Genomic DNA, 119847 nt, shown 5'->3' on the forward strand with positions numbered 1-119847 from the left:
AGTATGTGCTCTTGAGTAGTAAACTTCAGATGTGGTGATGGGCCAGGAGGGGCTAGCAGAACACATCATCCACATGCAATCAGTCAGGTCACTCCCGCTCCGCCTGACTCCAGCGGCCGCTCCGACATGTTCGTTGAATTTTCTAAATTGTTGTTTTCGTGATGCTTTATTATGTTGTGGTGTGAACCACTCTAAGCACCAGAAAAGTGACGTGCAAATTGGTTAAATAATCGATGAGACCCCCAAGGTAACCTTCTTACTGCTCAGGGAGGCTGGTCTTCCCTCCTGAATGCCCCCCCCTCCAGGATCGGCCCGGCTTGCTTTTTCCAGGTTGACCTGCTATCTTTTCCAGGGGCCTCTGTACGCACTAGTGATACTGTCAGTTAAACAACAGCTAAAGTCCAAGCCAGAATCAAGTTTATGAGGCCCCAGCGTCATGCCCCAGAATCAAGTTTATGAGGCCTGCTATCCACACTTCTAGCAGGCGGCTGGCGTCGGGGACTGATAACGGGTGGGAGTGAGCAGAGGGCAAAGGGAAGGCAATAAGATGCAGAGAGCAGGTCAGGTCAGAAGGCTCTGGGGGGAGGAACTGCCCCCCCCCATTGAGATGAATTGTCATCTAGCTGAACCCACCTTGACCAGCACCAGAACCCTTGGGAGCAGGGCAGGAGTTCCCAGCACAACAGAAAACATTTCTTTAGGTCCAGTGCTGAATGGAGAGCCCTTGAACCCAAGCTGGAATTTTCTGCCTGGCACTGTTACCCTGCACATGCCTGATCTTGTCTGATCTCAGAAGCTAAGCAGGGTCAGGCCTGGTTAGTACTTGGATGGGAGACCACCTGGGAATACCGAGTGCTGTAGGCTTACACCATTGTCTTTCGAGACTGAAGGTTGCCAACCATTCCATTCCTATTCACTCGTGTGCACAATGTCTGTGCAATTGCACAGGTGTGCTGTCCAAGCCCCTCAGAGAGCAACCAACCCCAGCACTTGAGGAAAATGGCTGTGGTGGGCAGGAGGGACAGTGACATTTCAGCCAGTTCAAGCTGTGGGCAACTGTGCCGCCTGGGAGGAGGGATCTGCCTCTGGAGCTGGGGTTGTGAGTTCAAAACCTTCTTGGCTCACAGGTGTGCATTTTCACACTGCAAAACAAGGTAGGAAGAAGTCAGGCAAAGAGACTTAGTGGAGCTTATGCTAAATCCAGGGGATTTTGTGGCCAGCCTCTACTGCACTTACCAAAGGGTGACTTCATTCAAAACAGGGACTCGATTCACAAGGGAAGTCCAGAGCTCCACAACACTGCTTCAGTCTCTCAGCTCCTCTTCCCAGCTGGGGGCCTCACTCTCCACTCCCCTCCTCTAGCTGGAGATATGGAAGAAAGACTGGCTGACTTACAGGACCATTTATTGAGATCATGTACGAGCAGCATACAGGAATGTATGCTGTATGCTCGTACGTGCAGCATACAGGAATACCTCTTTTCTATGCATTTGAATACATACTTATCTCCCTGTGGTATGACTATTACTGTGCAGTGGTTTCTCACATAATCAAGGTTATGTGCATAATCAGCCCAGCTTGTTTTTTCCAGGTTGACCTGCTATCTTTTCCAGGGGCCTCTGTACACACTAGTGATACTGTCAACTAAACAACAGCTGAAGTCCAAGCCAGACTTGGTCATAATATATGCACATTGGGGGTCATGCACATTGGGGCAAAAAATCAAAACTTCACATATAGGCTGATGGGTTCTGAGCTGTCTGTGACAGATCAGGAGAGAGATCTTGGGGTGGTGGTGGACAGGTCGATGAAAGTGTCGACCCAATGTGTGGCGGCAGTGAAGAAGGCCAATTCTATGCTTGGGATCATTAGAAAAGGTATTGTGAACAAAACGGCTAATATTATAATGCCGATGTACAAATCTATGGTAAGGCCACACCTGGAGTATTGTGTTCAGTTCTGATTGCAGCATCTCAAAAAAGACATAGTGGAAATGGAAAAGGTGCAAAAGAGAGCGACTAAGATGATTACTGGGCTGGGGCACCTTCCTTATGAGGAAAGGCTACAGCGTTTGGGCCTCTTCAGCCTAGAAAAGAGGCGCCTGAGGGGGGATATGATTGAGACATACATACAAAATTATGCATGGGAAGGATAAAGTGGATAGAGAAATGCTCTTTACACTCTCACATAACACCAGAACCAGGGGACATCCACTAAAATTGAGTGTTGGGAGAGTTAGAACAGACAAAAGAAAATATTTCTTTACTCAGCTTGTGGTTGGTCTGTGGAACTCCTTGCCACAGGATGTAGTGATGGCATCTGACCTGGATGCCTTAAAAGGGGATTGGACAAGTTTCTGGAGGAAAAATCCATTACGGGTTACAAGCCATGATGTGTATGTGCAACCTGGGCAGCTGTGAGAAAGGACTTTGGGACTGTGTCCAGCTCAGGCTCTTACACTGTCCCACTCGGGCTTCTAATACAAAACCAAATATTTACCTAGCGAGTTTTTCTATATGCTCAAAGCATTTCTCACATATGATAATTTGCATTTATATAGCATTTTCTAAGTGTGAAAAATGCTTCACGTGTATTATCTCGATGCTGAAAGGTGAGTCGAAGCCCAGTCCTATTCCCACCTACCTGTTGAGCTCTTGTGCTTAAAGAGGCTTGCACAGCATCCTGCATGGGGGAGGGGGAACAGATTGGGAGGCTTGCCTCCCCATAAGCCCTTGACTGGCAATGGGTCTCCTCAGACCTTAGCTGGCACAAGTCTGATGAGAGAAAGGGAGCATCAGGTTGGTAGAGGAGGGTAAGCTGTCTTTTGGAAAAGCCTGGCTTCATTGCTGAGCTTCTCAATGAGGGACCCCCTGCATTCCCTGGAAATCCCTGGAGTAAACCTGCAGTTCTAGGGTTCTTCTACCATAAGAAAGCACAAGGGAAGGACCTAGGCAGGCAGGCTGGCCAGTAGTCCCTTTCCCCTCTCCCAGATCACACACAACAGACCCTGCCTGCTCTTCACTGTCTTTGCGGGGGGTGCACACACACCCACATATACAAATACATCCACCCCATTCCTCTCCATTGGTCCTTGAGAAGGTGACCTGAGACATTCCAGCTATGAGGAAGTGGGTGAGAGTGGGACTGATGGGAAACCCCCCAGGGTAACATAATACAGCTTCCTTGACATGTGGAAAGAACTGGCTAACTTCCCATGACACAAAGTTACACAAAGCAAGACCCACAGCTTCAGAAAGTGCAGAGGAACTGATGGGAAAGGTGCCTGAGGAGGGTGTGAAGAGGAGGAATTTTCCCAGTGAAAATTAATCACTCACCACCTCCCCAGGGGCATAATGTGTGCCCCAGAGCAAGAGCCAGACATCTGTTTGACTTGCTCAGATCCTGAAGTTGCAAAACTCTCAACTGCTGGGAGGATTCCACTTTTGTGCTCTGGGCAGTGCCTGGCACCTGAGTACATGAGACGGCAACCCCAGGCACATTGGCCTGGGTGGGAGTAAGTCCTGCTGAATTCCGTGAGATTTCTTTCCACATGCGACTTGTGGGGCCATCCCAGCAGAAGTCAGGCCAGCTCCTGCTCACCTGCTGTTAATGAACAGGCAAGGACTGACACCTTTGAGGTTGCCCTTTGCCCAGAGTGGAGCTGCTCTGAAAGCAAACCCTTGAGGTCAGTCATTGCCTGGTTTAAACTCAACCTCAAGTCTCCACAAATGCAAAACCTGCAAAGCAGGTGGGAAGGAGGTGAGTCAGGGCCAGGGAGGGGGCAGTATTGGTGGCAGCAGAGCCTATTCCCCTTCCCAGCCCTGATTCCTCAACTGGGGGATCCCTGTGAACTTGCACCAGTTATATAGCTGGTGCAGGTCCGAGCAGACCTAGCAGGCTGGCATAGGCTTACCCCAAGGGAACAAATGTTCCCTTACCCAGAGGAGACCTCCGGGGGCCAAAACTACCTGCAGGATCCAGCACATACCTTGTTCCTACAACTACATGCTGAGAAGGGAGTTGCGAAGAATTGGGCTTCTCTCTCTCTCTCTCTCTCTCTCTCTCTCTCTCTCTCTCTCTCTCACACACACACACACACACACACACACACACACATTCTGGAGAGAACTCTGCATCAAGAAACCCTCTTGGAAACAATTTATTCCCTTTATAGGAGGGAAAAACCCATCATAATTATGTGTTGGTCCAGCATGTTGTTGGCATCCTTCAGTCTCGGAAGACTATGGTATCGCGCTCTGAATGGTGGTTCTAGAACAGAGTGTCCTCTCCAGTGCGCGAAGCCTGGGTAAAGTAGGTATGGAGGATAGGCTGTTACCCATGCAGCAAATCCCCCCTCTCCACGTCGCTGAAATGGTCCAATGGAAAGGCAGAAGCCAATACGATTGGTTCGCAGGAGTTGCCAGAACGTGACTGTGTTCAGCCATGAACTGCCTCAGGGACTCTGGCTCCGGATTTTGCCTCGAGGTTGACTCCTGAAGCCTTTTCCATAGCTGGATGTAGCCACAAGGCAGTGGAGGTTTGGGATCAGAGGTTTCCTTCTCTCAGATGAGCTGCCTTCCCAAGCTATCAAGTTCCATCTACCCGGTGGTCCAGCAGGAAACAAAAAAAATAAAAAGGCAGCATCTTATTATTAATAATAATAATAATAATAATAATAATAATAATAATAACTTTATTTTTACCCCGCCTTTCTCCCCGAAGGGACTCAAGGCGGCTTACAACATATTAAAAACAATTTAAAAACAAATAAAAACATATTAACACATCATAAAAAACAGCAGTCAGAGTAAAAAAATAGGTAAAAAGAGCATAGAGCAGCAGCAAGTCATAAAAGAATCAGGCCTGTAAAAAATATTAAAAGATGTTAAAAGGCCTGTTTAACAGAAGGGTCTTCAGGCCTTGCAGAAAGGTCTCAAGAGAGGGAGCCATTCTTAAGTCAAGGGGAAGAGAGTTCCATAGCGTTGGTGCCACTACTGAGAAGGCCCTATTTCTTGCAGCCGCCCCACGTACCTCCCTAGGCGGCGGCACTTGTAAAAAGGCCTTCTCTGATGACCTGAGAGGGCGAGCCGGATTGTACGGGAGCAGGCGATCTCTAAGATACCCTGGTCCAGAGCAGTATAGGACTTGAGTATAGGGTTTGAGTATATCTTCTCAAACCTTTAATAGGAGCACCCAAATAAACACAAAATCTTCAGCAACTTTGAAGTTCTGCAGATCTCTTTTATCAGGCTGGATATGAAGCAAAGCACCAGAGAGGGGGAGGGCGTATTTCTGCCCCGTACTCCAGTTTAGGACCTGGGGGGGCTTCACCCCCTTTTATACTCTTGTGACTTGCAGACATCCAGCCTGATGAGGAGTTCTGGAGAATGTGAAGGTTTGCTTAAGATTTTGCATACATTTGGCTGTTCCTAACAAAGTTCTTTCCAGATTGCAGCTTCTGGTTGTCCTTTCCTGAGGGACCAGCACAGCTACCGGTGACTTGTGTACTTTGAAGGATACCTCCTTTAGCAGTCCAGCAGAGGGATTCTGACACTGGAGGAAAACAATTGCCTACCACCTGAACATGAGACATGACTCCTTGGGGTGGAATACCCTCCAATCATTAAGCAACACCACCAATTCGACTTCTATTGCTGTTCTACTGAGTGCATCACACAATCACCTCCAGTTTGGTTCCTATGAAGACTCCCACATTTCTCATTGATTCTGTCCTTTGCCTTTACCTTTGCCTGACAAGGGGCCTGGATATTGCCAGCTCCTGCTGGGCATGGAACAGATTAGCTGCTAGCCTTGATATTCTGCAAGTGGGAAAGGCAGCCCCAGGGCAGGGTCAAACGGAGATCAACAGACCTGTGACATGCCTGTCCAAAGCTCAAATATATCTGGAAATCATTTGCAAGAGGTGCAATCCAGACCCTGGTTTCCTCTGCCATGCCAGGTGCTAGTTGTGCCGTCTCCAGTTCCTGCTGTTGTGAATTATCAATGTGCTGTTCATCTTGGAGACCTTTCAGCTTTGCACAGAAGTGCCATTGGTGCATCCTCTCATGCTTCACAGCCCCACCAGGTAGGAGCTGTTTCCAATGGGGCTCCTGTGAGTCCTTGTCATCAGAGGATAACGCTTCAGGCATCTCATGAAGTCGCCCTAGTCTAGGCTGATGCCACAACAAATTGTTGTGTTTTTGAGGTGCTCCAGGACTCCTTATTTTTGCTGCAACAGATCAGATCTGTTCCCCCCCCCCCCCCCAACATTGCTCTGGTTTGAGGTTCATGTTTCCTAAGACAAGAGGAGCAGGGCTCAAGCATGTCTGAAAGTCATTCCCTGTAACCTGCAAGCTCTCCCTTTACAGTCTTTAAATATGTGAATGGTGGATAATGGCTGGCTGATCCTAAGGAAAAGTAACTCTGTTCATGTTCAGAGGCATTCTCATCATCTAAGAGAAGGAAACTCTGACCTCAAACCTCCACTGCCTTGTGGCTACATCCAGTTGTGGAAAAGGCTTCAGGAGTCAACCTCGAGGCAAAATCAGGAGCCGGAGTCCCTTAGGCAGTTCATGGCTGAACACAGTCACGTTCTGGCAACTCCTGTGACGCCGCTGGAACCAACCGTATTGGCTTCTGCCTTTCCATTGGACCATGCCAGCGATGTGGAGAGGGGGGATTTGCTGCATGGGTAACAGCCTATCCTCCATACCTTCTTTACCCAGGCTTCGCGCACTGGAGAGGACACTCCAACTTCGCCATACGGCGTCGGCACAACACGGGAAGCAGCAGTTTAGATGCTGTGCCAGAACCACCTTTCAGAGCGCGATACCATAGTCTTTCGAGACTGAAGGTTGCCAATACCAATACCTATCATTTAATGAACTTTCAAGATTAATAGGATCAGAATCTAGACTGCGTCTAGGGTGGTGACAGGAAGGCTGGAAACTGGCAATCTCCCCCCATTTTTGCCCAACGGGGCTGAGGATGGCATCTTTAGCTTCCTTCTCCTTTGGCATTTCTTACCCTTTAGAGCAGCTAGGCCTTAGGGAATGGGTTACTCCTGAGAAAGGTGAGAGCTGCATCTGCAGTAAGCAGGTCTCCAGTGATTATCTCAAGTGGGGGGGGGGGGGTAGGATTACTGACACCAGTACAGAATGACTCTCTTTCTCCATTTGTTCTTTGCTTTTGGCAGCATCAGTCTGACCACTAAGCTCCATGACCTTAACCAGGATGGAGAATTAACTATGAAGAGCAGCCTGACTGAGAAGGGGCTTTTCTTTGCATTTCAAATTGTTGAAGCCTTTCTGATCCCCTGCAAATGCAAAAATGGAAATACTCACAAGTATAACTGAATGGGAAGCAAGTGCTTGGGGGAAGATCAGTGTGTGAGGGAAAGAGCTAGTGGTGGAAATAAACCCCCAAACTGTGCAGGTTATTGGTTCTTTTGGCAGTTAAGACTTCCAGAGATGTAACTGGTTTGGTCTGTTGTCACAAAACCCTTCTTCAGAACTCCCATATTAAAACACTGGACCTGTTTTGGTGGACTGAAGCTCATGTTCCTTCTCATGAGGTGGTGCCAAGCCACAAAAGCTTCCCCAGGAATCTGTGATTCTGCTGCTAGGCTTCTTTTTTGAACTTTTTAATCTCAACACTTTAGGGCACTGAAAACACTTTCAGCACTGACATAGCACTGACATAAGGGCAATGCAACTCCGAAGCAAGGGAACAAACATTGCCTTCCCTTGAGGAGAACTTTGTGACTGTCCCCCAACTGCAGCATGCAGCACATGCCCCACTGGCACAGCTATGCCAGTGCAGGAAAATGGGTTAGGATTGCGCCCTAATCCTCACAACCATCCTGTAAAGTAGCCGTGTGTGTGTGTGTGTGTGTGTGTGTGTGTGTGTGTGTGTGTGTGTGTGTGTGTGTAATTAGCATTATAATATTAAAGGAATAAATAAATAAATGCATACTTAAATTTCTTAAAAGGCTATTCCATACATCATGTGGCAGAAAAGCCAGGTTTGACATCAGCTGTACATTCAGCAGGTAGTGACAGCCAATCCAGGCTCTCTGCGTGTAGCCCTCCAATACTTGTATTTCCACACTTGTATGTAAGATCCTGTGTAAGTAAGATCACTTGTGCAGTAAGATCCTGAGTGTGCACTTTTTTTAAGACACCAAGGCATATCCCTAAAAATGTAATGTGTGAAGTAGACTTGTTTGTTTCTCTCTCTCACACACACACCATTAAGTCAAGTTAGACTCACAGCTTTTCTGCTGTATGGTTGCCAAAGCCGCTTAGTTTAACAGGGGTTCGGTCTCAAAGTCAAGGGATCTGCCCATCAGGGGCTTCTCCTGCCAACTGACCAAAGGGCATGTGGTGCCTAGTGGTCAGAGGAGCAAACGGCTTGCTTAGCACCCTTGAATTTCATTCTCAATCCCAGCAGCTGAAAGTGGGTTGTGGGTCCTAGTGGTTAGAGCAGAAGAAAGCTGGGCAAACAGGATGCCTGGCCCTTGGCTGCTGGGGGGTCGGTGAAGAGAAGAGTCTCCCAGATCCTTCATAACTGGTAGCAGGCAGAGGCACCTTCCCTTCCCTCTTCATCCTTTCCTGGTGCCCCCAGTCCAGTGGGCTGAGAAGAGCTGCATGTGTCCGGACTTCCTCTCCAGTCCCGGAGGCTGTTTTGGGTCTGCCACTGCACCCCCTCCCTTTCCAGCGCTGCGGAGGCGCTTCCTGCCTGTGAGCAGTGGCGTCGCTAGGGGTGTGCGAGGGGTGCAGGCCGCCCCGGGTGATGCGGCGGGGGGGTGACACACCCTGGGGGGAGGACGCATTAAAATCACGGCTTCAGGGGCTACCCCATCATGCCATACGCTGTTGGAAGTGGAATGTCCTTTTGCAGAGTGCAATGCAAAAATCCCGAGTGAAATAGCTCCTTTCCTTCAAAAGTTATGGCCAAAAAAACGGAAGGAAAAAACGCATGGAGCCCTATGGAAAGTGAAAGTGAGCAGTATCGCGTGTTTACTCACAAGTAGGCGTACTTGCCATAGTCTTTTGGAAAGGGCAGGCTGAGAGGAATAACGACACCAGAATGGTCCCAATTCAATGAACGCAGCCCCCAGAAAACACCCAAGAAGCTCCCTCGCTCCCAGCTGCGAGTCTATTGAGACTGAAACGAAGCCACGTGGCCACATTTACTCACAAGTAGGCAAACTTGCCTTAGGAAAGGGCAGGCAGAGAGGACTCCAAACAATGTCAGAATGGACCTGATCCAATAAGTGCAGCTCCCCAAAAACACCCAAGGAGGTCCCTCCCAGCTGCGAGTCTACTGAGCCCTATGGAAAGCGAAGCAGTCTCACGGTTGCGTTTACTTGCGAGTAGGCAGGCGTGCCTTGGCTGGTGGTCAGGCCAGGCAAAGGGGAATGTGAGGACACCAGAATGGTCCCGATCTGATGGGACAGGAGGGCAAATGCTCCAGAAGGCAACCTCCCCTCACCGAAAAAGGACAAAAAAAGAGGCTTGAATGGTAAGGGGAAAGTTTTCTATTTTGCACTTGCGAAGCCAGGAGTGTCTTTGTCTTGATGTGCCTGAAATAGAAGAACTTTAAACTGGGCACTGGGAAGGCTGAAGATCTCACTGATTCTTTTCGGGGGTTGTTATTGCAGGCAGACTACAGAGTAAGCTCCATTGACCACTATGGGACTTACTTCAGAGTAGACATGCATAGGATCGGGCTCACAGGCTGCAATCCTACCCACACTTTCCTGAGAGTAAGCCCCATTGACCACTGCCGCCTGCGGCCCCCAGCACTGGGCGTGTCTGCTCAAAGGAAAGTCCCGGGAAAGCGCGCAGGCCGCGGCCCCGCCGTCGTTCTTCTTCCCGAAGCGCGATGCGTGGGACAGCCCCCCGCGTGCGTTTGGGGCTCGCCCTGGGCGCAGCGGATGCCACGAGAGGCGCTGCGGTGCGGAGGCGACGAAGGGTCGCTCCGGTGCAGCACCAGCCCCCTTGGCCCGCACACGGAGCCGTGCCGGGCGGGGGAACAGGACGGAGGCCCGAAGGGGGGCTCCCTGCGAGACGTGGTGCTGCGCCCCCGGCCCGCGCTCTCCCCCCGGGCAGCTTCGGCGCTCCGCCTCGTCCCGGGCTGAGGACGCCTCGGGGCCCCCGTCCCAGACGGCGCGGGCGGGCGGGCGCTTACGGCGGAGCATTCTGGCCGCTGCCGGTCCTGGCGAGCTGAGCCCGTCGGGGCGCCTGGGCGGGAGGCCGGCCGCGCTCGCTTCCTCCCCCCGCGGGGGCCCTCCCTGGCGCCAGCCGCCCCCGCCTTCCTGCCCTGCCCTGCCCGTCGAGCAAGGGGCGCGTCCGGCGGCGGAAGGGTTAAGGCGGCGCGGCCAATCAGCGGCGGCAGGGCGGCCCCGAGTCCGAGCCGCGGCGCACCTGCCGGCGCCTTCCCTTCCCGGGAGGCGGCAGTTCAGTCCTGGAAGCCTCGACGGCCGCCCCGATGCTGCTCCCGGCGCTCGCGCTCCTCGCCCTGCTCCTCCGCGCGGCCGCGCAGCGCCCCTCCGAGCCGGCCGTGCGGGCGCTGGGCGCGCTGCTGGCGTCGGGCGAGCCGGGCTCTCTGCCGCGCGGCGCCCTCCGCGCCCTGCTAAATATCGCCGCGGCCCGTGTGCAGTGCCCGGCGGCGGGGCCGTGTGGAAAGGTAACGGAGGGGTCAAACTCCAGCGCCGGGCCAGGGGGCGGGCGCGGGCGCAGCGCAGGCTCCAGCCTCCCGAGGGAGACGCGCCCGTCTGCCCGCGGAGGGCTGCAGTCCTGGGAGTCAGCCCCGTCGACTTGGTGGGACCTGCTTCTGCGCAGGCAGGCACAGGCTTCGCACGTCTGCCCAGCAGGGGCAATGGGCCTCCCCCCCCCCCGGAAAGCGTGGACGGGGCTGCAGGCGCCTGCCCTGTGGACGAGTGTGGGGGTCGCTGGCTTGGCTCCAGATCCAGAGTTTGGGGGGGGGAGCACAGTCCACCCAAGGAGGGGGCGGAATGCAGCTGGAAAGGGCCCCTCTTCCCCAGGCCAGCCCCCATCTGCTGGTCTCTCTCTCCTGATGTCCACTAAAAACTGTCCAGCGCCGCTGGCTGGAATCCTCACTTTTCAGGGTGCGTTCTCCCTCTGACATGGATAGATGTGGTGGGGTTGGGTGTCCCGGTCTAATGTCCCTCTCTGGGTTGGGCGTGGCGGTGGAGGGCATGCCTTTGGTCTTGAGTGAACATGTGTGTGAATACCGACCTGAAAGTGCCCTGGCCCTTGCTGATTCAACCCTTGGTAAGTCTTGAGTTGGTGGCACAACAGGACAAACGGATCCAGGGGTTTGAACAGCTGGAGGAAGGGCTCTCAGGCCCTGGGCTGCACAAGCCCCTTCCCCTGCAGTGGGACCTTGTGGACGAGGACCGTGAGCAGCACCAAGGCAGGGGTGTATTTATTTTGGATGAATGAGGAGGAAGTGACAAGGTGTGATTCTGTGAGAGCCCCTGTGGGGAAGCGATCCTGGCCAAAGGCCAGCTGTGTATTAAGACAAACCAGCCCGGCTGCTCTTTGGGCTGCTGGCAGGAGATATGCAGAAATCAGCCCAGGGACTCTTTGCAGTCACTTGCCAATATCTGCAGAGTGATAAAGCAAAGACTGTGTTGGTTGAAAAGTTGGCAAGCCCTGGGAGGACAGGTGGACCCTGGCAGCTCAGGCACAGCAGGTGAGCCCTGAAATCACTGCTCAGCCTCAGACAAGCAAGGCCCCTCCCCCCAGCCTTGCTGATGGTGGTGGTACAGGAGTTGTAAATATAGGGCTATTGTAGCTAGTTACTGATACAGCGTCTGGGCGGTGATTTGAATGCTTGAAATCTGCTACCTTGGTGTGAAGAGTTATTCATTTGGTGAGACAATGAGAGTGCTGTCATGTAGATTATAGGTTGCTCCCCATGCAATGGAGGAGGGGCCCAGATTCACCACAAGGAGAGGCAGGGAGGCTCCATCACGCCCCAACAGTCCAAAAGTGGCACTAGCAGACAAAAGTGAATGTCTGAGGAACATGCCACTCCCAAAGACCCAGGAGCCTCCTCATCAGAAAGGGTGCCTACTGGCAAGTGGCCTGACCCTATCGGTCAACCAAAGGGAAGCACTGACTCTCTGGTTGCCAACTCTGAATCTGTCAGTGCAGTTTTTCATGGCTGGGGGGGGATCTCCTGCTAGTTTCTGTAACTAGCAGGAGATTCTGTTCAAGGCACAGTGCTTCAAAAGTAGGGAGAAAATTTACTTTGGGGGCTCCTTGAAAGAAGGGGATAGGGTCAGGCTGGTAAGGTCAGGACCTTTACTTCCTCTCTTCCTTAAACCAGCTGATCCAACGGCAGATTCACTCCTCATGGGTCTGGACGTGTGGGGAAGGGGCCTGGTGTTTTACTGCTGCATGCTTTAAGGGGCCTTCCCGGAACATTAGCTATCTCAGGGTGCTGAAGGATCTGGTCTTATGGGGCAGCCATTATTGAAGATCTGTTGTGTGTGTGTGTGTGTGGGGAGGGTGTCAGTCAGGGGAAGGTAGTGATATTCAACACCATTTTGGATGCCTTCCTCAACAATGTGGGGGGAAAAATGTACATATGGTGTAACCCAAAAAGTTAGGGACATTCCCCACCTTTCAAAACTGGGCAAAGGGTTGCAAATGCATGGAGGAGGGCAGTTTTTGCTTTTAATGGGGGTGCAAAAGAGATAATTTTGGTAAGCAGGTTTCCTACCTCTGCAAGACCAGTCACACTTGCTGACATTCTTTTGCTCTGCAAATGGGCACCTTAATTATGTACAGCACATGCATTCCCCCCCCCCCCTTTATGAAAGCTTTCTTGTAGTTTGGTATAATTTAGAATTCAATGGTACTTCAGGCTCACCAGGAATCCAGTCAATTATTAACAGCTCCTCTAAACTGTGTAAACCAACCCCATTTCTCCCTGGTGTGAGTACATCCCCTTCCTCTCTCCCAAGTTGATTTAATGTCATATGCAGGTGTTTGGACAAAAGGTGGAAGCATTTTTTATTTTAGTAGTTGAGTTTCAAAGGGTGTGATGATTTTTTTGGAAAAGCACCAAGAGAAAAATCAAAATGGAAGACACCAAGTCTGCCCTGGGGTGATGGAAATTGCCTAATTAATTAGTGAAATTAGGGTGCAATCCTAGCCAAATTTCTAGGACTGGCGTAGCTGTGCCAGTGGGGCATGTGCTGCATCCTGCAGTTGGGGGGCCATCAAGGAGGCCTCCTCAAGGTAAGGGAATGTTTGTTCCTTTACCTCAGAGCTGCAGCGCCCTTACCTCGGTGCTGGAAAATTGGTTAGGATTGTGCCCTTAGTGAATTAGGGCCCAATCCTATCCAACTTTCCAGCACCCACATTGTGGTGAAGTCTCAATGCAGCCCCAAGGTAAGGGAACAAATGTTCCCATACCTTAAGAAGGCCTCTGTGACTGCTGCCCCACCACAAGATGCAATGCATGCCCCATTGGCACAGCTGCACCAGCACTGGAAAATTGGATAGGATTGGGCCCTTAGTAAATTAATTAGACTGCAGTCACTTGCAAAGACATGAACCCAACACTTATGACATCTTCTGTTACATTGAAGTGCGTTTGATGGTTTTGAAACATGGTATCATTAAAAGGCACTGTAGGAAATACAGTGTGGATGCAGCATCTGATAGAACCTTTTCTTCCCTGGCAGAGCCCCAGTGCCCTGATAGCTGCACAATGAGCAGGAACTGAGCAGGTGACACTTTTCCATCCCTTCTTCTCCTTGTCAGTTAAAAGTTGACCTGTAACATTTCTACTTACCCTGCAAACTGTTCCACTGCCCAAGAACCACCCAGATTAACCAGAGGCCACCTTACCTGGAGCAGGACCAGCCACAAGGCCAAGAGGCCTACTCAGGTGACAAAGCGCAGGCTCAGTTCTGGCCATGACTTCACCAGTTTGTGGAAGGCTGAGTTGAATGCATAGCAGGGTATGTGGCTGGCACAGCTGGGCTGTAAAGACAGAGTTGGGAGATCAAGATGAGATGACCACAGCAGAGAAACAAGCAGAAGCGTAACTAGGGTGGAGCCTGAGGGGCACCTGCCGCAGGCACCCTGACAAGGGGGCACAATTATTTTTCTCTGTCAGCACCTCCTCCTCCATGATTTCTGGGTTCTCTGGAGAAGGACGAGGTGCTGGCAGCAACCACTTTGTGATCTTCGAGGGGGATCCTCACAAGAGAAGGAATGGGGGGCAGCAGCCAGATCACACTGCCAGTGCCACCTCCTTCTCTGGGCGAATTCAGAAGTGACATCACACCCCTGGGAACAAGGAACTGTGTATGGCACAATGCTGAAGCCACTGAGAGTCCCACACTTCCATCTCCAGCCTGGTTTTTGAGATTTTGCTAGATGTCGTTCAGGTGTTTTCAGAGGACTAGAAACTTGTTTGTTTTTTCAAGTGCATTCTGAGATTCTTTGGGTGCTGAATTCCATGCCTGGCCATGACGCATTTCTCCCTTTTGTGACATTCTCACAGTGAGGTAGGAGCTGCGCAATCCTAATGTCAATTGCTGTTTATTAAACTAAATGGCAAGGTTCATAGTGTGGCCAGCAGCCAAAATTTGGACTGTTTGCCTTGCAGTTTGAATTCCAGAACCTGGATTTGAACTAGTCCGCACTTCCAGATTTTTCTGATGTAACAAAGATTTTTTGATGCTCCAGTGGAACAACCGAAGCCCTGGCGGTACACAGGAAGAGATCCAAACAAGATCTTGTGAAAATTTCCCCCATGCTATGGGTTGTGTCATCAGCGTGCCTCTTGTTCTACTTGGGATCATAATGCCAGTGTCAGTTTTAGCCTGCAAAAAGTGCTTGACAGTTGTGTGTTTGGTCTCCACAGCTACCTGAGTTGCAAAACGGAGCCCCACTCTTTGCACATATGCTGGTATTGTTCCTGTGGAGCGATAAACATCGCAGACTGTCAACACTGTTGGATATAAACCTCGTAGAAAGTGGCTGGCACAGCATTCTGTGGGACAGAGTGAGACCTGCCTCTGGTCTCCAAGTGGCACTAGGCAAGTGAGGGCAGCCTCCAGCAGAGGCCTTGGCTCCTCCATCACCTTTCCAGAAGCTTTGCTTGTCTCCAGGCTTGGCTCTTGAACCTGTTTGGAAACCTGCAGGTCTGGCACCTGCTCTAAACGAGAGTTCCTCTGACACATACAGTGTTCGTGTTCCAGAACAGGCACAGCAGGGAGTAGAAGGTTTCTCTACCGGTTTCTTTACCGGAAGGAATCTCTTCCAAGCGTGCCTGAGCCCCCATAGTTTTTCCTTTCAAGGAGCACCATCGTTTGAGCTACATTGTGCTCGCGACAGCCCCTGTTTCCAAGCCCTCAGATTATGGAGCTGTCCACGTTGGCTTGTGGACTGGATTGGCACTTTTGCTGTATTGCGGCACATGTGTTGAGCTGATGCCCTATCACTGCTGTTCCACACAAGTAAATGACCTGACAGCCACCCAATTTTAGCATTTTCGTCCAGAAAAGAAACATGCTGCTCTACAGCACCTGGGCCACTCCAGCAGCTCAGAAGGTCTTACCCAAGTCATGCAGGGCTCACCCATCCACCCTTTATTTGACACAGGGTGCAATCTGCCATGGGAAGTTCCCTTGCCCAAGCACCATGGCAGGGTTCTTGTGTGACTCCTGTTCATCACAGTAAGCTCCACCAGGAATCCTCCTTGCTGGATCTGGCCCGTAGCTCAGTTGTCTGTCTGTTTCTTGCTGTGCTGCCTTAATGGCACCCTACATCCTTCTTGGAGCAGTTTGTCACTTCAGCCAACCTCTGTTCATCTACCTCCGTTCATGAGGAGGAGGAAAAACAGGACCCTACGGTCACCCCCCATGGGTTCCATCTAATTGGCTATATGACCTCCTCTCTATTTTGCTTATCAGTTTGGGGGGAGGGCAACCTTTGTTTGTGTAATGTGTTTATTGCAAGTTCTTTGCTTCTCCTGCACATCAAAAGCAGCTCCAGCCACTTGGCTCCTTCCTTTCCCCTTTGATCTCTTTGTTTCCAGAAGAGGGATGACAGGGAACTCAGCCAGGCAACCTGTGTTTTGGTTGTCCTAGTTACCTTCTGAGAGGCTGAGGTGGAAGCTCCATGGCTTTTGGAGAGAGTGGGGGCCCTTTCATCTGGCTCTAGCAGGTGTATATCACAGTTTGATTGCATAGAGGTCTAGTCACACAACAAATAGGTAAAGATGAATAGCTTCCTTCCCCTAAACATGTCCTTCCCAACCCTGTGCAGCATGGTCACACTCTAGGGTTGTGGAGTTCTGATAAGTGCTGCAGGGTTGCCCCTCAGTGGTGACACAGAATTGGGAGGTACCCAGGATGACTCTGCAGGGCAGGTCTCAGCCCTCCTGCTCCTTGCAGCCTTTCTGCCTCTTCCTGCTCAGAGCCACTTCCCATTGCCAGTATCTGGGCCAGACTTCCCTCAGAATCCGCACTCTGTGCCCCATTCCAAAAGCTCTTGTTTTTTCCTGCTTTCCCAACCCACCCTTCTCCCATATGGGCCTCCTTCACCCTCTTCCCTCCAACATTGCTTGAGGCCACACCTGCTCTCCTGACCCCTCCGTTCCTTCCTCTTATCCAGGTGAGTCTTCCTGCACTTTCCACAAGCAGGTATTGGGACCGACCTGGCCACCCAGAGGCACGACATTGGGCTAGGCAGCCAAGTAGCCTGACTGAGCAAGCAGCAGCCTCAGAAGTAATGTGGACATTTGAGCTGGGGTGAATCTGCATGCAATTTCCAAACACAAAAGTGCTGCCTGCAGACTGCCCCTGCACCACAGGCAGAGGGACAAGGGGTGTCAGCAGCTTGGTGGGAATGCTGCACACACCCCACATGCAGAAAGTCCCAGGTTCCACCCTTGGCAGTAGCCCAAGGCAGGCCTGGGGAAGACACCAGCCATGGAACCCCTAGCAGGCAGTGTGCAGGCAACACTGGTCCCAGTTGACCAGCCCCCCAAGGAAGGCTGGGGCTGAGGCAGGTGTCCCAGGCAGACCTGCCTCTTCCTGCCACACAGCAGGAGACATGCAGGCACCCGGCAGCAGCCTGAGTGAGTGCCAGAACCAGAGACACTCTTTGTCTTGTGCTGTGAACTCGGGTCAAGTTCAGCCAACTCCTGCTGGATCCTCAGACTGAAACTTCAGACACACCAAGTGTGATCTCAGCCGCTCTTGTGGTGCTGCCCACCTTGGCAGGCAGGCTCACCCTCGGGAGAAAGGCATTACTCGCGGGGTGTCAAAACCGCTCTAAGGCCGTAATTAGAGAGCAGAGATGACAACACATCAGGGCTCCCAGATCTCTAATAAAGGTTAGGGATCTCTAATAAAGGAGAGGCAGTTTCGGCAGGTGCAGCTCGTACCGCAGGGCTTGTGGCAGAAATCTCATTTATTTTATGGGTGTCTAGATTGCCCCTCAAAAGGAAGACCTTGTTTCAGGATGGTTTACAGAGGAACAGCGCAGTAAAACAACAGAAGATGCAGTAAAACAGCCTGGCACAAGAGCAGGAGGAAAATGTTTCAGACACTAAAAAGCCGGGGGAAATGAAAAGGTCTTGACCAGCAGTGCAAGTGGCAGGCAAGCCCCTCCAGGGGAGAATTCCAGAAATGCTGCGTCAGCCGAACATCTACCTTCTAGGCAGGTTTTACAGGTTCAGTTGCCCCCACCCATTGGGGTTATCTTAGGGAGGAGCCACTTCCAAGGGTGGCAGCAGAAGATCTCTCACGTCCGCCCTTAGTAGGCCACTTCAAGGAGCAGAGGGTCTCAATGTCTGTCCTCAAGAGCCAGAGGGGATGCTGAAGGAACCCAACACGGACTGTTTTGCCAAAGTCCCACAGGCATTTGGCTACCAACGCAGGGGCCCAGGGCGGACCTGTTCTCGATGCCATCTTCATTCAGCGAATTTGTCTTGTATAGGGAACTGTATTGCCACCAACTCTGACCAGCAGCAGCTCTCCAGTTACATTGTAGCATGCAGAGTGTTCCTGTAGGAGCTACACCGGGTTCCCACCCGTTGCTGGCCATTTCCTCTGAAGCCCTATTTGGCTTGGGCCCTTGACCCCTCGAGGACTGCCTTCTGCCACATGAATCTGTCCATCCATGAAGATCTTCAGGAAGGCTCTGCCCATGTGCTGCTGTTGAGTATAACTCGACCAGAGTGCACACGGAACAGAGACTTCTCTGTGGCAGCCCTCCGGAGAGCTTCGGCAGCCCTTTTAAGAGCTGTGGGGCCCATCTGGAAGCATTTTTTGTGGGGCCCCAGGTTCACTGCCAAGGTCTGTAGAACCTTTGTGATATAAATCAAATTAATTATAGGCTATATATTTGAGAAAGTAGGCATCCTTCAGTCTTGGAAGACTATGGTGTCACGCTCTGAATGGAGGTTCTGGAACAGAGTGTCCTCTCCAGTGCGCAAAGCCTGGGTAAAGTAGGTATGGAGGATAGGCTGTTACTCATGCAGCAAATCCCCCCTCTCCATGTCGCTGAAATGGTCCAATGGAAAGGCAGAGGCCAATACGGTTGGTTCCAGCGGCGTCGCAGGAGTTGCCAGAACGTGTGTTCAGCCATGAACTGCCTCAGGGACTCTGGCTCTGGATTTTGCCTCGAGGTTGACTCCTGAAGCCTTTTCCAGAACTGGATGTAGCCACAAGGCAGTGGAGGTTTGGGATCAGAGTTTTCCTTCTCTCAGATGAGCTGCCTTCCCAGGCTGACGAGCCCCATCTACCCGGTGGCTGTTTAGTCGCCTCTTACGACAAGTACAGCCAAACTGAGGGCCTATTCTTATCCCCAGCCCCCAGGCTATATATTTATAGATTGGAATTATAGACTCTATATGGTAGATTGGAAAGCAATCCAAATGTGTGCTTATAAAGTGCGTGTGAATTAATACAACAGTATAAATGAATGCTATTGACTTTTTAAGAACAGAAGAAAATGAAAATTGATGCTCTTCTCTACAAAACCTGCAGTGTGGTGTTAGGCTTTAGGTGTCCATGCAATGTGTTGTGGCATGTATTTGACAAGACTAGAGTGGGGGGGGGGTCCCCTAGGCACAAGGCCCAACTGGGAGCAATTGGTCCAACTGGCTTAAAGTTGGCCCTGCTCAGGGGGGATTGGGAAGCCCCTCCTCTTCTTGCTTTTCAGAAAGTCCTTAAAACCCACCTGTTCCACCAAGGTTTAGGCTTATGAGCTGCTGTTGAAGCATTTTGTGTTTGGTATGCTTTTGATTACCATTTTTGATATTGTGTGTTATTTTGAAGTTTTAAAATTGTGTTAAAACTTCTGCCTTGGCTGTTTCCACACCCCCCAAACAAAATACACTTCAACGGTAGTTTCAGGTTCAACTCCTGGAGAGTGATAAGACAGCAAGAAGTGCACCCACACAGACTGGGGCACTGACCCAAAGAGGGGTAGATGCTTAAGGAACTCTGTTCAGGTTGAATTGTGATACTCTCCTGTGCTGACAACACCTTACAGATCAACATCGGGTGAATGTTAAAATTGTCAGAATAAGCAGCAGCACAATGCCATTGCACTTGTACCAGCCAGAGCAGTGCGATTAGGTAGATAGTAGTAGACGAGGACAGGTCTTCTCTCTTTTCTGTCTTTAGGTAATGCAAGCTCTTCACAATTCTCAGGCCTTTCTTCCTTTCTGTGCTCTCTCTCTCCCTCCCTTCTCCTGAAAAGAGGATGTGTAGTTTGACAGGCAAGCTGCAGGATCCCATCCTCTCTAACAAACATGTATTTTACTTAACGTTATCTTTGACTTTTGAACACAGGCGTCATGGAAAGCTTCCTCTCTGGATTTTCCTGTGCACTGCATTTTTTTTTATCCCTGCCAACAACGTTGTTGGCAACCTTCAGTCTCAAAAGACTCTGGTATCGCGCTCTGAATGGTGGTTCTGGCACAGCGTCTAGTGTGGCTGAAAAGGCCAATTCGAGAGTGACAATCCTTTCCACACTGGGAGCAAGTGCAGTCTGTCCCTGGTCTGTCTCCCTGGCTATTGGCCTTTGCCTGTTTGCCTCAGTCTGTTGGCCAACTGTCTCTTCAAACTGGGAAAGGCCAAGCTGCACAGCCTGCCTCCAAGCGGGCCGCGCAGAGGCCAGGGTTTCCCACTTGTTGAGGTCCACTCCTAAGGCCTTCAGATCCCTCTTGCAGATGTCCTTGTATCGCAGCTGTGGTCTACCTGTAGGGCGCTTTCCTTGCACAAGTTCTCCGTAGAGGAGATCCTTTGGGATCCGGCCATCATCCATTCTCACGACATGACCGAGCCAATGCAGGCGTCTCTGTTTCAGCAGTGCATACATGCTAGGGATTCCAGCACGTTCCAGGACTGTGTTGTTTGGAACTTTGTCCTGCCAGGTGATGCCGAGAATGCGTCGGAGGCAGCGCATGTGGAAACAAAAGGAAACCAGATCTAACATTTTGTCTTCAACATATCATACAGCTCTATAGTCAATTGCAAATTGCTAAGATAATATAGTGGCTGATTTAAAAAAAATCAGTTATGCACTGAAAATGCCATATATTTCAAATGTAAGCAGGTAAGAGAAGTGGGATTTGTAAAGGGTGTTTTTACTGGCCTTCAGAATCAGGAGAAACAATGGTTGATGTGAGACTACATGTGCTTTGGTAATTGTGCTGTACGCTGTAATGGGTCATCTGCTCAATATTTGAGAATACTGCATCTAGATGATATTCAGTACCTGGCAGGTAGCGCCAGAGGATTGAAAGATGGGGAGGTCTCTGCCCATCAACTCATCTCATCCAGTACTGGCCTGACTGGAACTCACACTTAAATCTAGCCAGCCGTTTCTGTTCATAACTTGCCCACACTTGCACAAACAGCTCAGCAGGACTTTATCTTCAGGGCAAGAGCCAAGGACTTCTTTGCTTGTCTCAGCTCTTCTGGTTTCATCTAAGACCTCAGCCTCTGGTGCTTGGGTTCAAGTCCCAGCTGGCTCAACTGAGACTGTTAATCAGATGCTGATAAGGGAGCAGCAGTGAAAGGGAGCTGCAGCTCTGCCTTTCTGGCTTTCTCTGTCCATTTCCCAGAGATCTCAGGCTGATAGTTGCAGGGGACGAACTGCTGGACTGTGTTTTTGTTCTCATCCAAATAGTGCTGTTCTGTCTCATACCTTCAAGCTTTACAGGAGGGTCACCAGCTGTCCCGCTTGCGTTTCGTAGTCCTTGGCTCATGCAGTTCCCGTTTTGTCCTTTCTTTTCTCTGTTCCTTTGAGTATATAACTGCATACACAGAGGGCAAGGCATCTGATGCTTTTGATAAATGGGCTCTAGTTCATGAACCTCTTTGCGTGGCGAAATGGTCGGCCTTTAAGGTGCAACAGGATTCTTTGCTGTTTTCGTGGCAACAGTTTGAGGGGCTCAGGAAGTCCTTACTGCACAGCAGACAGCACTGGCTTTTCTCTCCAGCAGGAACTATCAGTGTTGCAGGCTGCAATCCTAACCACACTTTCCTAAGAGTAAACCCCATTGAACAAAATAGGACTTACTTCTGGGTAGACCTGGTTAGGATTGTGCCCTCAGTAGTGTTGGTAGTTTTGCCCTTCCTCATTGTTCGTAGATGCTTTTGAAGAATGCTCTGGTATGTCACTATGACGTAGAATGTGTTGCAACCGTCTTTCCATCCACGCCTTCCAGGGGTATGCTGAGTGAGTGCTGTGCCTCATGGCTTTGCAATTCCCTCTTTCCACAGTGTGCATGCTTCCTCCTTTCAATCATTTGACAAAATCCCATCTTCATACTTCCCCAAAGAGCAGAAAGTACAGCTGAAGCAGGGAGAGAGCTCAGTGCCTTGCATAATGTTATGGCTGGAGGCCCTGGTGTAAAGCACTGGACCCCCTGTTTTGCCTCCTGATAGCGCATTGATCACTACCACAACCTGGTGCCACCCTAATGTGAGCATATGAACCTGCCCCAGCATTAGGATCTACTGGAGAGGGTCTCCTCTATGTCTCTCTGCTATTGGAGGGTTAGTTGATGCTTGTTCAACTAACCAATCATAATCACTTCCATTACAATAGATCAGCTGCCCTTCTACAGTTGAGAAGCTCTCAATTGTACTTGAGCTTCTTGTGATGCTTTTGATGCTCGTCTAGCCTCTGAACAGCTGCCTCTCTTGCAATCGTGCTTCACTTCCTCATGAGCCAAGAAATGCAATGCCCAGCATGTGTTTGAGTGTTCATTAAAAAGAAAGAGGAAAATACTTTGGAATTCCTTAGTCATGTCTGAACCGTTTCCTCTTGCAGTGTAGCGCTGAGCAACATGGTCTGTATCAGGCGGAGTGTCAGGGGTCAGGAGGTGCTGGTGGTTTTACTCCTGAAGAATGCGCTATATGGAAAATGAGATGCTTTATTTTCATGAGAGGGCATGTTGGTGGGTTGGGTTGCCCAAACTCATAGTCAAGTAGCCTGACTCTGTCCCTCGGTCTCTCTTGCAGTGCATCTTCGTCCCAAATATTTTTGCTCTCACCGAGAAGAAGAGCACTGACAATGCCAACCTCACATCTGCAGAGCTGCTGCAGTTCTCTGCTAGCCTGGTGTTCTACTTCATGGACCCCACAGCGGCCTGCCAGGCAGTGGCAGATGGGCAGTGGGTGGCAAAGGTTCATGCTTTCCAGGCCGGATTCTCAGAGGGGACTCTTGAGAGAGAAACCCTGCAGGAGAGAGCGGCTGAACTGATGGGCGCCATTCAGAGGAACATCAAGGGGAACGGAGATCAGGAGGTAAGAAGGAAGAGCGGCTCGTCTTGGTGCCCATTCCCACAGGGCTGGCCCAAAGATGACACAATGTGAATGCTTCACACAGGTGGTGCTCTGGAGGGGGCAGTGATGGCGACCCTCCGCCTGCCCACTGCCCTCCTCCAGCTGCCACTGGTGGAGCCCCTCTGGGTGGCACTGCATTTCTCTTTCTTCTCGTTTAGGGTTGACGGGAAGAGAATCAAGACAACGGTGCTGGAGGGGGAAGGGGGAAAGGTGCTGCAGCTGCTGCTCCTGTCACCATTGCCCCCTCCTTGGTCTCTCTGCTCCCTTAGCTGCAGAGGTGGTGCATTTACAATCCTATAATGCAAATGTACAATCATATAATGTCCACGGGTTCTCCCACATCCACGTGCCTGTTGACCTTTTCAAAGAATTCTGAAAGGTTTGTGAGGCAAGACTTACCCTTACAGAAGCCAGGCTGATTCAAGTTAAAACAGACTTGACAAAGTTGTGTCAGGTTTGGCTCTTGTGTGTGTTTTCTCACGTGGATGATAGCAGCCTTGATGGGAATATTTAAGTCAGGAAATTGGTGCTGGAGCAGAGAATTAACACCTCCTTTCTGTCCACACTGCAACCCAAAGCTAAACCCCTTCTGCAGGTGCTTTTTGAAAAAGAAGATGACCTTGGGGATTCCAGTCATGCAACTCCCAGGTTCACCTGGCAAGTCTAAGGCCTAGAATTCTTTCCTACATCTTCATGACTGAACAGAGCACAATCCTTTCTATGGAAATGTCTAGTGATGTTGTCAAGACTCTGGAAACGTCTATTTTCACTTTTTTTAATATGCTAGGAAAAGTCCATCACGGGTTACAAGCCATGATGGGTATGTGCAACCTCCTGATTTTAGAAGTAGGCCGTCTCTGAATGCCAGATGCACCAGGATTCAGGTCTCCTGTTGTCTTGTGTGCTCACTGTGAGATACAAGAAGCTGGACTGGATGGCCTTTGGCCTGATCAAGCAGGGCTCTTCTGATGTTAAGTACAGATTTGTGGCCCTCGTTGTCAAGAAAAGCTTAAAATCATGCAGGCCTTCCTCCCCCCCCTCCCAAATTTGGCTAGAGTTCCAGATTCCTCCTGTTCTCTGTTCATGCTTCTTGTCTTCCATCATCCCTTGCTATTTCTCTGTATTGCTGTGTAGCTTGCAGGACAATTCTAGGCATGTCTACTCAGAAGTAAGTCCAACTGATTTCAATTGGACTTACTCCCAAGTAAGTGTGGGCTTTAACATGGTAGAATGTGAGTTCTGCCAGCAACTGCCTTAGGGCTGTCATGAAACACAGTCCAACAGCGCACAGAAGTGTGGCTGCTGGAGCACCAGCAGGAAGGCCAGAGCCATGCCTCATGCAGTGGCGACCCTGTTGGGAGCCACCTAGGCAGGTAGGTTGGTGGGACAGGCAGGACAGGGTGAGGGGGGTGGAATGAGGTGGTAACAGGGGTGGGGGAGGATGGAATGGGGAGGCAGCGGGGAAGGGGATGGGTGAATTGGCTTGGAGAAGGGGCGGGTTCAGCAGCAGTGGCAGCTACCAGGCTTTGGCCTCCTGTCTGGACCTGATTGCATGGCCCTGCACCAGCAATTTCGTTAGTGCAAGTCTGAGTAGGCCCCTTCATGCTGTGGATGCTTATTCCTGGGTAAGGGAAACAAATGTTCCCTTACCTAAAGGAAACCTCCTCCCTCACCCCACTGAATGCAGTGGTAGCCATTTTGGCATTGCTGCTTCAGCAGGGGGAGGGGAGAGAAAACCATAGGATTGGGCTGTTAATGTGCTAGGTGAAGAAATCCTAGGGAGTCTGCCTGCTGTCTAATCTGTTCTCCTCCCTTCCCCAGTCCTGCACAGCGGTGGCTTCGATCCTTGAAAGCAGCATGGCGATCTCCAGCCAAGTAGCACGTGATCGCCCTGGACAGGTGCTGGCAGCCACTGCCTACCATGTGCTGAATGGGGGATGCTTCTATGCACTACCACCTGAGCACTACTTTCTGGAGTATGTCTTTCAGCGCTATGGTAATGACACCCACAACCTCACACTGGCAGGTGCGTTTATAGCTGTGCCACACCATTGGAAAGTGGTGCCAAGTGGGAAGGGTGATGGCCAAGATTTTGTGGGTCTTCACAAACGTTTGCTACAAGGCTTTCATAGTTCTGTGTTTTCAGATTACATGAATGTTCCTTCATCTTAGAAGTCTCTTTTGCATGCATTTCCTGCTGCATAAAACCATAAGACCTGCAGGAACTGCCCAGTGGTCAACCTAATCTGGCCATCCTGTTTCCACCAGCAGCAGTCAGTTGCCTTATGGTGGTGGCCTCTTCTCTGCCTCAACTTAATTGTGCTGCCTGTACAGTTTAGGCCTAGGTTAGCCTGTGGAGCCTGAACCAAACTAAGTCAGTAACGGAGAACATTTTGAGACATACAAAATTATGCAGGGGATGGACAGAGTGGATAGGGAGATGCTCTTTACACTCTCACATAATACCAGAACCAGGGGACATCCACTAAAATTGAGTGTTGGGCGGGTTAGGACAGACAAAAGAAAATATTTCTTTACTCAGCGTGTGGTCGGTCTGTGGAACTCCTTGCCACAGGATGTGGTGCTGGCGTCTAGCCTAGACGCCTTTAAAAGGGGATTGGACGAGTTTCTGGAGGAAAAATCCATTATGGGGTACAAGCCATGATGTGTATGCGCAACCTCCTGATTTTAAGAATGGGTTAAGTCAGAATGCCAGATGTAGGGGAGGGCACCAGGATGAGGTCTCTTGTTATCTGGTGTGCTCCCTGGGGCATTTGGTGGGCCGCTGTGAGATACAGGAAGCTGGACTAGATGGGCCTATGGCCTGATCCAGTGGGGCTGTTCTTATGTTCTTATGTTCTTATGAGAAGTGGCTAGCAGTTCCCAGCTGCAAGAATGTGAGTAAACAAACAAAAAGATTGTTGTCTCTCCTCTGCTGGCCAGAAAGGACAGACAACAAGAATTACAACCCATTGGAATGTAGCACCTCTGCAGACAGAAAGGCGCCTGATCAAGCGTGGTGGAGTGCAGCTGTGGATCTCCAGTTGGGAGGGGTAAGAACTAGGAGGACTGGCAACCAGGCGCACTTCGAGAAGGTTCTGTCCTCAGAAGTTTCTGATTGGACAGTCTAAATAAGCATGAAGTCACCTCAGTACTATTAGCATAAGAAGTATAATAATGAGTGCCACAAGGGGTGTGTCCGGTTCTTGGACAGAGTTTTGGGATGCAAGATCCTGCACGCTGGAGCTCCATTGTCCACCATGGGCATCTGGCCTCACAGGTAGCCTGGAGATCTACAAGAAGCTGACCCAGGTGAGAGATAGGGATTAATAGAGATAGCCAGCTAGCTTTGTTATTTTATTGCTGATATGTTTCCTAGACGTTTATGCCTCTAGCATTTGCTGCCTTATGTACTTAATAAACTAAAATCTCTTTTACCAAGTTGTTTCCTTGTCTGTGGGGGACAAAGATTCAGCATCCTGCCTAGCCATTCAGCAAGCTGCCAAGTGCTCATTGAGGTCTAGTAACTTGAGGACTGAGGCTTTAATTGGAGAAAGCACTCAGTGCCTGCAAGGGATAGAATTAAGCCTAGAGGGTCTCAGTGTCCCTGGACTGAGGCACTGGCACGTACAGGGTGGTGGCAGTACTACTGAGCAGAGGGGCCTTGAGGGCTTTGGGGTTTGAAAACCAAGAACTCTGAGCACCCCAAACCCCCCTAAATTTACGACACTGCCCCCCCCAATGGAAACAGCTACAAGCTGTGGTTTCTTCCTCCACAGCTAAATAGCTTTAGGCAGAAGGATTGGAGTTGTGAAATTAAGCTCAGTGTCTGTCTTCCCAACAGGCTTAGCCAAGCTAATGCAGCAGCTGAAGGCAGGGTCCGAGGCATCACATGCAGAGCATGACCATGCTCATGACAGCCACACACATGATGGCCACCAAGACCATGCACATGAGGGTGCTGCGCACGATCATCACGATGACGACAGCAGTCACAAGGAGCACCTGGACCACGAGCACGGCAATGAAACACGTCACCCCCACCAGGATGATGATGAAATGGACCATCACCCTAGCAGTGGGACACACCAGCACAATGATGAAATGGGCCATTATGGGAAGCAAACAGAGAAGATCCTGGTCCGCCAAAGGCGAAGCCTTCCTGGTCCTGACAAAGTCCCCCATGAAGTCTGGGATACGGTGAGCAGCAGTGCCTGTCACAGTCTGTCCAGAAGGGACTCCCATCTTTGGGATCCAGGGCAGAATGTATAACTGCTGAGCAACTGTCATAATGTCACTCACTGGTTTTTCATCATTCATAAGAACATAAGGACAGCCCCACTGGATCAGGCCATAGGCCCAACTAGTTCAGCTTCCTGTATCTCACAGCGGCCCACCAAATGCCCCAGGGAGCACACCAGATAACAAGGGACCTGCAAGGCTTCCTGGGAATTGTAGTTAAGAACATAAGAACCGCCCCACTGGATCAGGCCAGAGGCCCATCTAGTCCAGCTTCCCATATCTCACAGCGGCCCACCAAATGCCCCAGGGAGCACACCAGACAACAAGAAGACCTGCAAGGCCTCCTGGGAATTGTAGTTAAGAACATAAGAACCGCCCCACTGGATCAGGCCATAGGCCCATCTAGTCCAGCTTCCCGTATCTCACAGCAGCCCACCAAATGCCCCAAGGAGCACACCAGATAACAAGACCTCATTCTGGTGCCCTCCCTTGCATCTGGCATTCTGACATAACCCATTTCCAAAATCAGGAGGTTGCACATACACATCATGGCTTGTAACCCATAATGGATTTTTCCTCCAGAAACTTGTCCAATCCCCTTTTAAAGGCATCCAGGTCAGATGCCATCACCACATCCTGTGGCAAGGAGTTTCACAGACTGACCACACGCTGAGTAAAGAAATATTTTCTTCTGTCTGTCCTACCCCTCCCAAAACTCAATTTCAGTGGATGTCCCCTGGTTCTGGTGTTATGTGAGAATGTAAAGAGCATCTCTCTATCCACTCTGTCCACCCCCTGCATAGTTTTGTATGTCTCAATCATGTCCCTCCTCAGGCGTCTCTTTTCTAGGCTGAAGAGGCCCAAATACCGTAGCCTTTCCTCATAAGGAAGGTGCCCCAGCCCCGTAATCATCTTAGTCGCTCTCTTTTGCACCTTTTCCATTTCCACTATGTCTTTTTTGAGATGCGGCGACCAGAATTGGACACAATACTCCAGGTGTGGCCTTACCATAGATTTGTACAACGGCATTATAATACTAGCCGTTTTATTCTCAATACCCTTCCTAATGATCCCAAGCATAGAACTGGCCTTCTTCACTGCCGCCGCACATTGGGTCGACACTTTCATCGACCTGTCCACCACCACCCCAAGATCTCTCTCCTGATCTGTCACAGACAGCTCAGAACCCATCAGCCTATATCTAAAGTTTTGATTTTTTGCCCCAATGTGCATGACTTTACACTTACTGACATTGAAGCGCATCTGCCATTTTGCTGCCCATTCTGCCAGTTTGGAGAGATCCTTCTGGAGCTCCTCACAATCACTTCTGGTCTTCACCACTTGGAAAAGTTTGGTGTCATCTGCAAACTTAGCCACCTCACTGCTCAACCCTGTCTCCAGGTCATTTATGAAGAGGTTGAAGAGCACCGGTCCCAGGACAGATCCTTGGGGTACACTGCTTTTCACCTCTCTCCATTGTGGAAATTGCCCATTGACACCCACTCTCTGTTTCCTGGTCTTCAACCAGGTCTCAGTCCAGGAGAGGACCTGTCCTCTAATTCCCTGACTGTGGAATTTTTTCAGTAGCCTTTGGTGAGGGACCATATAGAACGCCTTCTGAAAGTCCAGATGTATAATGTCCACGGGTTCTGCCGTATCCACATGCCTGTTGACCTTTTCAAAGAATTCTAAAAGGTTTGTGAGGCAAGACTTACCCTTACAGAAGCCATGCTGACTCTCCCTCAGCAAGGCCTGTTTGTCTATGTGTTTTGAGATCCTATCTTTGATGAGGCATTACCCGGTATAGATGTTAGGCTGATCGGCCTGTAGTTTCCTAAGTCCCCCCTCTTTCCCTTTTTAAAGATAGGCATGACATTTGCTATCCTCCAATCTTCTGGCACCGTGGCCGTTTTGAGGGACAAGTTGCATATTTTAGTCAAGAGATCTGCAACTTCATTCTTCAATTCCTTAATAACTCTTGGGTGGATGCCATCAGGGCCAGGTGACTTATTGATCTTTAAATTTAATTTAATTTATCTTTAATTTAATTTATTAATTTAAGTGATCTTTAATTTAAGGTGTATACCGCAAAGAAAGAAGGGTTCCACTAAATCCAGGAGGGTGCCCGCATGGCTAACCAGCCAAGTTAGAGAGGCTGTGAAGGGCAAGGAAGCTTCCTTCCGTAAATGGAAGTCTTGCCCTAATGAGGAGAATAAAAAGGAACATAAACTGTGGCAAAAGAAGTGTAAGAAGGTTATACTGGAGGCCAAGCGAGACTATGAGGAACGCATGGCCAGCAACATTAAGGGGAATAATAAAAGCTTCTTCAAATATGTTAGAAGCAGGAAACCCGCCAGAGAAGCGGTTGGCCCTCTGGATGGTGAGGGAGGGAAAGGGGAGATAAAAGGAGACTTAGAGATGGCAGAGAAATTAAATGAGTTCTTTGCATCTGTCTTCACGGCAGAAGACCTCAGGCAGATACCGCTGCCCGAACGGCCCCTCCTGACCGAGGAGTTAAGTCAGATAGAGGTTAAAAGAGAAGATGTTTCAGACCTCATTGATAAATTAAAGATCAATAAGTCACCAGGCCCTGATGGCATCCACCCAAGGGTTATTAAGGAATTGAAGAATGAAGTTGCAGATCTCTTGACTAAGGTATGCAACTTGTCCCTCAAAACGGCCATGGTGCCAGAAGATTGGAGGATAGCAAATGTCACGCCTATTTTTAAAAAGGGAAAGAGGGGGGACCAGGGAAATTATAGGCTGGTCAGCCTAACATCCATACCGGGTAAGATGGTGGAATGCCTCATCAAAGATAGGATCTCAAAACACATAGACGAACAGGCCTTGCTGAGGGAGAGTCAGCATGGCTTCTCTAAGGGTAAGTCTTGCCTCACAAACCTTATAGAATTCTTTGAAAAGGTCAACAGGCATGTGGATGTGGGAGAACCCGTGGACATTATATATCTGGACTTTCAGAAGGCGTTTGACACAGTCCCTCACCAAAGGCTACTGAAAAAACTCCACAGTCAGGGAATTAGAGGACAGGTCCTCTCGTGGATTGAGAACTGGTTGGAGGCCAGGAAGCAGAGAGTGGGTGTCAATGGGCAATTTTCACAATGGAGAGAGGTGAAAAGCGGTGTGCCCCAAGGATCTGTCCTGGGACCGGTGCTTTTCAACCTCTTCATAAATGACCTGGAGACAGGGTTGAGCCATGAAGTGGCTAAGTTTGCAGATGTCACCAAACTTTTCCAAGTGGTAAAGACCAGAAGTGATTGTGAGGAGCTCCAGAAGGATCTCTCCAGACTGGCAGAATGGGCAGCAAAATGGCAGATGCGCTTCAATGTCAGTAAGTGTAAAGTCATGCACATTGGGGCAAAAAATCAAAACTTTAGATATAGGCTAATGGGTTCTGAGCTGTCTGTGACAGATCAGGAGAGAGATCTTGGGGTGGTGGTGGACAGGTCGATGAAAGTGTCGACCCAATGTGCGGCGGCAGTGAAGAAGGCCAATTCTATGCTTGGGATCATTAGGAAGGGTATTGAGAACAAAACGGTTAGTATTATAATGCCGTTGTACAAATCTATGGTAAGGCCACACCTGGAGTATTGTGTCCAGTTCTGGTCGCCGCATCTCAAAAAAGACATAGTGGAAATGGAAAAGGTGCAAAAGAGAGCGACTAAGATGATTACGGGGCTGGGGCACCTTCCTTATGAGGAAAGGCTACGGCGTTTGGGCCTCTTCAGCCTAGAAAAGAGATGCTTGAGGGGGGACATGATTGAGACATACAAAATTATGCAGGGAATGGACAGAGTGGATAGGGAGATGCTCTTTACACTCTCACATAATACCAGAACCAGGGGACATCCACTAAAATTGAGTGTAGGCGGGTTAGGACAGACAGAAGAAAATATTTCTTTACTCAGCGTGTGGTCGGTCTGTGGAACTCCTTGCCACAGGATGTGGTGCTGGCGTCTAGCCTAGACGCCTTTAAAAGGGGATTGGACAAGTTTCTGGAGGAAAAATCCATTATGGGGTACAAGCCATGATGTGTATGCGCAACCTCCTGATTTTGGAAATGGGTTATGTCAGAATGCCAGATGCAGGGGAGGGCACCAGGATGAGGTCTCTTGTTATCTGGTGTGCTCCCTGGGGCATTTGGTGGACCGCTGTGAGATACAGGAAGCTGGACTAGATGGGCCTATGGCCTGATCCAGTGGGGCTGTTCTTATGTTCTTATGTTATGTTATCAATGAGGTCTGAAACATCTTCTCTTTTAATCTCTATCTGACTTAACTCCTCGGTCAGGAGGGGCCGTTCGGGCAGCGGTATCTGCCCGAGGTCTTCTGCCGTGAAGACAGATGCAAAGAACTCATTTAATTTCTCTGCCATCTCTAAGTCTCCTTTTATCTCCCCTTTCCCTCCCTCACCATCCAGAGGGCCAACCGCTTCTATGGCGGGTTTCCTACTTCTAACATATTTGAAGAAGCTTTTATTATTCCCCTTAATGCTGCTGGCCATGTGTTCCTCATAGTCTCTCTTGGCGTCCCATATCACCTTCTTACATTTCTTTTGCCACAGTTTATGTTCCTTTTTATTCTCCTCATTAGGGCAAGACTTCCATTTACGGAAGGAAGCTTCCTTGCCCTTCACAGCCTCTCTAACTTGGCTCGTTAGCCATGCGGGCACCCTCCTGGACTTAGTGGAGCCCTTCTTCCTTTGCGGTATACACTTCCACTGGGCCTCTATTACTGTTGATTTGAGCAACCTCCATGCTCTCTGTAGAGACTGGACTCTTTTTACCTTCCCTTTCAAACTCCTTCTAACCAGCCTCCTCATTTGAGGGAAGTCCGCTCATCGGAAGTCAAGGGTTTTTGTGAGAGATTTGCCTGGTATTCTTCCCCCAACGTGCATGTCAAAACGGATCGCAGCATGATCACTGTTCCCCAACAGCTCAGTAACATTGACATGTCTAACCAGGTCCTGAGTACCACACAATATTAAATCCAGAGTCACTTGTCCTCTGGTGGGCTCCGTGACTAGCTGATCTAAGCCACAGTCATTTAACATGTCAAGGAATCCGGTCTCTTTTTCGTGACCAGAACACAAATTGATCCAGTCAATATGAGGATAATTGAAGTCCCCCATGATTACAACCCTGTCGCTCCTTGTCACCTCCCTGATCTGTTTCCTCATTTCAAGGTCCCCTTCCGGTTTCTGGTCTGGAGGATGATAGTACGCCCCCAGTATTACATTGCTCCACAAGCCTGGTAATTAAACCCACAGAGATTCTATGGTGGAGCCTTCATTCTCTACTTTGCTGGATTCTATCCCTTCCTTAACATAAAGGGCCACCCCACCTACAACACGCCCCTGCCTGTCCCTCCTGTAGAGTTTATAGCCCGGGGTTGCGGTATCCCACTGATTCTCCGCTTTCCTCCAGGTTTCTGTTATGCCCACTATGTCAATGTTTTCCCTTGTCACCAGACATTCCAGTTCTCCCATCTTTGCTCCCATCTCTTATCAGGGCAGACATGTGCAGCTCTGGACTGATTGTGACCTCTAATTTTTTTGGTGTAAAAAAGTCTCTTTTTTAAACAAAATGAGACCATAGTTGGAATGAGCATCAACCCCTCTTTGCTGCTGCCTTTTGTCCAGTTACAGAGTGAACATCTTGGATTTTGCTTCTGTTTCTACAGGCAGCAAATTTCTACCCTGGAGGAGGCAAAAAACAAAATAAAATCAGAAGAAAAACAATTGGATGGTCTTTTCCTAGTTGTGCCTCACAGTGAAGGGCACTCTCCTCCATATTCCTCTCCAGAGGAAAGGAATGCTTGGTATTAGAGGAAAAATAAAACACAGTAATTGGTGTAGGTTGGTGGTGATTTCCAGGATAGTGCTGAGAAAGACCACCTCTGGGAATCTGGCTCTTCTCCCCACCCTGAGATAACCTGCAGTCATGCCCTTTCTGTGTGTGTGTGTGTGTGTGTCCGTCCGTCCACTGCCACCAGAATGGCAGGGTCACGTTTTCGAGCGCTTCACCTGACTGGGGGTCTGTCTGCCAACTGACAGCTCTCTTGCTGAGTTCCCTGAAAAGATGGGGGCATCCTGACTGACAGCCTTGTTTTGTTTCACCCTCTCTCATCCCACCCTCCCTCATCCCATCCTCCCACTATCCCTCTCGGCAGGTGGGTTTTAATCAAATCAAAGGAAAAGTTTGATCAACTTACATCTTGCGTCTCCTGCACATCTTGGTCTCTCAACCAGGCTGGGCTGCTCTCTTTCATTGTTGGGGGCCTAGCTCCCCAAGCTCTGGCGGGCTGATTGGATAATTTCAAATGTTCAAATTTCATGCTACCAAGTTCAGGTGATCAAACTGGACCAGTGACCAAGTGTGAGCTAGGTTTGGGTCAAGGCTGTTACTCTCTGGAGATGCCAGGCAGTCCTGGGACTCCATTTTGCCTCTGAAAGAGGAAGATGTGTGAGCCGCAGAGCTCTGGTCAGACCGGAGAAGGAGGACATGGCCGACTGCTTCCCAGGTCAGCCTCAGGATCCACAGAGTGTTGCCCTTTACTCAGAAGAGGGTACTTACTCATGTCTTTACATAAGAACAGCCCCACTGGATCAGGACATAGGCCCATCTAGTCCAGCTTCCTGTATCTCACAGCGGCCCACCAAGTGCCCCAGGGAGCACACCAGGTAACAAGAGACCTGCAAGGCCTCCTGGGAATTGTAGTTAAGAACATAAGAACAGCCCCACTGGGTCAGGCCATAGGCCCATCTAGTCCAGCTTCCTGTATCTCACAGCGGCCCACCAAATGCCCCAAGGAGCACACCAGATAACAAGAGACCTGCAAGGCCTCCTGGGAATTGTAGTTAAGAACATAAGAACAGCCCCACTGGATCAGGCCATAGGCCCATCTAGTCCAGCTTCCTGTATCTCACAGCGGCCCACCAAATGCCCCAGGGAGCACACCAGATAACAAGAGACCTCATCCTGGTGCCCTCCCTTGCATCTGGCATTCCGACATAGCCCAATATTTTTTTTGTCTGTCCTAACTCTCCCGACACTCAATTTTAGTGGATGTCCCCTGGTTCTGGTGTTACGTGAGAGTGTAAAGAGCATCTCTCTATCCACTCTGTCCATCCCCTGCATAATTTTGTATGAGGGCAGTAAGTGGAGGAGTGAGGAAAAGTGTGTGCAAAGAGAAGACATCCCAGCAGGCAAGCTCAGTCCCACCGTGCAGAGCAGAAAGAGCTGCTGCTGAGGACTGCACAACATGGGCACTGTTTGGGGCAGGGCAACTGTGGGTGCCCAAGAAGCACTGAGGGGAAGTTTGTGCTGCTTCAGCAATTAGTTGGCTTCTGCTCTTCCTCTGGGTTCGCTCCTGGTTGCTGGAAACTGGAGTGAAGGAAGAAGGCAAAACTGAACTGCCTGAGCGTGTGCCCGTTCCGGCTGTGTTGCTGCTTGGCAACAGCGGGTTTTGATTTGGGTTGCCAGCTGATGAGAAAAACTTTGGCTGATCTGCTCTTGTGCACTTAATAGCAACTCGATCTGTAGGAAGGATTAAGTGAGCCTTTTTATGACACAGAAGTCAACACTGTCACTTGCTGATTCCATGAAATTCATTATCTGTTACAGGAAGCAGTGGGAAAGTTGGCAACCTGCTCTCCATTGGTCCATGAATTTGTGGCTTATCTTGGTTGCACTTCTTTATTTCCAGGTCTGCTTGAGCCCCAGTGACCTGTTGGAGATTTATGGCATAGATGCTCGCTCTGGAATTTCCCATCCAGATTTCACCCGCCTGAGCCCAGCGCTGATCCAGCAACAGTTAAGCAAAGCCTGCTCCATCCCGCGGACTGCCATGGCCAGCGAGCGCCTCACCACTGCTGAGAGTGAGTCCGTCCCCCCAAGCAACTACTGCATTCATGAACTCTCTTACCTGAGTGTGAAGAGGGATCAGTGGCCTTTCAGTAGCCAAGGGGTGGAAAGAGTCCACCTTTTCCTGGCAGGATTCCAGTGCCTTGAACACCAGCATGACAGGCAGACATCCAACAGGCAAAGCCTGTGTTTTTACAATGGGAAAGACATCTATTTGTGCCACAAAGTCAGCTTTTGAAGGCACAACAACTCTGCCAGACAAAAAAATGAAAACCTTTGGTGCTTACAAAGCACCTGCTGGGCAGGGAGAGATGATTTGGAGCCCACCCCTCTTCCTCTCCTCTTCCTTTACTTGCCAGAAGCACAGTGTGCACCCTCCCTGCTCCATGTTGCTTCTGCTCCCAGTGAACAGAAGCATTACTGTTGTGACTGGGGAGAGCACACAAGCATGTGCAGAGGCAGCATTTTCAGGTGGCAGGGGGCACGGGCTGCCACTGTCTAGTAATGCCAAGGATTACTGCCTGAGCTGCCCCATTGTTGGCAACCTTCAGTCTTGAGAGACTATGGTATTGCGCTCTGAAAGGTGGTTTTGGAACACCTGAGTGCACATTGCGGGTGCTCTGTTTCACCTGCTGTAATGTTTGTTTTTCTGAATAGCCTGCCCTCCCCTCCCCCAATTTAAGAGCCAAAAGGGGGGGGGTGAGTTAAAGATACGCTAGAAAAGCCCTATTATCTCACATTATATTATCAGCTCAACATCAAGTTCTGTAGTTGTAGCATGTGTACAACGGCAGCCTGGGCCTTGTGTGGTGCCCTGTGGCCTCTTCTGGGGTACCCCGAGGGCAAAGCTTTGGGAAGACGACTTTCTCTGCCAGTGCTAGGACCCACCTCTCTGTGTTGCTCATGGCTGCCCCTTCTCCTTCCAGAGTACATCTATGGCTCACTGGCAACTTTGGTGATCTGCTTGTGTGCGCTCTTTGGCATCGTGCTTCTCCTGTGCACAGCGTGCATCAGTGCCTACCAGTACGTCATCCAGGTCTTTGTCAGCCTGGCTGTGGGCTCGCTCACCGGGGACGCCATGCTGCACCTCATCCCCAAGGTCAGTGGGCACTGGCACATGATGGCTGTGCTCTGCTCCTCTCTCCATTAGTTGATTCATGGCTGGTGTTGGATGCTTTAAGGGTCACCCAATGGAAAGGCAGGATACAACTGTGTAAACGAGCAAAGGGGACAGGAAGCTGCCTTCGCTCAGGTCAGCCTAGTGGTTGCAGGGGTGACTACACTGATTGGCAGCTGCCCTCCATCGGAAAGAGGCCTTTCCCAGCCCTGCTATCCAGAGCAGGGCTGTCAAACTCATTTCATACAGCAGGCTGAATCGCATCCATGGAGCCTGCAAAGGGCTGGAAGTGATATAATGAAGCAGGCAATGATTGCATTAAGCAGGTAATGGCCGGAAAAACTTTATTCTCACCTTGGAATTCATTAGCTGTGAATGACAGAAGAGAAAGTACGCAAATCATTATCATATTTTCAAGCTATGGGAGAGCCTAATGATCACGCAGGTCACCCTTTCAGCAGCAGTGCTTCTGCCAAACCGTCTCTTCTCAGCTCAGCACCTGAGAGGTACTCTGCAAAGTGATGCTTTGGCAGAAGCAGCGCTGCTGAAAGGGCGGCCTTCATGGTCGTTGGGCTCACCCAATATCTCCCTCTCTCACTTCTTTTGGTCTGCCCCTTCCCCATAAGTTACTGACTTTCTGAGGCCTCCTTCTGTCTCTCCATCCCAGAGCCTCAGCAAAAGCAGTGCTGTTGAAAGGTCAGTGCTGAGAGAGCCCAATTATCACATGGGCCAAATAAAGAGCTTCTGCAGGCTATATCTGGCCTGTGGGCCTTGACACCCTGAATTAGAGCCTTTCCATTGGAGATGCATCTAGGGATGGAGCCTGCAATTTTCTGCCTCCAAAGCAGGTGCTTTACCACTGAGCTGCAGCCCTTCCTTGTTTGATGCAAAGGACCCATCCCGTCTTTCCCCCCTTAAGAGTGGGATGCCCAAAGCCCCTCTGTTCTCTGGCCTTCCTTTCTCCATGGGCCAGACAGTAAGGAGGTTTGCTGAGGACATTAACTCAACAGCTGAAAACCTGACGTCTCTCTCAGCAGGCAGTGAGGTGTGCTGGGAAGGGTGAGTGTGTTCATTGAGGGAGTGAAGATGACAAGGTGCTACAGAATATGTGAAACATACCAAGAGTTGACAGGTCAGCCTTAAAAGAGGTGCATGTGAGTAAGTTGTCTTAGAGGTTGTCTTCTCCCCTTTTGGTTTTGCACCCCAAGTCAAGCTCTGCCCTGCCATTTCAATTGCAGTTCCTGGGTCTGCATTCCCACTCCAATGGTGAGGAGCATGACCATGGGGAGGCTGAAGGTCAGGACACCCTGTGGAAGCTCCTGGCTGTGCTGGGTGGACTCTACCTCTTCTTCCTCCTTGAGAAGTTCTTCATCCTCCTGGGACACTCGGACTATGAGGTGGGTTGGCTGCTGACCTTGGGTGGACGGTCACCAAGGTGCTGGGCCAGGGAGGCCAGAGGGCTGTAGATAAGAACATGCTCTCCACGTGCCTCTACAGATGTGGAAGCTCAGGAGTGTGTGTGCACAATCCACTTGGAATCATTACATAGCCAGAACAGAAAGAGGTGCAACACAGAGGTGCTACTGCCCCAGCTGCGCCATCTTGCACCTTCAGTGGTTAATGTATCCACCCACCCAGCATTCGAGGCTCAGATTTAATAGAAACGCCTGAGGGGGGGACATGATTGAGATGTACAGAATTATGCAGGGGATGGACAGAGTGGATAGGGAGATGCTCTTTACACTCTCACAGAACACCAGAACCAGGGGACAGCCACTAAAATTGAGTGTTGGGCGGGTTAGGACAGACAAAAGAAAATATTTTTTTACTCAGCGTGTGGTTGGTCTGTGGAACTCCTTGCCACAGGATGTGGTGACGGCATCTGGCCTGGACGCCTTTAAAAGGGGATTGGACAAGTTTCTGGGGGGAAAATCCATTACAGGTTACAAGCCATGATGTGCATGTGCAACCTCCTGATTTTAGAAATAGGCATGTCAGAATGCCAGATGCAAGGGAGGGCACCAGAATGAGGTCTCTTGTTATCTGGTGTACTCCCTGGGGCATTTGGCGGGCCGCTGTGAGATACAGGAAGCTGGACTAGATGGGCCTATGGCCTGATCCAGCGGGGCTGTTCTGATGTTCTTAAACCACATGCTTAGAGTGTAGAACCAAATCTCTGAGAAAGCTGGATGTGGTTACTCACTGGTAACAAGGTGGCTCTCTGGATATGCTCAAAGACGATGTATCTTTATTATCAAAGATATTGTTGTTTGCGTGTTCTGAGACTTGAGTCCTGGCATGGAAAGCCAGTGAGAGGGCCACATCGTAAGCTCAGGTCTAAGCCTACGTGTCTTATCGAGAGAAGTCAATTCCTGCACATCTCTTCTCTGGTGATAATTGTTAATAAGAGGCTTGCTGGACTCAATGGCTGACACACAGGGATAACCCAAGACAGCCTGGACCCCAAACTGCCATGCCAAATGCCGCCCCCCTTCCCTGTGCCAGTCTGTGCTCATCCCACTCCTTGGATTGGAAAAGAAAGAGGGGATGGAGCAGAAGAGGGAGGAGAGGGGTGTGCACTCCACCCCTCTCCACCCCCTTTTTTCCAATCCAGGGAGTGGGAGGAGAGAACTGCATGGGTGGGTGGAGGTGGGTACCCGGTTTGCCAATTTGCTGCCTGAGGAAACTGTCTCAGTTGGCCTCCTGGGTGGGCTGGTCCAGCTGACTGCTCCCTTGTGTCTTCCCAGGAGGACTCGGGCTCCAGCAAGGGCCACCAGTGTGACCACGGCATGTCCTTGCAGCTGTACCAGGATGAGATGAAGAGGCGGAAACAGGAGAAAGGAGCTTCCCACGCTGACCTGGTAACTTGCCTACCCAAACTATTTTAGGGGATTCCTGCCCCCCCCAGACTCGGCCATTCAGATGCCAGCCTCTTAATTAAGTTGGCTCCTCTTTGCTTACTTGTGTGGAGATGAGTCGGGGTTTAAGATGACCCCAAGTAAAATCAATAGCTGACTCTTGTGTACGCTCTTCTGGTAGTCCTGTTCTTTTGTGGCAGCACAAACAACAAAGAGATTTGCAGTGTTTTTGAAACTCAGGTATTTGTTTCAGCTGACGCTCCTTTTAGCCAGGAGTCCTCTAGTGTGTACAAGAGCAGTTCTATGAAGCCCCCGAGATGGGTGGAAATGTAGCCTCTTCCCCACATTCTAGGCTCTGAGAAAGAGCTCAGGCTGAGAGAGGGGCTGCGAGTGCAATTTTCAGGAGAGATGCCACAAAAGGGACTTTTTACCTGCCAAGCCAAACGTGCCCTGAGCCTTTGTGCAGTTCTCTCCACTTCTGGTCCAGGGTCCAGCTCAGTTTTTCAACTCTGCCCCACTGGAAAGGAATGAGCCTGGTGGAGAGAGAGGAAAGGGGTGTTGCAGCCTGACTCCCCCTTGACATCAAAGATCACTGTCTACATGGAGTAGAGGTCCCTGTGCTGCTCCCTTTTGTTTCAAAAGCTGCCTTGCTGGGGGGGGGGGAACTCAGGTGGTGGTGGTGGTGGTTTTTAAAAGTGAGTTAAATACAGTATTTGACAAAATTGTTAGTTACAAGGGGGTCAGAAGATGGAATTGTGTCACCCACAATTAAAGGTGTCACAGAGGCAGTTTTTCATTCAAGCCTTTGACTCTGGGAAACGACTCTCGCCAGAGCAAGAGATGAGGACAAATGGCATTTCCCAGAATGTTCCCAACATATTGAAGTATGGACCATGGGAGGAGGCACTGTCCTCCCTGCAGAAGCTCAGTGGTCAGGGAAAGGAGTATGCAAGAAATGAGTAAACATGTGGACTTCCCAGGTCAAAACCTGGTTACGCAGAAAGACTCTAAGGCAGGGCTTTTCAGACTGGGGCGTCACGACATCCCAGCCTGTGAGCCCTGGCCTGTTTCCCCTTAAAGGGTGGGGGCAGGGAGGAGGAAGCAGCGCCACCCCCAGGATTGCACCGCTCAGGGGGGCTGCAGGGGCTTGGGTACACTTACCCGAGCCTCCTGCAGCCTCCCAGGGGTGTGGCGAACCCTGCGCAACCTTCTGCAGGGCTCCCCTTGGCTTTGAAAGCAAAAGTGGAGCGATTGTGCCCCACCTCCATTAGGTGGAGCACAATCGCTCCACTTTCACAGCTGCGGGGAGCCCTGCAGAAGGTCACACAGGGCTGCCCGCACCCCCGGGAGGCTGCAAGAGGCTTGCTTGGGTGAGTGTACCCAAGTCCCTGCAGCGCCCGAGTGGCACAATCCTGGGAATTGCGCTGCTGCCTTCCCCCTGCCCCCACAAGAGCTTAGAGCGGCTCAAACTCTCCCTGAGAGTTTGAAAACCACTGCTCTAAGGCTATTGGGTGCATTCTGAAGGCATCACCCACCTCGCCTTGGTTTGCTGTTTTTACATGAACAACTGACAGTTCAAGAAAGGGCAAAGGGAGCAATTGTGCTCTTATTCCTGTGGGCTTAGTGTGGTGCTTCTGGCACAATGACCTGCTGACAGTTCCGGTTCTTTTTACAGGTAGCTGCTGAGGAGGCTGACTTCAACCAGCTACGGAAGAAGGAGCCTAGCCGGGGTGAGAGGAAGCAGCTGCTCTGGAAGCCACCTTGAGGCTTTCCACATCACAAAAATGCTCCCTTGAAATGCGTCCCCCAGGAGGAACCTGCTCACAGTGTCCCCCCGCTTGTCATTTCTTTTGACCTGTCCCCATTTTTGGCATGGAGTGTGTGCTTTGGATCCTGCCTTCTTAACGAGTCCAGTCCTGAGCATGGAAACACCTGCGGTCCTCCAGTTTAAGCTGGGAAAAGCAAACCTCCAGTCTATTCTAGGTTCAGGTGGCTCACAGGGTATGCTCAGAGGCAAAGCACCCCACCCAGAAATCTAGCTCAGGGCTGCTGCTCCTCCTCCTCTTTCTCAAGATGGTAAATCTGTGGTAAGGCCACACCTGGAGTATTGTGTCCCGTTCTGGTCGCCGCATCTCAAAAAAGACATAGTGGAAATGGAAAAGGTGCAAAAGAGAGCGACTAAGATGATTACGGGGCTGGGGCACCTTCCTTATGAGGAAAGGCTACGGCGTTTGGGCCTCTTCAGCCTAGAAAAGAGGCGCCTGAGGGGGGACATGATTGAGGCACACAAAATTATGCAGGGGATGGACAGAGTGGATAGGGAGATGCTCTTTACACTCTCACATAATACCAGAACCAGGGGACATCCACTAAAATTGAGTGTTGGGAGAGTTAGGACAGACAAAAGAAAATATTTCTTTACTCAGCTTGTGGTTGGTCTGTGGAACTCCTTGCCACAGGATGTAGTGATGGCATCTGACCTGGATGCCTTAAAAGGGGATTGGACAAGTTTCTGGAGGAAAAATCCATTACGGGTTACAAGCCATGATGTGTATGTGCAACCTCCTGATTTTAGGAATGGGTTATGTCAGAATGCCAGATGCAAGGGAGGGCACCAGGATGAGGTCTCTTGTTATCTGGTGTGCTCCCTGGGGCATTTGGTGGGCCGCTGTGAGATACAGGAAGCTGGACTAGATGGGCCTATGGCCTGATCCAGTGGGGCTGTTCTTAAGATCTGCAGTGCCCTGCCCTCTACTGTCCACCCAGCTCACTTCAGTATGTAGAACAAATGATCAGAGGTATTGGCAAATGGTGTTATTTTAATCAGAAGTAAGCCCATTGTGTTCAGTAAGACTTAGGTTGTAATCCCTCCTTACTCACCAGAAACAAGCACCTCTACAAATGGGGTGTGATGTTCCTGCCTGACCCCCCCCCCCCCCCGGCCAGGACTGAGGGGCATTCGGCTCTGGCTGCAGGACCATCAGCCAGGTGAGGAAATCACACAGGATTCCATACGTGTGACAAATTGTCCTGTCTCCCTGCAGAGCTACGCATGCTGCCTTACATGATCACCATTGGAGATGCCATCCACAACTTTGCTGACGGACTGGCCATTGGCGCCGCCTTCTCTGCCTCCTGGAAGACGGGACTGGCCACCTCACTGGCTGTCTTGTGCCACGAGCTGCCCCATGAGCTAGGTGGGCACCAGGTGTCTGCGGTTGGTGGATGGTGGGAGGCTGGGAGGCGGGTGAGTCGGGAAGCTGCTCTTGACAGAACCTTGAGTTCAACTATTGGCAATGCTTCACCCTCCCGCAAAGAGATGGGCACAATCAGCCTCAAAGGACCATGGAATCTGTGGAATCCGGCTGTGAAGAGGCCGTCTCCTGGTCAGCTCCTCACTGTTTGTTTGGACCTGCCTGGTGTAGGGCACCACGCAGAGAGCCCTGTGAAGATCAGATCTGTGTGCTCCAGATGACAAGCTGCTGTTGAAATAAAAGCATTTCAGGTGCCACAAGACTCTGCTGTTCCTGAGGAAAAGGTGCCGGGCCTTGGGCAATGCCAGGATAAACCTGGGCAGCAGAGTTTTTTGCCCACTAATTCAGAATCCTTTTCTCTGGCACAAACCTCCAGGACAGATTTAGCAGAGTTCTAGCATGCTGTTTTCTATGCTATGTTTTCAGAGCAGTCCGTATTGCAGGACAAGGCTCTTTTTGAGGCCTGGTGGGAGCTGGCAGGGATTGAATGTGCTTTGTACACCAAGTACAAGCTCCAGCCCTTTCCCTAAAGGCAAAGAACCTCCTGAGGATGACCCTATGAAGTGGGTTCGGTAGAGACAATTCTCCAGGGTGCAGTGTGAGCATCGCCCTCAAACAGAGAGTGGAAAGTGGGGGCCTGTGATTAGCCTGGTCCTTCAACAATGAGTGAGTGAGTTCCACCCAAGCCCTTCCCCCGGCCTCCATCCTTATTTTGCTCTCCCAAACTCTGCAGGGGATTTCGCCGCACTGCTGCACGCAGGGCTGAGCGTCAGACGGGCCTTGCTGCTGAACTTTGTCAGCGCTCTCACAGCCTTCATTGGCCTTTACATCGCACTCTCGGTGGCTACTGGAGAGGAGTTTGAAGCCTGGATCTTCACAGTGGCCACTGGTCTGTTCCTCTATGTGGCACTGTGTGACATGGTAAGTGGCTGTGTGACACCCAGCATTTGGCGAATGCAGCTGGTTCAGACTGCAGAAGACATCTTGATGACACCACAGAAAAGTGTTCAGAGGCAGTACTGAGGATGGTGCGTCAAACAAAGCTCAGTTACAAAAGCATGAGCGATAGCTGCAGGCAAACTCAGAAGGCTAGGAATGGCCGGGGGGGGGGGCGATGAAGGAAAGGGACAATTTCCAAAGCAAGATTAAAATCTGAGACCCAAGAAGTGTGGACTTGTGGGGCAGTGTGGTGGGCCATTGCTAACCATTTCTTCCTCTCTGCTCCTGCTGCAGCTCCCAGCCCTGATGAATGTGAAGGACAAGAGACCCTGGCTACTTTTTGGGCTCCAAAACTTGGGCCTGTTGGCAGGCTGGGCCATCCTGCTGCTGCTCTCACTGTTTGAGGAGAACATCACACTTTGACAGCCCCACAGCCAAAGATCCTGACTGGTCAAGCAGTGGCCTCCTTGCTGGCCCAGGGGCAGGGCAAGCATGGCAAGATCTGGGCCATGTTCCATCTGAGACTGGAGTAAGGGGTGCAGCATCAGGGAGGGTGGAAGAAGACTCTGTGCAACACTTAGAGCCTGATGTAGGTCTTGGGAGTCAGAGGGAATGGGAGCCTTTGCTGCCGCTTGTGCGCAGAGACCGCTCCTGAGCAATGTCCCTGCTGCCTCTTCCCCTTCCTTCTATTTATTGTATTTATTATGGTCCTTTTCACACTGGCTTCCCTCCAGAACCCCTGTATGGCCTAAACAGCCCCATTTCCACTGTTTCCACCAACCAGACCAGGCTGGTGTTACTGGAGTGGCATGGTTGGGCAGCTGCCCACAATGCCAGCCAGCAGCCTCCCTCCCTCCCTCCCTCCCTCACTGCAACCACTTGAAAAAGCGCCTCTTTTTCACTCACAAAACTCACAAAACTGTTTCTTGGTAGTCCCAGACAGCATGTGTCAAGCAGGCTTAAGTTCTTGCCTCTGGAGACAGAGCTTGATGGGTGATCTCACCAGCGCCTCATGGCTGAAAGACAAACTTGGAAGCAGGGGGGTTTCTGCCATTCCTCCTAGGTGACTCAAGGGCCCTGCAGCTCAGGACAGCACAGCGCATGCTTTGCATCTGCAAGACCCTGTGCCCTGCTCAGGTAGGAGCAGGAGAGCTGCTGCTCCCTCAGCCCACGTGCCTGGAGGGGCTGGGTGGACTTGGGAAAAGGCAGCTTCAGTCCTCTGACTCTGTCAAGTCCTATTTGCAAACCAAGCAGCACAATTTAGAGGGAGGTTTAGGAGGAAGAGAGGTTGCAGCAGGATTTCAGATCAACCAGGCAGCAACATATTTTGCTTTGGAGGCCTGATGTCTTCAAGTGGATGATGGTTATTCAACAAAGCTCAAAGGCCCCTGTACAGTACAGCTTCACTGACACTGAACAAAGCACTGGGGCCTTGAGCCAGGTGAAGCTTCTCCCATGTTGACGCATGTTCCTATTGAACAGTTTCTTTTGGTGCTGCCACTTCCAACTGCACCCAGGATTTCTTCTTCAGAGAAGCACACACTCCTCTGAGCACAGGGGTCTCAGTTGCCTGCCCCAAACCCAGTAATAACTGTCACTTGGTCTGGACAGGCAGGTGGCTAGGGAGAGAGCCAGGACCTGATTCTTCTTTAGTGGCATCTCTTGCAACTTGACTGATTACTGCAAATAAAATCTATGCATTTTAAGCATTTCTTGTATGGTGGTGTTTCATTTGGGGATCAGGGCAAAGGGGGGGGGAACTAAACAGACTAGCCTTGGGGGAGAAGGGACCCACAACCTGAAGCAAAAGGCCCACAACTGATTCTACTTATTGGGGTTTGGATGTGCAGACACAGTGACATGGCAGAGATTAAATAGAAACTCTCTTGCAGAGTTCTAAGTACGAGGAAGTCCAAGAACAAGAACTTCCAGGGATCCAGGAAATGACAGGGCAGTTAGTTTACCATCTGTACTGAGTAAATCGGTGGAAGCATTATGAGAGGACAAAGAATCCTGTTTTCTGATGAACCTGAGGCTGTGGAGAGGATCCTTTGGAGTGTGAGGCCATCTGCCTGTGTGCTAGACCCATGCCCAACATGGCTGATGACATCTGCCTGAGAAGGTCTGGCTGAGTGGACAGATTCATCTTTGAAGGAGAGATTGCTGCATGTGGCATTAAAGTGGGCAGTGGTTTGCCCCCTTCTAAAAAAGAGTCCTCTCTGGTTGCCATTGCATTAACTATCGGCTAGTCTTGAACCTCCCATTTCTGGGTTAAGCGGTCATGCAGGTTGTGGTAGCTCAACTCCAGAGGGTTCTGGATGAAGGAGATTATCTGCATCACTTTCAATCTGGCTTCAGGCTGGGTTTTGGGACAGAGACAGCTTTGGTGGATTGCCTACGCCAAAGGCTGGATGGAGAGAGTGCATCCTTGCTGGTCCTTTTGGACCTTTCAGAGGCTTTTGACACCATTGATCATGGTGTCCTTCTGGAATGGTTGGCCGAGTTTGGGATGGGGGGCCCTGTTTTGTGGTGGTTCTGCTCCTTTTTGGCCGACAGATCCCAGATGGTAGGTACTGGGGGACTCCTGTTCGGCACCCTGGCCCTTGGAGTGTGGGGTGCCTCTGGTTTCTATGCTGTCCTCCTGTTATTTAAAACTGCTGGGAGAGGCCATCTGGGGGTTTGGAGTTGAGTGCCATCAGTGTGCTGATGACATGCAGCTCTATCTCTGCTTTGTGCTGGATACCAGGGTGGCCGTCATGGTCCTGGAGCACTGCCTGGAGGATGAGGGCTAACAAGCTGAAATTAAACCCATACAAGACAGAGGTCTTCCTGGTTCAGAAATCCATGATGCAGGTGCTGGACTGTCGTCCTGTTCTGAATGGAGTTGCACCCCCAAAAGAGATGCATCCTGGGGGTTATCCTGGCCCTGCGGCTGCTCCTGGGTGCCCAGGTGTTGGCTGTGGCCAGCGGTGCCTCTGCCCAGTTTCAGCTGGTGTGCCAGCTGTGGTCGTATCTCAGCCGGATCTGGCCGCAGTGGTCCATGCCCTGGTGCCATCTTGTTAGACTGCTGCAGTACACTCTGTGTGGGGCTGCCCGAAAGCGGTTCGGAAGTTGCAGCTGGTGCAGTGTGGCTGCCAAGCCGGGCCAGTCACGGGGGCTCGGCGTGCAGAACCTGCTAAGCCGTTGCTCTGGCGGCTGCCCCTTCCTTGCCATGTGCCTCCGAATGGCTCCCGGGGAGGGCGCTTGCACGGCACACTCGGGCGCCTGCAAAGCAGTGCCGTGACCCCCTCACTGCGCCACCGTGGGAGCCCAGAGGCCTGTTTGGCTGGTGCCGGCCCCTCGCCTGGGCCTGCCCTGCTTGTTAGGGGCAGCCCCACTGAGCAGCCCCGACCTCTGGAGGCGCCTGCACAGCACAGGCCCAGCAAGCCCAGGTGTGTCCCCCGCTGTGACAGTTCACAGGATTGGTGGGTTTGTTTCCAACGCGCAGAGCGATTGGTTGCCGGCGACGGAGCTGCCCGCCTCAACCCAGCTTCTTGACCAATCAGCGTCTGGGAGTGGCTCCTCACTCTTCTGGAGGATTCACTTCTGGCCCCGCCCGGTCGCGGGGCGCTCTAGCCTCCTCCTCTCGCTCTCCCTGCCTCTCTCTCCCGCCGCCTCGATGGTTCCGGCGGGAATTGGCTTCAGCCCGGACGCCTTGCGGAGTGTGCCCGGCCGGCTGGGAAGGGACTGGAGGAGGGGGGCGGGGGAGGTAAGCGCGGCGCGGCGCGGCGCGGCGCGGCGAGGCGAGGCCCCGTGGGCGGGGGACGGGGACCCGCGGCGCAGGCCTTCCGCAGCCGCCACCGCCTCTCGAGGCCTGGGCGAGCAGCCGGAGAGGCCTTGCCGGGGTCGACGGCGCGGCTGGGCCCCCCTCGCGCACTGCAGGCCGGAGAACGAGCTGGCTGCGGCCTTCGGGGGCTCCTGAGCAGGGCCCACGACGGGGCTGTCAGGCAGTGGTCTCGGGGAGCAGCAGCCCCTCTGCCGCCCCCTCCCTCACTGGAAGAGGGAGAGGACGTTACTCCACCCAGCCCGTCACTGGTCTGTGGAACTCCCTGCCACAGGGTGTGGAGATGGCACCTGGCCGGGGTTCCTTTGGAAGGGGCTGGACCAGGGGCGTGTGGTGGGTGGGAGGCAGGTGAGGCAGAGCCTCCCCACTGGAGTCCTTCGGAAAGTGCCGTTGCTGCTACTTGGGGTGCTCAAGTGCGCCCAGCCCACGTGTGAAGCATCTCCCCCACTTCTGCATACATCTTGTGTGGACAGGAGCCTGCTCTCCATCTCAGCATCCTTGAAGTCCGAATATAGCATGATTCCCCCCCCCACCCCTGCTCTGAAATCTGTTGTGGAGAAACTCATTGGTAGTCTTTGGGGTCTTGAGTTGGACTGCAACTATTAAGCCATCCAGGTGCGCAACACTTTACAAAACATGAGACGACGTCCCAGCTATCAGGCACTTAGCATTTGAAACATGCTGTCAAGAAAGTTGCTTTGTCTTCATGTACCAAAACATGAATTGCATAACTACAAGTGAAAACAGCAATGTGAAGATACAAACCTCGCATGCGTTTCATCACAGTTCATATAAGCATTTCTGTCAGCTCATTTAAAAAACAAAACGGTGATCTGTAGACCCTGCTTTCTAGATTGCGTAAATAAAATAGAGGGTGCTCAGGAAAGAGCTGGATGGGGCCTGTTAAGCAGAACAACAGAAGACCTCATCCAGGACTTTCTTTAGCACCATCTATTCTATCCAAGGGCTGCTAGTGATTATTGTTTGTGAGAACCTACGATAATAGTATATGAAACTTGTGGGTGAAAACCCTGGAGTTAGCACAGTCTCTACAAAGTACTTTCAATTTTTCAAACATTTTCTTTTCAATCATTCCATTCTGATAATGTTATAGGGATAATATACTATGGTGTGAGTGAACTATGGGTGCAGTGACTCACTATGGAAGATGCCATGTCCTAACTACAGATATCCACCCCCTGTAGGTTACCCACTGGGTTAGCTATCTTGCTTAAGGTTATCCACCACTTAAAATAAATATTATACTGTCCCCAAAATACAGTTTTCAGTGTGGACCAATACTTGGGTGCAAAACTGAACTGTCTGCTCAGTGTGGTTATAGTATGGGTGCCTGTCATCAAGGTTGTTTACTGGCTCATTTGTTACCAGCAGTCGTCATGGATTGGGGAGAAAAAACTTGACTCCTTTCCCAGAAACTAAAACTACACATAATCTGGAGGTAGTTTAAAATGTCGACCACTATTCTGGAGCATTTGAACTACTTAGTTCAGGAAGCCCTGAATTTTTGTTCCAGGGTAACAGCATCTGTTGCCCCGAGTTTATCTCTAACCTCCCCAAGTATGCATGAGGACCAAAAGATCTTTGTGGGAGCAGACAAAGATCTGGTTCTGCAAAGGTCTGGTTCCTTTGCTTGCCTTCATGAGCCTTTTGTTTTATTTGATGTATTTTATTCTCATCTCTCATACTGGACTATGTGTCCTTGTCTTCTAAAGAGTGCTCAGCACCATGATCGTGGTGACCTAGTTCTTGCTGTGTTCATGGGCAATAGTTAGTTGGCAACCTTCAGTCTCAAAAGACTATGGTATCACACTCTGAATGGTTGTTCTGGCACAGCATCTAGTGTGGCTGAAAAGGCCAATCCGGGAGTGACAATCCCTTCCACACCGGGAGCAAGTGCAGTCTGTCCCTGATCTGTCTCCCTGGCTGTGGGCCTTCCTTCTTTGCCTCTTAGCCTCAGACTGTTGGCCAAGTGTCTCTTCAAACTGGGAAAGGCCATGCTGCACAGCCTGCCTCCAAGTGGGCCGCTCAGAGGCCAGGGTTTCCCACTTGTTGAGGTCCACTCCTAAGGCCTTCAGATCCCTCTTGCAGATGCCCTTGTATCGCAGCTGTGGTCTACCTGTAGGGCGCTTTCCCTGCACGAGTTTTCCATAGAGGAGATCCTTTGGGATCCGGCCAATATCCGGCCATATTGCATGGGCAATATGAGGGTGAGAATGGTCTTTTTCAGGGAATGCTGCAGCAAAGACCTCTTGGCGTTCCCTCCAAGCAGAATCCCAGCCTCATGTCTCACAGGCATCATGTTCAAGGCTCGCTGCAGGCTCAAGTCCTGATTCTGGACACAAACTTTTTGAGTGCCAGTGTGTAGCTTTCTTAGCCTGAGAGCTCTCTCTCTCTCTCTCTCTCTCTCTCTCTCTCTCTCTCTCTCTCTCTCTGCAGGGAGCCTGCCAAGATGTATGCTGTGTACAAGCAGGCCCACCCTCCCACCGGGCTGGAATTTTCCATGTACTGCAACTTCTTCTCTAATGCTGAGCGCAACTTGGTGGTGGCAGGAACCTCTCAGCTGTATGTTTACAGGCTCAACCATGATTCTGAGGTACTCACAACTAGCGGTGGGCAATACGTGTGCATGTTTGTGCGGAGGAAGTGAAGGGGATTGCTGACTTTGCGTGGGGTAGGGTGTGGTGTAATGCACTTTCTGAAACTCACAGACAGCCATTTTAGTGAAAGACAAAAACACTGTCTTCCACATAGCATAAAATTGACCTGTGGAATATGTGACGCTGTGTAAAGAAAGACCAAGCATGTAACCTGGGAAGTCTCAAGAAGGGTGGTTAAACATTCTTAAGTATAGAGGCTGGTCCCAGCAGTGGCTGCCCTGCACCCTGGTATTCTTTGTGCAGGATGGGAATCCTGGAAAATACAGAAGGTATTTATCTTTGCTGTAAGTGTTCATGGGGTTTCGTGAACCCATGTCTTCCTTTGATGGGTCGGTAGTGTGTGCTACTTCTGCAGAAACATCAGGAAGGAGCAACAGGGCAGGTTTGCTGACTTGCTCTTTTGAAAAAGAGATGCAGAGGAGACTGAACACAGCATCCTCTGCAGGAGTGCTGAAAAGCTTCTGAGCATGCTCCCTCATGGCAGTGTCTCATCCAGAACTGGAGTGGGCAGCTTAATGTTGGAACTAAGGCATTTTGAGGGGTGGGGGAAGAAAAATCTGGAGCTGCAATGGCCCAGATTGAGAAGTAGGAGAAAAGTGTTACACAGATTAGTTACTGGGGCTGTTAACAGCTTCAGTGCCAAAGGGGACAAACCCTCAGTGTCCAGTGGAGTGGAGGACCAGTGTTCTTCCCTCTCTGTATAACCCTGGTGCGAAGGTAGTGGGGAGTCGGGGGACGAATAGGGAACAGTGGGTCCCCTTCTGGATTGGGAGTTTGGTGAGAGCGTCTCCTGTCTGGTTGAATTCTTTATTGGTCTCCTACCTCTAATATTGTAATAGGCAGTTGTTTGAGTGTGAGTGCATTTTCTTTTTACTTTTTACTGTGTGTCTGTGTGTGCTTGCACATGTGTGTGAGCCCGAGATAATATGTTGGAATGATCAACTCTAGCTGTTTTTATTCATTTGCTATATTTTTTGTTAAGTGTTTTATTTTGTAAGCTCCATTGTTACTTTATATGAAACTTGTAAGCTGCCTTGGGCATTTGCCGTGGCAAAAGAAAGGTGAATGAATGAATGAATACTCGTCACTGTATGCCAGTGACGAGTCAGTGACTGGCGTCCACAAGGTCGCCAGTTCAAGGCCACCGGCACCGTGCGACCTTGAAGCAGCTGGCAAGCTGCAGCTGAGCTGTTCCATCTGCTAGGAGCGTGGGAGGATGGAGGCCAGAATGTTAAACCAGATCGGAGTGTAACACCTTGAATGTGGTGGTTCTTGAAAGAGAGAACCTTCTTTCAATTTGTAAAAATCCCTGTGTGGATTTAATAAGCCTGCCTGTGTAAACCGCCTTGAATAAAGTCTTGAATAAAGACCAAGAAAGGCGGTATATAAATACTGTATATTATATTATTATTATTATATTATGCTGGAATGTGCAGGTTTGGGGTGGATAGAATTGAACCACGTGGATGAACCTTTTGCTTGCATAGTAAGATTTGCAATCTTTGCTTTTTCTCTGGAGTGTTACTCTTGCTTTGTGGCTGATGTTGGCGCTTGCCTTGGCACTCTGCCCTGGGGAGGAGGGGAGCAATGGCCAAAAAAGCAGGGCTTTTTTGTCAGTGGAGTATGACTGCAGGACTCATGAGGTTCTTCTGTTTTCCTTCTAGAGCTCAACCAAAAATGACAGGAACACAGGTGAGTGGGGGGGGGGCAGGAAGGAGGGTGGGCAGGGGACTCTTAGAAAAGAACACTTGATGATGAAACACTGCACAAAGGGCAGTGCTTCCAGCAAGTTCTTTCCCACAGTCAGACTCTCTCTGCTTGCCCTTGTAAGGAAACACTAGTCATTCAACAATGTATGTGCAACCTCCTGATTTTAGAAATGGGCTATGTCAGAATGCCAGATGCAAGGGAGGGCACCAGGATGAGGTCTCTTGTTATCTGGTGGGCCGCTGTGAGATATGGGAAGCTGGACTAGATGGGCCATGGCCTGATCCAGTGGGGCTGTTCTTATGTTCAGCCAATGGCAGCCCAATTCATTTTTCCTGTCACATTTTTATCCTGCCATTTATTTTGAGGAGCTCGTGGTGGCATGCATTGTCCACTCCCCCATTATATTCTTCACATCAACCTTTGAGGCAGGTGAGGCTGAGAGATGGTTATTGATCCAATAGGGTCACCCAGATTGCTTTGTAAAGGAGCTCATTTTGCCTGTAAAAAAACTTTAGTTTGATTCCTCAAATGTTGAGTTAAGACAGGGGTGCCCAAACCCTGGCCCTGGGGCCACATGCGGCCCTCGACGCCTCTCAATGCAGCCCTCAGGGAGCCCCCATTCTCCAATGAGCCTCTGGCCCTCCAGAGATTTGTTGGAGCCCATACTGCCCCGACGCAACAGCTCTCAGAATGCCAGATGTAGGGGAGGGCACCAGGATGAGGTCTCTTGTTATCTGGTGTGCTCCCTGGGGCATTTGGTGGGCCGCTGTGAGATACAGGAAGCTGGACTAGATGGGCCTATGGCCTGATCCAGTGGGGCTGTTCTTATGTTCTTATGTTCTTATGTTCTTATGTTCTCTCAGTGTGAGTGCAACTATTTGACCTCTGGTGTGAGCTGTGGGATGAGGGCTCCCTCCACTGCTTGCTCTTTCACATCTGTGATGCAGCAGCAGCAGCAAAGGAAAGGCTGGCCTTGCTTTGTGCAAGGCCTTTTATAGGCCTTGAGCTATTGCAAGACTTCATTCATTCATATAAGTTCATCTTTAATATATTTATTTATGTAAACTTATGTAAATTTATTCACATTTTAAATGTAAATTAGTTCTTTTTTTCCTTGGCCCCTGAAACAGTGTCAGAGAGATGATGTGGCCCTCCTGCCAAAAACTTTGGACACCCCTGAGTTAAGAGAATCTTGGGCAGCAGGTTTGCCATGAGATCTTGGAGAATAGACAGTCCTGGGCTGATGGATCAATGATCTGACTTAGGGTAATTGCCATCAGGGACAGTGGAAAGGGGCAGCAAGAGCCCATTTTTAGCTGCCATGGGGTTTCAGATGCACCAACCCATTGGCTTTGGTGAAGCAGGTGGGAAGCCTCTGGGGTAATGCACTGAAGAGCTAAGGCAGCCATTGGGACTGGACCGAGGTACAGACTTGCAAGGAGTAACTCCCTCCTCACCCTGCAAGGAGATGACCATCATATAGGGACGAAGCAATCTTTCCATCATCTCAGGGTGGTGTTGGGTAAGGTCTGTGGGCTGAATTCAAATTCTTTCAGGTAGATGTGTGTCCAGCATCACCTACTATGAGAAGAGTGGTTGGTAAAAGGCTGGCCAGCCCAGTGTGGTGGGTGGGGGCAGGTGCAAAGGTATCTTTCCAGCTTGAGTGTTCCTGAGTTCTTTCCTCATGTCCCTCTCTGCTGGCTTCCAGAGGGCAGCAAAGGTCATAAGGAGAAGCTGGAGTTGGTGGCCGCCTTCTCCTTCTTTGGCAACGTGATGTCCATGGCCAGCGTGCAGCTTGCTGGAGCCAAGAGAGATGCCCTCCTGCTTAGCTTCAAGGATGCCAAGGCAAGGTGTCTGGGGGATGCATGGGCATATTTCTGGGCAGGCTGATGCAGAGGGTTAAGTAGCTGTGCCTAGTCATGGAGTCCGAAACCAGTCCGGGACCTGCTGGGGTCAGGGTTCACTGCAGATCCTGTCTCAGGATTGATGGAGGTTCCTTCATGGGTGGTGCATGGAACTTTTCCTAGGATCCCTGATGCCTCGACAAACTATTGGCACTTAACAGAAGATGGGGCAGCAGTTTTGCATAATTTCTCTTGAGTTCTTACTGTGGAAACTAAACTCCACTTCAGCCAGGTTTCCAGGCGGTAGTAGTTACTTCGTGTGTCAAATCTGTTATATATTTTGGTAATAGCTAGAGAAAATCTTTGCGGGGGGGGGAGGAACTGGAGAAGTAGAAGAGCAGCAAATGGGGTGGGCAGGTGGATCACGGAGTAGACAAATGATTGAAGGTTAAAATCTTTTTTGTCTGGTTCGCTTGGAAAAGGAACAGGAGACTGCTTAGTTAGTTAAGTTTACAGCTGCTCCGTCTCATAGATGTTTCTAAAAGCAGAAATGTTGGATTTGGAACTAGGCAGCTAAAAATTGTGTGTGTTGCAGCTGCTAAGTTCCTGTCTTGTACTGCAATAAAATAAATATGATGGTGAAGCTGGGCAGTCTCAGTAAAATGATCCTGTTATTTGGACTCATCAGTGTTCATAATGCAGCAGGTAATATTTTAAGTCACACAGAATTTGTTTAGGCTAGAAAACCAGGGTTTACAATAGATGACCCCAAGGTGAAGAGATGGATAAAACCCAGAGATGATGTGAGTCCTTCTGAGTGGAATTATAACGTGCAGCAAACAAAATAAGGGTAGAGAACAGGCATCTAAAAAGATATTTTTAGATATCACCATTTTTAGTCCCTCACCAAAGGCTACTGAAAAAACTCCACAGTCAGGGAATTAGAGGACAGGTCCTCTCGTGGATTGAGAACTGGTTGGAGGCCAGGAAGCAGAGAGTGGGTGTCAATGGGCAATTTTCACAATGGAGAGAGGTGAAAAGCGGTGTGCCCCAAGGATCTGTCCTGGGACCGGTGCTTTTCAACCTCTTCATAAATGACCTGGAGACAGGGTTGAGCAGTGAAGTGGCTAAGTTTGCAGACGACACCAAACTTTTCCGAGTGGTAAAGACCAGAAGTGATAGTGAGGAGCTCCAGAAAGATCTCTCCAGACTGGCAGAATGGGCAGCAAAATGGCAGATGCGCTTCAATGTCAGTAAGTGTAAAGTCATGCACATTGGGGCAAAAAATCAAAACTTTAGATATAGGCTGATGGGTTCTGAGCTGTCTGTGACAGATCAGGAGAGAGATCTTGGGGTGGTGGTGGACAGGTCGATGAAAGTGTCGACCCAATGTGCGGTGGCAGTGAAGAAGGCCAATTCTATGCTTGGGATCATTAGGAAGGGTATTGAGAACAAAACGGCTAGTATTATAATGCCGTTGTACAAATCGATGGTAAGGCCACACCTGGAGTATTGTGTCCAGTTCTGGTCGCCGCATCTCAAAAAAGACATAGTGGAAATGGAAAAGGTGCAAAAGAGAGCGACTAAGATGATTACGGGGCTGGGGCACCTTCCTTATGAGGAAAGGCTACGGCGTTTGGGCCTCTTCAGCCTAGAAAAGAGACGCTTGAGGGGGGACATGATTGAGACATACAAAATTATGCAGGGGATGGACAGAGTGGATAGGGAGATGCTCTTTACACTCTCACATAATACCAGAACCAGGGGACATCCACTAAAATTGAGTGTTGGGCGGGTTAGGACAGACAAAAGAAAATATTTCTTTACTCAGCGCGTGGTCGGTCTGTGGAACTCCTTGCCACAGGATGTGGTGCTGGCGTCTAGCCTAGACGCCTTTAAAAGGGGATTGGACGAGTTTCTGGAGGAAAAATCCATTATGGGGTACAAGCCATGATGTGTATGCGCAACCTCCTGATTTTAGGAATGGGTTAAGTCAGAATGCCAGATGCAAGGGAGAGCACCAGGATGAGGTCTCTTGTTATCTGGTGTGCTCCCTGGGGCATTTGGTGGGCCGCTGTGAGATACAGGAAGCTGGACTAGATGGGCCTATGGCCTGATCCAGTGGGGCTGTTCTTATGTTCTTATGTTCTTATGTTCTTATATGCAATGAACTTCATTAGGCGAGGGAAGTGATGAGTTAGATTCATAGCTTGTCTCATCCCAAGGGTTCAGTGTAGGTCACACTGATATTGTAATCATTTGGGTTACGGAGGTAGCCATGAACCTGGAGAAAATGCTGCTGTCCTTTAAACCCCTTTTCTTGTCCTGCAGCTTTCAGTGGTGGAGTATGATCCTGGCACCCATGACTTGAAAACCCTCTCCCTTCATTACTTTGAGGAACCAGAGCTCAGGGTAGGTTTCTCAGTCTTTGAGGTTTGATTTCAAAAGCTACTGGAGGTGGAGCAGCCAGAGCAGTTCAGTCAAGTAGTAGATTCCCAAGGTAGATCTGCTGGTGGATTCCTAGGGCACTGAGTTCTGCTGGAATTCCCCTGTGGTGTTGCTATCAGGTTCATCTTGTCATTTGATAGAATTCAAAGCAGCAGCTGTTAGGAGATAAGGTTTCTGCCAACCTAAGCAGGGATGTGCTCTTGCTTCTAAAAGGAGTGTGGAGAAAGGCACTGTCTGTTAGCCCTTGGGGGTGGCATCTGTACCCTTTGACATAGACACCCCCTGCATCCATCTTGACTCCAGGCTGCAGCCAGGCTCTCTTGGAGCAACCGGGTCCTGGTTATGCAAGATCAGTCATCTCTATGGGTTGGGAGGCAGTATGCCTGCCAGATGCTGAGGAGTGTGAAGCCTGGGTAGAAGGGCTGAGTGCCTCCCCTGGTGCTGCTCTGCCCAGTGCTCAGGCCCTGCTGTTTGTCTCCCTCAGGATGGCTTTGTGCAGAATGTCCACATCCCAAAGGTGCGGGTGGATCCAGATGGACGCTGTGCAGTGATGCTGATCTACGGCACACGACTGGTGGTGTTGCCCTTCCGCAGAGACACGCTGACTGATGAGCACGAAGGGGTCATGGGTGAAGGGTAAGGCCTGGCCTGAACTTGGCACGAGTTGGGGTGGCTGATACGGACATGCCAGCAGCTGAGAGGAGAGCAAGTAAAATGGTTAGAAGCTTACATGGGTCTTGTTGGGAGGGAGGGGCAGCGGTGAAGGGTCAGGAGGCCTTCTTAAAATGGTGACAAAAAGAAATATGCCTTCATATACAGCATGTTAATTTGTGGAACTCACTGCCCAGGATGTCACTCTGTGCATGAGTGCAAATGGCTTGAAGAGAGGAGGATTGGGCGGATACCTGAATGCAGTGGACGCCCCACTCCGCCATCCGGGACTGTATATTTCAAACCTTTTGTGAGTGGGATGGGGGAAGAGGGAGAGGAGCCAAGGAGGGAGGTTGTCACCGTTTCCTGCCTGTGGGTCTCTGATTTCTTGGAGACAGAATGCTGAGCTCAGTGGGTAGGACAATTCTGATGACTCCTCGGGACTGTGGGTGGAAAGGAGAGAACAGGTTGAAATCAAGGGGGAGAGTGTTTTATTCCAGTACTGTTGGAATAAATTTTTAGCACCACAAGGCTCAGCATGTGGTGCTAGTGGATGTTCTGTCTTCAGAATCTGTAAAGTTTGTGTAAGTTGGAAACACAGACAACTTGTCTGTCCTTCTTTAAGGCAACGCGCTGGTTCTCCCTGCCAGGAGCCTCCAGACCCTGGAGAGTGGTAGAGCTCAGAGTGGCTGCAGCTGCTGAAGTTGGCTTAAGAGCTGCCTTCCTGCATTCTACCAAAGCTCGTCTCTGTCATTGCAGCCAGAAATCGAGTTTCCTGCCTAGCTACATCATTGACGTGCGGGAGCTGGATGAGAAACTGCTCAACATCATCGACATGCAGTTCCTGTATGGCTATTATGAGCCCACCCTGCTCATCCTCTTCGAGCCCAACCAGACCTGGCCTGGGTGTGTCTCTCTTGCGCCCCAACCCCTCTGCTATTTTTCCTCAGTCACAAGGGGGTAGCACTGCTGCACAGAGGTGGGTGGGCTTGTGGAACTCGGCCCACAAGGAGCCACTTGGGAGCTGCAAGGCTTCAGGTGAATGAGCCCCACTGTTCTCTGGGTAGGTGAGTACAGTGGCTGCAGGGAATCTGTTTTCCTTTGTCAGAGGTGTGTTGAAGGCTGGGTGCAGCCTGAGGCTTTTGCGTCCACTACCAAAACCAGCCAGAGACAGAGAAGGGCCCAGTGGCCCAGGGAGGCTCTGCAGAGATGGGGAGCTGTGCTGTTGGCTCCTGCCTGTCTCTAAAGTGGTAGAGTTCTGCTAGGTGCAGGCCATGAGGTGTCAAAGCAGGCGACCCAGTGGAGCAAGGGGGAACAGATGGGACCAGAGAGCTTGTCCTGTTACTGGCCAATCCTCCTGGCCTGAGGGTGCAGGGGTGTGTTTGAAACAGCAAGTGCATATCTGCCCTTGCTGTCTTTTGTGGAATTCAAGGCAGTGTGCATAGAAGTTCCCAGGTGCTCTTCCATCCAAGCTCTGAACAGAACTGCTTAGTTTTGGAAAAGTTGCTGCATCGGGTGACGTCTGAGACCCGAGATGGTGATAGGATCATTCTGAGTCCCACATTTCTTTGAGGAACTCAGTGCAGTAAACATGGTTCTTCCTCCATCCATTTTGAACACAGGACACCCTGCAGAGTAGACGAGGTTTAGAGAGAGAAGTGAGCCCCTCTATGGTGAACTTTGTGGCCAAAAGGGGCTCGCCAGCCTCAGTACAAGACTGTAGCCGTCGTGCAGCACTGGCACCCTAACGAGCATCAGTTTGCGAAAGGTCCAAGCCCTGGAATCTAGTCAGAATTTCAGCCCAAAACATGTGAAGTCAGTGATCAAGAGGTGTCCTTTGGGCACATACAGAGTGTTGTTCTTGCTGCTGGAGCTCAAGAGAGGGACTTCCAACTTCAGGGCTGGGTCTTGAGCAGGTCTCAACTGCAAAACCCTTTGTCAGAAAGGAAACCCTGCCGAAGCTGTGACTCTTGGGGTGACTGGAGCGAGTTCATTCCTTTGCTATCTCCCAGTTGTCCTTTGGTGCTGGCCTGGGAGCAGCGCTCATTCAGTCCCTTCTCACCCCCCCCACTCACGTATCCCATAAGAGTGAGTATGTGGTGTTGCTGAACTCTCTTGTCTTTGTAGGCGGGTGGCTGTGCGCCAGGACACCTGCAGTATTGTGGCCATCTCCCTAAACATCATGCAGAAGGTCCACCCAGTCATCTGGTCCCTCAGCAACCTGCCCTTTGACTGCACTCAAGCCTTAGCAGTGCCCAAGCCCATTGGTAAGAGGGGCAGCCTCTTCCTGGCTGCTGGGTGGCGATTGTGGGGGGGAGGTAATGTGTGAGGCCCAAAGTGGCTAGAAATCTTGGGTGGGGGCAGAGGGCAGAGGTGTGCACTGGAAGCCCATGTGGCAGTCCCTAATGGGGAGGCTCCATAATGCAGTGGGTGTGGACCACGAGCTTCACTTGCCCAAGACCCCTTGTTCTGTCTCAGGCAGCAGTGATGGGAAAGACACAGGATGGTTGCGCTAGGGCCAGCAGACGCCAGGAGCCATCCTCCCTGTCGCTGTCATGAATATGTACAGTTTAGGCCTAGGTTAGCATGTGAAACCTGAACCAAACTAAGTCAGTAACGGAGAAGTGGCTCGCAGTTCCCAGCTGCAAGAATGTGAGTAAACAAACAAAAAGACTGCTGTCTCTCCTCTGCTGGCCAGAAAGGACAGGCAACAGGAATTACAACCCATTGGAATGTTTAACACCTCAGTAGACTGAGGGGTGCCTGATCAAGCGGAATGGAATGCAACTATGGATCTCCAGTTGGGAGGGGTAAGAACTAGGAGGGCTGGCAACCAGACCCACTCCGAGAAGTTTCTGTCCTCAAAAGTTTCTGATTGGACAGTCTAAATAAGCATGAAGTCACCTCAGTACTATTAGCATAAGAAGTGTAATCATGAGTGCCCCAAGGGGTGTGTGCGGTTCTTCTTGGGCAGTTTTTGGGTGCAACATCCTGCACGCTGGAGCTCCATTGTCCACCATGGGCACCTGGCCTCACAGGTAGCCCTGGAGCTAAGAGATTGACAAGAGTAACTGACCCAGGCGAGAGATAGGGATTAACAGAGATAGCCAGCTAGCTTTGTTATTTTATTGCTGATATGTTTCCTAGATGTTTATGCCTCTAGCATTTGCTGCCTTATGTAACGTGATATACTTAATAAACTAAAATGTCTTTTACCAAGTTGTTTCGTTGTCTGTGGGGCACAAAGGTTCAGAATGCTGCCTAGCCATTCAGCAAGCTACCAAGTGCTCATTGAGGTCTAGTAACTTGAGGACTGAAGCTTCTTGGAGTGGGTCTGGTTGCTAGGCCTCCTAGTTCTTCCCACTCCCAACTGGAGATCCATAGCTGCATTCCATTCTGCTTGATCAGGCGCCCCTCAGTCTACTGAGGTGTTAAACATTCCAATGGGTTGTGATGTTTGTTGTCTGTCCTTTCTGGTAAGCAAAGGAGAGACAACAATCTTTGTGTTTGTTTACTCACTTTCTTGCAGCTGGGAACTGCGAGCCACTTCTCCGTTACTGACTTAGTTTGGTTCAGGTTTCACGTGCTAACCAAGGCCTAAACTGTACATATTCATGACAGTGGCCACTTCCATCAGCTTCAAACCTATGCCTGAGTGATGCCGCTAACTCTCGTCTCCCCTTTTGCAGGTGGTGTAGTGATCTTTGCAGTGAACTCGCTGCTGTACCTGAATCAGAGTGTGCCACCCTACGGTGTGTCGCTCAACAGTCTCATCAATGGCACCACCGTCTTCCCCCTAAGTATGCCTTCTTGTGTTTCCAGCCCATCCTTTTCTTGAGGCTCAGCCCTTGAGGTTGCTAGCACCCTGGAGGTGGGAACAGGATGGAGGGGCCTTTGTCCATTAGGCACCTGGATTTGATCAGTAGGCCGCATAGAAGCCCTGGCCAGGAATGGCCCAGGGTGATCCATCTCCCAACAGAGCAGTGTGAGAAGGCAGGGGCTTGATCAGAGTGGTTCCATCTCTGACTGGCTGGAGGGAAGCAGTGGAAGACTTGGTGTGAAAGGCATGCCACATCTGTTCACTGCTCCCTGCAAGCTGCTATTCAGTGCAGGCTGCTCTGGCTGCATTCAGGCCTGGGCTGGCCGTGGCCCAAGCGCTTTCCTGCCCTTCTTGTTTCACTTTTCAGATGGGGAGAAATGGTGCCCAGCACCAAATCTCATGTCCAGATCAGATACAGTATCTGATGTCCAAAATGCATTATGGGCTTAACTTACCGCATCATTTTTTTACAAGGAATAGGAACTGTCTCTAACTGTGAGTTAGAGGATGTGCGAGGACGGTGTTTCTCTGATGCGTGTACACTGATGGAGAGTTTGGGTTCTCTAGCCTTGTTTCAAGAGATAGACTGGGAATTAGGGCAGCAAACCTGCAAGTGACTGCAATACTCTGAGTAGCTGGATTTGCCATAGGGGGTGGCGATGGCAGCTACTACTGCTCTGCCTTGGGCTGGAGTGATGCTCTTGTCTCTTCTTTGCAGAGGTCCAAGAGGGAGTGAAAATTACCCTGGATTGTGCCCAGGCGACCTTCATCTCCTACGACAAGATGGTGATATCGCTGAAAGGAGGGGAGATGTAAGGGTTCTCTTGGATCTTGTGTGGCTTGAGATGCAAGCTTTCTTCAGAGAGCTGCTCTGATCCATCCTGAGAAATGCTTGGAGGTTTCTGCTTGGGGGGGGGGGGGAGCTCTGGAGCCCTTGGGACTTTCCTGCTGTGTCAGGTGGGGAAACTGGAAAACTCTGGTTTCTCTTTCCAAAAGCCTTAAACAGCTGTGGGGGGGGGGGAGAACAGAGATGAAGCTCACTTAACCCCGAAACATCGAGAAGTGATTCCTGCTGTACTGCCACAACTTCTTGGTTCAGCCACTGGGAAGCAGCCTGATCCCTTGGCTAGCTGCAAAGACTTAAACTGACCTTGGGCAGCCCAATCCTAATGGTGGCAGTGCCACCAGGTTCAGCAACGCCAAAATGGCTACCAGGGCCGCTGGAGGTCTCCTCGGGGGAAGCGGACTTTTGTCCACTTCCCCCAAGGAAAGCCCCAAGCTCTGCAGTGGGGCTTTCAAGTATGCACAGCCTATTTTGCCAACACAGACTTTGGAGCAGAAGTTTTCAGACTGGGGCGTTGCAACATCCCAGCCTGAGGGCCCTGGCCTCTTTTCCTTGAAGGAGCGGGGGCAGCGAGGTGGCAGTGGCGTGATCCCTCTGAATGGCACGATCCTGGGAATCGCATCACTGCCTCACCTCCCCGCCCCCACAATTACTTACTGTGGATTTCAAACTCTGGGAGAGTTTGAAAACCGTAGCTTTAGAGCCTCCATGTTGGGCTTTGCCGCCCAACATAGAGGATAGGATACAGCAGGCTGGTTCCTCCCCCCACCCCAGAATGCCACCCCTTGCATCCCCACAGACTTTACTGCTGCTTGGGGCTCTTCCCTTGCTTCGGGTGGTGTCTGTCCAGCACTGGGCGCAGTGCCGGTGCTCCTTGCACAAAGGGTGCTGTAAATGCTTTACACCATGTTTACGGCACCCAGCACTAGTGGGGTGCTTGTACCACCAGCGCTGAAGAGCTTAGGATTGGGCTCAAAGACTCCTCAGAGGCCTCTCTTTATGCATGGGAAGGATAAAGTGGATAGAGAGATGCTCTGTCCCACAGAACCAGGGGACATCCACTAAAATTGAGTGTTGGGAGAGTTAGAACAGACAAAAGTATTTCTTTACTCAGTGTGTGGTTGGTCTGTGGAACTTCCCGCCACAGGATGTGGTAACGGCCTCTGGCCTGGATGCCTTCAAAAGGGAACTGGACAAGCTCCTGGAGGAAAAATCCATTACAGGTTACAAGCCATGATGTGTATGCTCAACCTCCTGATTTTAGAAATGGGCTATGTCAGAAGGCCAGATGCAAGGGAGGGCACCAGGATGAGGTCTCTTGTTATCTGGTGTACTCCCTGGGGCATTTGGTGGGCCGCTGTGAGATACAGGAAGCTGGACTAGATGGGCCTATGTCCTGATCCAGTGGGGCTGTTCTTATGTTCTTAAACTACAATTCCCAGGAAGCCTTGCAGGTCTCTTGTTATCTGGTGTGCTCCCTGGGGCATTTGGTGGGCTGCTGTGAGATACAGGAAGCTGGACTAGATGGGCCTATGGCCTGATCCAGCGGGGCTTTTCTTATGTTCTTAACTACAATTCCCAGGAGGCCTTGCAGGTCTCTTGTTATCTGGTGTGCTCCCTGGGGCATTTGGTGGGCCGCCGTGAGATACAGGAAGCTGGACTAGATGGGCCTATGTCCTGATCCAGTGGGGCTGTTCTTACGTTCTTGATGGAGTGGAGGAGGTAAATATTTTGCGGCAATGTCCATGGCAGGTCCTTGGTCACTTTGTTTTGAGGGCCCTGTGCACAGACCTCTAGGACTTTCCCACTCCTAGATGTGACCAGGGGTGGAGGAGAGAGGGATGTGACTTCCTTCTCCCTCCTCTATCCCCCTGCAGCTTCCTTGCCCCTTCCTCTTACCTCCGGTGGTGGTATGAGCAAGTGGATAGCCCAGCTTTCTGGAGGGGCAGGGGAGGAAGCACTGCACATGTGAGTTGTTCCTCCTCTTCAGTTCCTTCACAACTGGAATTAGGAAACTGGAATTAGGAGCCTCCTGGCCTCCTGAGGGTTCTCTTCACAAGCCTTCCTTCTTTTCTTTCTCTAGCTATGTGCTGACTCTCATCACTGATGGTATGCGGAGTGTCCGTTCCTTCCACTTTGACAAGGCAGCAGCCAGTGTCCTCACCACCTGTGTAAGCTCCATTCAGCCATGAAGTGGGGGTGGCAGGGAAGGGCAGCCCCGGGAGGGGGGTGGGAACAGGCCAGGGATGAGAAGGAGAGGGGAAGAAGAGTGTGGTTTGCTTGGCAGATGTGATGCTAGGGGGACTTCACTCTCAGAGCTTAGGTTGTAGTTGAGGTGCAGTGGGTGGAGCCACCTGATCCTCTGTGGCAGGTCCCAAAGCCCTAGGGACAATCAGGGCCTGGAAGACACTCTGCCACACTCCCCAGAAGTGGTGGGGCTGGTGTTGCACACTGGAGGTCAAGGAATGCTCCACTCATAGTGTGAACGTCTCAGCAGATGGAAGGATGGAAACGCTTGCTTTTGTGGGTTGACTGGGTTGTGTTCAGCTTTGAGGAGTTTTGATTTGGAAAACTGGACATTTGAGTGGGTGGAGGTGACAACAGAGCACTTATTAAGATACATTGCTAATTTTAGCCCCACCTTTCTATTGCTTCATGCCCCCAAGTCCGTTTCTAGTCAAAGTGAAAAGCGGTCCCATTTTCCTGGGGCTGTTCCATTTTGCGCACCAGAGCTTTGCCAGATGTAAGGGGTCTTCCCCACTCAGGTGACTGTAGTTGTGGCACATGAGGCCAAGCCCTGACTTTGGGCCTGGCCCCAGACCCCGACTCAGCCATGACACTCACAGAGTTCCTTTGGGCCAGTTTCCTTCTTATGCCACAGAGTCATTGTGAGTGTACTGTGGATTAGCCCACACGTATTTGCCATGCTAAACTCCTTGGGGCAAGAGCAAGATTCCAGTCTGCTCCTTCCTACCTGTTTAACCCACAGGAGCTATTGGTTGAGCTAGGTAGCCTTGGATGACTTCAAAACCCAGGAGGTGTTTCTGCCCCATTTTGTTGCTGCCTGACCCCTGCTCCTAGGGACTGCCCGCTCTCCCCTACCCCTTCCTCTTGCATTCCAGATGGTTACCATGGAGCCTGGCTACCTCTTCCTGGGCTCTCGTCTCGGCAATTCCCTCCTCCTCAAATATACTGAGAAGCTCCAGGAGGCTCCCATGAGCCTTGCAAAGGACCCTGCGGAGAAGGTGGTGAGTTCATCTGGGCTCATGCCATCCCATTTGCCAGTCCCTAAACTGGTTTCATGTACGGCAGGTCCTGTTGCAGGGTGGGGGGGTGGAGGAGCCAGAGGCCTGTTGGGGTGCAGAGCAGCCGGGGTTGCTGCTGTGTTGGTGGGGCTGAATGAACAGAGGCTTGGATTGGGAGCCCTCTGAATGAACAGAGGCTTGGATTGGTTGTGGGGGCTGCTGGCATGCCGCTCTCTTGCCCTTGCAGGAGGAACCTCCCATCAAGAAGAAACGTGTGGAACAGCCTGTGAACTGGACTGGTAGGTGGCTGCCAACCCACAAGAAATGGAAGTCTGTTCACCAGGTCTTGGGTCTGGTGGGGCTGCACTGGCCAGGGAGACCCGTGTCCTGCATTGATTATGCACATCTCTGCTGCTGCCAAGGTCGTTTTCAGCAGCAGGCTGGGGGGTACGGCCGTGTGTTGTGACAAGAGAGGAAGGGGCTTTTCTCTGTGCCCAGGCTCCTCCCTGCTGAGCTCCCAGTACTAGCTGGTGTTTTCTTCTCAGCTGCGGCCTCGGCTCCGTCCTGTTCTAGCACGCAGCCCTCCATGTTCTGTGACTGTGCCGGCTCTTTTGAACCACCTGTGCACTCTGCTTGTATCTTCTGCCTCAGTTCCTCCCTCTGCAAGAGACTTCTGGTTCTTGTTGACACCTGGAAGTTTTATGATGGTGGTGGTCTTGGCAGAGGGTTCATTACACACACTCTGTGTGCTCCCCAGAATCCTGCAGCAGGCGCTCCCCTGACCTGGCCAGCAGCTCTGGATCCACCTCCGGGACACTTCCAATGATTTTATAATGGGGGAGGGCAGGAACTGAGCTGGGGAATGGCAGAGGTCAAAGAGGGGAAGTCTGTGGGGATTGCTGATAAGTGGATTCTGAAAAGGGCGGAATAGAAATGAAGGTGGGACAAGGGGCAGTTAGAGATCTGGAGTCCCCCAGGGTTTTCCCCGAACCAGTCTTGCTCTGTTCTGTGTAGGGGGCAAGTCGGCACCGCAGGACGAGGTGGATGAGATTGAGGTCTATGGAAGCGAAGCCCAGTCGGGAACCCAGCTGGCCACCTACTCTTTTGAGGTATTGTTTTGGCTGCTGCTTTTGGGTTGCTCTCTGGGGTCAGGTGGTCTCCTGTGGCAGCCTTTTATCCCCAGGTTTTTCCCTCAAGGAGAGCAGGGCAAGAGAATGGAAAGCTCAGCTGTGTGGATTTGGTGCCTGGACGTCTTTCCCTTTCCTCTGCTCAGCTCAGTAATCCGTGTGTGTGCGTGATGACTCTACTCTCTTTGTCCTGGCAGGTCTGTGACAGTATTCTGAACATCGGGCCCTGTGCCAACGCGGCCATGGGAGAGCCTGCCTTCCTCTCAGAGGAGGTGCGTACCATGCTTTGACCTTGTCGCTTGCTGACTTCCCCCTTCCTTGCCGCATCAGGGAGGGTGGAGTTGAGGTTTGGGGGGGTTCCTTGGGTTTGGACATTTGATCCTTTTGAGAGACTGTGGTGGCACTTCCAAAGGGTTTTCCATGGAAACAGAGTCCTTTCCTTGCAGGTGCCAGGAGCGAGCTGGCCTCAGACCAAACGATCTCTTGACAGTGGCTGTTTGTGTTTCTCTGCAGTTCCAGAACAGCCCTGAGCCAGACCTGGAAATCGTGGTATGCTCAGGCTACGGCAAGAATGGTGCCCTCTCCGTTCTGCAGGTGAGTGAGCATACTGGGGCAGGGGTTGAGTGCATGCAGGATCGCCCTGTATGAAGAGCTGTGCCAGTGAGAAGAGCCTGGTGCAAGTCAGGGACCGGGGCCACAGGAGCCGTGCGGCCTAGGCTTACCAGGGTTGCCTCAGAGATCGTTGGAGAGCAGCCTGTAAACACCTAGGAACAAGGGGGGGCTGGCAAGTTGTCAGCCTTGGAGTGGCTACCCTTTCAGTTGCATTTCTGCATTGCATCCTTATTTTCTACCCAACTCATACTTCTTTGGAACTCCGTCTGATGAAGATCTGTCCTGTGCAGTGACAGAGCCCCAAATTTTCCCTCTTTCCACCAGAAAAGCATCCGCCCGCAAGTGGTGACAACCTTTGAACTCCCTGGCTGCTACGACATGTGGACAGTGATCTCCCCTCAGAAGAGTGAAGAGGCTGCCGTATGTATGGCCTCCGTTCTGAGGGACCCTGAGAGGAAAGGGAATCATTCTGGGGTGGGGGCTGCCTGCTGGCTGGCCACCTCCAATCTTGACGGGGAGAGGGGAGCTGTACTGTATTTCCCTTTCCTGCTTGCTGTCTGAGGTGCTCAGGATGGTACACATCGCTCTGTCCCACACCATCGCTCTGTCCCACACACTACAACCTTGTAGTCTAGCCCAGAGGCTTCAAACAGAAGGCCTGGGGGCTGAATGCAGCCCCCAGAAGCTTTTTATCCGGCCCTCAGGCTCTCAGCTGCTGAGCAGTGCTGAGGTGTTACTGCTGAAAGGGCAGCCCACATGAAAACTGGGCTTTCCCGTATCTTGAAATATAATTGAGATTTGCAAATTTTCTCTTCTGTCATTTGCAGTTAATGAGCTTCTATATGAGAACAAGGTGCTGATTTCTGACCATCAGCGCTTAATGATGTCACTTTCTGCTTAATGACATCACTTCTGGCCCTCAGCAGGCTCCCTGAATGCTAACTTCGGCCCTCTATATGAAATGAGTTTGACACCTCTGGTCTAGCCCAGGGGTGTCAAACATAAGACCCGGGGGCCGGATGCGGCCTGTGGAAGCTTTTTATCTGGCCCTCAGGCACTGAGCAGTGCTGAGATGTTACTGCTGAAAGAGTAGCCCACATGAAAATTGGGCTCTCACATATCTTGAAATACATCAAGGTTTGAAGTATTTTGTCATTTGCAGTTAATAAGTTCCTAAGTGAGAAAAAAGTGCTTATTTTTGGGTATGACCTGTTTAATGACATCACTTCTGGCCCTCAGCAGGCATCAGGAATGCTATTCGGCCCTTTGTATGAAATGCGTTTGACACCCCTGGTCTAGGCCAAGATCGTCTTGAGAGTTGTGTGTAACTGAATGGAGCTCCCCACTTCTTGTCAAACCCACCCAGCCATGCTGGTTCTTGGCTCTCTCTACTTGAAGACAGAGCGCATGGTGAGGAGGCAAATTGATGGCATCTGGCCTGGATGCTTTTAAAAGGGGATTGGACAAGTTTCTGGAGGAAACATCCATTATGGGTTACAAGCCACGATGTGTATGTGCAACCTCCTGGTTTTAGAAATGGGTTAAGTCAGAATGCCAGATGTAGGGGAGGGCACCAGGATGAGGTCTCTTGTTATCTGGTGTGCTCCCTGGGGCATTTGGTGGGCCGCTGTGAGATACAGGAAGCTGGACTAAATGGGCCTATGGCCTGATCCTGTGGGGCTGTTCTTATGTTCTTAAATTGCCATTGGCAACTCCAGCCTAGACCTGTGTTAGCTCAGAACCTCCTGCATGGAGGACTCTTTTGGGGCCCAGATGGGGCTGCAGGTTGTCGGCAAGTGAGGGCAGGTATCTCACTGAAGATCTTCAAGCAAAGGCTCAGTAGGCACCTGCCAGAGATGCTATAGAAGGATTACCTTCTACAGGCAGAGGGGTAGACTAGATTGCCTTGTGAGTACCTTCCAACTCGGGGATTCTGTTGGATCCCTGCAGTTGGTTGGAAAGCAGGTTGGAAAGGGCAGAAGGTCATGTGCCTTAGATTTATGCTTGGCTTGTCCAGTCATCAGAAGAGCCTGGCTGCTGGATCAGACCAGTGAGGGTCTGTCTAGTCCAGCACCCTGATTCCCATAGTGGCCAGCTCAGTACTTCCTGAAGATCCCTAAGTTGGGCATGCAGGTCTCCATTACCCTGTCTTGTCTGCTCCCCAACAACTGGCATGCCAGAAAGATATTGACGCTGAACCTGGAAGTTCAGTTTGGCCACCGTGACCAGTGGCCATTGATGTGCTTTGCAGCTGCTCCCTCCTCCGGCTTCGTGAATGTGTCTGGTCTTCTTTGCAAGCCTCCTGAGCCGCAGTCCTAGCTCTTGGCTGATGCATAGGCCTCCATAGTTCCTGCCAGGTGCAGGGACTGATGCTGCATATTCCTGTTTTTGTCTGTGTCCGCAGTGGGCTATCGGGCCTGACCAAGCGCCAATCTCACTTGTCGGATTGCCAGAGTTCCATGCTCTCTGATGAGAAGGGCTCACAGCAGGCCATTTATCTCATTGTTCATCCTTTTGTGCATGAAGCATGAAAAAGGCAGGGACATTTTTCACCATGTGTCTCATCCTCTGACTCTCTTGCAAATGAGGCAGGACCCCACCTTCTTCCTTTGGTCTTATAGCAAGATTGAAGGACAGGAGGCAGAGATCTGGTCTATGCTAAAACTTTCTGCAAAGGATTACTTTGGGGAGAGGACTGTTTGGCTCTTGCTTTCTTTGCAAGAGAGAGAAAAACATTGCCTTTTCAGTGAGATTGGAAGGCTGGAAGGTGACGTGTGGTCTCATCTATTTTTCAGGCAACTTTGGATTGCTCAAAGATGTTAGGGGGAAAAGGCCTCCTTATTTGCTTGTTGGCTTTGCTTTTCCTTTCAACCCTGTAGCTGACAGAAAAAGTCCGTCAGACTCTCTTTGCAGGAAGTTTTAGAGAAAACCAGAGCTACCTCTTGCACTTCTATCTTACTAGAAGGCTGTAATTGAGAGAAGACTTAGTGGGAATTTTTTTTAATGAGTTTGGATATGTCTGAATAATAAAAAAGAGCAGGTGTTTATCTCTTCATCTTCTTTGTAATTGCTAAAGTACAGGCAAAAAGGAGGAAGTCTTGGAGAAGAGGCTCCTCAAGGCTGGAGGTTGGTTTGGCTAGGAAGAACCTGTGCCTTGACCACACAAGGTCCCAAGTAACTTCTATGCAAGGCTGCAGCCATAGAGTGCCTTCAGACCTGGATTCCTGGAAAGGTGAAGGATCTGTGCACTGACAGTGTCTTCTCTCAGCAGGATGAAGATGCAAAAGGGGAAAATGCAGAGAAAGAGTCGACTCCCCCAGAGCCCGAGGATGATGGGAAACGGCACGGGTTCCTCATCTTGAGCCGCGAGGATTCCACCATGGTGCGTGTTGGAAGATCCCCGGCTCAGCCCATGGGGTGATCTGAGATATGCTGTGGGCCTTGGCAGCGTGTGGAATGGGGGGGGGGATTTCCAGTCCAGAGTGACTTATGGGGAGGAGCTGGACTGGAGAATTTGCAACCCAAGCCAAAGGGATGGGGTCAGAGGTACAAAGCCTGAGCAGTTCGCTGCTGCTTCTCTCTCGCCTTGAAGGGCCAAGCTGGCATTACTGTGGGGTGGCCATTAGCAGTCAACGGAGTGTTTTATCAGGGAAAAGTTGTCCATTTTTTCTGAGCAATCCCTGGTTCTGTACTCACACCTTTCTCACAGGCGTAGTTCTAGTCAAGGAACACGGGTGCCAGAGTGTCTCGGCTCCCACCTTTTGTGCAGCCCTCCCTCCACCCACCTCTATTTTGCTTCTCCCAGATCTTGCAGACTGGCCAGGAAATCATGGAGCTGGACACAAGTGGCTTTGCCACCCAGGGGCCCACCGTGTATGCTGGGAACATTGGAGAGAATCGTTACATTGTCCAGGTGTCTCCCCTGGGAATTCGCTTGCTGGAAGGAGGTGGGTGGACTCTCTGGTTTAGCCTTTAAAGGCAGCCGATGGGGGAAGGGAGGAGATGGCATCCTTTTGGTAATACCAGGGCTCTAGCCAGCCTTTCTTGTTAGGTCCCTATCTTCAGATACCTGAATGGAAAATCAGCAGGGCCAGTCCAGCCCCAACCCCCAGGGTCTGAACTAGCAAGGCAAAGCACTGTCCATCCCACACCCTTGGCATGGAAGGGGTGCCACATTCTCCTAGTCGCCACAGTACGTAAGAACGTAAGAGCAGCCCCGGTGGATCAGGCCAAAGGATCTGCAGTTTCCTCCTCTGCCTTTTGAGAAGCCACAAAGCAGGATGAGCAACAGTGGTGACTACTAGCACACCAGTGGGCAAGGAGGGTCTCTGGGGATGGAAGTGTGGCATCTCCCACCAAACCACCAGCCCTGGCCTGAATCCAGCCTGGATGCTTGTCATAGCAGCTTGTCATAGTGGCGCAGGGCTGATCTCACCCCCTGGCCATTTTCTGCAGCCCTCCAAATTCCAGAGAAAATCGGAGTGGGGGTTGTTCTTGATTTTCATGGGTAGTCCTATGAAATTTTGGGGGGTCTTGGTGGAGGTGGTGAAAATCTGTTCAGAAACCCCCAGTGGATAAAAAAAAATCAGTGGATACCAAATCAATGGAAAAATAACTTTAAAGATCCACTTGCAGGTTTATTCCTCTCTTGGGGTTTTACTCCCCTCTCGCTTGGGTAGGAGGTGAGTGTGAACATGGAAAATCCACCTTGGGCCAGAGTGAGCAGAGCCTGAAGGTCAGATGAGTGGAGTTTGGAACACTTCTGTACTGTTTGGGGGAGCACCAGCTGGCATAGAGACAAAGTGACCATTTCTCCTGTTCTGAAAACAAACTCCCATTCTTCAAGCAGAAGCCGTCACATCACAAATTCAAAATCCCCCTCCCTACATACAGTCATAGCTAGAACTGCTGTAGGTGGGGTCTGGTCTCACCCTGAATAGCGCGTGACATTCTGGGTCTGTTGGTGTCATGGGCTTGTGTGGGCAGGAACAACACATAACTTCTTGTCGCATAGCCTGCTGCTCTCCTGACCTGAGGCTCTCTCTGCATCTGAGCTGTCTTTGGTCTACCTTGCAGTGAACCAGCTGCACTTCATCCCTGTGGATCTGGGCTCACCCATTGTGCACTGTGCTGTGGCGGACCCCTACGTGGTGATCATGAGCTCAGAGGGCCAGGTCACAATGTTTGTGTTGAAGAGTGACACTTACGGGGGCCGGACACACCGCCTCACCTTGCAGAAGCCCCAGTTGCACCATGTGAGTAGTGACTTTGAGCGTAGCAGGCAGGAGGCGTGTTCAGCCCTGTTCAGCAGGAATACTGGCTGCTCATTCTCAGGGCTGTCCCCTCTCTTGTGTTGTGCAAACTCCAAATCTGGTCTTTGGTGCAGATGTTTGTCTCTCAAGCCCATCCATTTACCCATCTGTCCACCCACCCATCCATGACAAAGAGGCTTTTGGCCCGTGTGATGGATGGCTGGGAGTGGCTCAACCTGCAGTTCTGAGAGAGAGTGCAGAACTGGGAGAGTGGGGCTCTGCAGGGACTTTTACATCAGACTTAGTAAAATACCTGCAGATGTGCTTGGTTGGCTGTTTTTCTGTAGACTTTGGATGCATTTTGATGTTTTTGCGCAGTGTCTTCATCTCTTAAGCTGTTCTTTCTTGGGCATGGGGTTGGGGGTCTGATGGGATTGAGTCAGTGTTTGAATTATGGGAGCTGGGTGGGGGGAGCCCCTTCCTGAAACCCACCAGCCCTGTCCCTCCAGTGTAACCATATCAGGCCCTTCCCTACCCGCTGGTTGTCTGTTGTGAAGATTCTCCTGAGACCTTTGAAAACGGGGGTTGAAGTTCCCGGGGCTCCCCTGTGATTTGTGAACTGGGTGGGGTGAGGTTTTATTCTTAGGAAGAGTGCCGGTTCTTCTTGGGATGCTGAATTCTGGGCCTGCTTGAGATGTTTCTGCCCTGGTTGCTGCCTCTCTGCCTGAGCCTTGCTCTGTTGTCACTCCATCCAGCAGTCAAAGGTGATTGCGCTGTGCGTGTACCGGGACGTCAGCGGGATGTTCACCACTGAGAGTCCCTCCTCCAGCTCCCGAGATGAGCTCTCCTTGAGGAGCCAGTCGGAAACTGAGACCCCCATTCAGGACATCAGGTAGGGTCAGGAGCACCAGGAGGATCCCCATATCTGAGGTGCAAGTGTGGTGATGGGGGGGGCCGTTCGAGCTGCAGCTCTCGCTGTAGTCGATGTTGGGTAAGTGGGCAAACTCCCTGACAGTGAGCAAAGCAGCAGAATCTACCAGCACCATCAGCAGTGCTGCTCTGCCGTCCACCTCTCTGGGCCTCCATGCTGCTCAGCTCTGAAATGACATCTGTCTGGGACTAGATATGAACAGGGAATTAAGAAGAGGAAGACCTTGAGGTCTGTGTAAGAGCTCCACTGTGAGAAGTCTGGGGCATATGACACTGGGGATGGGAGAGTCATGGTCTTCTCCTGCCCTTCTTTTCGTGCAGTAATACCGTAGACGATGAGGAGGAAATGCTCTATGGGGACTCGGGCTCACTGTTTAGCCCTAGCAAGGAGGAGCCGCGGCGCAGCAGCCTGCCCTCAGCAGACAAGGAGCCCCACCTGTATAAGGAGGAGCCCACGCACTGGTGTGTGCTGGTGCGGGAGAATGGAGCCATGGAGGTGAGGCCTACACATTGCCTTGGGGAGCAAGCAGCCCTGCTGACCTGCGCTGATGGCCACTTTTTCTCTGCAGATCTACCAGCTGCCTGATTGGCGCCTGGTCTTCCTGGTGAAGAATTTTCCCATGGGGCAGCGAGTACTGGTGGACAGCTCCTTTGGGCAGCCTGCTAGCCAGGGCGAGGCCAGGAAGGAAGAGGTGATCCGTCAGACCGAGATGCCTCTGGTCAAGGAGGTGCTGCTGGTGGCCCTAGGAAATCGACAGAGCCGGCCCTACTTGCTGGTGAGTGCCAGGGCGGCTTAGTGTCTGAGAACTGTAGGCATAGAATATAATAATAATAATAATAATAAACAACTTTATTTGTATCCCGCCCTTCTCCCTGAAAGGGACCCAGGGCGGCTTACAACATGTAAAAACAATTTTAAAAAGCATGATTTAACACAGATAAAAACATATTAAAAACACATTAACAGAGGCCATAAAAACAGTAGTCAGAATAAAGTCAGAATAAAAAGAGCATAAAACAGCAAATCATAGAGGAATCCAGCCTGTCAAAAAGAAACTAAATGTATAAAAGTGTTAAAAAGGCCATGGAATCAGAAGGCTTGTTTAAAGAGCAGGGTCTTCAGGCTCGCCGAAAAAGCTCAAGAGAGGGAGCCATTCTCAAGAAGGGAGTTCCACAATGTTGGTGCCACTACTGAGAAGGCCCTATTTCTTGCCGCCGCCCCACGAACCTCCTTGGGCGGTGGCACTTGTAAAATGGCCTTTTCTGATGACCTGAGAGGACGAGCCAGATTGTACGGGAGTAGGCAATCTCTAAGATAGCCTGGCCTATCTTATAGGGCTTTAAAGGTCAAAACCAGCACCTTGAATTGGGCCCGGAAACGAATGGGCAGCCAATGTAGTCCCCGGAGAAGCGGACTGACTGAGTCAAACCGCCTAGCTCCAGTGACCACACGGGCCGCCGCATTCTGCACTAATTGCAGTTTCCAAACCGTCTTCGGGCAGCCCCACATAAAGCGCATTACAATAATCTAACCTCGATGTCACTGTAGCATGGATCACCGTGGCCAGGTCTGCACGATCCAAGTACGGACGCAGCTGGCGCACCCGCCGAAGCTGAGCAAAGGCCCCCCTAGCCACAGCCGCCACCTGGGAATCCAGGAGCAGCTGCAAGTCCAGGTGGACCCCCAAGCTGCGGACCTGCTCCTTCAGAGGGAGTGCAATCCCATTCAGCGCAAGCCGATTGTCCAGCACCTGCATTGAGGATTTCCGAACCAGGAGAGCCTCTGTCTTATCCGAATTTAATTTCAGCTTGTTAGCCCCCATCCAGATCCTCACTGCCTCCAGACAGTGCTCCAGGCCCTCAGCCGCCACCCTGGAGTCTGGAGGAAAAGAGAGATGGAGCTGGGTGTCATCGGCATATTGATGGCACCCCACTCCAAACCCCCGGATGACATAAGAACATAAGAACAGCCCCACTGGATCAGGCCATAGGCCCATCTAGTCCAGCTTCCTGTATCTCACAGCGGCCCACCAAATGCCCCAGGGAGCACACCAGATAACAAGAGACCTCATCCTGGTGCTCTCCCCTACATCTGGCATTCTGACTTAACCCATTCCTAAAATCAGGAGGTTGCGCATACACATCATGGCTTGTACCCCATAATGGATTTTTCCTCCAGAAACTCGTCCAATCCCCTTTTAAAGGCGTCTAGGCTCTCTCCCAGCGGTTTCATGTAGATGTTAAATAGCATGGGGGATAGAATTGAACCCTGCAGCGCCCCGCACCTCAAAGGCCAGGGTGTCGAACAGGACATTAAAGGACTGTTAGCATTGCTAGAGGTCAGGAACACTGGAGCAGGCAACCACTAAACTAGATGTGTGTCTGCTGGCTTTTGATCTAACCCATAAGGTGTGGAGAAGCCTGCTGCATGGAGACCTTGTGGCCCTTCTGTGGCTGGGAGGGGGAGGCTCTTGGTGAAGACCATGGCCAGTCATTCACTTGCTGACCTTGTTTCCCCTCTCTCTGCTCTCTCAGTGTTGTGAGAAGAGCCAAGAGAGACATTCCCAGTGTTTCAATCCCATCCCCCCGCCCCTGCAGCAGGACGAGGACTTTTATAGTGGGGAAGAGCCAGTCTCCTAGGGAATCTTGATCATATTGCCTTTCCTAGCAGCTGCAGTTCACCTGAGACCCGCATTGCTGCTCGCTGAGCTTCTAGTGAGAGTTTTCTGTGAGGGGAGGGGGAAGAGTGAGGTGCTGGTGGGGTTCCAGTGCTAGAGTTGGGGAGTAAGCGCCAGGGAGTCGAATTGCCCTTTGCCTGCCTTCTGGGTGGGGATTCTCCTCTTCCCCCACAACACCAGTTTGGGGGCAGGGTGTTGGGTACCTCTCATTTTGCTCCCGCAACCAGCTGTGGCCCCATTGGCCTGCAAGGGCTAGAGACCTACAGGAACGGAGTGAAACTTGATGCATGTCCCCATCCCGCCGGCAGGTCCATGTTGACCAAGAGCTGCTGATCTATGAGGCCTTCAACCATGACTCCCAGCTGGGTCAGAGCAACCTCAAAGTGCGGTTCAAGAAGGTAAGAGGAGTTGGGCCTTCTCTGGGTAGTGGGGTGCCTTAGGCCTTCCTTGCAGGCAGCTCAAAGAAGATGGTCCTTCGTCTCCGTCCCCACCAGCCCTCCTCCCCTTTATGCCTGCTGCTTTTTCTCACCCTTGGCCTTCCCACCAGGTCCCTCATAACATTAACTTTCGGGAGAAGAAGCCCAGGCCATCCAAGAAGAAGCCAGAAGGCGTGGGCGGAGAGGAGTCTGGGGCTGCCCGGGGGCGGGTTGCCCGTTTCCGCTATTTTGAAGACAGCTACGGTTACTCAGGGGTGAGTCTTTTTGGGGTTGATGGACAGGAACAGCAGCAAGAAGGGTCATCTTGTGGACAAGGAGTGGGCTGGGAGAAGCCCGTTTAGGGGGCGGGGGCTGTGCTGGTCTCTGCCTTGGAAAATGCACCTGCTCTTTCTGTTTTCCCAGGTGTTCATCTGTGGCCCCTCACCACACTGGCTGCTGGTGACATCTCGGGGGGCCCTGCGCTTGCACCCCATGACCATAGATGGTCCCATTGAGTCCTTTGCCCCCTTCCACAATGTCAACTGCCCCAAGGGTTTCCTCTACTTCAATCGGCAGGTATGGCTCCCCCCATGCCGCTTGGAATGTCTCATCTCCTCAATGCTTTTTCTTTTATGTGGTGCCTCCTCACTGATTCTGAGGCAGCTCACAAAGTGCTTCAGCAGGAGGAGGATATGAACAGGACCTTGTTGCTGTTCTGGGCCATAGGGGGAGCTGCGCATCAGCGTCTTGCCTGCCTACCTATCATACGATGCACCGTGGCCTGTCCGGAAGATTCCGCTGCGTTGCACTGCACATTACGTGGCCTACCATGTTGAGTCCAAGGTATGGTGCGTTTCTGTCCCATGGGCTTTGGGCCTGATCCAGGATTCTGCTTTTGTGCTCAGATGTTTGCTGACATGGTCTCAGAGGCATGAGTTGTGGAGCAGGACATACTTGGGAGTGGGTAGGTCTGTTTGACATGACCCTCTGCTTGGCCTGTGTCGCCTGCTTGCCTGAATGGACTTGCTTCTCTTGGCAGGTCTATGCCGTGGCCACCAGCATTAACAACTCCTGCACCCGGATACCTCGCATGACAGGAGAGGAGAAGGAATTTGAGACCATCGAGCGAGGTGGGTGTGCTTGTGGGTAGAAAGCCCAGTGGCCTGCTGGAGGTTTTGTCCAATTTGTCGAAGCACAAGAGCTGCTCCGTTCAGATTCTGACCCAGGAACGAGTCTTTGGCTTGACTCTTGTGCTGAGCGTGTCATGAGGTTGCCTCATGAGGGTGAGGCAGCTCTGAGGTGCTCTGGGCTCCCTCCCTTCAGTGGCTGGTGCTGGTGACGCAGATCCTCACCTGTTTCCTTCTTTCCCCCTCCAGATGAGCGCTACCTCCACCCTCTGCAGGAGTCCTTTTCCATTCAGCTGATTTCTCCAGTTAGCTGGGAAACGATCCCAAATACCAGGTGAGAAGCAAAAGGAAGGGGCTTAGTTGGCTCCTTTGGGAGCTTGTGTATCTGTCGGGGGGGGAGGGGGAAGAGGGTGGTTCCTGCTCTGGCGAGAGGTCTGCTGGGTTGAATGGAGGTCAGGCATGTCCAGGACTCTGAGCTGTTTCTCACAGTGGCTCACTAGATGCCTTCCAGAAGTGTACTAGCAGGACCCCAAAGCCCAACCCCTCCACCCCATTCAGAGGTCCCCTGCCCTGAATGATTGCAGCCACCTTCCACTGAGCCAGGGCGTCAGCTCCCCAGGGCTCCCAGCAGCCCTGCTGGGATTGCCTGCAAGTGAGACCCAGTCCCAACAGAGGTTCCATTGAGCTCACTCTCCTAGTGAAGAACATAAACAGAGCCCTGCTAGCTCAGACCAGAGGCCCGGCTTCTCCAGCAGCCTCACACTGGCCAGCCAGAAGCACAGTAGCCTCTTCAGCAGTTTGGCTGCACTGCTTCTGAACACGGAGGATCCACTGAAGTGTCATGGCTAACGGCCATCAATAGAGCTCATCTTCTTCACTCGAAAGCCATCTCAGAAGGCTGCCATTGCTAGCATGACTGGCTCACCCAGCAGGTTTAGAAGAATTCTCCTAAGAATATTAAAAAAGAAGCTTAAAAGGAAAAAAATTAACCCATGGAACGTCTTGCTGCGTGTTGCGGTGATGACTCCTGACCTGAATGCTTTGAAAAGGGATTGGATAGATTAATGGAGGCAAAATCCATTGCAGTTTTCAAGTTGTGCTGACTGTGTGCAACCTCTGGGTTTAGAGAGAGCCTCTCTTCGAATGCCAGCTGCAAGGGAGTGGCAACAGAAAGCAGGCATCTTGCTGTCTTGAGCACTCCAGGAGGCCCGATGAGAAGGGCCCTCAGCCGGATTCATTCAGGCCCTTCTTAGGTCCTTATGACATCACTTCAGGACAGGTGGTCATAAAAAAGGAAATGTTGTATTTGCATCAGCACCATACTTGGATGGCAGTGAGGGGAGAGGTCCTCCTTGCTTCCTATCTAACTGGAAGGGGGGTGAGGGATAGCCTAGCAATTGTCATCCCAAACAGAGCATTACTGGAGGAGTGAGAAGGAAAGGCCTCCCATCCCATCCCATCCCATCTGGCTGGCTCACTAGCTGCTCTGGCCCCTCGGGTGCTGGCTGCTTGTGCAGGGCTTTTGCTCCTTTCTCCGTGCTCAGCAGCTATCACCGTATTTTGTGGCAGTGAATTACTGAGAGAAGTGGCCGAGTCCCTGGGAAGCCAGGGGCAGGACTGGAGTGTTTGGTGTACATCAGAAGTGGCAGAACTCTGGAGGGCTGCTGACAGAGTTGTCGGTTTTGAACTGGGTGGAACACTGACTGAGCTCGGGGCAGGGCTGGTTTTCAGCCGGAGCCCGGGGTGTGTACTGAAGAAGAGCTTCCTTCCCCCAGGAACCTGCAGGCAGGAAGGCAACTGGGCTGGGCAGGGCACCTCTCAGGCTCTCCCCCTCCTCATCCCTCTCACCTGCAGGATCGACCTGGAGGAGTGGGAGCACGTGACCTGCATGAAGACCGTCGCCCTCAAGAGCGAGGAGACGGTGTCGGGCCTCAAGGGCTATATCGCTGTCGGGACGTGCCTCATGCAGGGGGAGGAGGTGACCTGCCGGGGCCGGGTAAGTCGCGCAGCAGGGTGCTTGAGCAAGAGGCGGTCCTGCTGCCATTCTCTACAGCTCCTCGGCCCACCCTCGCCGTCTTTGAGTGCCTCGCCCCGCAAAGCACCAGTCCATTACAGTCCTAGTCCTTGCAAGCTCCCCACCCCCAGCCAGGCGTGCAGCTGCAGCAGGGGCAATTTCCCTGCCCTGAAAAAGAGGTGTTTTTGCAGCAGCCGATCCGTGCAGAGTGTTCTGATATCCCATGCTCAGGGACGAGAGGCAGGCAGGTCTGGTGTGATTTCTGCCCTCGGCCTCCAAGGGAGGTGGCAGAGAACACACTGTCTCCAAACATCCTGCCTCTGAGACGTTGGGTGTCTGGTGTCTCCCCCACCCCAGTCCTCTGTACCTTGGCTCAGTGGGAAGAGGCACCTTGTGAACAGTGGCTGTCTTGTATGTAGCAGGGAGAGGATGACAGCAGTGCATCCTCTGATTGGTTTCTAGTCAGTTAGTCCCTTTGTGGCAAATGTCATTTATTTTGGTGTGTAAACTCACTGGTGATCTTTAGTGCTGAAAAGTGGCATGTAAATCTTTGAAGCAACTACAGTCTGTCCTTCCGGTTGTTGTCCTCTGTGCTATTTCCTGTCGCTCCCCCTTGCCCTCTTTGGAGAGGAGGCCTCTAGCGAGGCCTGGACTCAGGAGGCTGTGGTAGTGCAGAGCGCCAGAAGCTGGGCAACCGCACTCCCACCTGCCCCTCATCCATTCCTCTTGGCAAGGGGAGCCTCAAAAGAACAAATGCCTTCCCAGTGTTGGCTGTTAAAATGGGTCTGGAAAATCGAGCTGGGGAAAAATATATATAGTGGAAATAGAATAGATGCCAAAGAGAGCAACCAAAAGGATGACTGGGCTGGGGCACCTCCCTTACGAAGAAAGGCTACAGCATTTGGGGCTCTTCGGTCTAGGGAAAAAAGCGCCTGAGGTGCCCTGAGACATGACTGAGACATACAACAGTATGCAGAGGATGGATTAGAGTGGATAGAGAGATGCTGTTTTCCCTCACACAACAGAACCAGGGGACATGGTTGGATGTTGGGAGAGTTAGGACAAAAGAAAGTATTTCTTTACCCAGTATGTAATTAATCTGTGGAACTCGTTGCCACAAGATGTGGTAATGGCATCTGGCCTAGATGCCTTTAAAAGGGGATTAGACAAATTTCTGGAGGAAAAGTCCATCACAAGTTACAAGCCATGATGTGTATGTGCAACCTCCTGATTTTAGAAATGGGCTATGTCAGAATGCCAGATGCAAGGGAGGGCACCAGGATGAGGTCTCTTGTTATCTGGTGTGCTCCCTGGGGCATTTGGTGGGCCATTGCGAGTTACAGGAAGCTGGACGAGATGGGCCTTTGGCCTGATCTGGCGGGGCTCTTATGGGTTCTGGGGGTCCTCTGAAGCTTCCCTTCACCTTCATATGCTGTGGCCTGGCCTTGCCTATGTTCCAGACCCAGACCCCTTTGGCCAGAAGCCGCCTCATCTCTTGCACGAAGACTACAGGCTTCATGGCTCGAGGGTGGAAGTTGCACCGTTTCAACTGTGAATAGGCAGCCTGCCCATTAGAAGTTGGTCCATCATATCATACTGGAAGGATTCCGTAACACCTGCTCACTGGGCAAAGAGGCACCTTTCAAAGTGGTGTCCTCCTTATATTGAGCAGGGGAGGAGGAGAGCAACTCTCCCTCTTCACCCCAGAATGTCGCCTTTTCCAGTGCTGGTGACTCTTCTGCATCTTATTCCAGATTGTGAGATCTTTGGGGATAGGGAACCATTGATTGATTGATTGTGTGAACCACTCTGTGAACTACTTTTTGTTGAAAAATTGTATAAAAGTATTCCTAATATTAGTGAGTCATCCTGGCATGTTCCTCTTGTATGGCAAAGTTACTGCTGCTAAACATGGTTGTATTTTGTAGACCAGTGGTGTTCCATGTGCGGCTATCTCAAACACAGAAGTGACCAGCTTCCTGGCCTAGAGGCCGTCCAATCTGCAACAGAGAGGAAGGGCGGGTGGGATTTCTTATCTTGCCATAAAATGGAGCAACAGGGGTGACACCTGCCCTCGCTGTGCTGCTCATCTTTGTAGATCCTGATCATGGACATCATTGAGGTGGTCCCAGAGCCCGGCCAGCCACTCACCAAGAACAAATTCAAGGTGTTGTATGAGAAGGAGCAGAAGGGCCCTGTCACTGCCCTCTGCCACTGCAATGGCTACCTGGTGTCAGCCATTGGCCAGAAGGTGAGCAGGACGTCTCTCAGGCCCCAGTGTGGCTGTGTGGGGTGTGCCATTCCTCAGAGGACTTCCTCAAGGTCTCGTAATGTGGCTCCATCGCTCCTAAAGAGCATCCTGTGGGCCATCCAGTTGCAGTCAGGGTGGACTCCTTTTGACGCATATGGATGGTGCGCTGCTTCTGATCCACTCTGCTGACTGTGACTGTCACAATATGGAGCAAATCTGGAATATTCTGGTGTGCTTGGGGTGTGGATGTGAGGATGCTTGACAGACATGACACAAGAACAGCCCAGGCTGGAGAGAGACAGGCTGGTGGTGACAAATTCCAGACTCCAGCTCTAGAGAAGGTGCAGGCAAATGGGAACTGAGACTGGCTGGAGGGAGTGCCTGTTGAAAGAGCTGAGCACTGCACTGGAGAGAAACAAAGATGGGGAAGAGGTTCAGGATTGACAAGTGGGTTGTGGCGCAGGAGAGCTCGGCAGGTAAGGGGAGCATCTGCGGCTTAGAGCTGTTGCGTAAATGGACCTTGTGCTGGAGGGGAGGGAGGTCTCTTAGTGACTAGTCAGGGTGGTGAGGCTGTCTCCAGGGCTTGAGAAGGTGACCCAAAGGTAGGGGTGGGGAAGGAAACCATGCCTTGCTTTTGTGGGTCAAGGTGGGAAGAACCTCACAGGGACGAGCCTGGCACCCCCATGGCCCACATATGACCGCCTGGGTGTCCCTGCTACAGATCTTCCTGTGGAGCCTGAAGGACAACGACCTGACCGGCATGGCTTTCATTGACACCCAGCTCTACATCCACCAGATGATCAGCGTCAAGAACTTCATCCTCGCAGCGGATGTGATGAAGAGCATCTCGCTGCTGCGCTACCAGGAGGAAAGCAAGACGCTGTCCCTCGTTAGCCGGGTATGGAGTGAGTGGGGTGGTGGTGCTGCCAACGTGTCGGGAGGGTGGGATGCCTGAGTCCTGCCTCCAGATCACTGACGCACCTCTGTTGCTCCAGGATGCCAAGCCCTTGGAAGTGTACAGCGTGGACTTCATGGTGGACAGTGCCCAGCTGGGATTCCTGGGTGTGTAGCACGAAAGTGATTTGGGAAGAGGCTGTGGATGATTCCAGGGAGGATTCCAGGACTGGTGTGTGACCTGGAAGGGGGCGGGGCAGAAGACTCAGTCTGAGCTTCCGAAGATTGTCCAGGTGCTGAACTGCAGATTCCAGGCTTGGACCACATGGTGCCCAACATGTTCCACGTAGCTCCGCTTCTGCGTGTCCAGTCGCAGGGTGTGTCCCTTCCACTGCCTCGCTTCGTGGCTGGCCTTTTATCCCTAGCAGTGATAGGTGGTTTGAGCAGCCAGTCTTATGGTTCTGATTCTCCTGCTAATGATGTCCATAGAGAGCGTGGAAATTGTTGAGCTCCTGTATGATGCCTAAAGTGCAGAATGGTCCCCAGGAGAGCCCTGAATTAGATGAAAGCAGTCAGAGGCTGTTAAGTGTTCAGCTCACATGTCCCCCACTCCCAGGAACCGACAGGGAAGCTGAGCCTGAGGAGATTCAGATTGTGAGCAAGAGTTAATTGATCAGCACAGCACTGAGAGCCCAGTTCTATCCAACTTCAGCTTTGGGGGCAGCTCTTGCAGGGCTGTGCTTGTGCCCAAATTTGGGGTTGACGGTTGCTGCTCTCTGTTGCAGTGTCTGACAGGGATCGGAACCTTCTCGTCTACATGTATCTGCCGGAAGGTGAGAGCGAAGCTGACAACTGTTGGGAGGACTTGATGGGGCAGCTTTGGTTTGGTTCCCGTCATTCCTTTGGAAAGATTTGGGTCAGTCCTCTCCATCCTTAGTGCAGCCTGCTGGTTCCACTTTCTCGTGAACTGAGAGAATCAGCAAATTACGGCCTGGATATGGGCAGGCATCCTCATGAACACTGCCCGAAGGCAGTGTTGTCAGGAGTCACTTGGATGTGGTGGGGTTCTGCGATGTCCCCCTGCTCCAAGCAGCTCCTGATCACATCCCCGGCCCTTCTGCCTCCTTTCTCTCCAGCAAAGGAAAGTTTTGGCGGGATGCGTCTTCTCCGCAGAGCTGATTTCCACGTTGGTGCCCACGTCAATGCCTTTTGGAGGACCCCGTGCCGAGGAGCCACGGAAGGGCCCACCAAGAAGTCCATTCCGTGGGAGAACAAGCACATCACCTGGTTTGGTGTGTTGGGGCTGCACAGCACAGCAAGCCACAGGGTGACCCCAGAAACTGCTGCTCTCAGTAGTGCTGAATTGGGCTGGCAGCTGCCACATGCCAGTTTCAGTGCCAGATTTTGAATTTTGGTGCAGGAACCAGAATCCCAGAGGAAAGGTCCGGTATTAGTAGTTGAAGGCAGCCTCATGTTGGTGCCATGGAAATGAAAAGGATTTTGAATACCCACCACTGTGGCATCTAAAGCCTGAACTTCCAGATTTTGTGCTTATGTAGATGAATTGGGGGGGGGGGCAAGAATATGGTGCCCCAACTAGGCTTCTGGTGCTGCTGCAGCCAGCATGAGTCTTGGTTGTGGGCAGACCAGGCGAAGCAGACTCAGAAGGGACTGCGTTTCTCTCTCCAGCCACTCTGGACGGAGGGATTGGGCTGCTCCTGCCCATGCAAGAGAAGACCTACCGACGCCTGCTGATGCTGCAGAATGCCCTCACCACCATGCTTCCCCACCACGCTGGTCTCAACCCTCGTGCCTTCAGGTACTCGTCTGAGCCTCCTCCAGCCTGCTTGCCGGCCCCCTGGGTGCTGCTTGTGGAACAAACCTGGGCCCTGATCTTGGGGGAGGGGCTGTTGGGTGTGAATGGAGACCCACCCACCCGAATGCAGGGGGGTTGATAGCCCTGTCGCTGGACCAAGGGTTCTTCCTGATTCCTGGAAAAATACAGTGACTGTGAAGGCTAACAGAGGCCTGTCCAAGAGGGAACAGAGCAGTCCCAAGCGGGCGAGGGTGTAAGTGTGAGAGTTCAGTCATTTCCATTGCCTGGGCAAGCGGCGCCTGCGAGTGGCGGAACACCCAGTGCAGCTTGGCTGGTCAGCAGCCCAAGTGCCTGAGCTGCTCTGGCGGGGCTGCATCATCCCTTAAAGGGGGGGTGGGCTGCTCAGAACGTCAGGTTGCTTTGGATTGGGCAGGGTTCCCATCTCAGTGGAAGTCAAGGATCCCTTTTCCCCTGCCTTGGGGGAAAAAGCGGGATTCAGTGCAGGTGACATGAGAAACCAGCCGGGCCTTGGAAACGTTCAGGGGAGAGGTCTGGACCTTGATCCCAGCAGGGCTTTGCTGGACCTACTTTGCTGGATAGATCACTCGTCTTGACTCGTGTGTGTGCACACAAAACGAGTGCTTCCCCTTTCCTGCCAGGATGCTGCACATGGACCGGCGCATCTTGCAAAACGCTGTTCGCAACATCCTGGATGGGGAGCTGCTCAACCGCTACCTCTACCTGAGCACCATGGAGCGCAGTGAGCTGGCCAAGAAGATTGGCACTACACCAGACATAGTGAGTGGGAGGCGAGTGGGTGGAGTTGAGTAGTTCCCTTCCTGCAATGGGGGGCTCCGGGCCTGCAGAGGTTTCTGGTGTTCCTGCTTCCGTTGGGCCTGGCAGGCTGTCTGAGTCAGGGCCAGCTGGTGTAGTGGTTCATGCTGCAACTGAAGCACTTGGGGCGAGCAAGCAGGAAAGGACTGGACTGGACAGTGCCCCCCCCCAAGTGAGTCTGGCCAATTTTTGATGCTCCAGGAGGTGAGGGGAAGCCTTCTGGCCCCTCCCCCAAGAGGCAAACCTGCAATCTTTGCAGCCTGTCTGGGCACTCACATCTCTTGTCTTTCTTGTCCCTTCAGATTCTAGAAGACTTGCTGGAGATTGATCGCGTCACTGCTCATTTCTAGAGGGTTCTCCCACTGACCTCCCATCGTCTGAGGGGTGGCCCAGTCCCCTCGCTCTGTTGTAAAGTGTTTCTGGCTGGGCTGCTTGTCTGTTATCAATGTGTTTTTGTACAAAGCTGGTAAAGATTTGTAAAGAAACAGTCAAACTGACCAGGGCTGAGCTGACTCCTTGTGGAGCTGGGCAGAAGTGTCCTGGGGCTAGACAGTTGTGGTGGGGAACGGCTCGGGCTCTGAGGAGGGGTGGGGTTGTTGGCCTGTAGGGTGCCACCTGCGACCTTTGTTCAGTCTTTTCTTCTTTGGGATTCACTTATTTCCCTGCACTAAGTTTGGGTGCTTGCTTACCTTGGGAAAGGGTGCTCCTGGAGGCTTCGTGCCTCCCTCTGAGCAAGGAAATACTGCAGTTGAGCTCCGTCACAGAATGCAAGGACCAAAGTGCCACCTGGCTGCTGTCCTGCTTGCCACAGATCACTGCTGTGGCTCCCCAGCAACGGGGTGTTAATTCTGCCAATCCACTTTGAAAGCACTGGAGCTGCCATTCTGTGATGGTGGATCCCACAGGTCCAGTGTGAAGAGTGGCTTGTGTCACCTCTCATTCCCTCCTCCATAGTTGCAGCTCATTACTCACAAGGGGCTCTTGGTGTCTAACCATATTGGCCCTTGTGCAGTGGACCAGTTTGGCAGGACATTCACGGCACAGCAGCAGGAGGCCGGCACACTGGTCTTCAGTATCATTTGCCACAAACTTGTGTGTGGCATTTACCCTTTTCAGCTGACTGATAACTGCCTGTGTGTTCAGGGGTGGAGAGGGTCTTGCTTGCACCTGTCCCATCTTACTTGGTTTGGGGGAAAAGCACCACAAAGGTTCACTTTGGGGAACTGCTCTGTTATACTGAAACCTCCAAATATGGGTCAGGCCCTGTTGTTGTGGCACACTTGGTTGGTATTTGCATTCTATGGAGTCACAGCTCCACTGCCATTGTGTCTGGGTTCTCTTTACTCCAGGATGGGAAGAGAGCAAGACCTCTCCCCTTGACTCCAACGTCCCCTCCCCCAGAACACAAATGTTCCCTGTTACTGATGTGTCTGGTGGGAGGAGTGTCGGACACTGAGAGCAGCTCCAGGCTGTGCCCCTCTCTCCTCCTGTGTTATATCACCAGATATCAACAAAAGGGGCTGCAGTTTCTAGCGTTTTAATAATATAAAAAGGGAAAGTCCTTTTCTGAAAGTCCCCCTCTGTGCTCCGTCAGCCTGAGCAGGGCTACAAGGATCAAAACAAGATGGTTCTGGGTTGCTGTGCCACACCAAAGTGCACTATGCTTGCAGGTACTCGTAGATGCGCTCCTGCTCTTCACTCTTTTGCAGGAAACCCATATACACCAGGAAGCGGAGGAGAGAGGAGGTCAGCTTCATAGAGGCTATCTGCAGCCTGGGGGGAGGGGAGAGACAAAAAAAGTGGGGTGACGTGAGCTTGAGCTCAGGGCCATCTTTCTGGCTTGGGGGGTCTCGTGCACACATTTACCTGAGTGTGGTCTCAAAGATGAGGCTGTCCCAGAGAGCACGCACCCAGCGGAGGAGGAAGGTGCTGGTGATGCCATGTTTCTGACTCATGGTCCGGCTCCAGCATTGCACCGCACTGCAATGAGACAGACACGGGGACCTGACACAGAGGCCACCATGATTACGGTGCATCCCCTGTCTGGGCTTCACCACAGGAAGCTGCATATCAAAACATTGGCTGGGGGAACCTGAGGTGAAGAGCAGCGCAAGCACTACACCACAGCAAGCTCTGCCCTGCCCTGTTCCTCCCTGGGTTCACAGCAACACTCTCCACCTGAGGTATGTTTGTTCAGCTGCTCAAAATGGATCAGCACAGGAGCCTGGCCTCAACTGCGGGTGTGGAAGGGCCACATTCTCCTGCTGCCTGGAACTGGCTTACTGTTCTGCCCCAAGAACAGAAGCTGAGAGCTGCTGGCCAGCTTGTCAGAGATGCAGAGAAAACAGCCCTGACTACCATTCTCTTTTATACTATCTAAAGAGACCACAGGGAGCCTGCTGTCTACCTCTGCCATTAATCACACTGCAGTTGCCTGTCTCCATAGCTTCTAGCCTAGGCAGCAGTAGCAGCCTGGCCCCCACAGAAGGGTGTGTGCTGGTTTTTCCACCCCATTAGGAGTGTCTCTCCCACCTCCAGGTACCTCTACCTGAGAAGAATCACAGGGTCTGGCAGCTGTCTCTTGCAGCTTGAGATAATGGAAAGACCCACAGGGCTAGAAGGCTTCCTCCAGAACACAGATGTGACTCTCCCACCACCACTGCTACAGCCCCATCTGAAGAACAGGAGTCCATAATGCCACACCTCTTAGTCTGTGGCACTTGCGCTGGTCTGCCCACCTTTTGGCCATGATGTAGTACCGGTCTGCAGGGGCTCCTAGAGCCACGTTGATGCCTCGGACGGTGTTGATGTTACGGAAGACGAGGAGCATGGAGCGGGGCAGGTCCTTGAGCACCTGCATGATGCGGTCAAAGTGGTTCTTGGCCATGTTCTGCATGTAGACGGCCTCCTCTCGCGTCAGCACATTAGACAGCGCCAGCTCAGCCATGCTGATTGGCCGCTGCAGGAGCATCTCACAGAAGAGGAAGTAGTCCTGGGCTGGAAAGAAAGAAAGGCCAGGGGTTGGGGACAAAAGGCTGCAGGAGGCAGAAGCCACAGATGAGGAAGTGACACAAACCTGGTGCTGAAGCTTTGTCGACCCACCAGGCACTACCTCTGTCTGCCCAGTTGCAAGATGGGGATAATACTACTGGTAGAAAAGCTCACGAAACTTTTTTCCCCCCATACCATATAAAATCTCCCACGCATTTCTCTTTCAAGAATTCATCAAGCTCAGGCTGCAATCCTAACCATACCTTGAGGAGGCCTCCATGACTGCCCCCCCAACTGCAAGATGCAGCACATGCCCCTCTGGCACAGCTACATCAGTGCTGGAAAGTGGGTTAGGGTTGCGCCCTCAGTGATTCGTGTGTCTACGTGGAGAAAAAGGGTGCTGTCCAAGATCTGTGCTGAAAGCCTCACAGAACATTTTTCCTCCACTCTTAAGTTTAAAACCATAATACTGACCCCCGAAGGGATTTCTGTAATCATGACAAAGAACGTGCCTGACCAGGCTTCGGCCACTCTGGAGTGCTGCCGAAGTGCTGGATCTCTCTGGGCAAGAGTGCGCCATCTCCTTTGTGGGCAACACTTGCACAGAGTAACTTTTTTGAGGTTATGACCTCAGCAGGATTGGAGGCAGGCCCAATCCACTACAGTGCAATAGTCAAGGGAGGCGCAGTGTGGAAAGGGTGGGAGGGAAGCACGTCCCACTCAAAGTAACCAATGGAGAGCACCAAAGCAGAGGGAATACACCACACATCCTACTGTACTAACAGGCTACAGTGTACAGCACAACCCCCCACCCAGACCAGAAACACCCCTTGCAGCCCCCCCTTCAGTGTGGTGGGAGGGCAGAGGAGAGAGAAGGGCGCTCAACCATTTGCTCTGAGGTGTAACTGGGAGGCACTCAAGAGCTGTGCCAGTTCACTCTGCTCACCTTTCACACCCAGCTGCTGGGCACACATCCGCATGGTGCTGTCATCTCGCAGGATGATGCCACGCCAGAGCTTGCACAGGGCTTCTCGGTCCCTGGGGGGTAGTCACAGAGGGGGAGCTTTGACCACAGCTCCATGAGATGCCCCCCCGAACAGGATGGGACTGTATCAGCCCTGTTTCCCCCCCCCCGCCTTTGTTCTTACTTCTCTTGGAGGAAGTCATAAAGGCCATGATCAAGGAGAATGAGTTGGGCCTTTCCGTCAGGACCCCGTCGCACCAGCACTGCAAGGGGGAGAGAGGCAGCAGGCCGGGGAGTGAGCACCCTTAGCGAGCACCTTCTTCAGACGGACACCCAGGGAAGACCAGTGCCACAGTTCGCTCCCCATCTTCTGTTCTTACCACCCCAAAACCTCAAAGGCAGAACACCACCACTGCAATGCGGCCATGGAGCCTTCCAGCTTTTCTCCTCCTTCCCCCCCCCAACAAAGCCCCTTTGTCCTTCTCACTGTTCACAGTGGCTGCCGCAGCACTGTTTAGCTATCTTGCATGAGGCACACATCTGCCCTCACCCCACAGATGATGTGCGGCATTGAGGATCAAAGGCTGGCATAAGCAGCAGGCCGCTGGAGCTCGTCAGAAGGCGGCCTGGTCTGGCCCACATCACGGTTCAGACAGTCTTGATCTCCCACTGCGCCCCCTCCCGCCCCCTCCCCAGCTCACAGCCTTCCGTACCATTCCCAGGGTGAGGATCAGCATGGATGAATCCTGTGTAGAAGATCTGCTCTGCAAACATTCGGATTAACTTATCAGCTACCTGCAGCCAGAAACACACCCAGATGAGACTAATGCTGGCACCAAAGAGAAGGAAGAGCATTCAAGCCATCCTCAACAGTGGGACAGACAGACATTCATTCTGCCATGCCCACCACAAGTGGAGATGCTTTAAAGCAAGGGTAACGTATCTGGGCATACTTCATGCACAAATACATGTAGTTACCCGCTGGGGCAGGGGAGGAAAGCAGAGATGCAGCCCTCTCTGAGGTGAAGCACGCAAGCTCCAAGCCGGGGACCTGGCAGGATCTGGGCAGCTCAAGAGGAGATGGCCAACATCAGCTGTCCCTTCTCTTAATGCTCTTACTTCTTCCCGTTTCCTCTCACATACTCACATCCCCGAGATGTAGGCCTTGCCTCTGGATCCCCTCCACATCATTGATTTTGCAGCCGTCATAGAAATCAGCTGTCAGGACTCGCTTGGAGGAGGGAGAAAGTAGGAAGAAGGAAGGTCAGCCAAACACCTCACAACTCTTGCATTTTGCATTGCTGCCCTTGCCCTTCGAGCAGAGATACCAGGGCCAACAAGCATGCCCAGGGCCTCCCTTCTCAGTGGACCCCAACACCCAGGGGAATGGAGCCTCATGACAATCCCCAAACAGACCTATTTCCACCATGATTGTGGACCAGATCTGTCCAAATGCTTGTGACAAGGCTTCTGGAATATCCAGCCCACCCCCCCAAGCTCAAAACATATGACAGCATTTAAAAGAAGGCCACCGAAAAAGGTAACATTTTTGAACACATGTAACATATGCACAGATACGCACAGATGCACAAGTTTTAGCCTGAGGGATGCCTTTGAATGGGGGGGGGGGGCAGCAGGAATCCCATTTTCTCCAAACAGCCATCTGGTCTGAGGGAAGCTGTGCCCTCCCCAGCCCTGCTACGTTGCTGTCAGTGTGGGTGCCTCTTTACCCCTAGAGCGACCCTCCTCCTCCACCTACAACCTGCTCCCTCTCCCAGGCACACCTTGCTGCTCTTCTCCAAGTGCACGTGAGGAATCACAACAAAGCCAAAGTGCTCCAGGTCCTGGGAGCAGCGCTCTGCATTGCGGGCCTCAATCTCAAAGTCAAGCTCCTGAGCCAGAGTCCCCTTCAGGTCCTGGAGAAATAGGACAGGCTCAGACGTAGTGCCTGGACCACCTGGTGCAACACTGCAGAGGACGCTGGAATGCCCTTCGTGGATCCCACAGAGCCCTAGAGTTATGCTCCAGCACACTCTGACCCACAGCAAGCAATCCTGAGACCCACCTCAAACAAATCCTCTTGCAGGGGTACAGCCTCACCAGGCAGAATGACTTCCATCACCCAAACCCCAAGACCTACAGCACTTGTTTCACATCGCTCTAGACCAGGCATGTCCAACAGGTAGATCGTGATCTACCTGTAGATCGTGGAGGGGTCAGAGGTTGATCGCCAGCCCCACTTGGATCCATCTCTCCAGCAGCTTGCCCTGTCGCCAGGAGAGAGCTAGTGCCGGCAGGTCATCTGCCAAGGGCTGCTGATCCTTTGCCTGTCTTTTTTCCCTGCCTGCGGGAATCTTGCCTGCGGGTGTATTGGGGGCGCTTGTTGTTTTCGTGCCAATAGTTTGTGGGGGCCGTCGCCTGCTCCCCCGCTACGAGACGCCACAGGCCCGGCATCATACCTGGTCTCCTGCCTCTCAGAATCACCCATTCCTGCCTCCACCCCAACACCCTTTAGAAGTGTCTTATATACCAGGCGATATCCATTCGCCCGGGCTTTAACTGAATACACTTACCGTATTAGTTGTGTTGCGTGCTGGTCGTTGGTTGCTTTATAGTTCGCTTTCGTTAAACGTTTTCGGGCAGACACAACAAAGTGTCAAGAATTTGGTGATTTGGGCGGGCTTTTCCAATTTTGTACTAACTTACCTATGCCTTGCCTTCGAATTGGTTCAAACCACCGTGACTTTTGCTTGCCTCTGCAATTTTATTTTGCGTAGCCTTTGCGTTGATTCTACACTGTGTGCAGAATTTATTAAATCGTGTGTGGTGGTATTCGAACTTGTTTGGCGGTATTTGATTTTATCTGGTTTGCTGGACAGGTGTTTTGAGTTTTTTTTGATGATTGTTTGGTGGTATTTGGTTATTGGTGCCAGTATGATTTCTTATTTTTACTTTTAGAACTGCATGTGTGGCATCTCCAATCCTTGTATTGCACGTCATCCAGAGGTCTTCAGTTCATGTTGATCTTTAATACTTTGGGACAGTGAGTTTTGGACTAGTTTCAGCCAATGTTTATACTAACTTAGCAGATTTGGCCTTCTTACATCCAACCACCCCAGTATAATGAAGATAAGTGTTCCAAAGAAGAGCAAAACCTACCACTTTCATGATGAATGGGAAATGGACTACTTCTTCATCATGGTGAAAGACAAGTGTTGTTGTCTAATTTGTAATGCCCCAGTATCCTTGCCCAAAAAAGGTAAGCTGGAACGTCATTATAACACTCTGCATAGCAATGTTTGATGCTGATTTTCCACCCAAAAGTGAAATTCGTAAACTGAAGCTCAAAGAACTTAAATCAAAATTGGCTACTCAGCAACAGTTGATGGTGAAGCCAAGGTCACATTTGGTCAATCCAACCATAGCATCCTTCAAGGTCAGCAACCTGATTGCAAAGAAATGCAAACCTTTCACTGAAGGGGAATTTGTAAAAGATTGTTTTCTTGAAGCAGCTGATAATCTTTTTGAAGGATTTAAAAATAAAAAAAGATCATAGCTGCTATTCAAGATGTACAATTGTCAAGAAACACCGTCGTGCGGCAAATAGAAAAGATGTGTGGAGATACAACTGAACAATTGTTGGAGGATGTTTCAAATTGTGTTGCTTTCTCACTCCAACTGGATGAATCTACAGACATAAGAGACATAGCCCAGTTACTAGTCTTTATCCAGATGGTTTTTGAAGACCTCAGTGTTAAAGAAGAACTACTTGGAATGATTTCTTTAAAAGGGAGAACTACCGGTCAGGAACTATTCAGTTCTTTCCATTATTTTGTGACAAAGTGTAATCTTATTTATTTATTTATTTGATTTGTATTCCGCCTTTCTCCCCAAAGGGCACCCAAGGCGGCTTCCAATAATCTTCCATTGCATAACTTGTTTCCATCACTACTGATGGAGCAAGAGCAACGACAGGTGAGGTTAAAGGTTTCATAGCCCTCTGCAGACAGCATGAGGGCTTCCCAGATTTCCTTTCTTACCACTGCATCATTCACCAGCAAGTTTTGGCAAGCGAGAGACTCAATACGAAGACTGTCATGGACATCACTTTCAAAACTGTAAATTCAGTTCGTGGAAGATTACTTCAAAGACGGCTTTTCAATCTTACTCTTGATGAAGGGGCAGCAGAAATCATTTTGCACACAGACGTAAGGTGGCTCAGTAGGCACAAATTTCTGCAAAGTTTACTGAATGAAATAAGAAGTTTTTTGAAGGAAAGGGGAGATGACCAAGCAGAGTTGGAAGATGAGGAGTGGTTATGTGATCTGGCATTTCTCGCTGACTTTACAGGCGAACTAAGTGATATGAACCTTGAACTACGAGGTAAAAACAAATGCATTGGCGAGATGATGAGTACAATTTCATCCTACAAGAGCAAATTTGAGCTAATGATGACTGACCTTGCAAACAACACTTTTGATCATTTTCCTAATACGCAGGACCATCTGGGACAATATCCAAATTTTGTTTTTCAGAACGAGAAGTATGTGACTGAAATCTGTTCTGTTATCCAGGAATTCGAAAATAGATTCTGTGACTTCCAAAAAATTGGAACAGTTGTGGATTACTTGTCATGCCCATTCAAAGTAGATGTGAACATTAAAGAAACTGCAGCTGCTATCAGTAAAAATTACTCATTGAACAAGCCATCTCTTGAAAACGAAATATTAACCCTTAAAAATGACATTTTTCTCAAGACCCGTGCTGAGCAAGAATCGTTTTGGAAGCTAGTGCCTAGAGACAAATTTCCCAACTTGAGAAGATGCAGTGAAGCTGTACACTCCTATTTCAGTTCAACTTATTTGTGTGAATCTGCGTATTCCCATCCGAAAATGACAAAGAGTACACAACGTTCCAACATGACAGATGAACATCTCCAGGATTCCCTGAGACTGGCCCTCACGCAATATTCACCCAACTTCAGAAAGCTGGTGGATGAAATGCAGGCTCAGACGTCTCACTAATGAGCAAGAGCGAAATATTAAAGATTGTGCAAGATCAGCCTGGATCAATATTCGGCCTAAATTTAACACAAATTACTCAATAAAACTTCAAGAAAAAATATACTTTCCATTTCCCCTCACAGTTCTTACTGGATCTTCGTCTCTCTGTTTTGTTTTTGCTTAATTTGCTTAACAGCTGATCACATCCAAGTAAATGACAGAAGGTTCATTAAAAATGGGGGGGAGGGGAATCCTCCAACTTTATTGGGTTAAAATTTAATTTGAAACTAATTTGAAACTTAATTTTCATGGTGGTAGATCACCGGCACTTTTGGCCAGAAAAAGTAGATCACGACCTGTTCGAAGCTGGACATGTCTGCTCTAGACCAATGTTTCTCAATTGGTGGTACAAGTACCTCTAGTGGTACTTGAGGTGGTGTCTGGTGGTACTCTGTGGGACCTCTGGACACTTGCAGCGAGTTCAGGAATGCGACACAACAAGCAGTGGTAGGAAGCTCCAAAGCATGCTTTTCTGTGCTTGAAAAAGCCCTCCCATCCACCCTGAGCCTCTAACAGGTGTTTGTTGCATTGTATCTGGCCTCCCAAACCCAGAAGTAACTGGCAATGAAGTCACCACCAATTACTTCTGCTGGTATTTTGAATATTAGACCATGTAAAGTAGGCAGAGGACAAATGCTGAGAAACACTGCTCTAGACCATTTCCTGGGTGTTCAAGACAGGACCCATAGAAACAATACGTAATTAGTCTGTGGAATTCCTTGCCACAGGATGTGGTGATGGTGGTGTCGGGCCCAGATGCCTTTAAAAGGAGATTGGACAAATTTCTGGAGGAAAAGTCCATCACAGGTTACAAGTCATGATGGGTAAATTCAACCTCCTGGTTCTAGAAGTAGGCTACCTAAGAATGCCAAACACAAGATAGTGGCACCAGGATGCAGGTCTCTTGTCCTTTGTGCTCCCTGAGGCATCAGGTGGTCCAATGTGAGAGACAGGAAGCTGGACTAGGTGGCCCTTTGGCCTGATCCAGTGGAGCTCTTTTTATGTTCTTACAAATGCAAAATTGGTATCTGGTCCAGAATATCCAAGAGAATTAATTTTCACATATTTAGCTATTTGTTCCTACTCTCAGGTTTTGAAAAAACAAAACAAAAAACATTTTCACCTGGAGGTCAGATGCCAGCAAGATTCCGAGTTCTCCAGGTTGGGTGTTCTTGTAGTTCAAATGATTGCCAAGCTCAAATCAGGATGCTGTTTTTGAGCTTTTAAGCTCTATACAGTTCCAGACTAGGATATTTGAGGAACTACCTTCTCCCATACTCAGCCACCCATCCCCTAAGGTCAGCAGAGGAGGCCCTGCTACATGTTGCCTCTGGCGTAGGTCCAGATTGAAGATGATGAGGGGCAGGGCTTCTCTGTGGTGACACCTTTATTATGGAACTCCTTCCCACTGGGATTAAGCACTTCTCCCTCCCTGTTAGCCTTCCAATGAGAACTGAAGACTTTCCTTTTCTGCCTGGCCTTCCCTACTTCCCAAAAGTTAGCTGCTTTTGGGTTTTGTGGTTATATTCCATATGTTGGTTTGATTTATTTTAACGCAATATTCTTTGTTTGCAATTGCGGTAAGTCCCCTACTTGGGGAGAAGTCAGGTTCAGGAGGCCTGTTTGTTACTTGAAACTGACGTAGGTCAGAACCATTGGTTCTTCCCAACCCATTGCTCAAATAAATGAGACTGCAGTCCGTTCGCACAGACAGCCCTCACAGATCAGCAAGAGCTCTCCTCCCCGGAGAGAATCCAGGGGCTTCCTACCTTCAAGACCCAACTGAACCCAAAACTGGGGTGCATTAGCTCTATAATCTGTAGCAGGAACTCCAAAGTGCGGATGTCCCCATCAAACCGGTCCCTCAAGTCAATGTACTGGACCTGCAGAAGGGGAGAAAGAAGGTCAGCAGCCTGAAGTTCCACTGAGAGAGAGTGCTCATGGCCACAGCCAGGGATCCCCCCACCCCGGCTCATATACACACCTTCACAGCCACAGGGGTACCATCGTGAAGCCGGGCCTGGTGCACCTGGGCCAAGCTGGCAGCAGCAATGGGTCGGTAGTCAAACTCAAGGAAGAGCTGGTCTGCTCTGGCCTGGAAGTCTTCTAGGAAAAGCTCATCCACCTGCACCAGAGGGAGGCCGCAGGAGAGGCAGACAGGTTATGGTGATCAACTCTTGACAGGAGGTCTGAGATCCACTGGCAAGTCCCCCAATCACTAGAACGTGACCTTCCTCTTCCTCAGGTCAGAGCACACTGTTTGGATGCATAGGGCTACACAAAGAAGGGGGAAGTGGGGGGGGATTTCCATTTTCTAAACAGGTTTAAGAACTGAGCAACAGGAATTGAACAAGGGGCCAGACCCTTGCCCTGGGCCAGGGCAGCAGCTCCATGAGCCGGAGGAAGGCAGCTTGGGCAGGCCAGGCCTCGGTTCCCACAGTTTGTGGTCATCTACAGGGCTGGCTGAAGCTTTCTGGGTTCTCCAGTTGCAGGGGAGAGGGGAGGATGGTCCTTTCTTGGCCTTGGAGACACCAGGAATTGAATCTTCTGCTCACAAAGCAAGGGCTTCAGCAAGGGGTGGGGCCCCTCTTTCAAAAGGAGGTGCAGAAAAAAGCCATTGTGTAGGCAGGGTTAAAAACAGCATGGAGGACTTTGCTTGAACCACTATGTTTCTTCCTTTTGATCACAAGAAAGCAGCCACAAGAAAAGCCCGCACAATCGCACCTGAAGAACATACCTTCCGGGTGGGCCCTCCTCTCCCAGAAGCAAGCCCCTCTCCTTTCTCTGCAGTTTTCCTTTGGGGCATGACTGAGGAAAGCACCAGATGCCTAAGGATGTCTCCAGCTGCCCCACCCTGCAGCAAAGGCACCCACTCAAAGCCCACCCCTGATCCCTCTACCTCCTCGTAGCTGCTCCGGAGAGCTCTGTCCTCCAGCACCCGCAAGGTGGTGATGTACTCTCGGGGTAGGAGGTAGTTGAAGGAACACAGGCCTTGGCCCAGCTTGATGTAGAGCCCGCCGTTCTGGATGGCGCCATACAGGATCACGTTGGCCGCACGCTGGTGACATTCTGACATGGCTGCCATGTACTCCGGGCTGTTCTGACGACAGGGAAGACAGTGCAAGGGGCAGGCGGTTAGTCCCTCCCTGGCAGGGAGACCTGAGATAGCACAGCCTGCCCCGTGGGAAGCAAGGAAAGGTCACAGTGAGAGCAGGGAATGGGAAAGGGCAGGGACTACATATCCTGTAGCTCGCAGTAGGAGCACTTGCTACAAACTTCCACCTCCTCTCAATCCTCCACTCTGCAGCTCTAGGCAGGCACCTTCTGTCACAGAGAGAAAACATTCAGGCTAAGATGCTACCTTTCTAGATGCAAGGACTGTTGCAGTTGTCTTCTAACTGATGAGAGCATTCAACTTTCAGTTCCACACCCACTTCCCAACACTGCACAATCTCAGAGGATTGTCTCACTTGCTTGTTTCTGCCTTGCCTTTTTCTCCTTTAAGTGGCTTCTGGCCTCCATTAACCCAGCAATTTCAAAATGGCCGATGGCCAAGCAGCTGCACATGCCTCACTGCCCCACCTGCTTCCATTCAGACCCTCATTATTTGTGGCTCCTCTGTGGTTTCTCAAGGACCAAAGAGAATCCTGTGTATGTGGAACTAAGCTTACCTCCCCCTCAAAAACTAGGACTGGGAACCCCAGCAGGCCTCCAAGGGCCCAGCCCTCAAGACTTCCTAGCCGCCAGCCCCTGGATAGGAGGGCATCAAAGCTTTGGGGGAAAGCAGCTTGAGCTGCAGGCGCTGTACCTCATCCAGGCCCCTCAGCAAAATGTGGTGTGTCCACCAATAGTCCAGGGAGATCTGAATTCCCAGTCGCAGGGACCTTGGAAAAAGAGAAGGAGACACATGAAGGGAGCCCATGCAGATGTGGAGTGCTTGTCTGTTTCCCTGTCTGGTAGGGAAAGTCTAGCCTCCCGGTTGAGCTAACACCCCTCCCCTTCAGGACAGGATGACAGGCACATCCAGAAAGCCATAAGAAAAGCCTTGCTGGATCAGCCCAAAAGCCCATCTAGTCCAGCCCACCAAATGCCTCAGGGAGCACACAAGACAGCAAGACAAAATCTGCAACTTGCTGCTCTCCCCCACATCTGGCTTTCTAAAGTAGCCAACTTCTAAAATCAGGAGCTTGCACATACCAATCATGACTTGTAACCTGTGGTAGACTTTTCCTCCAGAAATGTGTCCAATCCCCTCTTAAAGGCATCTAGGGGACGTACCATCACCACTTCCTGTGGCAAGGAGTTCCACAGACGTACATGCTGGGTACAGACATGCTGGGTACAGAAATATTTTCTTTTCTGTCCTAACTCTCCCAACACTCAATTTTAGTGGGTGTCCCCTGGTTCTGGTGTTGTGTGAGAGGGAAAAGAGCGTCTCTCTATCCACTCTATCCTTCCCCTGCCTAATTTTGTATGTCTCAATCATGTCCCCCCTCAGGCGCCTCTTTTCTAGGCCGAAGAACCCCAAATGCTGTAGCCTTTCCTCGTAAGGGAGGTGCCTCAGCCCAGTCATCATTTTGGTTGCTCTATTCTGCACTTTCTCCATTTCCACAATATCCTTTTTGAGATAAGTGGACGCAATGCTCCAGGTGTGGCCAATTCTTGCAGTGGATTCCAAATACCAGGGTTTGGACCTGGAACATAAAATCCTCCACAGGAGGACACTTGGACGTACACAGAGTGCATTTCCCTCCCCACCAAGTGGTCCCACCGTGCCTGGGCAGGGAATAGGAGCTTTAGACAGAATCATGCCCCACATACCTCTTTTATGCATGCAGCAGTTGGGGTGCTCCAGCAGGTAGAAGGAAAGAAGGATGAGGACTGCAGGGGAGGGGAGTTGGATTGTTAAGGTAGACAAGTGGGGGGGGTGGGTCAGGGGAGCAGGCCAAGTGACGCACCTGACAAAGCGCCCTCCTCCCTCCAGCAGCAGCCTCATCTTCCGGCGTTCCGGCTTCTCTGCCATTGCATAGGTGGCCCCGGCTGCCAATGGCAGGCCCAACGCCATGGCCAGGAATGCCTTCCTCAGCAGCCCCCTCTGTCCACCAGCACTGCAGAGAGGGGGGAGGAGGGAACTGAGAGAGACCCAGACCAAGACGGGAGGCTTCTGCCCTCTCTGAAATGTGCCCAAACCCCAAGCCTCCCCTCTCTCTCACTCACTGGCACTTCTCATTTCTTGGGAGCCATTAATCTAAAATGGTGGTCACGGGGAACAGAATTTATAGACTGGAGGGGTAGACTGGAGATGCCACACAGGAAGATGGCGGGTGCCTGGCCTGCGGCTCAGGAGGCAAGGTCCCCTCTGGTGGCAGTCAGGAGGTGACATGAGAGCAATGATTCCCACCCACCCCACCTGCTGCCTTCCTTGGACTGACATGGAAGTGAGGCACACCACAGATGGGGGGGGGGGGAGGTAGGAAGCCCAGGCAGCACTGCCCATACAGCAGGCATGTGAGATTTTGGGTTGCCCCCATTTAGGGATCTGCTCTGCCTCACGCAGCTCGGAGATTAATTCCTCTATCAGGACAGGATGCAGGGAACCCACATTAAGGAGCACCTAACAGAACACTGCTCTTCCCATCCCTGCATACCTGGGTGGCAGAAAACTGGAGTTCTGCCTGCAGCGGAGGGCAGGGAGCAGCTGCGGGCTCTTCTGGAATGTCAGCAGGAGCCAGTGGAAGCGGCAGATCTGGACCTGCAAAGACAGGACATCGTGCGATTGCTGGAAAGGGTGCCAGCACCGATTCAAGAGCTGGCCAGGTGAGCAGGCAGAGTCACCTGCGTGAACGCAGAACTCAGTGCCTCCAGATGCAAGGATAACCACTATTTTAGGTGACCTGAAGGAGATCTTAACCGGGGCCTTGCTCTAGCCTCTCAAGATGGCGCCCAAAATGGTCTGAACATAGCACATTAAAACGAGCCTGTATCTTATTTCCACCTGGCCTTTACTCATGAACAGGCACACTTCAGTTAGCTCTTCAGGATCTGCAAGTGAAGCTGACCTGCTTGCATCATCCTGAAGTGGTGTGGATGGGAATCTCCAGGGCCTGTGAGCCAGCCAGCCAGCCAGCCAGCGCATACTTCGGGCCAGATGCACACAGTGTGCAAAGGTGGGTGACAGCAGACCAGCACTGCTAAGTTTTTCAGAGTAGCTTCAGGAAAGAATTTCGAGTCAGGAAGTAGTGGGGAGGGTGGGGCGTGTCAGTCCCCTCTACCACATTTCCTTTCCTGGTCACCACCAGGCAGCAGGGGTCGCAGCACAGCCCCAGCATTCTGGTCCTGCCATACATCTGCAGGCAGCATGTGATCAGCCCCTCAACTTCCACCCAACAGCCCACATGAGAGTGACTATTAGGACAGCAAACACGTCTTCAGGACACCAAGGCAGGCAGACCCCACAGGGACCAGAGTCTGAACCAGGACAACTCCACCTGCGCCTCAACTGTAAAAGGCTGGCAAATGTTCAGCATGGCTCCTTTGCCAAGTCCTTCATCTTTCCGCTGGGGGGGGCAGGCTGAGGCACAGGCAGCCGCAGGCTGGTGCAAAGGTTGCCATGTCCCCACCAGGGCCAAGGAGAGATGGTGGCAGCGGGGAGTGCAGGCAGGGCCATGTGGGTGTATGAACATCTTAACCTCATGTCTGACTCAGTAGCCAGCACAGACTGCACAGTCCTGCAGCCTCTGGTTGGCTGGCAGACACCCCTACAGAAGTTCTGTTGCAAAACAGCTGGCAGGAGCAGCCTGGAGAGGTGGGGGGGGAGAGGAAGGAGTGAAGAAGCAGCCTTGATCCCCTGTTCCCCAGAGGCTGCCAAGGTCACCAGACACTTTATCAAAGAGGACATCTGCAGGACAGCTCAAGGGGAGCGGCTGTGAGAACTGCCTTCTCCCTTTCCTTTCATGTCCACCAGCACTTACAATTTGTGCAGTGCCAAGAAAGCCAGGCATGGTGCAACACACAGGCAGAGCTGCTCTGTCGCAACAGGCAACATGCAAGAAGGCTCAGTGCCCACTGCAAGAGAACCGCCTTGCTCAGCGTTGGCAAAGCGCAGTCTACAGACATTCACAGCACTTCCCAGACATCCTCTTGACAACCCTTCCAAACCATCTCGAGAAGCAGGCGCAGCTTCCCCTGCCACACTGCACCGGGGGACGGGACAGGGCAGGGCTGCAAGAGCACATGACTTGCCCACAGCTTCTCAGGGAGCACACAGCACAGGCACAGTTCCAATCAGGGTGTTCTTTGTTCACCAGGCTAGCTGCTACGCCAGGGCAGATGCAGAGTGCAGTGTAGTGAGACCCACTGTGAGAGAGGAGGGCCTGCCATGGCCCATCACAGCTGCCCAAGAGGAACACTGGGTGCAACAAGGGGTCTGGAAGGGCCCAGGGCCAGATCCTTCCACTCAGCACAGTTCATCAAATTCAGAAACCAGGAGTGCAGGCTATGAAGGAAGCTCTGAAAGCAAGTGCACTAAAGGCAGCGCCAGAGTCACAAACGCACAAGACTTGCAGAAACACAACACACTGTGGAGGCTGAGGTGGGTCACAGTGCTGCAAAGTTTGAGAACCACTGTCCTAACCAATACCACCACTGTCTTGTCTCACTTTAGTTTCAACTCATTTTCCTTATCCAGTCCACTGCCAATGTCCAGCTGTGATTCAGGACCTTGGCTGCCTATCATCAGATGGACTCAGGATTCAGAGCTGTATTTCATTTGCATATTGAGCCACTTAATGATTTGATTTTGTCTGTAAACCACTTTGTGATCTATTTTGTTTAAAAGTGGTATATAATAACAATATTCAGGGCACTCAACTCTCTCCCCCTGATGACCTCCCCAAAGGGTTTCATGTAGATATTGAACAAGAGGAGAACAAGCTTGAATCCTGCAGGACCCCACAAGTCAATGACAAAGCATCCCCCAGTACTACTGTCTGGAATCTATCCTCCAAGGACCAGAGCCACGACCAAACAGTGCCTCTATGCTGCCCTAACAAGGTGATCCAGAAGAGTGCCATGGCTGATGGTATCCAACACTGCTGAAAAGTCTATCAGGAATTATAGGGAGACCCTTCCCCGCCCGGTTCCCAGAACAGGACCTCCAACGGGGTGACTAAGACCGCTTCCAAAGCCCAGTCAGAAGCCAGACTGAAACGGGTCCAGATAACCAGCCTCATCCAAACATTTTTGGAGCTGGGCTGCCACTACCTGCTCAAACACACAGGGCTAAAGACAGGTCTGTTACTAATTTACCTGGCACTGAAAAGCAGCAGCTTGAGGTTCAATGGAGTGGCTCTCAAATGAGTTTGAAATGGTCTTGGTGACCCCTGGGAAGACCCTCAGAAGAAGGGCTCAGAGGAGGGGCTGTGCTTTTGATGTTCATACTCTGTGCCACGGCTGGCAGGACCAAGGACACAAAGACAGAAAAAATGCACCTTTGCTGGTAACAGAAACTTTGTCCTGCCACAATTTGATTTCCAGCCACTTCACAGAGATTATTCAGTGCATCTTTGGAACGACCACGCTGGCTCCGCACTTTCCCGTCACGTCTCTCTCTGCATGGTCTGAGTGAGACTCATGAAGCCCTTTTGGGTGGGGTCCTCAAACCCCTTTGGGGAGCAGGATGACTTAAGCGCTTGGCTGGCTCCCTGAAAACGGAGCAGGCCAGTCGGGTTACGCCTTCAGGAAGAACAAAGTGCAAAGGACCACGAAGCAACCTGAGCTCCGGTCAGCCCTCCTGCAGGGAGGATGGGGAAAAGGAACACTCCCTTCCTTCTGGCCGGCCCAAGCTCTCCCTCCTCAAAGGAGAGGCAATGCGACACGGCTTGGGAACCAGAAGGCCCACTTCCTCCCGCTGGCATCCACTGCATGCCAAAGCCCTGGCGGAGCACCCGCTGGGTCCTGTCCCTGCTGGAGGGTGCAGGGATGGGCCTTGCAGCGGTGGCTCGTGCTCTGTAGTCTTGGCCATGCAGAGCCAGCCGGACCGTCCCCTGGACACCTTCGGAAAGCTCATGCAGACACTTCTGCGCGGACGCCTTCTGGCAACGGGCCCTCCTGCCGCTCCTGGTTCTCTGCTTCAGGGGTGTAGCTGGAGGGGCAGAGCACCCAGGCCGGCAGGCTGCCTCAGAGCAGCGTGCAAGCGGCCCATACGGCTGCGTTTTGCCCCCCAATGGCTCCGAAGGGAGGGGCCGCTTGCATGCCGCCCTGAGACACCCCGCCGGCCTGGGTGCTCCGCCCCCCAGCTACGCCACCGCTCTGCTTGTCGCTGTTGCACTTGGAAGGCGCTTCGACTGCCCGCAGGAGACAAGCGGGGTACAAATGCGCAGGCGCACCGGCCAAGCGAGCACGCCCCCTGCAAGAGGCGCCCGGGAGCGCTCTAGGCGCTGTCGCCACTGCCGACGAGAGGCGCGCCCGTAATGCCCCTAATAGCCGCGCCCCCCGATGCCCCCGTGCACACGGGAGGGGGTCTCCTCACCGTCCGCCGCAGCTCCATGGCGCCCCGCTCTCCCCGCCCGCCTGGGCCCCACTGCCTCCACGAGCACGACTAGGGCCGCGCCGCCCGCCATGGCCCGCGCCGATTGGCCGACCGGGAGGGAAGGCTCCGCCCCTCGCCCCAGCCTCGCGAGACCATAGGTCGGCGTGCAGGTTGGCCCACCCTCGACTCTGGCCCCGCCCCTCTTCTGCAAAGTGGGAGGGGCCACTGCTGGAGTGAGCGGGGCCGCCTGAGGATGGCCTGTGCGAAGCCCTGCCCACGAGCCGTAGAGTTAGAAAAACGCAGAGTGACGCGTGAGGGTGCAAAGGCGAGTTCTAGGACTTGCTCCGAGGCCAGCCAGCCTGGCCAAGCAAAGGGCACTCTGGCCTCTCCTCGCTCTGCAGCCCGTTGCCCGGCGCACGCAGTGCAGCACAGGGGTGCGGGGCCTGCTCCGCCACTTCCACCCAGTCCAGTGTTGGGGTCTGTCTGAGAAGCGCAGCCGGGAAAGTGGGAGGCTGGTCCCGTCTCCTGGTGTCTGACTTCGGCTGAGCACACTCCAGGCACGGGCAGTGGGGGGAAGCAGGTGAGGCAGAGCCTCCCTACCGGAGTCCTTCGAAAAGCGCCGACGCTGTGGGTGGCGCACAAGCTTTGCACGTGGCTTGAGTGTGCCTGTGCACCAACTCACGGCCTCGGCGCTTTTCGAAGGACTCGGGTAGGGAGGCTCTGCCTCACCTGCCTCCCCACCCCCCACTGCACATCCCTGGGACAACCCTATGCGTGTTTCCTCAGAAGTCCCACGCAGTGGGGCTGGCTCCCAGGAAAGTCGCTCTGACACCTGATACTAAAAACGCATTCTGGATGGAAGGCCTTCCTCAGATTTTCATACCACGTTTCCAAAATATGGTTCTCACTCTGTTTTCCTGCTATAAGATGCCTGACCTTGTCCATGCCATTCTGTACGGATTCTGGCAGGAAAGGGGTTAATAAAGTGATGTGCAAGGGCTTCAAGTCAAAGTACTGTATTGTTCTCAGCTGTCTCTGAAGGTCCACTGTTTTCACCATCAGTTTCATTGATTAAGGGCTTATTCCAGTCCAGTTTTATACTGACCTGACATCACATCCTAGCAATGGTGTCCCTGGAGGAGGGGGACAAAACACTCAGTTTTTTCAGGCTCCTGAACACCAGTGCAAAGCGCCCCCCTCTCCCTTGCCTTCAACTGACTCTGAAGGCTAGAGGGAGGGGACACTGTACACTGGCGGTTAGGTGCCTGAAAAACTTAGAAGAATTCCTCCCCCCCCCCAAGAATGCCAGTGCATCCTCACGCAACCCAAAACAAATAGCAGCACCGGAAAATGAATATGGGGAGGGGGAGAGTGAATGAGTAAGTGTACACACAAAGAAGGGCATAGTGCATTTTTGGAATGTGTGTTCCAAAGTTTGGCCTTTCCCAGTTTGAAGAGACACTTTGCCAACAGTCTGAGGCAAAGAGGCAAAGAAGGAAGGCCCATAGCCAGGGAGACAGACCAGGGACAGACTGCACTTGCTCCCGGTGTGGAAGGGATTGTCGCTCCCGGATTGGCCTTTTCAGCCACACTAGATGCTGTGCCAGAACCACCATTCAGAGCGCGATACCAGAGTCTTTCGAGACTGAAGGTTGCCAATACATACAAAAAAAATACAAGTTCCAAAGTTTTCTTCCGCACCTGTTTTGCCACACACCACTCTTTTTTATGAAGAGACTGATAACAGTGGCTAGGTGCCAGTCAGAAATGCTATAGTAGCTGCCTATACTGAGCAGGGGGTTGGACTAGTTGACTACTTCCAAGGAACTTTCCAACTCTAAAATCCTAGTTTGTAGAGCCAGCCATGAGGAAGGGAAAACAACCTGGTAGGGACTGGACTTACCTCTTTTGCACCCTTCTGGTGCCACCCTTCTGGTTTGGCTGTACTTGTCGTAAGAGGCGACTAAACAGCCATCGGGTAGATGGGACTCGTTAGCCTGGGAAGACAGCTCATCTGAGAGAAGGAAAACTCTGATCCCAAACCTCCACTGCCTTGTGGCTACATCCAGTTATGAAAAAGGCTTCAGGAGTCAACCTCGAGGCAAAATCCGGAGCCGGAGTCCCTGAGGCAGTTCATGGCTGAACACAGTCACGTTCTGGCAACTCCTGCGACGCCGCTGGAACCAACCGTATTGGCCTCTGCCTTTCCATTGGACCATTTCAGCGATGTGGAGAGGGGGGATTTGCTGCATGGGTAACAGCCTATCCTCCATACCTACTTTACCCAGGCTTCACGCACTGGAGAGGACACTGTTCCGGAACCACTATTCAGAGTGTGATACCATAGTCTTCCAGGACTGAAGGATGCCAACTGACGGTGCCACACATGCCTAAAATAAGTTTTGAGCCACTCCGGGGCATAGATCCCCTCTCCTTTGAAATGCCCTAGCATTGACGTTGGGAGACTTATTGGTGCCAAGCTCATCCCCCCTGCCCAAGTGGGGATGGGGCAGCAACTGGAAAGGAGCCAAGATCAGAGAACAGCCAATTTTAATGTCAAAGTCTTTATCTCCCCCCCCCAAACACTTTCAAGGGTGGCAGTTCATACAGATGCATACACACATGTGCACGTGTGTACATATAAAGAGAACTTGACCAAACATACACAGAGCAAGATGTGAGGTGCTGCTGCTCCCTGGCTGGAAAGGGCCTGTGATCACAAAGCAGGCAGTTTAGTGGTGATTCCTACCAAGAAGGGCCAGGGAGCATGACAGGAATGCTTCATTTAGAGAAGAAGCTGCCAAGTACAGGGTGCCAGGCACTCTGTGACATCTTTTCCTTTCCCATTTCAGCTGCAGCCCTGAAGGGCCCTGGACATCCCTACTCCAGGCCCAGGTCTCCAAAGACACTCTGCACCTTACTTCTTGTCCATGTTGTTCACTACCATACGGGGAGGTAGGGCATAAATAATGTTGACCCACCAGATCACATAGGCGATGCCGTGGCAGTCATACTCTAGCTGGTGCTGCTGGCAACATATATAGAACTGAAGCAAAGGAAAAGGTGAGGAAGATGTAGAAGGCATGGAAAAAGCCCAGCCAGTCCACCAGGCTCCCCACCACGGCGCTGAACCCCAGCTTGCCCAGCACTTCCAACGTGGCTAGGAAGCTGTAGTGCGTTGCCTGGAGGAAAAGGAGGAATAACATGAGCACAGCAAAGAACAAACAGGACATTACCACCACCCCTAGCAATAACACAGGGGCCTTTGAGATAAAGCTTTCTGCTGGTGGGAGGGGGCTGAGAAGGTGCTACTGCTGCCAGCACTCATCAAGGTCCATACCTGGTTGCTTGCTTGGGGTGGGCGCTCAGTCCATGCATCTTTGGGAGGGATGGGCCTGTGCAACCTGCCACTGGTTCTTCCCCCTCCCCCTGACTGGAAGAAAACAGACCTTGACTCTTCCCTAAAGCCAAAGGCAGGGAGGGAACCAGCATGTATGGTTCTGACTTCTCCTTCCACCTCATCCCACCCCAAAGACATTCCACAAATTCAGCCCCTAAGGAAGTGAACTGATGTTTTTCTGACTGGCTGCTGGAGGAAAGAAGTTGGGAAATTGGGAAGTCGCTGCTCCTGTGATGCAGGAGTGATGGTGGTTGTGGGTAATTTTTTCTTCCTTCTCCTCTCCCAGGGCTTGGAAGGGCAAACTACTTGGCAAGTTCTCTCCCCACCCCCGCACTACAATGCTACTAGGATAAACGGTGGTCTCAGGCATGCCTACCTGTTAGAAGCTCAAAGGAGCACAGCAGCTGTTGATGGGTCAGCAAGACCACAGGACACTTCCCTTTGAGAGAAAACTGCCAAACCCCAAGACCCAAGACCAGCTGGTGCCATGTGTCCAGTCTCTAATGACAACTAAAATCTCTCCTCACCCAAAATAAGCACCATGGGAAACTAAGGGAAGATCCAGCTTCCAGTGCTGGTTCCATTATCGCAACCGTGATGGAGAGAGCATGATTACTAAGGTGTGTGATGCACTTTGCACGTCCATGTCAAGGGCTCCACTGGTTTGCGTCTCTGCGTGTCTTAAGGCATAATCCTAACTCATTTTCCAGCACCAACATCAGGGCAATGCAGCTCCAAGGTAAGGGAACAAACATTCCCTTACATTGAGGAGGCCTCCATGAGTGTCACCCAAAAGCAGAATGCAGCACACGTCCCATTGGCACAGCTGTGCCAGTGCTGGAAAGTGGGTTAGGATTTGGGCTTTAGTGGCTCACAACTCCCTGGGCACAAGGCAGGAGATTCACAAGACAGCCTTTCAGATACTGGCTCAGGGGGGAAGCTGCCTTCTTGCTCTGCTTGTGAGCCTCGCAGAGGGTTCTTGCTGGCAGTGCTTGGAAACTGGCCCCTGCATGGGGTGGGAGGTCTAACCATGTGGAGCAATGGAAGCGATCCAAGTGCAAAATCTCTCACCCTTTCCCCACTCATTGAACACTTTTCCTGGACTAAAGGATGGTGACAGTATTAAATGTCAGAAAATAAAAACAAGAGCTCTGGGTGATGGGAGCCAGTCCAAGCCGTACCTGGATGCTCTCCTCAGCCTTCTGTGTGCAGTGCATCATGATGCTGAACGTCACTGTCGTTATTGACCCAGCAATTAAGTGCTGAATGCAGATGCTCAGTATAGCAGCCACTGCAAAAAAACACAGGAATTAGTGAGCCGAGAGGCAGAAGAAAGGGGAAAGCACTTGTCCAGTTGATGGCAGCCTGAACAAGTTGTGGCCTGAAGGGGGCAGCCCCATTCCCACAATGCTGCACAGAATTGAGAAGCTGGGCCAGAAGATGAATGCCTGGGGAACAAGGTTTTGTTGCCTGGTAAAAAGTGACTTTCTGGCCCTCATTACAGGACCAAATCTGCAGGCAGGGTCTGCAAACTTCTCCTATAGTAGATGGCAGAAGCATTCTATGCTTGGGATCATTAGGAAGGGTATTGAGAACAAAAAAGCTAATATTATAATGCCGTTGTACAAATCTATGGTAAGGCCACACCTGGAGTATTGTGTCCAGTTCTGGTCGCCACATCTCAAAAAAGACATAGTGGAAATGGAAAAGGTGCAAAAGAGAGTGACTAAGTTGATTACGGGGCTGGGGCACTTTCCTTATGAGGAAAGGCTACGGCGTTTGGGCCTCTTCAGCCTAGAAAAGAGATGCCTGAGGGGGGACATGATTGAGACATACAAAATTATGCAGGGGATGGACAGAGTGGATAGAGAGATGCTCTTTACACTCTCACATAATACCAGAACCAGGGGACCGGGGATAAAATTGAGTGTTGGGCGGGTTAGGACAGACAAAAGAAAATATTTCTTTACTCAGCGTGTGGTCGGTCTGTGGAACTCCTTGCCACAGGATGTGGTGATGGCGTCTAGCCTAGACGCCTTTAAAAGGGGATTGGACAAGTTTCTGGAGGAAAAATCCATTATGGGGTACAAGCCATGATGTGTATGCGCAATCTCCTGATTTTAGAAATGGGCTATGTCAGAAAGCCAATGCAAGGGAGGGCACCAGGATGAGGTCTCTTGTTATCTGGTGTGCTCCCTGGGGCATTTGGTGGGCCGCTGTGAGATACAGGAAGCTGGACTAGATGGGCCTATGGCCTGATCCAGTGGGGCTGTTCTTATGTTCTTAACTACAATTCCCAGGAGGCCTTGCAGGTCTCTTGTTATCTGGTGTGCTCCCTGGGGCATTTGGTGGGCTGCTGTGAGATACAGGAAGCTGGACTAGATGGGCCTATGGCCTGATCCAGTGGGGCTGTTCTTATGTTCTCTGCCTCTAGTTACGCTTTTTGTCCCTAAAGGGCTCCCCGACTTTCCCCAAAACTCACACACACTCTCTCCACCATTACCAAAGGATGCAGTGATGGTGCTCCCCCTTTCTCTATTTCTCCCTCTATCCCTTCCACTTAAGAAAAACCTCCAAAAAAAAATAAAATTTTATGGTTATCATCTGATCTGAATCAGGTTTGTTCCCCTATGTATTATGGTATTTTTCCTTCCTTTGCCAGTCGGTATTCTTATTTTTATTCTCTTACGGATCCCCTCGAGAGGAGAGCTTTTATGTTAGCCCGGCTGAATATCTTCCCTTCTGCAGTGTTGAGCAGTCGCTACTTGCAGATACCCTTTGATCAAAGGTGTTGTAACCATTGTGGCATTGAGCCTGATTCAGTTATTCATTATCTCTGCATCTGTCCTGCGTTTTGTAAGCTCCGCGTTTTGTTTTTTCAAGCTACTCTGGCCCCTCCCATTTTCTAGCAGCATTTCTTCTACACGACTTTTCGCAAGAAACAACATCGCTTGTTGCCAAGTTTCTTGCAAAAGTTTTTATCTTTAACAGTTTAAGGTAGCCCTGATTGGTATGTTGAGTGTGTACTTTATTTGTGGTCTGTTTCTTGTGTCTTGTCAGTGGGCTTATTGCGACCGTGTATTTATTTATTTATTACGTATGCCAATAAAGGTTCTAGGAATTCGGAAATTCGAAAAACCTCAGTATAAGAAAACTCAGAATGGTTTCCTTGAGACACTTTGAAATCAGTTGTGGCAGTAAGGTTGCATGGCCAAGGAGACTGGCTGTCTTGTGGATTGGTTGTTGATTTCCTCTGGGTCCAGCAAGGACAATCATCCTGGCCAGCTCCACTAGGAACAGCATGCACCAGCCAACTGGGCATTCAAGACCACCTGACCAGGTTGGAGGACAGGTAGGAAAGTCAAGGTGATCATTAATTATCCAATCAGAAGGGCCAGTGATATCAACCTGAGCTTCTTACAACCAAACCCAAGGATGCTTGGGAGTGTCTGGTTCAGCTGAAGCAGAGGTCATGTTTGTGTGGTCAGGAGGTCTGGTCTAGAGGGTAGAGCCTCCGTCTGCCTGAAGATAACATCCACAAGGTCGCCAGTTCGAGGCCACCGGTACCGTGCGACCTTGAAGCAGCTGACAAGCTGAAGCCGAGCCATTCCATCTGCTCTGAGTGTGGGAGGATGGAGGCCAGAATGTGAAGCCAGATCGGAACGAAACACCTTGAATGTAGTGGTTCTTGAAAGAAAGAACCTTCTTTCAAATTGTAAAAATCCCTATTTAATAAGGGATTTAAATAAAAGCCTGCCTATGTAATGAATAAAGTCTTGAATAAAGACCAAGAAAGGCGGTATATAAATACCTGTTAATAATAACAATAATAACAATAATAACAATAATAATAATAATAATCTCACCCACCTCCTGAGGATCAGAGGGTGTAATGGACTTGAAGTAAGGACAGCCAAGGAATACTGGGACATTATGGGACTTTATTTTTGCTTCTCAGGTTGCCTGCTTGCACGGTTGCTCCACATTCCATCTGGGCACTGCCAACACCCAAATCTTAACCTGTTTGTCTCGCTTTCTTGCTTGTCTTACATCACCCTCCTCCCTGGTATTTTTAAAAAAATGTTTAACTCTTTGCCTGACTGTGGTTGGTTAAACTCAGAGCCTGCTCTAATCCTCAATGACCCTGGACTAGGTGCTATTATTAGTTAAATTTGGGGGGGGGGGGACTAAGTTACTGAGAGCAAGTCCTCTGAGAATATCCTGACCATGCCTGGTTTGTCCTCATGATGGCAGTGGAATCCAATTGCCCTGGCAGAGGCTGACCAGCTCAAAGAAGGGAGGGACCAGCACTTGGACACTCCCCCCCACCCATCACCACAGAGGAGGACAGGGTTCCTGAGAGAAAATGTAGTACAGGCTGAGGAAAAGCTGCACACCTGATAAAATTCTCTCCCTTCACAACCACACAGGATCAGACCCATCATCCTTTGCAATAGTCATTCTAATGTAGCCCCCTCAAGTTCTGCAGATCCAGGGCCGCAAACAAGGCAGAGCTTTCATATTTGCATGATTCTGATGCAGAGGACTTGGAACTCCTGGTGCTACTTTGTTTGCCAATTTGTTTCTGACTCAGTTCACAGTCCTATCTTCACAGACCAAAATGGTTTGGGGCCTGCGTCCCTTAAGGATCACCTTCTCCCATATAAGCGCCTCTGTAAGCTGAACAGGTGCCAGAGATACATATGGTACATATTAGGATCAAGATCTTTTTGGTGCCAACTCAACTTCTATGAATTCTCTGTTATCAGAGACCTGTCAAGCTCCACTGTGTGCCATCTTCTGGGGGCTCAGCCTTTGGTGGGTGATTTTTGTAGACTCCTGGTCTTTAACTTACATTTTTTTCTCTATTAAGAAGATTGTGTTAGTTTTATGTTGCTGGTCTAACAATCTGTTTTTTGGTTTTCTGTTTTAGTTCCCTGTATACTGCCTTGGGCTACCCTCAAGGTAAGAAAGATGGAAAATAGGTGTTTTTGAATAAAATCAATGTTCAGGGGACATACATCCTGAATCCAGCTCAAGCACAGACCTCAAAGAAGCCCTTGTGGTACCACACCCTCCAGGCAGGACCAGCCACTTCTGTGCTGGGCTGGCTCCACACACCTTCAAAGATGAACACACTGTCTTTGTAGATGCCCATCAGGAGTATCTGGAAGGTCAGGCTGCAGCAGCGGAGCATCAACAAGGCCTTCAGGAGGGAGAGTGGATGCCTGGTAGAAGAAGCCAGAAAGAAGGGTTAGCATGGAAGGTAGCAGAGTCTGGGAACAGCCACATCAGAGCAGCGTCCCAGGGCAGCAAGTGTGTGTTTGACTGAAGGTCAGAAAACAAAGAATCAAGTGCAGATCAGGCCAACTGGAGGAGGTGGGGGGTGGTCAAGGACCCAGATATGCACATTCCAGGGTAGATGATTTATGTCAGGTAAATGTCCATGGAAGGGCTGAAGGACACAGAAGAGGTCAGTGCCACCAAGCTCTGATGCAGATGAGACCAGCAGCCCCTTCCCGTTCAGACACCGCACAGATATGAACACCACCTCTGTCACAGCCTCCTGCTGCCTAGCAATACCACACTGATGAGCAGACACCAGCACGAGGACCAAATGCCAAGTTTGTCCTGGCAAACCAAAGCTGGAGCAGTCCTTCCCAGCAGCACTTCCAGCAGAAACATCAACATGGAATGGCATCCTGACGTCAGCATGTCATCACTGTGACATCGGTGTGCCACTCGTGCAATGCCCATGCATCATGACTGTGATATCAGTGCAGCAGTACCAGCATAGGCTGAGGATAGAATGGACCTGGTGTTCATACCTGCAAGACTGAAAGTGCCCATCCCCAAATGGAGGCTGCTCACAATCACAGCCTCCCTCCAGAAGCAGGTGCTGATTTTCTCCTGCAGGACAAGCTCTCTTCCCCCCCCCCACCCCCACTGCTCCTCCACTGACACAGGCACCAAACCTTTTTCAAATTGAAGCCTTGCATGGCTGGTGAGGGGAGTGCTGATGCACAAGAGTTCCACAAACCAGTATGCAAAATCATTTGCAGCTTCTGCTGGAAGAACCAGTTGCTCTAAGAAAATCAAGGTCAAGTGCAGCTGAACCTCTGTTAAGAAGGGCCTAGTGCAGGTCCCAGACTGTTCAGCACTCAAGACAGGTATGTCCTTCTGGAGCCTTAGAGCCTCTGAGCTCGAAGGAGCATAGAATCACCCAAGGCAAGGGAGCCAGAAAGTGGTCTGCTTCAGCTGGGTGCACTAAGAGCATCCAAAAGTTCGTTTTGATTCCCTTTTCACAAAATGCTTCTAGTGGAAAGCAAGCCAGGAATCTGTGATCTCTGCCGGGACTTATTGTGAGAGAATGAGAAATGGCAAGATTTGCCATCTCCTAATTGTGACTCAGTGGTGCAAAACATGGCAGAAAGGAATGGCACAAAGGAAAGTAAAGATATGCAGGTCATGTGGAGCAGGCCGAGATCCGATTTAATGGATGGTTGACTATGGTACAGCTGCAGCGGACACTTTCAGTGATCTATTACCTCTGCTTGGACATCAGGTGGCCCCCCAGCGAGGAGCCAGCAATGGAGAAGAACATGGCCACAATTCCATTCCAAAAGCCAAGCTTCTGTGGAGAGAAGTAATGGTCCAGAAGGAACAGGGGGAACATGGAGGTGGACCCTTGTTCACCTGCAAGGAGAATGGAGGAGACTCAATCGCTAGTAGGTAGTTTTTTTAGTCATGCTCTATAGTTTTTTATACTGCATTTTTAATGTATGTAAACTGTTTTGATTTACTGTGAAAAGCAGCTCAGAAACCTGGTAAACAAACAAAATTAGTTCCAAAAATAACACGGCTATTGCAATGTGTGAAATAGTATAAGAACATAAGAACAGCCCCACTGGATCAGGCCATAGGCCCATCTAGTCCAGCTTCCTGTATCTCACAGCGGCCCACCAAATGCCCAGGGAGCACACCAGCTAACAAGAGACCTGCATCCTGGTGCCCTCCCTTGCATCTGGTATTCTGACATAACCCATTTCTAAAATCAGGAGGTTGCGCATACACATCATGGCTTGTAACTCATAATGGATTTTTCCTCCAGAAACTTGTCCAATCCCCTTTTAAAGGTGTCCAGGCCAGTTGCCATCACCACATCCTGTGGCAAAGAGTTCCACAGACCAACCACACGCTGAGTAAAGAAATATTTTCTTTTGTCTGTTCTAACTCTCCCAACACTCAATTTGAGTGGCTGTCCCCTGGTTCTGGTGTTATGTGAGAGTGTAAAGAGCATCTCCCTATCCACTCTGTCCTTCCCATGCATAATTTTGTATGTCTCAATCATGTCCCCCCTCAGGCGTCTCTTTTCTAGGCTGAAGTGGCCCAAACGCCGTAGCCTTTCCTCATAAGGAAGGTGCCCCAGCCCCATAACCATCTTAGTCGCTCTCTTTTGCACCTTTTCCATTTCCAGGGCAGGGCAGCGTATGCCCTGCCAGGTGCCAGGAATGTGCATTAGTGAGAGGGATGCACGCTCCTTCCCCTAACAGAAACTTCACTCGTAGAGACCTAGGGTTGGGAGCTGAGCCTGACAGGTTAGACCAGGGGTGTCAAACATAAGGCCCAGGGCTGGATGCGGCCCGCAGAAGCTTTTTATACGGCCCTCAGGCTTTCAGCTGCTGAGTAGTGCTGAGGTGTTACTGCCGAAAGGGCAGCCCACATGAAAATTGGGCTCTCCCATATCTTGAAATATGATCAGGATTCATATATTTTCTCTTTTGCTATTTGCAGCTAATGAGTTTCTAAGTGAGAAAAAATTGTTTATTTTTGGTTATGACCTGTTTAATGACATAACTTCTTGCCTAATGACATCACTTCCGGCCCTCAAGCAAGCATCATGAATGCTATGTGGCCCTCCATATGAAATGAGTTTGACACCCCTGGTTTAGACCTTCAGTAACACAATTAGCAGCAACATTTAAAACAAAAAGACCTCCTCAAAAAGCAAAATCAGGGACAAGGCAGAGTAATGCTTTGCCAGGAACATGTGCTTGCTCTGATTCCCTTCTTTCAATCTGCTTTTAGATTAGAACATAAAACATTTCATCTTCCTTGCACACTGTAATTAGTGGTGGGTGGGGTTACGATCAGGTTTGGAATCAGGAAAGATCACAGCAATATCAGGACCTGGTGTGGGAAGAGAAAGACTGGGGTTTATGTCTACGGGCTCACTTCAGGTCCCAGAAAGACTGGATCAGGCGATTCATAATTATTGTCAGAGACCAGAAAACCCTAAGAAGCACCCAGACAGAGCACACAAGTCAGTGAAACTGTGCTACTGCTGCTTTTCCTCTGCTAAGACTCTCAAGTGACTCAAAGCAGAGCTCAGGATAAGGAGGAAGCATCAGAAAAGGTGCAGTTTTTGCACGGTGTGATCACCCTGGAGACTGACCCTGGAGACTGGCGTCAGACACATCCCCCCTCCATCTTCAGAAGCCAAGAGACGACATCCCTGCATCACATGTCAATCATACCTCTGCCTCCCCCCAGTGGCCAGAGGGCCAGAATGGGCTTCTTTCTCTCTGAACAATTGGGCAGAAATCCTGTCCAAGCAACTGGACACCTATAGTACTTCCAGAATAGCAGGGCTCTTGTTTTGGGTTCAAGCTGGCAATCCAGGCCGGCTAATAGACTAAATGGGCAATGTGTGGCACCTCAAGAAAAACCTGGCCAACCAACTAACACAGCCACTCTCCTCCTTGTCATTGTCCCCCTGCATCCAGGCACCTTCAGCAGGGTTTGGCCCCTTCCAGTCACAGTATGGATATGGCTTCTCTAAGGCCATTTTCTTTAAAACTATGGTCTATCTCTAGTCCCACTGTCATCTCAAAATACTACAGCTTTTTTTTTGAAGCAGCAATGGAAAACTGCTGCAACTTTTAATTCCTTCACTGCTCCTGGAGAGCTGTCATTTTATTTAAAAGGGGGTAGGAAAAAAATAAAAACCCCAAACTGGCCCAATACTACAAAGGATCCCCACTATTCATCAATCACTATTAATTCCTATATTGCATGATTTTTATGTTCCCCCACTGAAAGCACATCATAGTCCTCCCTCATTCAGGTGGGCACATGCATAAAGCTTGGAGGGAGCTGGGGGTTGGACAGCCATTCTCAACGGGACCTACATAACCCCCTGAAAAGCCCTGCCACATATGAAGGGAGCTATTGATTGAAACTACAAGAAGGAAATTTTATGTGTATCTGTTCATGTTGTATCCTTGTTTGACAGGGGGGCCCTGGAATCTGAAAAGAGCACTTAAGGGGCCATAGCCAAAAAGAGTTGAGAATGTTGGACTAAATGATGTCCAAGGTACATTCTAACTCATTCTGTGATATGACTTTGCTGAACCACACCCCTTACCCCACAACAACATGAAGCAAAAGTTGAGAACCTTTTCCCCTACAAAGCACTGGCTACCCTATCCACTAGGGTGTCTCACCCACCAGCAAATTCTGCAGCTTTTTACTGTGAGGACTCACCCAACTTATAGATGAGAACAAAGCCAGCAGTCCAAGCAGTACCCGGAACACCAAAAAGCTCTCGGAGGATGTGCCTGGGGTTTAAGGTCCTGTCCTTGGCACGGCTTTCCGAAGAAGAATGTCCCGGTCCTAGATCAGAGTTCCAGATATACAGAACGGCCAGGGCATAGAGGATGGTCAGGTACACAAAGAGGGGAGCCCAGCCCAAGTAATGGAGGAAGGTGAGTAAGCCCCCTCCTGCTAATACAGAGCCCAGTTTGTAAGCCACCACCTGGATGGTGTTGCCATACCCAACTTGGTCCTGCCCAAGCAGCTGGATGGCCAGCCCGTCCACCGCCACATCCTGGACAGAGGCAAAGAGGTTCATCAGCAGGAGGACAGTGGCTACAGGAAGAAAGTCTACTTCTGGTGTCAGGAAGGAGCAGGTCAGGCAGGCCAGTACCAAGCCCCCAATGGTCAACAGCAGCCATGTCTTCTTGGTGAAATACTGGTCCACTATCGGTGCCCAGACCACCTTGAAGACCCAGGGCAGGTAAAGCACCTTAGCCAGGCTGATCTTGCTGAAGGAAAGGCCCACCGTTCGGAAGTAGATAGGAAGCAGTCCAGACTGCAGCCCGTACGGTATTCCTTGGATAAAATATAGCAACCCAAGAAGAGGATATGTAGCGCTCATCCTTCAGCAACTGGCCATCAACCTTCAAGGAATTCAAAGACAGGCAGGCAGGCAGGCTTAACGGAATGGACACAGTCTGGTTAGGAAGGCACCCTTGTATAGATCTGGTGGAAGCAAACATGTGAGGTCATGAGAAAAGAAGGCGTGTCCTTCAGCGGCTGGGTCCGTTATACTACACCACCAAAAGCCACAGGCTACTGATTTCCCTTTCTCTGTCCAGCAGGCACAAGTCTATGATGTGGCAATAGAACAGAAGAAGAACCCATCACACAAGAGAGCAGCTCTGGCATTTTTTTGCGACTATGGCACTGTTAGAGGGGTAGGAAGATTCTCCAGTGATGACATGATGCTACCCTTCCAGAAATCACAGATGGGGAGAATCCGGGATTCCCTTCAAGAGACATAAGCATTGGGCATAGTCCCCTGGAGGCCCAGAAGAAGACTTCTTCTCTTTCTGAAGGAATGCAGAAATCATCTACCGACACTCCTATTCACAGGTGCACAGCCTGTGAAAGGGAGAAAAATAAAAGGAACGTTACTGGAGCAAAATAAAATAGAAAATGACATCTGCAGATACAAAGAATAGGTGGGGCAACATGGCTGGGGGCAGTGCCCCATCAGCCATGTGGCCTGGGGTCACTTGCACCCGTGGACCCCCAAGCTACACCACTGATCAAATGGGACTTACTGTATATACTCATGTATAAGTTTTTTTAAAAAGCCTAAAAATTAACTTTGACGGCCTGGGTCAACTTATACACGGGTAAATAAAGCTTCTGAGAGCAGCTGCCTGGTAAGGTGTGGATGGAACTGGGCTGAGAAATAGGACACAGGCAGGGGGGGAAGAGTAATTTTACTTACAAGTAATTATTCAGAGGCAGCAACAAAAAAACTAGTCACTTTAGCTTCTTCTCCAAACAGGAAGAGAAGTGAAGGTGCTTATGGGAATTGTAGTTCTGTATGAGTTACTATTGTATTGTATTGGCAACCTTCAGTCTCGAAAGACTATGGTATCGCGCTCTGAAAGGTGGTTCTGACACAGCGTCTAGTGTGGCTGAAAAGGCCAATCCGGGAGTGACAATCCCTTCCACACCGGGAGCAAGTGCAGTCTGTCCCTGGTCTGTCTCCCTGGCTATGGGCCTTCCTTCTTTGCCTCTTAGCCTCAGACTGTTGGCAAAGTGTCTCTTCAAACTGGGAAAGGCCATGCTGCACAGCCTGCCTCCAAGCGGGCCGCTCAGAGGCCAGGGTTTCCCACTTGTTGAGGTCCATCCCTAAGGCCTTCAGATCCCTCTTGCAGATGTCCTTGTATCGCAGCTGTGGTCTACCTGTAGGGCGCTTTCCTTGCACGAGGTCTCCATAGAGGAGATCCTTTGGGATCCGGCCATCATCCATTCTCACGACATGACCAAGCCAACGCAGGCGTCTCTGTTTCAGCAGTGAATACATGCTAGGGATTCCAGCACGTTCCAGGACTGTGTTGTTTGGAACTTTGTCCTGCCAGTTAATGCGTCGGAGGCAGCGCATGTGGAAAGCGCTCAGTTTCCTCTCCTGTTGTGAGCGAAGAGTCCATGACTCGCTGCAGTACAGAAGTGTACTCAGGACGCAAGCTCTGTAGACCTGGATCTTGGTATGTTCCGTCAGCTTCTTGTTGGACCAGACTTTCTGTGTAAGTCTGGAAAACGTGGTAGCTGCTTTACCGATGCGCTTGTTTAGCTCGGTATCGAGAGAAAGAGTGTCAGAGATCGTTGAGCCAAGGTACACAAAGTCATGGACAACCTCCAGTTCATGCTCAGAGATTGTAATGCAGGGAGGTGAGTCCACATCCTGAACCATGACCTGTGTTTTCTTCAGGCTGATTGTCAGTCCAAAATCTTGGCAGGCCTTGCTAAAACGATCCATGAGCTGCTGGAGATCTTTGGCAGAGTGGGTAGTGACAGCTGCATCGTCGGCAAAGAGGAAGTCACACAGACATTTCAGCTGGACTTTGGATTTTGCTCTCAACCTGGAGAGGTTGAAGAGCTTTCCGTCTGATCTGGTCCGGAGATAGATGCCTTCTGTTGCAGTTCCAAAGGCCTGCTTCAGCAGGACAGCGAAGAAAATCCCAAACAAGGTTGGTGCAAGAACACAGCCCTGCTTCACTCCGCTTCGGATGTCAAAAGGGTCTGATGTGGAGCCATCGAAGACAACAGTGCCCTTCATGTCCTTGTGGAAAGATCTGATGATGCTGAGGAGCCTGGGTGGACATCCAATCTTGGGGAGAATCTTGAAGAGGCCGTCTCTGCTGACCAGGTCGAAAGCCTTTGTGAGATCTATGAAGGCTATAAAGAGTGGCTGTCGTTGTTCCCTGCATTTCTCCTGCAGTTGTCTAAGGGAGAATACCATATCAGTGGTGGACCTGTTGGCTCGGAATCCACACTGCGATTCTGGATAGACGCTCTCTGCAAGTACCTGGAGCCTCTTTAGTACAACTCGGGCAAACAGCTTTCCTACAACGCTAAGGAGATGCCGCGGTAGTTGTTGCAGTCACCCCTGTCACCTTTGTTCTTGTACAGCGTGATGATGTTTGCATCCCTCATGTCTTGAGGTACTCCACCTTCTCTCCAGCAGAGACAGAGGATTTCATGCAGCTCAGTGACGATGATCTCTTTGCAGCATTTTAGGACTTCAGCAGGGATGCTGTCTTTTCCAGGTGCCTTGCCAAAGGCAAGGGAGTCCAGGGCCACGTGAAGTTCTTCTAGGGTTGGTTCACTGTGAAGCTCTTCCAGCACAGGCAGGCACTCAATGTTGTTCAGTGCTTCTTCGGTGACTACATTTTCTCTGGAATATAGCTCAGAGTAGTGCTGCAACCAGCGTTCCATCTGCTGCGCCCGATCCTGGATGACCTCGCCTGTGGCAGACTTCAGAGGGGCAATTTTCCTCTGTGTTGGACCTAGGGCCTGCTTGATACCATCATACATCCCCTTGATGTTGCCCGTGTCAGCTGCTATCTGTATCTTGGAACAGAGCTGGAGCCAGTAGTCGTTAGCACATCTCCTGGCAGTCTGTTGGACTTTGCTGCGAGCAGTTCGGAGGACCTGCAGGTTGCGCTCACTGGGACAGGCCTTGTATGCTGCTTGAGCTCTCCTCTTTTCCTCAATGACTGGTGTCAACTCCTCAGAGTGGGCTTCAAACCAGTCTGCCGCCTTGTTGGTCTTCTTGCCGAATATGGACAAGGCGGTGTTGTAAATGGTATTCTTGAAATGCTCCCATCTGTTGGATGCGTTTGCGTCGGCCGGGCCTGGAAGAGATTCCTCAAGCGCTTGTGCAAATTCCTCCACTTTTCTCTGATCCCGGGTCTTGCTGGTATCAATGCGAGGTCTTCCTTCCTTTTTCGTGTGATACAGTCGCTTTGTTTGCAGTTTCACTCTGCTGCACACCAGGGAGTGGTCAGTGTCGCAGGCAGCACCATGATAACTGCGTGTGATCTTGATGCTGGGAAGGCTGGAGCGTCTGGTGAGGATCAGGT

The 119847-nt window shown here is 51.1% G+C and overlaps 4 protein-coding genes and 1 pseudogene across 7 annotated transcripts; 3 read left to right on the top strand and 2 right to left on the bottom strand.

The window, feature by feature from the left end:
* The first annotated feature begins 747 nt into the window (after window positions 1–747).
* LOC136649804 (5S ribosomal RNA) lies at window positions 748–864 on the top strand (annotated as a pseudogene).
* A 21721-nt stretch (window positions 865–22585) lies between these two features.
* SLC39A4 (solute carrier family 39 member 4) lies at window positions 22586–44852 on the top strand. Its single transcript, XM_066624361.1, has 11 exons — window positions 22586–22831; window positions 24692–24896; window positions 26715–27070; window positions 34837–35008; window positions 35921–36093; window positions 37350–37508; window positions 38859–38972; window positions 40645–40699; window positions 42014–42166; window positions 42957–43144; window positions 43457–44852. Exons 1-11 carry the CDS (start codon window positions 22658–22660, stop codon window positions 43583–43585), a joined length of 1878 nt encoding a protein of 625 aa, XP_066480458.1. The 5' UTR covers window positions 22586–22657; the 3' UTR covers window positions 43586–44852.
* Window positions 44853–46824: 1972 nt separating this feature from the next.
* Window positions 46825–84673, top strand: CPSF1 (cleavage and polyadenylation specific factor 1). The gene is made up of 38 exons (XM_066624963.1): window positions 46825–46910; window positions 49443–49599; window positions 51328–51355; window positions 53082–53218; window positions 55549–55629; window positions 56150–56301; window positions 57076–57222; window positions 58444–58583; window positions 60006–60116; window positions 60855–60948; window positions 63064–63151; window positions 64103–64228; window positions 64473–64524; window positions 65240–65334; window positions 65550–65624; window positions 65866–65946; window positions 66289–66384; window positions 69236–69346; window positions 69770–69911; window positions 71041–71219; window positions 71972–72108; window positions 72468–72642; window positions 72716–72922; window positions 75133–75222; window positions 75372–75515; window positions 75664–75816; window positions 75967–76083; window positions 76280–76370; window positions 76617–76701; window positions 78222–78363; window positions 80480–80632; window positions 81354–81530; window positions 81628–81694; window positions 82312–82359; window positions 82663–82818; window positions 83216–83345; window positions 84002–84140; window positions 84479–84673. Exons 2-38 carry the CDS (start codon window positions 49456–49458, stop codon window positions 84524–84526), a joined length of 4338 nt encoding a protein of 1445 aa, XP_066481060.1. The 5' UTR covers window positions 46825–46910; window positions 49443–49455; the 3' UTR covers window positions 84527–84673.
* A 1024-nt stretch (window positions 84674–85697) lies between these two features.
* ADCK5 (aarF domain containing kinase 5) lies at window positions 85698–102780 on the bottom strand. 4 transcript variants are annotated; one of them, XM_066625916.1, is made up of 15 exons: window positions 102724–102780; window positions 98843–98946; window positions 98153–98302; window positions 97003–97078; window positions 96094–96294; window positions 95179–95319; window positions 94964–95077; window positions 89916–90047; window positions 89279–89362; window positions 88845–88926; window positions 88316–88394; window positions 88114–88205; window positions 86915–87173; window positions 86043–86156; window positions 85698–85949 (listed from the first exon to the last, which is right to left on the bottom strand). In XM_066625916.1, the coding sequence occupies exons 1-15, from the start codon at window positions 102739–102741 to the stop codon at window positions 85835–85837; spliced, it is 1761 nt and encodes a 586-aa protein (XP_066482013.1). In that variant the 5' UTR covers window positions 102742–102780; the 3' UTR covers window positions 85698–85834. The 4 variants fall into 4 exon arrangements, with proteins under 4 accessions (XP_066482013.1, XP_066482016.1, XP_066482014.1 ...); XM_066625919.1 differs by lacking the exon at window positions 102724–102780 and adding an exon at window positions 101502–101545; XM_066625917.1 differs by lacking the exon at window positions 89916–90047.
* A 2531-nt stretch (window positions 102781–105311) lies between these two features.
* MFSD3 (major facilitator superfamily domain containing 3) lies at window positions 105312–116754 on the bottom strand. The gene is made up of 5 exons (XM_066625993.1): window positions 115670–116754; window positions 112672–112819; window positions 111245–111351; window positions 107305–107414; window positions 105312–105905 (listed from the first exon to the last, which is right to left on the bottom strand). Exons 1-5 carry the CDS (start codon window positions 116340–116342, stop codon window positions 105732–105734), a joined length of 1212 nt encoding a protein of 403 aa, XP_066482090.1. The 5' UTR covers window positions 116343–116754; the 3' UTR covers window positions 105312–105731.
* Window positions 116755–119847: the final 3093 nt, after the last annotated feature.

Source organism: Tiliqua scincoides, chromosome 4 (genome assembly GCF_035046505.1).
Source record: "Tiliqua scincoides isolate rTilSci1 chromosome 4, rTilSci1.hap2, whole genome shotgun sequence".
Taxonomy (NCBI): domain Eukaryota; kingdom Metazoa; phylum Chordata; class Lepidosauria; order Squamata; family Scincidae; genus Tiliqua; species Tiliqua scincoides.

Coding starts and splice junctions, on each gene's coding strand:
- ADCK5 (XM_066625916.1), bottom strand. Junction 96,295..97,002: donor TGCTGAGGGGCCTGGATGAG/GTACAGCGCCTG, acceptor CCCTGTCGTCAG/AACAGCCCGGAGTACATGGC. Junction 95,320..96,093: donor TCCGGAGCAGCTACGAGGAG/GTAGAGGGATCA, acceptor CCTCTGGTGCAG/GTGGATGAGCTTTTCCTAGA.
- SLC39A4 (XM_066624361.1), top strand. CDS start 22,658: ATGGACCCCACAGCGGCCTGCCAGGCAGTGGCAGATGGGCAGTGGGTG. Junction 24,897..26,714: donor CCACAACCTCACACTGGCAG/GTGCGTTTATAG, acceptor TCTTCCCAACAG/GCTTAGCCAAGCTAATGCAG. Junction 43,145..43,456: donor ATGTGGCACTGTGTGACATG/GTAAGTGGCTGT, acceptor CTCCTGCTGCAG/CTCCCAGCCCTGATGAATGT.
- MFSD3 (XM_066625993.1), bottom strand. CDS start 116,342: ATGAGCGCTACATATCCTCTTCTTGGGTTGCTATATTTTATCCAAGGA. Junction 112,820..115,669: donor TGTTCTCATCTATAAGTTGG/GTGAGTCCTCAC, acceptor TTCTCCTTGCAG/GTGAACAAGGGTCCACCTCC. Junction 111,352..112,671: donor CACCTGATGTCCAAGCAGAG/GTAATAGATCAC, acceptor TTCTTCTACCAG/GCATCCACTCTCCCTCCTGA.
- CPSF1 (XM_066624963.1), top strand. CDS start 49,456: ATGTATGCTGTGTACAAGCAGGCCCACCCTCCCACCGGGCTGGAATTT. Junction 56,302..57,075: donor GAAGGGGTCATGGGTGAAGG/GTAAGGCCTGGC, acceptor CTGTCATTGCAG/CCAGAAATCGAGTTTCCTGC. Junction 76,702..78,221: donor GAAACGATCCCAAATACCAG/GTGAGAAGCAAA, acceptor TCTCACCTGCAG/GATCGACCTGGAGGAGTGGG.